A 144,179-nucleotide genomic window follows, 5' to 3' on the forward strand; every position below is an offset into this window, starting at 1 on the left:
GCCTCAGCTGCCGTTCACAGCTCTGTTTTCCTCTCTCCGCCACTTGCTCTCTTTCTGTGCTTTTCCCCAACGGAGCAAGGCCGATGTCTTAAGAACTCGCAATTCTTCTTGTTTTTCATTGAGGTTTTTTTTTTGCATTCTTTTCCTCTCGAATGAAAACACTGCATGAAACTGTACAAAAGCAGCTGTGTTGGAGACACACAAAGACTACACAGAGCGAGCAACACGACAGAATCACATCGCTCCCGTTACACTCAAGCAAAACTGTCTACATAATGTCACATCGCTCGATTGTGGTGTATCATGTGAAATAAAGAGTCAGAATATTGACTATTTAAACTTGAATATATTCAGACTCTTTACGTAATGTACGCTGCAAGCAAGCAACATGACATGACTTTCGCACACGTAACTGCACCGCTATGTTTGGTATTGCAAAAAAGTACCTTTTTTAGTTCGGTTGGGCCAGTAGTTTGGGTTGTTACTTGTCTGGCCGACATTTTTCCACATCAGATTTTTGTGTCAGATTTCAAAACAGCTTTCTATTGTACGTTAAACATTCAGAAACACAATTTCACTGGAAACTGATCATTTTCAACCAACTGCGACTGATGCAAACAAGAAAATCTCAAGTCATTCTCAAAGTCTAATCTTCTATATGCAGCCAAGCCTTGACATAAACCAGTAGAATTCACATGATGTCTGGTATTAATTTCAGTTTGCAAGGCTTTAAAGCACATGATCACTCAATAACTTCTAAAAACGGTTTGCTCAATTGTTCCCAAAATTCTCTCACACTATTTCTGCTGTATAAACTAAGTACACTGTGCTCATATGCATATTTTCTGTATGCCTATGCATACATTAGAATATCCAGACAACTTACTAAAATTGACAAAACATGCAACATTTATACAAAACATACCGCAGCGAATAATGCATCTAACAATGCAATGCCTTCCATTTCCAGTGAGACGTAACATCAACCTATAGTTGGATTAAAAATTCCAAATAACTGTTATTTTTGATTTGGTAACTGAAAATTATTAAATATTCATCATAAACACCATATCATGACACCAATAGTTCGGAAAGGCAAGCAAACTGTTTCACTGCGATATTATTATTATTTTTATAAATAATCTTTATAAAGTAGTATAGTTTGGGTAATATACAGTGACTACTGCACAGTATGCAGTTTGGTAACATTGCATTAGGAAACATTGGCTAAAACAGGAATAGCATACTAGTATTGTGTAGTATAGGCTACAGTACACAGTATGCAGATTTTCTGTATGCACATAATACCCTGCTGACACTAAATGTTCAGCAGAGTGCATGCTAAATTAATTACTGTATCCTACAATGCAATGTGCTGGTAATTGTAAAATTTTAAATGATTAAAAATGCAAATAAAAGCGATTCATCAGAATTACTGTTGGCATTCACAACAAGACAATGCAATCCAAAAGTTCATTAAGTAGCTAAACGGCATTGGAGCAGCTGCTAACTGTATAGCATTTGTAGTAATCTGTGACTTTTAGATTTTCTTTAAGAGCCTGATAAAAAAAAAAAAAAAAGTGATTCTGCATTAGTAGTTTACCACCCTGTTTACAAAAGTATTCCAAATCAACTCCTATTGTTCATCTCCTCAAAGGGATTCACGGCTTCCCAGAAGAAACATGTCAAGATGCCGTTCATTCAGCAGGATAAAAGTGCAACCTTTCGGCGCGCGCTGCACCGGAGGCCGCGGAGAGCGAAATCGAGGGTCTGCAGCCCCGGCCGGAGTCTGGAGAGACTTTCCGGCGGTCTCCCGGCGGCGTTATCGCGCTCCGCTGCTGCTACAGGCAGCCGGCGCACAACAAAAAGTCATTCTATAGTTATTGTCCGCCCTAATTGTTCTCAAGACTTGAGATAAGTACACTACGTGACGGAGAATTTCAGAGAGGACCCCCATCTCCCTCGGTGGCGCAGTCATTAGCGATGTGCGCGAGGGGAGCGCGTGGCGCGGGCACTCAAAAGCACTTGACTTCCTGCCATCTGAATTAACGGCTTCCTTTCTTATTTGTTTTGATGGACAAATCGCGAGGCTTTCATCCTTGCATACTTAAAGATGACACCCCAAACTGGCAGCCTGTGCTATTGTTCTAGCAAGCGTTTATTCAACGCTCGCTCGCATTCATGCGACTCAAAGGAAGGGCCGCTTCCAATTTAAAGGCGTTTATTAAAATTCAGACTAGCCATTACACGGCAGAGCGCGGGGAGAAAGCGGGCGAAAAAAACGAACAAGCTGGTTAATCAAAAGTTAATTGTACAATTTTCATGTAGATGAGCGCGGCACATACATGACTCCCTGCTCTGCGATTATTGAAATAAATAAACAAGGCTTCTAGAAATGTGGTGGGACTTTGCGGCTGGTAAACAATCAGGCCGAGTTTAATTTGTGGTAAACAAAGTGATTATCCACCGGGGGTACGGAAGGAGAGGCTAAGGTTAAATGAAATTTGCAAATGTACAGATACAAGGCGTTTTGTGTTGGAGTCGAGCAATTATAGAAGCAGTTTAATGAAGCAAGGTCTGGCGTCGGGGGAGCCGTTCCGACTTCAGACGACCTACAACCAGTCACACGCTTCTGAGGAGCACATTAGAGAGAGAACTTCACAGAGAGACGAGGAAAAGACATGCTAGGGATCTGTGGATGTTAAAAACCGACTAGTCGAGTGGATCATCTGAATGTTACCTGTATATTTATGCACGTTTAAGGCATTGTACCTGTCACAGATCAAGTGTGTAAACACAAAGTGTGGGATTTTTATTTCAATAATGTCACAAAACCTAACAATAAGTTACATACTGAAGCAAAACACTAGTAACCAAACCTTTATAAGTTGCTTCTCTAAAACAGATGCCCAAACCAGGGCCCGTGGGCCAAAGTCGGCCCTTGATGACCTATGAAGTGGAGGGAAAAAGCTTTTTTTTTTTGCATTGAAATGTGAAAAACAATAAAAATTTATTTGATTTGAACAATTTTTTAAATATTATTTAAAATTTTCCTTGATAAAAAAAAAAAAACTATTAATTTCAATATAATATAGTTGGACAATCATTACTTTTAACCCATGGCCCTCAATCAAATTAGATTTTTGGCCCTTCAAACTGAAAAGTTTGCTCTAAAATGAAAACCATTTAGCAAATCTTTTATCCATTTCATTGTAAGTACACATTTCATCACTTCTTGCTTTCGCTGGGAAATAAAACCATGACCTTTGCATTGCTAGTACCATGACGCTTGAGCTATAGGAAGGATAAAGTAGTATTAGTTAGTATTTTTAACTAGTCAATATTTATCTAGATTCATCTCTAAAGCATGCATGCAACTGCTGTCATGTTGAATATGGCATATTGTGCTTTTCTACATACTGCATGCTCTAAAAAAGGACAAAAAGTATAAGCAAAACTTGTGCTGATTCATGCAAAACTTTAATTCATGCACTATATTTCCAAGTTCCCAAAAGCTAAAAATACAGGCTTCAAAGAGGATGTAGAATGTAGCGCACAAATCATATGAACTACTTTATATATGTATTTTGTGTTTCTGTTTGTCCTTTTTTGGAGCTCAACGGCCCTTCTTCTTATTCACATTGGAAAATAATAGCAAAGTAACTCCTAATGAGTTCAACAAAATGTGTTCAAGAAAATAGAAGCGTTTGGAACGACACGAAGAAGAGTAAAAAAACAATGGTGACAGAAGTTCATTTTGGTCAGCGCAGTTTGGTCTGAAAATCATTGAAATTGATTAGTAATCTGACAAATAGAGAGTATTGACAGCATGCATTCATTTTTGTATATTTTCCATTTTAATTTTAGTTAAAAGTTTAGTAATTTTGTCATGCATTTTTGCCTTTTTTATTTATCATGACTGTATTGTTTTATTTATTTATATATTAGTATTAGTTATTTTAGCACATCAAGTTAAATTAAAATGAGAAATGTTGCCTTTGGGAAACTAGCTGAAATAAAATAAGTTATTTAATATTTTATTGTGGTTAACATTTATTGTATTTCAAGTAACAAAAATGTTTCTGATTTTAATTAATAACCGTAGGCTTTTACATAAATCTGTAATTTGTATTGCATAAATAAATATAGAATGATGACATTTGTTCACTTTTCCTTTCTTACAATACAGTCATGCATAGCAGTCTAAAAAACAAAAGCATTGTATTGTATTGATTTAAAATTGAGTTTGTGGATTGTTTTGTCTCAAATGGGAATACAGGGTTTTGCACGAGCCAACTAGTTCAATATCTTAGCATTTTTGAGAGTACATATTATAACAGGCTTGTCAGGAAACACCACTGCACGCACTTAGACACAATATATATGCACAATCACACACATGAACAATGAATCCTTCCCTAGAATTCATTTTGTTCATTCCAGGCGTAAACTCCAGACTACCTGGCTCTGTTAGCAAATTAAATCGGCTCTCATCTTAAAAGACGGCTTCATTTGTTTTTAACTGCATTTGAACACCGTGAGTGTGAAGCGCGGTCCCATATGTGAGGCGTGCTGGCAGAGATCGGCCCCTAATGCCCAGCTCGATTAGGGCACAGGCTCTCTGCTGGGCTTTGGCGGAAACGAATCCACATTTTCATTCTAACCTCCTGTAGTTTCTTATTCTTTTGTATGAAATTAGAATTTATTAAAGCACTTTGGACAAAGGCATGCTGGGAAAAGTAAGAGCCAAAGTTGGTATATCTCTAGCCGGATTGGAAGTGAAGAGCACACGGCCCTGGAGGGACCCAAACGCTTAGGAGTGAGTGATTCTCATTCGCTAGTCTTAGTTTTAACAGCCACTTTGAGGTTTTCACTGCATAACAATCTCTAAACTCTATGCTGATGATGACGCCTTGCACAAGCAGTGGACAGAAAAAGAGCAAGAGAAAGTGTACCCCTACACTTTTACCCAACAACCTCAAAACATAACTTAAACTTACCAGAACTGCTTCTAGATTTCAGTTTCATGGCATTCTGTTACATGTGAAGATGCTGTACAAGATTTCTGTTCAAGAAAGCTATTTCAGTTCAAGGTTATTTTCCAGAGAGAAGCCATTTCTTTGAGGAGCGATTAGGCCTCAGTCTCCAGCGGATTAGTAAACACAACGGTGACATCTACTGACTGAAGTACAGAAATGCAGTCTTTATCAGGGCTGAATGTTTTCTCATTTTTGTCACCAATCTTGGCCATATTTGATATATATTGGCCATATACTTGGCCTGTATTTTATAGTATTTTAATTAATTTTTTTTATTATAATTAATCATTCAAATTAATAGAAAAATAAAAATACTTATAAGATAAATAATAATAAAAAGCATGATATGCGCAGCTCATTATACAGTAGACCCTGTTTAAAAAATAAAAATAAAAAAAAAACAACAACAACTGATCAAACATGTCCACTAGATGGCAGTAGCTGTTGGTTTATTGATGAAAAGTTTGTTATTTGGTTGACTTCTTGGCTTTTCTCAAAACCTGAATTTTGTTTTTTTTTTTATAAAATTTTTATTTTATTTTTATCATTGACATTTAAAAATACATAAATAAATAATCTGATTAAACCTTTATTTAGCATTACAAATATTATTTTAGAATTTTTTTCAATATTTTAAATAATCATTTTATTATTTTATATATTATTTTAATTGTTTTTCATCATTTTATTTTTTATTGTTATTAGTTAAAACATTATTAAAAGCAGTTAAAAGCATATTATTAACACATCATTGCCATTTTAAATATACACTTATTTTAAAATATTATTCTTTTAACCTTTATTCAGTCATTTTTATTTAGTCATACACATTTGTAACATTTTATAATTTTACTTTCTTATGATTAGTGTTTTTAAAAAATAAATTAAACCTTTATTTAGCCATTTGCATTACAAATGTATTTTCAATATTTTATTTGAAATACATTTGATTTAGCCTTTTTTAATATTTTAAATAATTATTACATATTTTTAATAATCTTATTTTAGTATTATTATTTTATCATTTTTATTGTTATTATTATTACCTTTTATTACCTTTTGACTATTATTCAGTTATTTTTCTTCATTTATATGCATTTTTACTTTATTATTAAACATTATCAACATTTATAAGCCTTTTGTAAACCTGATTAAACATTTATGTATCCAATAAATCCAAATATAATAATCAGGACAACGATGTGATTTCATAATGCATTTGTTCATTTATTTGTAAATCCTTGGCCTTCTGCAAGGCAACAATCAGTGGTATGTGTGTGCTTTAAAACCTGTGCAGTTTTTCTCAGCATCTTTCTCAGGGAAACAGAGGCAGGAAGTTTAAGGTCAAAGGTCATCAGTCTCATAAAGTTGTTGTTTCTGTGCAAGATCACATCTAATAGAAATTCTTGCTGATGTTACACCATGTACTTTGTGCCTTTCTTACGAACCATATTTTAGCCGTATCCTGTCAAACCTAAATAAACTCACTCGCTTTAATTATATTTGCTGCTTTGAAACCAAAAAAAGTCAAAAATGTTCACATTTGCAATGGCTGATGAGCACAATGTTAAAGACAGGAACGAAACAACTTTTTGACACAATGATATCTTTCATAAATTGTAAGACAAGAACTCTGAATAAATAAAATGGCATGGAACATTCACATACATGTTTTATCTGGCAGGACGTCCTGTCTGCGACAGTGCATAAATACAGCCCACCTACAGCTTTGCAAATTCTACATGTGTCGCGTAATAAAAAATTAAAATAATTAGTTGAACAAATAAACAGACAAAGCACTATTTTACAACAACAACAGAAGTTCAACTGGAATGATCCGTCATCGACCAAAATAAAATAACCCATTTAAATATGTTATAAAGGAGACAAAACAATTGAACAGCTTTGAAAACTTTAGTAGCCTTAGTATATTACAGATAGATGTGGTCTTACAGTAACATCGAGGAGAAGTGCATAGCAAAATAGAGCGCAATTATCTTCCAGTCGCGGTGTAAAATCCTGATCGACTGACGTGTAAAAAAGCATCAAACTCAAACATTTAAGGCGGATTAGATCATTTGAAATTGGCATAGTCTGAGAAAATGTCGACAAAGTCCTGTACCACTCTGTAGCAGAAATCATACTGTTCCTGCAGACAGAAAGAAAGAGCAATATTAAAGCAAATAATTTTAGAAGAATTCAGACTTCACGTAGAAATATTTAGAATGATTTATTACCACTTACAGAAATTTACCAGTTGTCAAAAATGAGTTATGATTATTGTTGTAAATGTCAATATTTTAATATGAATCATATTCATTTATTCATTAATTTATATTGTTTGATTCATAATAAGATTTAAAAAATATTTTTAAAAATTCAGTTCAAATTTACATTAAAATTAGCATTTTAATCATTGTTGATATATTAATACTATTTGTTTAATTAATTGATACTAATAATGTGTATTATTATTATTTGAATAATTTTATTTTACTTGTATTAAAATGAATGAATTAAAATAAAATTAATATGAAACTGGCATTAAAATCATTCTGATTTAATAAGGGTTATACTGTTAATCATATTAATTTAATCTGTGTTACTAATTAATTTATACCTATCATTTATATTACTATTTAATTCATGTATATTACTTGTTTTAAATCATAATAAAATTAATTTGCCATTACAAACTATTTTTTTTTATATTTAATCATAGATTTAATGTTATTCAGATGAATTTTATAAATATAATGAATTTATACTAATAATTTAGTTTTTTTTGTTTTTTAAAGAATTTCTATTACTTGATATTACTTATATTACCAATATGATCAATTAATTTGTTAATAATTAATTAATAAATTAAGCAGCCTATTAAGACTAAGTTGCTTTCAAAACCCTTGGGATGAAAGAGGTCAATAACAATAGCAAGTTACCCGTTTTATTGCTGTATTCTGGCAGATTAATTGAATTGTGTTTGTAAAAGTGTAATGAAGTGTATGAAGGTTTGCACTGACCACTGTCTGCACCATGTGTGGCCGCTGCATTCGTAAACTCTTCACAGTCTGAAACACATCCAGCAAACCCTCGGCTTTAACTCGCTCCAGAATATTACTGAGAGCGATAAACGTACCGGTCCGACCCGCTCCGGCACTACAGAGCACACAAACACACACCACAGAGACAGCCTAGTCAGGAAAGTACTGCCTGAACACAAGAATATCAGTTTTATAAAGGCTTCAAATTAAAAATATAATAAATATAATAATAAAATGCACATTAAGGGGTTCAATTATAAGAGTTAACTAAGTTTCAGGATTATTACAGTTAATATGGAAACCATTAAACCATATTAATTACATGAAATAAAATAACAGTTATCTGAAATAATATATATATTAATTTCATATTCAATAATTTCAGATAACTGTTATTTTATTTCATATAATTAATATGGTTAATTACATGATTACATGGTAATTAATATACACAATATACACACACACACACACACTATATATATATATATATATATATATATATATATATATATATATAGTGTGTGTATATATTGTGTGTGTGTGTGTGTGTGTGTGTGTGTGTGTGTATATATATATATAGTAAAATGTACTAAAGATGACAAAAGACAAAAAAAAAAGAAATTAAAAATTTTCATGTAAAAATTTACATGAAAATAAAACTAAAAATGGATTAAAACAATTTATAAAAGCTACAACAATAAAAAATATATATAAAAGCTACAACAGTAAAACTGTAATGATAATAAAATAAACAGAGTTGTGAGGACAAAAAGGGAAGAAGAATCTGTGGCATCGATTTCTTCATTGCTAAAAATTATTGAAAGTACATTTTTGAAAATAATAAGTTGAGTTTCAATAATTGAAAAATGAGTAAATTTCATTCTGAAAATGTTTTATTATAGTGCTAAGGCTTGGGTTAATCTTTATTAATTATAATCAGTACAGTTCTAATTATTCTAGAGTGACACAGTATCCCAAAACTTCAAGGAGTTTGTGAATTGATTACCTGAACTGTAAAAAAAAAAAGCAACAAAGAATTTTTAAATAAAAGCATGTCATGTGACCAAAGAGCCACGAACATACAAATATGTTGTTAAATTACTGAAATATTATTATATTCAAGTACTGTAAATATTTTAGGTCAAAGGGTTTCAGCTGCTTGGGAGTCTGTGGTGGATAGTACGTCTTGATTCAGAGAGCTAGTTAAGTGCGTGTTCTGTACCTGCAGTGCACGACGATGGGGTGGTTGCCCGACTGCTGCTGTTGTTTCTGCACCGCTGCGATGATGTCGATCATCCCTTTACCCTCGGCTGGGATCCCGATCTCTGGCCAGCCGTGGAAATGAAAGTGCCGAACCAAACGTGACTGCTTCTCCTGTCAGGAACACACACCAACATGCATTACAATTCAGCCATGCGGCCTCCACATATTAACTCCATAAATGCAGTCTGAATGCAGAATGCAAACATTACAAAAAATGCCAATGCAAATCAGCTCATAATGCGCGCTCACCGGGCCGTATGTGAGCAGCAGATCTCTGAGACTGAACGTGTCACACAGTGTGTCTCCTTTCATCTCCACCGTGAAGTCTCCGTAAGTCACAGAGTCCTCTGTAGGCCAGTACTGAAGACACTTGTCCTGCAACACACACAACACCAAATGACAAAGCTGACAGGATTTTATTTGGGAAGTCGCGTGAGAGTGGATTTGTAACGTGTGTGTGTGTGTGTGTGTGTGTGTGTGTACCTGATCTCTCTCCTGCAGTTCTGTCAGCATCACGATTGAGTGACACTTCCATTCCCAAACCATCCTCCAGAAATCATCCACCGTGTGCGCCAGAGGACCCTGTGTGGCGATGAAATAGTCCTTCTGCCGGTACCCCTGCAAAACACCAACGCATGAAGATAATATGAGCACTGCAGACCAATACAGACTGACTTTGGAGTTTAAATAAAACAATAACTTGACAGTTTATTAGGAACCGCAACATAATAAATTGATCAAAAGTGACATTAAAGACATTTACAATGTTGCAAAAGATAAATGCTGTTCTTTTGAAATTTCTATTCATCAAAGAATCCTTAAAAAAAAATGCATCACAGTTCCCACAAAAATATATTCGGCAGCATAAATTCTTTCATCATTTATAATAATTAGATATGTATCTTGAGCAGCAAATCAGTATATTAGAATGATTTCTGAAGGATCATGTGACACTGAAGACTGGAGTAATGATGCTGAAAATTCAGCTTTGATCACAGAACTAAATTAAACTGTAAAATATATTCAAATAGAAAATTGTTATTTTAAATTAAAATATTATTTCAGAATATTACTGTTTTTACTGAATTTTTGGTCAAATGAATGCAGCCTTGATGAGCAGAAGAGACTTCTTTTAAAACATACTTTTTTAAATTCAATTGATGAATACAAAGTTAAAAAGAACAGCATTTGTTCAAAATAGAAATAATTTCTAACAATACAAGTCTTTACTATGACATTTATTCATTTAACACATCCCTTCTGAATAAAAGTATTAATTTCTTTAAAAAAAAGAAAGAAAAAATTACTGACCCCAAACTTTTGAATAGCATTGTATATTATAACACAATTTCTTTTTTAAATAAATGCTGTTCTTTTTAACTTTGTATTCATCAAAGAATCAAAGAAAAAAGTATCACATTCCAAAAAAAACAAAAAACTATATTAAGCAGCACAACAGTTTCCACATTTATAATAAATCAGCATATTAGAATGATTAGAATTCGGACCCAGTCATAGAGTAACCCAATAAAACTTTCTGAATTTTTTTAATGAAAACAAAAATTAAATCAATTCAAATTGACCTCATTTACTTCATCCCTGGTCTTATTTTAAAAGAAAATAATGTTCCTTTTCATAATATGTTTATTACAACCCGCCCCTTTAACTTGAAAAGAGTAATGAAAAACTCACATCAATGAAAGATGCGTTGATATAATCGGTGAACTCCTGCCCTCTCTTCATCGAAAGGATGACTCGGTTAAAATCATCTGAAAAAATGAATGAGAAAAGACAAAAAATGACCTCTAGTTTTGAACTGCCTGTCTCACAATTACAACTGAAGTCACAAGCAGAACAGGAAAAGGAAGAGAGATTTCTGATTAACTTCCTTGTAAACAAACCCAGCATACATTTTAGATGAAAGGAAGAGATTAGATATGTTTTACAGCCACTTTTAGGTTTGTTTGTAGGGTTTTGATCTTCACAATCACAGATGATCTTAAACTCACATGGAATAATCTGAAGGACTCTGTTCTTCTTCATGTTGGCAGGCAGGTTGCCCATCCTCATGTTTTCCTTCATTATACGCATGTTTGTCAGTTTCTGCAAAGCCAACGTTAAAAATGCATTAATAATCTGTCAAAACCAGATCAGTAAACAATTGCACACCACTAAAATCCTCACCTTAAACTCTTCCTCCAGGCCCACGCGGTCCAGCGGCGCACTGGTGTTGTGAAGTTTGTCCAGGTGACCCTCCAGAGAAGAAACGTCCAGCTCCGTGTCTCCGTACAGGAAGTACTCCAGCAGAGCCTGATAGATGAAGGAGTACTGCAACTACAACACAAACCAGATTTTCAGTACAGCGTTAAACATGACTTCTAGGTACTAGTTCTGTCACCTGTTCTTTCTTTAAGAACAAGGTACAGTAGATAAAAAAATCATGCAAAAACCAATGACATGCTCTACTCACATCCGTCTGAATGAGCTGCGATCTCTGCTCTCGTATTCGTGACACGAAACTGAAGACGTCCACATTCTTTTCTGCGTACATCATGTCAATCATGGCATCGATGACGATGAACGTTCCTGTCCGGCCCACTCCGGCACTGACAGACAAACAGCACAGGCGCAATTATTCACAAAATAAACAATATGACAACATGATATCATTTACTTTACTGCTTTTGCTGTGAATGATTTATCAATTGTAGGTTTTTCCAAAAATATGATTTTTTCAACCCTTCTTTTGGAAACAATTATCATACAGAGACCACTTTTTCACAATATAAATCAATGATCTTGATATATAATATATATATTTTTTTCCTAGTATAATCTTTTTTTATTTTATATTATTTTTAGAAATAGATTTTATATTATATTTAGACAATCATTTTTCTTTCTTTCTTATGTTCACCTTAAAATTATAAAATATATTACAATTAATATTAATATTAAATTAAATTAATGGTCTATTCCTGAAAACCAAATCATTAAAGTTATCATTCAGAGACCTTGATGGATAAAAATATTTTTAGCAGAATATTTTATATATGTTTTTATTTAACATTATATTTAGAAATATAAATATTATACTCAGACTATGTTTAATTGTTTATTTATGTATTTATTTACCCTTTTTTCATAATATAAATCAATGGATGGATTAAAAAAAAATCTAATAGAATATTTTTGTGTTTATATTTTATAACATATTTAGAAATATAAATATTATTATATTATATTATTTTACACTTCACAATATAAATCAATGATATTGGTGGATAAACATCAATAATGTTTCTAATAGAATTTTCTCTTTTTGTTTTATATTATATTTTAAAATATAAGTATTATACTATATTTAGATCATTTATTTATTTAGCATTTTATGTTGAAAATTATTATAGCTATTTTTGGTCCACTCCTGAAAATGTAATTATTAAACATGCACAAATACATTATTGGTTGTAATTTAATTCAAACTAAAATTAATTTTAACTGTTAGTCAACAATTCAAACTCAAGATTTTGGTGAAATCCTGCAAAGACCTTTTTCGTAAGTTGTACTTTTTTGTGACCTTAACACCATGAAACAGATTTCATAAAGTTTTTACTTCAAATAAATTCACAATAATTGCAAATGAGGAATATTCACACACTCGGATATATCTACAGACATAAGCAATGACAAACACTCACAATTATCTTTATCAGAAAAACATTTTTCTTTAGACCATTAGAGGGCACTGAACGAACAAATCCTCAATAGGGCTTTTGACAGGAACTGAAGTGAAGTGTTTGGTTGTTCAGGACACAGGAAGAGGGCAGACGGTCAACACTGAGACAGACACTGATGACAAGAGAACAGACCGGCCATTGTGTCACCAACACAGCCACTGACCTACATCAATTCACTTTATATAGGCCTACATGACCAATCAGCAGCGAGAAAAGACCTTCATTCACCCAATTCAAATCACATGCTAAATCGTTCGGAATAATATATATCATTGTCTGATAAAATAAATTATGCATGCGTGACGCAAAAGGGTCTGCGAGGTCTCAAAAATAATTACTGTGGATGGAAGTTATGTAAAACTTGTCCTTTTTACTAAACTTGAAATTCAAATGTGCACTTTCTTTCTGCAAAGTTACTGTTAGGCTACTTTGTGAAGAAGTTTGATCCGGAAGTTTGGGCTCTTGATAAAGCTTCAATGTCAAATATTAGGATAAAAAAAAAAAAAAGCTTTTAATGAGACATCCAAAAAGTCCAGTTATGCACTGAAGTTTAATACTTATTGTGATGGTTTTGTATTAAATAGTAAATGCTACTACTACTACTAATAATAAATGAATTTCATATACATATATATATATATATATATATATATATATATATATATATATATAATATAGCTTTAATATAATACAAATATATTACAATAATACTGCTTTTTAATTATGTTAACATTAAATTCAATTATCAATGACTTTTAATTCAACTTTATACATCATCATGTGCAGCCTTTGATACAATAGATCATGGGATTCTCCTAAAGCATTTATCTCATTTAGTTGGGATCCGTGGGATGGTTTTAAAGTGGTTCAAGTCTTATCTTGCGAATAGAGTATTATCGGTGAAGTATGGTGACTTTGTTTCATCTACAGCTTCTATTACCTGTGGAGTTCCTCAGGGTTCTGTTATTGGCCCTGTATTGTTTTCATTGTACATGCTGCCTCTAGGCTCGATTTTTAAAAAATACAGTATGTCTTACCATTAGTATGCCGATGATACACAACTTTTGAAACATGGAGAGAATTGTGGTTCAAATTTACTTTTGGAATGCCTGGAAGAGGTGAAGAGCTGGATGGCCCACTTATTTAGGTCCTACTGTCATGACCAAATAAGGAATTTAGGAGTTGTGTTCGATTCAGACTTGAAATTCGACAAGCTGGTTAATGCTGCGGTTAAGAGTTGTTGTTGTTTTCAGATTAGGTCTCTTGCTCAATTAAAACCTATCTTGTCGATGAAAGATTTAGAAAAGATTATTAATGCCTTTATATTGTCTCGTCTGGACTATTGTAATATTTTGTATGTGGGGTCCTGCCAGACCATTATTTCACGCTTACAATTAGTTCAGAATGCAGCAGATAGGCTGCTTGTGAGTGCAAAGAAAAGTCAACACATCTCTCCTATCTTGGCCTCTCTCAGATGGCTACCAGTGGGTTTCAGGATAAAATATAAAGTTATGTTGTACGTGTTCAAGGCAGTGCATGAAATGGCTCCTGCTTATGTGTCTGAGCTTATTACTTTCTGTCAGTTTTCTAGGTCTTTAAGATCAACAAAAAAGTTGTTTCTTACTGTCCCACGGACTCATTTAAAGCTGAAAGGGGATCAGGCCTTTGCTGTTGCAGGTCCAAGGCTTCGGAATAGCCTACCGTCTGAGATTACATCCATAAATATTTTAAAAGCTGTAGTTAAAAATTATTTATTGTCATTAGCTTTCAAGGAGTTGGGCTAGTTTCTGTGCTTTTAATTGGATTGTGTGTGTTTTATGTATTGTATGTATGTAGCTGTATGTTGATTGTACAGCACTTTGGTCTGCAGGTGCAGTTGTAAAGTGCTTTATAAATAAAATGAATGAATGAATGAATTAATTAAATCATAACATAGCTAATAAAAAGTCAAAATGTCAAATATTGCAAAGAAGCTATAGCACTAGTATTAGTAATAGTCCTATATTAATATTAATATTAGTAATTGTACTATAATTAGTAGTATAACTAGGTTAATTACATTGACTTTTAACTGAACATTATATATTACCATAACAGATAATAAAAAGTCAATGTAAAATCTTGTTAGTTATATATATATATATATATATATATATATATATATATATATATATATATATATATATATATATATATATATATATATATATATATATATATATATATATATATATATATATATAAGAAAATAGTTTTGAACTATAGTTTTGAGTTAATCATTATTAAATAGAGAACAATACACAACAAAGGTCAAATGCATCTTCGCATGAAGAGCTCACAGACCAAAAAGTGTCACACTTCACGTTTAAATGATCAGACTTCACACCAGACTTGTCGTTCTCCACAGTTCGGGTTCTCGCCTGATATTCTGGTCACCGTTGAGTGCAGTCTGTTAAGAGTACAGCAGTCATGTGAAACACAACCCACCTGCAGTGCACCACGATGGGCCCGGCGTACGACGGGTTCACCTGCTTCACCTTCTTCAGGAACTTCAGCATGCCGATGGGCGAGAAGGGGACGCCGAAGTCCGGCCAGCTGGTGAAGTGAAGCTGCGTGACCAGACGAGGCGTTTTGGTGCCGTCACTGGCCTGCTGCGGTGGACACGGAGACGGGTGAAAGTGTGATGACACAGGAAACAACACACATATACACGCACAAACAAAACAGACTGTTGATAAGCCACAAACACAGAATTAACTGAGAAAATCCCCTACAGAATCATACACATATAACAGCAGCAGACATTATATCTCTAGCTTGTGTTCAGACTTACATATTGCACACAGAATTTGCGTATGGTGTAGTCCACCAGAACTGTAAAGTCTTCCACAGCAACACGAACGTTACCGTATGTCCAGCATCCCTGATCAGGCCAATACTGATAACACTTATCCTACAGAGAAAAACACCATTTATATGATTAGTTACCATTAGTTCAGTTTATTTTGCACAATATATATATATATATATATATACACACAATTTTCTAACTTGTATTAAAATAAATGTAATATGAATAAATATATATAAATAAAAATGAAGCTAATAAAATGGCTAATAAAAATAGTTACCTGCATAGCTTCAGTAGCAAAGCTATACCTGCTAGTATAATTACCAATATATTAATTTCTTTCTTTCTTTTGTAATTTTATTAATATTAAAACAAATATTTTTGTACTAATATAGCTACCATTATATTAGTTTTATTTATTTTTTAAATGTTATTACTATTAAAATAGACAATTTTATACATGTAAATTAATGAATAATTAATAAAAATATAGCTGGTAATATAGTTAGTATTATTTTATTTATTTCCTATTTTATGTCTTTCTCTCTTTCACAGCTTTTTTAATATTAAAATAAATGTTTTGTATTAATAATAAATATATAAATAAGCAAACATTGGTAGCACAAATATAGCTGCTAATAATATAGCTAAATAGACAGACAGACAGACAGATACTTTTCATACAAAATAAAATATAAATCATGCTGTGGTGGTACAAATATTATATAAGTGATAACATTGATTTTCAAATACATGAATTATTACTATTAATTGATATTGACTTATTAATAAGTAAAATATTACAAAAGTGAGCATTACATATTGCTTATCATTAAGCATTAAAATATGAAAATTAACTATTGAAGTAAAACAACTATTGAATGTACATCAACTAATATAGCCATGCCTATTGATGCTATTAATAAAAGTCATACAGTGTCACCCAAAATGCAAACAAAAGACAAGAAAACAGTGACATGAACGTCTTCTTCTAATCATTATAAAACAGAGAATACGACACAAGGTCAAAACATTTCACTCTGTGTAGACAAACATAAACGCATTACATGTCAATCCTGTAGAGTACATCAGTCCAACACTGGCACGGAGCAGCTGTAAGTGCATTAGAGGAGTAAAGGTGACTTCTAAGACACCGTGATGCTAATCTGGGCTCTTAAAACAGTCTGTCTGTCAATCAGCATTATCCAGCCCGAGAGCGCAGGATAAATCTCTCTTAATGAGAGTTTGCCGACTAATTAGGTTAAAGCCAGAGAGAGCTTTATCAGCCATTATTAAAATCATCGATTCCAAGCCCGACCCAAAGCTGATTTTAATCTCCTCTCCATTCTGTGTCTCATTGATTCGGCTTTCTAGAGACGCTAACGGCCGTGATGGAGAGGAGAGAAAGAGGAGTCCTGTGACATCTGAACATCAGAGACGATCGAAACAGAAACACTTGTGGGTTATTACTGAAGAAGATCAACAAATCGGGTTTATAGAAAGACACTGAAGTGAAATCAAATATAATTTACTGGGTCTGTTGTGATTTTATTTGCATACTGATGATTTTGTAAACAATATGGAATAAGTAAAATGTAATTCATTTTAAAATAATTAAAAAAATAATATAATAATAAAATATATACACACACACACACATATAAATACATACATTTACATATTCTTTATTTAATACAGCGTTCAGAAATCGGATTTATTTAATCCTCCTGTTATGTTGTGGGTCAATTCAACTCAAATTCGATTTTCAAACTACTGGTTAAACGATGTTTCTTCTTGAAATTTGGTGAATATTTCTCATTTAGGGCCATTAATGTGCATGCAAAGTTTCCACACATCGATGTGTTTTGGAAAGGCTGTATGAAAATTGGTACAGCTTTTTGTGTCCCATTGGTTTCCATCCAAGTTCCCCAAAAAATCAACACTTTTAAAAACACTAGATTCAAGTAAAAATCTGTATTGTAGGTTGTCAAACACTAAAATATGAAATACTTAAGAACTTTTCAAGAATAATCTTTTCGGAACTTTTCTGAATCATCCAAAAAAAGGTCCAAGAAAAATCAAAGAAAAGTCTTTATCTAGTTGAGTTTGTCAAAGGGTGTTTTTGGTTGCTGTTTTTGGGGATCTCCATTACTAGACTGTTTCAGCACTGAAAAAAGTGTAAGAAACCTATTTTACCCTCACAAGGGTTTTAGAACCAGACATAAAAAGGCAGAAGACGTACAAACAGCAATAAATACTACTACTACCAAACAGACAAAGTACAAATAATGAAATATACTATTTATACTATGTAGTTAATAGAAACTAAGTGTGCAGATAGTCACTACAAGTAATCATGACAAAAGGAAACGGACCAAAAATCCAAAAAAGGACACATACCTCTTTTCTCTCTTTCAGATTAGTAAGCATTACAATAGTAGCTGATTTCTGTTCCCATATCATTCTCCAGAAGTCTGCAACCGTGTCTTGTTTCGGACCTGAAACAGAGGTCATCTTATTGAGTCTTATTATAGCTACTGAAATTATTGTCAGACATGCGACTGCTCACTAAATCTTATTTTTACATTTAGAAGCACTCACCTTGTGCTGCAATGAACTTATTCTTATCCGTATAACCCTGGGAAGAAAGAAGAACTAGATTATAGGACCAACATTTAAATGCAAACGGGGTGCATATATTTTGCTTCACTAAATGATGCAATGCATTACAACAAAACATATGGTTTACATTCACATTCTCAAGAACTGTATTTTGAATAAGTACATATTAACGCATCTTTAAACACTTATGCATTGAATTTTCACAGTGCACTGATGCATTTCTACAGCTTTACAAATCACTTACATCGATATATGATGCATTGATATAATCTGAACATGGAACTCCATCCATCGGTGTTAAAATCACTCTGGAATGGTCATCTGGATAACAGGAAAGACCAAAAAATATGTTTATTTCTATACATAATCACATACTTGATTGCTCCTTCTCGGACCCTGATGGAAAAAGTTCACAAGACAAAAGCTTTTAAAAATTACAAATAAAAGTGCAAATTTAAATGACATGGATGTGGGCATAAGGAACTGAAAGTGATTAATGTTTTATTTGGAGAAGTTGTGTTAGATGTGTGAGGGAGGCAAAATATCACCCAAAATCAACATGTGGGCAACAACAGCACAGATAATCAGTAGATAATCTCCTCATTACAATAATACAGAAATGAAAATCTTTTTTTTTTGTATTAATATGTGCTTATATTATTAATTAGTATTATGTATTAAATAATACATCATTACAATTTGTGTGCTTATTGTTTTTGACAACTTAATAGCCAAATGTTATATATATGTGTGTGCGTGTGTGTGTGTGTGTGTGTGTGTGTGTGTTTGAGAGAGAGAGAGATCGAGAGAGAGAGTTTGTCTCAAGACTCTGACTAAACAGGTGAACAAGGAGAAGAAAAGAAATAAAAAGAGAGAGAATTCTTACAAGGTAAGATGTTGGGATATCTGTTCTTCTCCTTGTTTTCTTCTTTATTGGCCTCTTCACATGTTCCTTGAGTCGAACCCCCTGGTAATGACTGTCAATTATAAAATTATACATGTTAACACCAAACCAATGCCATACCTTCATAATCTAATTTTATATGCCGAGTCGAATAGATCTTTATTAGGATTTGAGACTGTCAGGGAATAACAGATGCTGTACGATTTCTGCTTTATAATTAAAAGCATCCCGTACATTAAATTCAACTGACACTCATTGCAAACTGTGCATTTTATGTTTCATGTGTATACTGAACTCTCTCGTCTCTACACAAATGTGTTGCTGTGGATCACGCACCTGAGACATTATTTGATTTCGCATCATTTTATTGCACTTGAATTGCTACCTAACCTAGCACATGAATTCTTACAGAATTGTGCATTTGAGCAAAACCGATCATGCTGTTCAAATTCCCACCAAACCTGTCATTTTGTTATATCCTAAATGGATGATATTACTGGCGTTTTGTTCCTGTATGTATAGGCCATTGTTTAACCAGCAGAGCCACTTCCATTCCGACTTTAATGGTTTAAGTGGCCATTAAGATTGTTGAGCATAAACATGGTTTCCATGGGACAGAAAATTCACATGGTTCATTCAATGTGCGTTCCTGAATCACCGGCCTGTGAGAGGAGCACATCTTGAATCATGCGTCTAAAAGCAGGAGAGAGGGGCTTTCTCGATTGACTCAATGCCTGATGACTCCTCGCCATCTCAATTCCAGTAATTCTCAGTGGGAAATGAGAGCAGTTGAGCTGTCAGCAAATGTAGAAGGATATTTGCTGATCCATATGAATGCATGCTTCTGCCAGTTAATAATGGCACCATAATGCACCATCAGCTTCTTTACGAGCCGCAAACAAAATAACAGTCTCTCCACTGAGCTGTGCCACGAAACACACTGAAAAAACAGCGGAATGAGTGATGTAATCAGCGTAAACAACAATAATGGGCTATTTTTACAACGTTCAAATCATCATGATTGGTGTTTTCATGAAAAATCTAGTAATTGATAGCTGTGTAATTTCATGAATCTTAATATCAATTTGGTAATGCTTTATTTTAAGGACCCATTCTCACTATTAACTAGCATGCATACTACCAGCATGTTAGCTGTTTATTAGTACTCATGCCTTATTCTGCACGAGCATATTTTAGATATCCCTTAATTCAACAACCTTACTAACTATTAATAAGCAACAAACTAGGAGTTTGAGGCAATAGTCACAGTTAGTTAATAGCGAGAATTGGACCTTAAAATAAAGTGTGACCATCAATTTTGATACCACAGCAAAACATGCTACTGTAATAAATAGATAAATATTAAGCAAAATGTTGATTTATTTGGCATTTAGACTTCTATGATTTCACTATTAAAGTCTTCACTGCATCATTATTAAATACAGTAACATTAAAACTGATTTATTCGGTTAAGCTTCAGATAATTAAAATGTGCTGTTTTTTGTCTCAACTGCATGAATTTGTGTACCAATTTCGATACCACAGCAAAACTATGCTACTGAAAATGGTACTATTAAAAATATACATAAATATTAAATTAAGTTAATGGTTTTTAGCCTTCAGTGATTTCTCAATTAAAATAGCTAGCATTTTCTTCACTGCATCATTATTAAATAATATATTAAAACTGATTTGATGGTGCAGGCCTGTAAAATTAGCTGTTACATATATATATACATATATACATACACATATTTCACATTTTATTCTAAATGGCTTCTGAAAAGCTACCGAAGTTGTGATCATTTTTGATAATTTTCTGCTTTTTTTTGTGTGTGTATGTATATGTGTTTTGATTTTTATTTTCAATGTTGTTTAATCAACTTGGCATCAACATATTTTTGATATCTCTATCCATGACCAATATTCTTTCAAGACACACTCACGTTGTACTCTTCCCGGAAGAGTTTCCCATCATCGGCCGAGCGTATCCGATACTCTTCTTCCAAGTTGTCTACTGGAATGGGGAGATATGTTTTGGATGTGGAAGGGGATCTGGGCAGTAAGACCACCGTCTGTTGCTCTGTGGAAGAATACAGTACATAAATGTTATAAACAAACACTTGAAAAATAAAGAATTTCTAAGAGATTTCATAGCTGAAATACATGTTTTCTACAATCACCTCACAAACACACACACGTTTTACTAATTTGATTGACAGGTTCCACTGTTTGTTTCACTACATAAGTAGTGAAAAAATAAATATCTAACTTTATTATATCTGAAATTGACTTTTTGTTTATAGAACCACTGTTTAAAAACAGAAACGTTCTGATTACTATTTGAGGACTCCACATTCCCTGTCCTTATTTTATATAGTATTTCATTACTGGCGTGTGTGTGTGTGTGTGTGTTATAAACATATAGGTGAGGTGTGTATACATTGTGAGGTGAGGTGTGTATACAGTCTCTAGAGTTAGATTCAGAATGTTAAATTCCATAATTTAGACAAGAAATTGCCCCACATCTAACAGCAGTCTATTAAATACATTTTTATTTGGAGAATATCATGTCAAACTTACGGTCACCCAGGAAACAAATAAACAAACAAACATGCTCACATCATAATTTTATTTCATTTTATTTAATAAAAGCATGCCTTTAGACATATTTAAAGCAGCATATGCATATACCTTCTAAACATAAATCGGAAAACCACCAGTGACCCTCATAATCACCAAAGGAAACCCACAACCATTAGGTCAGAGGTTAGAGCGGGAGAGATATTAGACATTATAGAGTTTAGACTTTTCATGCCCGTTCATGAGACACCACATATACCTGACCTTCTGACGGCCAGACAAGATCATCCTCATCCTCATCTATATATTCCTCTAAACAACATACTGCACACACACACACACACACACACACACACACACACACAGTGAGCAGTGTTACACCAGCGCTTAGACTTAAGTAATAAAACCATTTGTTATTCTGTATTAAAAAAAACATGTTTGCAGACTTAAACACTACTGTTCAAAGCTTCGGGGTCAGGAGGAAGCTTTTTTAAGAAATTAATACTTTTATTCAGCAAGAATTAATTTTATTGATCGAAAGTGACAGTAAAGACATTTATAATGTTACAAAAGTATTCTATATCAAATAAATTCTGCTATTTATTCATCAAATGAAAATACAAAGAGGCACAGCTGTTTTCAACTTTAATAACAATAATAAATGCATATTAGAATCAGCATGAATGATTTCTGAAGGATCATGTGACTCTGAAGACTGTAATGATGCTGAAAATTCAGTTTTGCATCACAGGAATAAATTACATATTAAAATAGATTCAAACTGAAAACAGTTATTTGAAATTGTAATAATATTTCACACTTTTTTTTTTATGTTAGTGTACATCAAGGAGGCAAACAAATGGTGGCACAGAAAGCTGGAGAAAGTCGGTAAACCACTTCCCTTGCACAGGTGTGACGTTCAACTGAACACTGAAACAGCTCTCTGATCGAAATGCCAACTGGATTCAACACAGTCAATGTCATTTAACACTAGCGTGTCGCTTCTCGTCTTGGCTCACGAAATATTCCTCGAGAGAGATTTCCATCAGGATAGTAGGAGAAAGAGTGCAACCAACAACCGGACTCTAGATAAGCATGAAATCTGAGATCTGAACATCTAGAGGACATTATGAGGGTCTGTCTCTCAAGAGAACACTCTGAGATTCTGGGGACTTAATCCCAAATCTCAGTTTGATCTCCATTTAATCTCACTGCTGTCTAAGAAACCCAATTCTGGTTTTAAACACAGCTCTTTAGTGATTTCTGGCTAACCATGCATCAAACAAGCAAACTCTAATAAAAGCAAACAGGAACAACGGTTTAAAAATTAACATTCTTCCTCTTTCACATTATTTTAATCAAATTTGACTATTGTTTGAGGAAATATATATATTGAAACCACAAATAGCATTACAGTTTGTTTCACCCTGTTACACCTCTGTATCTATGAAACAAAACAATAAATAAATTCGCAATATTGATATTTTCTCACTATTATTAAACTAGAAAAGTCTTGACTAAAAGTAGAGTTTAAAAAGGTAACACTTTACAAAAAGGTTCCATTAGTTAACATAAATGAATGCATTAACTAACACTTACAACACATTGGTTACAGTATTTCTGCATCTTTGATAAAAAATAAAACTGTTCATTGTTAGTTAGCTCCAAGTCCATTAAGTAACATTAACAAATACAACATTTGATGTATTAGTAAATTAACTTTAACTAAGATTAATAAATGCTTTAGAAGTATTTTTCATTGTTACAGTAGTTCATGTTACGAACGGCACCATATAGTAAAGCGGAACCGTATAAAAGTCTTTTTTTAGGATAATTGGGCCAGTTTTTCCTCAGTCATCTCAATGGCAGAAAGTGTCACCTGTATTCACCGTACTTAAAGGGTTGGTTAGAGGTTTAGTAAAGATTTTTCCATAAAATCTACAGTTTGTGAAATAAAAATGTGTAAATCAAACACAAAAATGTATTTTTATCAAAGGTTTGGTCATTCATTCAAACATTCAGTAAGCAGATGAGCATAATCCTCAAAAATCACCATAACAACCATAGTATGACCCATAAACCTCAGCCAAAGTCAATTTTTAGTGCAATTATAGAGTGGTTTGATATAGAATAACACATATAGCTCACAAAAAAGCTCACGTCCTGCTCTCAAAACATCTTGAAGCAACAGGAAGCCGAATATAGCACATTTGATAAAGTGAAACTTGCCAAGACAAGTCTTACTTACAACAGAGCTCTCAAAACCACAAGTTGCCTTTATCATATCTTAAATAACTAAACTGGTTCGAAGCAGATAAAGCGACCGCTTACCTTGCTCTTCCAGGATGCCATTTGGTACTTTCTTGTCGACGGCTGTGATGACAGCTTTCCTCTGGTTTTTCAACCTAAAAGAAATGAAGAACATAAGGTTTTAAACATGAAGACAACATATGAGACGATATCCTAACGCCAAATCTGTCTCACCAACGAAAACTCGAGCTCTTTTTCATCAGAGGCGCTGTTTCTCCACAAACACACGCTACACGACACGCTCTCTACCATGTAAAAATCTGAGGGTTTACCTCAGTGAGGCTGTATATGAATAAATGTGTGTGTGTGTGTGTGTGTGTGTGTGTATGTATATGTGACAGCATGGCTCAGTTCCTGGACCCGCCCTTAATCAGAAAGAGGCAGAGCTTGTAAGCATGACAGACATGACAGTTTTTGACTGTGTGTGTGTGTGTGTGTGTGTGTGTGTGCGTGTGTGTGTGTCATACCTGAGGCAAAACCAGGTCAGCAGCCCCAGAAAAAGCACCAAGACGAACAGACCCAGTAGTATGGGCAGGATGGACTGCCCCAGGTCCTCTAAAGGAAGAAGGAGAGGCAGTTAAACCCACAGCGAACAAAAGAACAGGAAACTGGCCCGCGAACAGAGCCGCTGGAGCCGGAACGGCCACACTTAGCTGCTCCACGTTTCAGTGAGGTATGGCAGGCAGTCAAGCCAAGGCATTATTAGTGATTTAATAGAGAGCCCGGTGCTGTTTTGACTGCAGGATAAGCATCGCTCATTCATTTAACAACAGGTCTGACATGAATCACCCGCTTAACCCTGAGATCAGCACTTTACTGCAGCCCAAAATCACAGCCTGCGTAATCCACCACAGATTTAACACAAATCCACACAGCCACACTGATGCTTATGTGATGCAGGAATGCTGAACACGACCAGGGAGGATTCAAAAATCACCTCGCTGAGAAATGTTACACAGCAACAAAAAGCTGGTTTTGGCCACTGAGTTCCCATGATTTCAGTCATTTTGTGAGTAATGCCTACATTGTGAAATCAATTCGGTTTTAATCACTTTTTAAAAAAATTACAAAAATAAGAAATACATTTTAAAAATCTGAAAAAAAAAAAAAGAAGACAATTGTCTATACATGTGACCCTGGACCACAAAACCAATCTTAGGTCGCTGGGGTATATTTGTAGTAATAGCCAAAAATACAATGTATGGGTCAAAATTATCAATTTTTATTTTATGCCAAAAATCATTAGGATATTTAGTAAAGATCATGTTCCATGAAGATATTTTGTAAATTTCCAACCATAAATATACCAAAACGTATTTTTTGATTAGTAATATGCATGGCTAAGGACGTCATTTGAACAACTTTAAAGGCAATTTTCTCAATATTTAGATTTTTTTGCACCCTTAGATTCCAGATTTTCAAAAAGTTATATCTCTGCCAAATATTGTCAGATTCTAACAAACCATACATCAATGGAAACCTTATTTATTCAGCTTTCATATGATGTATAAAGCTCAATTTTGAAACATTGACCCTTATGGCTGGTTTTGTGATCCAGGGTCACATTTATGAAATGACTTATTATTTCTGATAACAAAAGGTCTGAAAAAACAGTTTATAGTTAAGCAAGATATATAACCCTTAATTCAAATTCAAAAAGGAATGAATTAAATAAGTAAGTACATACATATATATAACTGGAAAAATTTAACTGGAATTTCTTTACACCCACAATTTAGCACTATTTGACTACAATATGATGTGACTGACCAATCAGAATCAAGTACTCTTGAGAAGAACATTCTTTTTTTTTATCTTCAGTGAAGGTTAAATAGCTTAAACTATTTCTCGTATATGACAAATTTGGCGCTCTGCATTTAGAACTGAAAGGATTTAGAGAGGAAAACAAGAAGCTCATTTTATTATTAATACTATTAATATGTTAACTCCAAATAATGATGAGCACTTACCATTGTTATTGTCGTCTGTTGAAATGGATGTGTTTGGTTGTAGAGTTGTTACTGTCAGGAAAAAAACAAGGACCATTGTGCCTGCAAAAGCAGAAGAGAACACATCAGCAGGTTATTTAGAAATATTTATATCACTTAGTGTCATTTCCTTAATTAAATGTGACTCTACATTACAGTCTACTCAAAACAACAGAGCAGAAAGACAGTACTATCACTACATGGACAAATATTTCATAACTTCTCCACTAGATGTCACCAAAACTTTTCAAATACAGTTCCAGTCTGAATGCTTTAAACCTGAGATCATCTTTGTACTAATATTTAAAACAGAGCGAGATGCAAACTCATAAACCTCACATTCACACATGATTATTTATTTTAATCTTATTTAGTTTTTGGGATTTTAGGTGTTACACAAACTATCAAGCGGGTTAAACCGAGATAAAACATCCTCACATTTGAATTAATCTGAATTTAGAGGTGTTAAAAGATATAACATGCATGATTAAACCTGAATGGGTATTTTTGGGAAAAGCAGATTATTTATTATGTGACGGACACATTTAGCAGAGGACAAGACTAGATCTTATGCTTATTACACAAATAAGTTCTGCATCATGCTTTTAACCCAAACTAATACTGAAAGTATGTGATGCTTTATAGTAAATCATCCAATAATCAGAGCAAGCTTATCTTCTCTATCTGGAGGGCAGATGTTGTGAGCTGCTTCTGGACAGGAAAAGCCACGAGGATAGCTCTGCTATCAGTGCTGCTCCAGTGAGATAAGATACTCCACAAAAACACCCACGCACAGCCGCTGATGCTCTTCATTGAGAAAATGAAGTGGGTGCTGCTGCTAATTCACTAAAGCAGCACAATGTATATATAACACAGCGCTTGCAGACGGGGAGCCCTGCGGTCCTGCAATGCACACCACTCAACGCCGTAGGTGTTCAAACACCAACACTGCTAAAATATCAGGAATAAAGTAGGGTAGTTCAAATGAAGTTTAATCTAAAATTTTGCATAATTATGCATACAATTTTAGTCTAAATTTGAGCTGAAAGTGAAATGCATGGAGTATTTGCAGCATGAAATCACAACTTATCACAACCATTTAGGATCTCACCAAGAAGTCAACAAGAAACTGCATCCGCAAACATTTTTACTTCTATCATTTGACATATTTATAAGTGAAACTGGATATGCAATGAGAAAAAAGGAAGGGGAATCTATGCATCGGAACTGATCGTTTGCTAAGACCAAGAATATGCTTTGAGTAAGTAAATAAGGATTTCACATTGATTATAAACACACATTCCTGGTCAAAATATGCATAATTTGTTAGTGCAGGTTATTCCTAGAATATACAATAGTTTTTCAGGATTATTTGATTAAAAGAAAGTTTAAAATAACAGCATTTATTTGAAACAGAATTTTTTTTTTTTTTTTTTTTTTCAATTATGTCACTATATTGCAACCTTACTTATTAAAATATTATTTTCTTTCAAAGAAAAAAATAAATAAGTTAAATCATACTGACCCCAATTTTAATACTTTTTTTGTTACTTTAAAGAATCCAAGACCACAAAACAAGACACAAATTTTGTTCATTATACCACAGCTGAACTGCAGAACAACAGTTGAGAGTTACAGCCCCCAAAACATACACTTTCATTTATGCATATAATATAAATTTTAAATCAAATCCCTGATGCTAAAAAAAAAAGAACTATTTTGTGCTGCATTATCATTGCACACGAGTCTTTCTCCCTGGTAACCTCTCAGGCTGCATCATTCATCAGGCAGGGTGTGAATAAAGTGCTTTCTGCATTAGCTGCTGTGATAAAGCGCGATCAAATGCCGCATTTTTCGATAGTATCCCAGAGCATGCTGGAGTCCAGACAGCGGCAGAGAATTTGAGTCGATACAGTATCCCACGGCAATTAATAAAGACCTGAGAGCTGCCTGCAGCAGCACAAAGACTGATGGCAGAATTTTAATGAGAAGAAATGACCCTCCCTGTATCATGCGGTTTGAGGCCGACAGCAGAGCCTAAGAAAACAAGTGCACAGGTAAGCAGGAATATATTTAGCACATGCATGGATTGCATCCAAGTGCATGCAAATAAATGAATGCCATCTTGCAAATTAGCATGTGCTTTCTGTCCAGAGGGATTTCTGTTGGTCTCTGTGGAGACTCCTGGGGTGAGATGCATTGTTCAAGGGCACAGTTTTCCTCAGTGACAACGCTTTTACACACACACACCACCTGCGCATTGGCGTGTTTTTGCTGGGACACAGTGGGGAACTGTTAAAGTAAGTGGGGCAAATCAGTGAGACACATAAATCTTGTGTAGCCACACTTTAGAGCAGCCAATGGACTCCCAAATGAGTCTGACAAATCTGTCCCCAGACTCCAGCGTGTTAATGGACTTGATGTTGGTGTTGATTCCACCACGTCTCTTTGCTTAAGAGATAGAGCTCACCTCAAAAAGTGTCAATTCTGTCATCATCACTCGGATTATTTCTTTTACGAAATACTATAGAAAATGTATAGACTGTCTCTTTTCCATACAATGATAGTGAATGGAGACAGGTGCTGTCAAACTATAGCAAGGACACATTAAATCGGTCAATAGTGACAGGTGCAAAAAAAACATATATCACATTAGTGAAAGTATACTAAAAAACATACAGTGTGACATTTTCTGTGGTTTCTTGAGCTGCAAATCAGCATATTAGAATGATTTTTGAAGGATGAAGTGACACTAAAGACTGGAGTAATGATGCTGAAAATTCAGCTTTGCATTACGGGAATAAATTACATTTTAAAATATATTAAAATAGAAAACAGTTATTTGAATTTGTAATAATTTCACAATATTGCAATTTTTTACAGTACAAATTTATTTACAATTAACTTCTAATTTATAATAATAATAATTTTATTATTATTATAAATTTTATTATTATTATAAATTATTATTATTATATATATATATATATATATATATATATATATATATATATATATATATATATATATATATATATATATATATATATATATATATATATATATATATATATATATATATATATATATATATATATATATATTACGTATTAGATTACATTATTACCCTAACCCTACATTTTAATATGCAATATTTTTTGTGTTTTTAAAAATCTTTGAGCTTTAAATTATGGTAAAGGTACAGTGATCGTAATGTAAAAATAAGAAAAATGACTATGCACAATTACATATTGGAAACTGATACACTAAAAAAAAACTATCTTACAGTATTTCAGCACATAATGGACTAGTTACCAATGTACAGTATTATGCATAAGGTAAACAATGACAAAATGTAGATTTTAGTTGAACTGACACTTTAAACAATATCAACCCTGATGCTAGCTAATTTTTACCTTCACATTATTAAAGTCTCGTTCCTTCATCCGTGTCCCTCACAGCTCTCCGTCAGCGAGCATGTGATGCGTTTGTTCTGGCTGAGCTCAGGACTGGCCTGCTGTCTTTGCCCCCAGCGGATAGGGCACTTCTGAGACTTATTATTGTAAACAGGTCAGGAGGTAAAGCTAGCAGACAGACTCCTTTCATACGAAAGACATTTGCAGATAGCCTCGGGTGAGGCCTTAGCCCGTCTCCAACATCATGTGCCGGAAACGGCCTGGGATGAACTCGCGGAATTAAATGGTAAGTGAAACTATTTCTATGTGTGTGTGTGTGTGTGTGTGTAAGCTGCTAACCATGAATTAATGACGCTCTGCTGTGAGGTTTTTCAGCCCACATGAAAACTCCCAGCGACTGCTCACTCTATAAATGAGGAACGCTCCTTATTTCCTGATTCCATTTCCTTATGCAATCAGTGAATGCAAGAACTAAAGTATATGTACTTTTGTCTATGAAGTGTGCAAATATGTACTTGTGTAGGTCTCAGCACACCTAAATCTATTGTACATACTGTATTTCTCTGCTCCAAAACCTCTAAAAACTGAAACAGAAATTAAACCTTAAATTAGTAGCCGATGTAGATTCAATTTCTACATAGGAAATAATTCAGCTCTCCTAATGGAAAACTTACAGGAGACAACTCAATTCCAACTGAATTTAGTAATAATACAACACAATATGTTAATAAGCATTAAAATATAAACACAAATAAATTGGGTGTAACCATGCATACTGAGTTTTAAAAAATGCAAATAAATAATTATTAAAATTTCAAAACAACAATGTAGAAAACTATATTTTAAAGCATTATTGTAAGACTTGTACTAAAGCTATGAAATGATTATTATCTATTACACACACATATATATATACACATATATACACATATATATATATATATAATAATAATAAATAATAATCATTTCATAGCTTTAGTACAAGTCTTAAAATAATGCTTTAAAATATAGTATTCTCTCTCTCTCCATGCAGACTGCTGACTATACAGTGATTTACAGATTCAAGGAGCTGCTTACTACAGAAAAAACACTATTACTAACCTCTGACACACTCAATCACACTTATCATCAGGTGACTCGTGTCTGTTTTTAGCTACCTGAAAAACACTTCTGAACTGCATGTCAACTAAAAACAGTTTTCTGTTTCTGTTTACAGTAGAGATACGACAGAAATGATAGCAGGGGATGGATTACGAAACGTCTGCATTCAAACACAAAATGCCCACATGCACCGCACCTCAACATGCCAGCGCATGTGTGCACCAAATCAGACAAACACACACACTGCAGCTAAAATAAAAACACAATGGTGCATTTAAAGCTGAAGTCACCACGAGTGCAGAAATAAAAATGCAATGTTAAATTAAAAATGTACTCATTTCATTTTCTAACATAAAGTTAATTTTGGATGCTGCCTGCTGCTATTCAAACCATGCACAATGTTTAAGATGTTTTAGCACTCTTTCCCCCTCATCTCATACTGTTCTATCCTAATAGTCTAATGATTCTGAACTTCACAGAATCACTGTGGGATTTTATCACTCGGTCATACTCTTTTCATCTCAAAGAGAGTGATTCTGCCACATGAAGAGCTCCTCTGCATTAAAAGACTGATATGTGTTAAAGAATCAGTCACTTTCAGAATTATTATATTTTTAATTATTATATTATATATTACTACATTATTTATATTTGTTATATTTTTAGATCAAATATATCAACAGAAAAGGAGTAGGTCTTTTGTTGAAACTGTTAAGTTTAATGAAAAATGCTAATTTAATGCATTAACTAAAATGAATTAATAATGAAAACTATATTTTTATAGTATTTATTAACTTTTGTTAATTCTTCATGTTTGTGTTAGTACAGAGTGCATTAACTAATGTTAACATACAACTTTTGCTAACATACAACATACAAGATGTTAACGATCTAAATAAATTAAGATATTAATTAAGAAAAACTAAATATAGTTAACAAATGAAACCTTACTGTAAAGTGTTATAAGTCCTAAAAAAACAGGCTTCGGTTTCTTCAGGCATAATACAATTTGTTTCTCATTTCTCTTGTTATCTGTATGAGATATGACTCAGACATGTTCTAGACAAGTTTTCAGCCAAATCATCTACTAAACTGAGTCTGAACTTCGCTGGAATGTCTGAGCATTTTTCCCCTGCTTTCTACAATACCACTGTCTCTGTGAATCAGACCAACGGGTCTCTAGGAAACTAAGCGAAGGATATTTGTCCCGGCGGGAGCTGGGATCTCAAGCAGAGTCAACCCTGGACGTCGCATTAAAAACAGCCCCTGGAGTTAAACCAACAGAGAACAAGAGTCTTTTCATTTTATTCTTTTAGATCACATTTAAGATGCTTGTTCCATCTTTGGGTTTTCATTAATATCTCGCCTCATCCTTCCGTCTAATTACTCGGTCGTTCTTTATGCTCTCTTTTCTCGGGCTGGTCCATCTGTCATGTGGGTTTAATACACTGACCCATTTAAGAGAAAGAAACCTCGTTGACTCACCCAATCACATTACACAAACCCACAGCGACCACCAAACAACAACAGAGCATTAACCGCTCAAAGAGTCTCGACTGGCAAGCTAACCGTCCAACCGACTTCCAATAACGCCTTCGGCGCAATGCAGCCTTGCATTAATGCAGGCCGTGAACCAGAGGTCACATAGAGATGCAGCGGCCAGAATGATGCCAGACAGTCGTCTCATCATCTTCCTGAGGGTTGCCATGGAAACGTGACAACCGGTGTGGTTTGATAAACGAAGATTGCGGCCTTGGGCTCTGAGCGACAAACACGCACGCACATACAATCACAAAAACAAATGAGGAAATACCTAAACTCAGTAGGCAACAGTGAAAACAAAACTATTTTGGGGGCAGCTATATTTTATCACTCTGTCGACCATATTGACCACAAAATTCATTCACAAAGGGTATTTTTAGTTTAGAAATTGCTCATTTCGGTCTGGCGCTTGCTGAAATCTTTCCTGGAGAAGCACAAATGACACGAAAATCAATTCTGCTCCAGCCTTCTGCAGATTGAATGATAAGCGGATGCTGGTTATTGCTTTAAACAAGTATATTGCATCTGTCATAGACACATCTCACACAACTAATACGATTGGTTGCCAGATAAATCAGTCTGGTTTTATCTGAGTCCTGCTGAAGCCAAACTGTCAATTTGGTTTTGTGGGTCGGCCAAAAGTGTCATCTTGTTCCAGAGCTAATGGTGTTTTGGGCATGAATAATTTAATTTCTTTTTTTTTTAAACAAATCGATTGTCTTCATTTTCTATATCTTAAAGGAATGGTTTCTGTCAAAATGGGAAATTGTGTCAATATTTAACTGTTTCTTTAAGCACTGCAGTCTAAAAACATAGGAAAAAGATCAATTAAACAACTTAAATACTATTTCTTGAATCTCTTACAAAATCTGCATGAAACATACAGTATATGAACCAATGTTGTTATCGTTAATAAAAAATACTGGAATAATATGAAATATGAGAATTAGATGACAAACTTAAACTTAAAAAATATTTACGCTTCTTATGATTAATTTTTTTTTTTTACAAATGTTGACAACTAATGGAAATAAGCTGAAATTACACGCACCAATGCTGTAATCGTTAATTAAAAATAAAACTATAAAAACATTTTTAGCTCATTGAAATTATATGAAATATGAATATCAGATGATACATTTTTTTAAACTGATTAGAATATATAAAAATAAAAATACAAAACACACAAATAAATAAAAAACTGATATAAAAGACAAATAGTAACAATAAAAATGGCAAAAGTACAAAATTGCTAAAACTAACTAAAATGAAAATGAAAACTGAAGATTCATTTGATTAAAATATGAATACTCATAAGTAATAATACAAAAATAACACTGATATGTCCATAAAAACAACCCAAACATTTTCTTATGAAGCACAAGTAACTAAAGCTCTCCATATTATATATAAGGGGAATATTATTAATTAATCATAACTCTTTATAATCAATTATAATATTTGGATAAGTTAATAGAATTAGCTTGATAAAGCAGAATTTACAGTACAATCAATTGATCAGGACGTCTAGTGAACGCTACAGATGTTTATCTGTAGAAAGGTTTGTCTATGAGTGACAAGGAGGAAAGTTTTGTTTGTATGGGGATTGCGTGGGTTTCAGAAGGGTCCGTTCTTACGGCACGTCACATCTCACATACTTTTGAGAAATAAAACAGTCTTATCAGATGGTTGCCCTGGTAACTGAGCCCTTTAGGGTGCTCTTTCGGGGGAAGGGTCCATAGACCCTCACAGATTGTTTGTTGAATGAGAGGGTTTGCTGGATTATTCATTAAATATAATGAATAAATGTGTGTCTGATTGGTCCAAATGCTACAATATTCAAGAACTCTCCCACAAACCCTCTGCATTGCTTTAAAAGACTTCAAATCATATAAATAACTTTCATGTTAAATGCTTTTTGCCCTTTAATTCTTGATATAATCCTGAGCCGTTTATTTTGTGATTAATCCCTAACTACTTCTCAGAGCATGCTAAAGCTTTTATTTTGACGTAACACAGCAGGTTGAATCAGATCATTCTCACCCTGCTACATCACAGCGTGTGAGCAGAATTCCTCAGAGACGCTTTCCAGATGCCCAGCTCTCAACCTGACGGACTAGCAGCCTGCCGTGCTGTGTGGGAGCAGATTGCCAGTGCCATGTTGTTGATTAAGGTTGCATAAGGCTGTTTCTCGCTCGGATTGGTTTGTGAGAAAGAACTATAAAAATCTGGGCCGCACTGGAATTACACTGAGCGCTATTGTCCTGTTCACACATACACACACACAAACCCCGCTCTCACAACAAGAGGCCACTGATCTGAGTCCCTTCAGGCTGAGTGTGTGTCTCTTTCCCTGTAGGCCGGGTCACATGAGGGGTGGGGCCACTGTCTGCAGTCTGACCAATCAGGGAGAATAAGAGGTAAACATTCCGATACACCTGTCACCTGCACACAGCTGTAACCACCTGTAACAAAATCTGAGACTATCACAAATCTGTGACCGTTTAAAGTCAACATGAAGCTGCAACTGCAACCCATTTCTACTTTTAAATCGGACACATTTCTGAATGAAACAGGATATGGAACGAGAATGAAAAAAATGTAAGCCAGGACTTGATTTTAATGCAAAAGTGTGATTAAACCAAAACTATTAAAAATCATTTATATTGATTGAATAAAGTTGCAATAAACTAAAATATAAATATTACTTCAAAATGTCAAATATAAATCATCTAAACTAACTAAAATAAAGCTGCAACGCATATTACTTCTAAAATCGGACATATTTCGCAATGAAACAGGATACTGAAAAAAAGGAGATTTTATCTATGTGGAATTGATTAATGAAAGCGTTGTTACTAAACTAAAGCTGTACATTTTTTTGTTTTGTTTTGTTTACTGAAATAAGATGGGTTTTTTTTGTAGTAAAAATTTCAGTAAAAAAATTATAAAAATAAAAAATATATATTTTATATATTGAAAAAATTATATATAAAAAAAAATTGTTATTAAACTAAAACAAACAATTACAAATTATTTTCGAATAAAGCTGTAATAAAATATAAATATTAGATTAAGTTTTTTTTTTTTTAATGTACACAAAATTATAAAAAAATTATTTTAAACTGCATTTCTTTAAAAACATTTTCATTAATTAAATGATGATGATTAATTATTTAAGTGATAATGAAAGTTTTAAACATAAATGTAAATGAAAATTGGAAATTAATAATACATAACTGTCTGTCCTCATTCACTTTCATAACTATAAGAGCAGTGTAAACATTCTCTGAACGTCCCACAAAAGGAAGTATGTTATATGGGTTTGGAACATGATTGAACTTTTCCATTAAGCTGCTGATTGCAGGCAGACATTTCAGCATTTTTAACGATGGTAAAACACACGAGACATCTCCCCCTCACTCTGCTCAATCTCATGTCTATCTGCGATCGTTTCAGTCTTTTTATTTCCTGCGGTGTCTCGGCTCAGGACCAATCAAAGCTGGGATTGCCTCCCCTGGTTTCCTGCATGGATTTCATGTCTCATTAATAAAATGTCAGCACACACACACACACACAATCTTTCTCTCTCACAATGGGTATCTGATTCAACAGAGAGTGTCATAATGTCCCGGCTCCCACTGGTTTACATCTCAGTGTGACTGTCCTGTCCTGCACACAGTCCTGAATGGAGACTGACATCTGTCTAAACCAATCAGTCTTGTGTAGGTGGAGCTTATAGAGAGAGATGGGCTATTTGTTACAGTAACTTATGTAAATATTCCTTCTATCCCAGATCAATACGTTGAGACAAGCAGTGTATAGGTTGATTCCCATGTGTTATGGAAATACTATTTGCAAGTTTGATGTCAGTAATATTTATTATTTTAACGAAATTAATTTTTATTTCGCAAGGACAGTAAATGAATCAAGTGAGAGTTAGATATTTCAAATGTTTCAAATAAATGCTGTTCTGTTGAACTGTTTAATTCATCAATGAATCCTGAAAAAATTGTTTCCACAAAAATATGAATCAGCACAACTTTTTCCAACATTTATAAAAATAATAAATGTTTTTAAGTAGTGGATCACCATATTATAATGACTTCTGTAGGATCATGTGAAACTGAAGACTGGAGTAATATTGCTTAAAATTAAGCTTTGCATCACAGGAATAAATTACTTTTTTAAATATATTACAATAGAAATTGGCTCATTTAAATTGTATATTTCACAATATTTAAGATAAAAAAAATGCAACCTTGGTGAACAGTAGAGAATGAATATACGTGGACTACAATCTAAATTTGTGTCTGTTAATCACATAAATTATTACATGACTTCATAAGATTTGGAAAATAGCGCACCAGTTGTATTGTATAATTTTTGTTCCCCATTCAGCTTTATCCTCATTGTCCTTTTTGTCTCATAAATGAAAGACAGTCATACAGGTTTGGAATGACATGAGGGCGAGTGAATTAATTTTAATTTTAAAAATGCCATGAGAGAAGAGAGCAGCAAATGTAAATGTCAATGCAGTGAATGAGAAGGCCAACCAGAACAACAATCTCCAGCCTGATAGATGAACAACACTACAGACCCTTCCGCTTGGCATTTGGAGTGGACAGGCCAAGCCACATAAACAGGGTTTCTAATGAGCAATTGTGAGTCTATGTATGTGTGTATGAGAGTTTATGAATACGTGGGTGATTCACAATGATTTTGTCGACAATATAAAATCAAGCAAAACTGTAAAATGTCAAATTGGAAACAATCACCTCTTTAAGCTATTTTATATCAAATACATTCTACTATTCAAAGGTTTTGGGCATTTAAAAAATAAATAAATAAATAAAAGAATACTTTTGTTCAGCAGGGATGCATTAAATTGATCAAAAGTGACAGTAAAAACATTCATAATTCAAATTATTTTTATTTCAAATAAATGCTGTACTTTTGTTTTCAACACTGATAATGATAAATGTTTCTTGAGCAGCAAATCAGCATATGTGACACTGAAGACTGAAGTCATGATGCTGAAAATTAGCATCTATATATATATAATATAATATATATATTATATATATAGCTATATAATAGCACTAAAAGTGGTTCTTTGGCTCGTAATCATAGGGGAACCACTTTTGGTGCTGTATAGCACCAAATCTTGGTGCTTCAGTGGTTCTTCAACGGTTCTTCGGCATAACTATATAGCACCGCTACCATATAGAGAAACTTTTAAGCTCCTGTATGGTTCTTCAGCGGTTCTTTGGGGTGAATAAGGTGCTATATAGCACCGCTGCCATACAAAGAACCTGTTAAGCCCCTTTAAATGTTCTTTATGAGCCAAATAACCACTGTTGGTGCTGTTTAGCACCATTTTTGTTGAAGAAATACAATGCAATGTGTCACCTCTTATGGTTCTACATAGCACCATTTGACAAATGTGCTGTAGAGCACCTTTAAAGATATAGTGCTATATAGCACCAAAAGTGGTTCCTCTATGATTACGAGCCAATAACCACTTTTAGTGCTATATAGCACCATTCTTTTTAGAGTGCAGGAATAAATAACATTTTTAAAATATATTCAAATAGAAAAAATTTAAACATTAAACAAATCTCACCCAAACTTAAGTAAAGGCCAAAGAATGCCACACATCCCTAGTGTGGACGTGAGAGAGAATGTGTGTGTGTGTGTGTGTGTGTGTGCGCAATGTAAGCACATGCTGTCCCCCATCTGCTGGCTGATAGGTTATTTCCTTTCCTGTGCAGCCAGGTTTCCTGCTTGAGTTTGACACACACTTCTTAACCTTTGGATAAGATACATACACTCACACACACTCCTTAAACAAGTCCTGGACGCTACACACACATGCATTGTCTTTCCACAGATATGCTTACACAAAACCCACTGGAATATCTCCATGTTTTCAGGCCTCTGTGGAGCGTTTGCTAATAATGAGACGCTGTGCCAGTGAAGCAGCAATAACAGGAACAATGAGAAAACAAAAAGAACCAGAAAAATGCTTTGAATATTCCTGCAGACGCTGAGGGGATCAGAAAGTGCGCTGTGCTGAACATGCAGCTTTCATAACCACAAGCAATATGATGAACAATCAAGAAACGTGTGAAATGAACCCGACAGGCCAGACATTCAATGCTTGGATAGTTTTAATGAAATTGGCTCTTAAAACATAAATTAGACCATTTGTGTGTGTGTCTGTGTATCATTTTAAATTTCAGAGGCAAGTATATTTAAAGGAATAGTTCATTCAAAAACGGAAATTTACTAATAATGTCCTCACCCTCAGGCCATCCAATATGTAGATGAGTTCGTTTCTTCATCAGATTTGGAGAAATGTAGCATTACATCACTTGCTCACCAATGGATCCGTCAGAGTCCAAACAGCTGATAAAAACATCACAATAATCCACAAGTAATCTACTTATGTCTCCAGGCCATCAATTAATATCTTGTGAAATGAAAAGCTGCATGATTGTAAAAATCAAATCCATTATTAAGACGGTTTTAAATTCAAACTGTTGCTTCAGACTAAAATACTAGTACTCTGTTCATAACATTGCCTTCTCCAGTGAAAAACACATCTCGTCTGAATCAGGAAAGAATCTGCACAGATCAAGCACTGTTTACAAGTGAAAACAGTCAAAAACAGTTCTAAACAAATATGTGGGTGGATATTGATGAGAGAGACAACAGGAGACGGACTTTATCACTAGAGGAAGCGTTATTATGGATTTTGGCCAGAAGCAATAGTTAAAAGGCCTTAATGATGGATTTGTTTCATAGAAACACATAGCTTTTCACTTCACAAGATGTTAACTGATGGAGTGGAGTGGTGTGGATTACTTGTGGATTATTGTGATGTTTTTATCAGCTGTTTGAACCGTCATTCTGATGGCACCCATTCACTGCAGATCATCCATTGCTGAGCAAGTGATATAATTAAAAATTTCTCCAAATTAATATACATCTTGGATCGCCTGAGGATGATGACATTTTTTATATCCATGCAGGATATAACAGAATTTTCCTTGTTCTTTTAAAATAAGAGTTTGGCGAATTATGTCAACATATCCAAAAATCCCTCCATTCAGAAACTGCCAAAACGGCTTGCTCAGAAATCATCATATTGGCATCACAACCATGAGCCAACATATGACTGTATTTACGAATCAACATCTACTCTGTATTCAGCAACTACACAAACTGTAGGCAATCATAATAAAGCTCATTTACAGATGAAGTCTTACAGTTACAGTAGCAAACACTGCCGGTTGTCAACTGTGAGGGAAAAGTTGGAAAATTGTAATTTAAACTATATTACACCTAGTGAAAAAAATTAATAAATAATAATAAAAAAAAAAAACTTCACTAACCTTCAAGGAAAAAATAGCATGCAATAACAAAAAAACCTTTCTGACTTTTTCAGCTACACTGACAGAGGAAATGTTGACCTTACCTTGAGCAGTGATGTTTCAGTGTATGATTTGGTCCATCGTAGCCAGTGAGCTGTAGAAGGAATCCAACCGTCACATCGCTCCTTCAGCCTTAAAACTCTCCTTCTCTCTAAGACGCTATCTATCTATCTTACAGATCCACAGAATGAAGAGGTGCAGCAGAAATGCAGGCGCTCAAGGCAGCAGCCCAATTAGACCTGGAGAAGAACAAGACAGACAGAGAGTCAGGTCAGATGTTTATTCAGGTAATTATGCAAGCCAGTCATTATTGCAAAGCGAACCATGACAGGGCGATCAGGCCTCGACATGAAGCTTTAATTAAATGGCTACATATTTACATACATCAGTAGTAAATGCACAAATAAAAGAATGATTAAATGCATTAAAGTAAATGCATAAATGAATGAATCAATCAATCAATCGACAAATACATTTGCGTTAAAATAATTGTATGATGTTTGAAGAAAGAGATTACAAAGTGAGTTAAGAACAAGCATTAAACTAGTACAGCTATATAGGAAATTGGTTGCCAGGGACAATGGTCAATTATATAATTTAGCATTACTATATACAATTATTTGACTGCAGAATAACACGACTGACCAATCAGTATCAAGCATTCCAGAGAGTCATGCAATAATGATCTTCAAACAATGAGGACAACGAATAGAGAGTCTTAAAATCCAATTTTACAGATTTCCACATGCATGAGGGAAAAATGACAGAACTGCACGTGGTAATAAATAGTGTTAAATCGTGAACTAAATCACATTTCCTCTGTGAATAAATTCTTCATATTGATGTCCCAGTTTACTGAACAAGCTATCACATTAATATGAAGGAATTATTCACAGAGAAATGAATGAATGAAATGTGATTTAGTTCATGAGTAACCATTATGCATGTATGTATGTATGTGCTTCGGAGAAAGTGACAGAGGCGTTCAGATCCATCTGTAGAGCTTTATTTCACAACGTGGTTACAAAACAGGCATGGTCGATCTATGGCGAACAATATCAAAAAAGGGTAATCCAAAGGGGTAATCCGAAACAATAGTTCAGGCGAGGGTCAAACAGAGTCCAAACAGAGCAAGGCAAGAGAACAATCCAATGACAGGCCTCATATTTATAGTGTGTGTGATTGGTTGCAGGTGAGTCTGTAATCAGCGACATGGAACATGGGAAATGTAGTCCGGGGTGACATGTAACAGTCTGTGTAGTGTGAGAGTCAATATAATGAGAAGGCGACCGCTGGTGGTGATCAGACGGAAGGCCACGGACAGGATTCGTGACAGTATGTATGCATTTAGTTATTTATTTATTCACTTGATGTATTTATGCATTTATCTATTTGTGCATTTAATTATGCATTTATTTATTTATGCACTTAATTATTTATTTATGCATTTAATTATGTATTTATGCATTCATTTGTTTATGCATTTATTTATTTGTGCATTTAATTAAATCTACATAATTTCAACCCATTTACTAATCTGATTCTAGTCATGCTCTGTATTTTTCCAAGACATCAGATTTTGTTATTATACCACATTAACTACAAAGTTCAAACTAATTTACCAAAATCCAACAGCAAGTTTTTATGACATTCTAGTGTCAATATTAGTCTACATTTTGTCCATTTTATAAAATCAAGCAGGTCTTTAACACAAACAATGCAGGACAGTCATGCGCTGAAGTACACAGGGTTACAGGTTTGTTCAAGTATAAGCAACAGCATCACTAACAGCAAGTGCCACTAATGACATTCCCTTTTAATGGCTCTATCAGAACGAGTCCTGTTAAACACAACCGCTTCAAACACACAAATTATTTCACGCCTCATTTCTATTGAGCTCACTGTTGCCGTTTGTAATGAGACTGAATATATTTAACAGCCACCATGCAGCATTCGCTTAACTTTTCCCAGCCATCCGTTCATCAGATTCAGAGGCCGTTTTAAAATTTAAAGAGCTCTCGGCATGGCCGCACATGGCAGAGATGACTTCTGTGTGTGATATAATCCCGGCAGCCCCTCCAGGGGATGCCACACATGAATTTAGATGAGCACCAGAGATGGAATGGAGTGGGAGGAGGCTTTGGATAAAGACTGAGAAAAGGAAACACACTTGATAGATACGAGGAGGAGGAGGAGGACAGAGGGGTGACAAAGTACAATTTATCTACCTAGGAAAAGCTGCAAGGGTACATAATCCACACAGTAGTGCATTTCAAGCTGTTGCTATGGTGAGCATATATAGTCTAGCAACCAGACTGAGTGGGGTTACCATGCGGGTTACCAAGTTTGTTTGTTCACACATGCATGGAATCGTGGGTAAAGCGGCCACATCTCATTACAATGTCTGTAAAATTGTAATTTTTTTATGGAATATTTTGTATATTATTGAACTTTAACATGATAGGTTAATGCATCATGTATGAATATTTCGCAATTTACAAAAATTGACCATGCTAACCATGGTTTCCGTCAGAATAGAAAAATGTAAGATCATTGTCAATTAATTTTTTTATTTATATTTATATAATATAAATTAAATTAAATATATAAAACATAGCATATATTTAATATAGAATATTAAAATCATGTTTACTGAAAAATTTTACTAATTTAATTATACTATTAATAATAACAACAAATAGTACAAATATATTTTACCATTATATTGTTATTATTAATATTATAACATTAAATATTTCTTATATTATTATTATAGTTTTATTACATATAAAATCATATTAATGTCATATTAAAGTAATGATCATTATATATAATTTTCTCTGGATTTATGATTTATAGTTAAACATAATTTTTTTTTATTCTGCAAACTACTGATGACATTTCTTCCCAATTTTAAAACAAAATGTTGCCATTTAAAGCGTTTTTTGAATAAAATGACAGAATACCAAAAAGGGTGCCATGTTTTCAGACATGTTCATATTCCTTTTTTTTTTTTTTTTGACAACACAATTCCAATGTTATAACCAAAGAAATCAATATTTTGTGGAATAAAACTGATTTTCTAACACAACATATGAAAACATTATTTTTTTAACATTAGTTATTTTCTAAAAAAAATTAAAAAATAAAAACCTTTGGAACAAATGTTAACAGACCTTTACAGAATAAAATAAAAATATTAATATTTTACTCCAACCCACACCTAAAAATCCAGGGAAACTTTTCAAGTGGTCTTATTTTTATCATATCATTATATATAAATTAGTACCCTATTAAAATAATATTCTAATTAATTGATAGCAGCTCTAACAATGAGCAGCTTAGCTGACATGTCAGTTTATCCTTCCACTAAGCAAAAAGAAATACATCTTTCATATCATGACTGAACAAGGGCAATACTAATATAACGCTAACAAAAATTCTCCATGGAAATGTATGAGGCGTAACATCAATAAACACTGGTCTCTGAGCCTCTCTGTGTGTTTATGTCGTCCCGGGTGAGCAGGAAGATTTCTGTGTAACCTTTAGAGAGCAAAGGAGCAGATCTCAGACGGGTGATGGCCTGCCAGTGAACTCTGGATGTGGCTCTTGATAAGGAGCGAATAATCCCTGATCTCCTCACGCTGAGCTTCTGCGCGACTGATTTCAGCTTCAGTGGCATGATAACGGGCTTTCGTTCTCTGGATATGACAGTAATATAGATGCAACGAACTGAGCGCTGAGCACAGCTCAGAAGCATGCTGAATGAACGGAGCTGATCGTCTTTAAACAAATTATAAAAGTAAACTTATATATATATATTTTATATATATATATATAAAATGAAAAAATAAAATAAATTATTTTTCCAAGTTGTTAATAAAACTAAAGATTATTGGAGTACAAGAACATGCTATTTCAGTCCTTTTACTTAATTTAACATGCAATGTGTTACATGTCAATTCTTTATCGTTACTTGTGAAATTTACTAGCAATTTCACAGTGAAAATTGTTTCTACACCAATATATAAAGATTGAAAGATTTGAACAGTGCTATTAAATGTGCAAAGGCCATTTCCATTGCTACTTCATGAATGCATAATACTGCTGAGACCCACAGTGCTCTACATGTCCTATCTCATCCAATCACCTTCTGCCTCTCCTGAAACTCTCCTGAATCAAAGACCAACAACTGCTGTTTTTCAGGAAAAAAAACAGAGAAATACATGAACCAGCGCAGTATCTGGATGTGTGTGCGTCCTTGGGCTGATCTCACTAATTAGCAGCGTTTGTTCTGCCAGTAGACAGTCTTCTAGCACTGAAGATCAGGGTTTACATTTAAAACCTCCATTAGCACGTGATATATCTGAGCGAAACACTGCTGGAATTTACCAGGATTACAGCAACAGTCCTGTAAATACTCTGCAAAGCCTCTTTGAGTGAAAGTAGAGTCGATTTATGCGCACATGTGCGTTTGACCTGGTGATTCAGAATGGATTTATCAATAGGAGACCCACCCACATTCACAAAGCTAAAAACTCTTTATAATCGTTTTTAATGAAACTATTCAAGTTTATCACTTGAAATTGGCCCTTCATGTTGGGACTAGTATGATCTAACCTTGCCTGTGCAAAACTATATGCAATATCAAATCATGTCTTGCAGTGCTGCAACTAACTATTCTTAAAGAAACAGCTCACCAAAAAATGTAAATTAGCTGACAATTTACTCATTCAAGATGTAGATGAGTTTGTTTCTTTATCAGAACAGATTTGGAGAAACGTGGCATTACATCGCTTGCTCACCAATGGATCCTCTGCAGTGAATGGGTGCCGTCAGAGTCCAAACAGCAGATAAAAACATCACAATAATCCACGATAATTGATTATTAAACTGTTTTGGTTCGTAAACAATGCCTGATCTGTACAGATTTGTCTCCTGACTCAGATGAGAGACTTTTTCACTGGAGGAAGCATTATTTTTGGATTATAGACTCATATTTTGTCCAGAAGCAAAAGTTTAAAGTTAATGTCTAAATGATGGATTTGTTTCTTGCAAACATGCAGCTTTTCACTTCACAAGACGTTTATTGATGAACTGGCATGGTGTGGATTACTTGTGGATTGTGATGTTTTTATCAGCTGTTTGGACTCTCTTTCTGACGGCACCCATTCACTGAAGAGGATCCATTCTTGATTATTCCCATTCAAACTATTCCATTATTAATTGACTTGATTATTAGAACTATTAAATCAATTAATGGGAAGATAAATGCAACAATTATTTACCAGATCCTTTAGCTTTCGCTCTATGCCAACTAACAAAGAAGTTCACTTGTTTTCAATCACAAACTAACAAAAACAAAGGCCAATAGCCAATTACCTCATGACGTATTTCACAACATATGTGTATAATATAATGCATGAAAATATCATATTTAGATTAAGTTAATTGAACTTGCACGGTGCGATTCAGATAAAAGCAAAAAAAATCTCAGGTATTTCCTACAGCAATTACATTGTCAAAACGCATAACCAGAAGGCCTAACATTGTCCCTCGTCAAAAGGACGATTTTATAGCTCAAATTGCACATTTTTGTACAGAGAAATGAGACGCTGTTTTCTGTAAAACGAAGGCATACAGTGAATAGTGGCTGACCAGTTTTAAAAAGGACAAAAAGGCAAAAAAGTAAGTGTTTGATTAAACAATAATCAAATAAAAATAGACAACAAAAAACAATACAATAAAAGAAGAAACAATTATAAAATAATCAATAAAATACAATGAAATAAAATCAAATAAAAAGCAAATAAACAACAAAATAAAATAAGCAATATAAAATAAAAATAAAATATATATATAAAATAAAAAACAATGAAATAAAATAAAATAAAAATAAAATAAAAATAAATAAAAAATAACTAAATACAACAAAGACAAAATAAGATAAAATGTATTAAATAAAATAATATTTTAGATATTTTAAATTAAATTATCAAATTATTTCATATTAATATTAATTAAATAATATTTTAATAAAAATCTAACAATAAATAAATAACAATAAAACAATAAAAAAAAATACACAAAACAATTTAATTAAATTAAATTAAAAATCTCTTAAGGTGTTCCACAGAAGTAAACTCATACAGGTTTGAAATGCTTTTCTGCTTTTACCGCCTCCAGAACACTTGCCTCCATAGACTGTAGTCAGTGCATTACTGTAAAACCTGTGGCGAGTCAGAATGATTGTCTGAAGAAGTGGACAGCACATGAAACAGCTTCACTGAGGGGAAATGTGGCAATTCAAAGCTGCAGACAGGAAGCTGCCAACACGAGGTGGATCAGATCCCTGTTGGGAGGCTCGAAATATCGTTTCCAGGCCCAAAGACACTAATGATGGCCTGGATTCAGCGCCCTGATTTCAACTGTCATAAACCAGGGCAAAACCTCAATCATTCATATTAATAGCCTGATTTCCCACTTTGAATAACATGCGTATCTGCTTACCAAATCAACATGAAGCAAGCAGAATAAACAAGTGCTCACACACAAACACACACATAAATCATCTTCTCTATCTCCATCTCTGCGCAGCGCCGCTCATTGTTTTCTTTCCATTTGACCGTATTTTCTTTCCCTGGTGTGCGTCTCCCTCCCTGAGTGGGCATCTGTTTCCTGTCAGTGAATATCAGGTTATGAAGGCATATCTCTGGATGGCAGCGTGTGTTGATGATACGCCTGTGTTCTGATCATGCATCATAGATGGACGACAGCAGGACACACAAAGCCAGGATTCAGCGTCCGCCGTCGGGAGGCAGATGCGGGTATTAGTGAATATTATGTGACAGCGAAACGATATTTGGCAACACAGAATCAGGACGGCTGGGAAAGAGACAGGGATCTGATGCGAGATGAGCCTTTAAACCTAAACAAAACAATCAAGAAACCATCCAAAGTCCAACTGCAACTTCATTATTAAAGACTGAAGAAATATATATGAAATGTTTAAATACGTGTTATAGAATATCACATAAATATATAAAATTTAAATAATAAAAAATATTTTTAAATGATCTATCTATCTATCTATCTATCTATCTATATATAATATATATATATATATATATATATATATATATATATATATATATATATATATATATTTTTTTTTTTTTTTTTTTTTTTTTGTTATAGGTGTATTAATATAATGCAGCACAAAACAGTACAATATCTTAATGAAAGTATGCCTGAAAATGTACATAAAATATTTTTAGATATTTTTTTAATAGATATTAATATTAATAATATTAAAGTAATGCAAAATACAGTAGAATAACTTCATAAAACTGGAACTTAGAAAATATTATATATATTAAATATTTAAATACATAAAATGTTAACATTATATTATTATTAACATTAATTAATATAAATAATATTTTAATATTAGTTGTTTATCAGTATCAAATATTCATAAAATGTAAAAGAAAATTTTAAATATTAATGCAATTATATCGATAATAATCTATAATACATAATACAGTAATATCTAAAATTGTATATTAATATTATTTATTAATTACTTGTCATACAATATCTTCATGAAAGTCCAATTGGAACATAAAGTATTATATTTGTTTGTTTAATAAATTAAATTATATTATACAAAAATAAAATATTTATACAATTTTAATAAATATCTTAATATATGTCAATTATTATTTTACATTAATATTTTAAATAATGTTAGATATTTTATTTGTATAGATTTTATCATAATGTTTGGGGGGTTTTTTTATAAAGCAAAATACAGTATAATATCTGGTAAATTTTCTCACTTCACCTGGCATGGGCAGGTGTGGCCCTACACCGCTGCAGTCAAAGACAAGTCTCTGTGTTAGTAAACCACTGATTAAAAAACTCTTCAGACATCCATCTATAGCTGGTCAATACTGCAGTGGACTCCAGCGTCCCCGAATACTTCCTCTCTTCCGCTGCGCTCTTCCTCTCAGATGCTGGCTGCTCGAGCTGCACATAAACAGCCCCAGTGGAAGAAAGGCCTGCATTGTGTCCACTGCACCTGGACTAGCGTGGCCCACGTGGGGGTTCTGGACTCTGGGTCCGGTCCAATCTCTGAGTCAGAGTGGCGTCGAGCTGAAAGCCAATTCTCTTTGAGAGAGCATCCCACATTCTTATTAAAGGAATGGCTCAGCCAAAAAATATGAATATTCAGTTATCATTTACTCAGTGTCATGTCATTCCAAACCTGTGTGACTTTATTCCCTCTCTAGAAAACACACAATGTTCCTTTACAAATGAGATTCTCTTATTTTACTATTATTTATTAACTATTATATTAATTTAATATCTATTTTATATTATTTCATATTACAAAGGTATTTATTTTACATATATATTTATTAATATTTTGAATAAGTTTTTATTTTTTATATTTTTAACTTTTTATTTTAGTTTATTTTTTTATACATTTTATGTGCTTTTGTCATGTTTATTAGTTTTTAATTTTATCATCTATTTAGCTTTATTTTTTATTTCAGTTTTAGTCAGTCATTCTAGTACATAAATTTACACATTTCATTTCGATTCATCTAATATGTGTATTTTATTTCAGCTTTATTTCAATTAATAAAACTATTTTTTATTGTTTAGTTAAATTTGAGTGATGGTTGTCAAGCTCCAAAATGGAAAACATTTCATTTATTAATTTAAATTATTTTTTACTAGCAAAAAAAATAAAAAAATAAAATAAAATAAAATAAAATGAGACACTATGAGATAGTAAGCAACCTTTAGGCAAAGTGAAAATATAATAATTATAGTTTAAGCATTTCTTGGTCTGCATTCCACTCAAATCAAATCCAATCAAATAAACAGTGAGATACTATGAGATAGTAAATAACCTTTAGGAAAAGTGAATATATAATAATTAATAACTCCAAGACATGTAGACATGTTGGTCTACATTCCACTCAAATAAAATAAAATAAATTTTTTAAATAAAATAATAATTAAAATAAAATAAATTTAAAATAAAACAAAACAAAATAAAATAAACAGTGAAACACTATGAGATAGTAAATAACCTTTAGGCAAAGTGAATATATAATAATTAATAACATCAGTCATGAGCATGTCTTGGTCTACATTCCACTCAAAATAAAATAAAATAAAATACAATTTAAAATACAAATACAAATCAAATCAAATAAACAGTGAGATACTATGAGATAGTAAATAACCTTTAGGCAAAGTGAATATATAATAATTAATAAAATCAGTCATGAGCATGTCTTGGTCTACATTCCACTCAAATAAAATTTTAAATAAAATAAAATAAAAATAAAAAACCGTGAGACACTATGAGATAGTAAGCAACCTCAGGCATAGGATATTTACCTTAGTTTGACCATTCCGTGGTCTGCCTCCACTCAAATCAAATCAGGCTGACAGAAAGTCATACAGGTTTGGAACAACATGAGGGTGAGTAAATGATGACAATTCTCATTTTTGAGTGAACCGCCCCTTTAACGGGGAGAAGTGTGTGTAAGATTTCTTGTAGGCTGTGCTGCAGTGTAAGAGTGTAACCGAGGTGAGCGAGGTAAAACCGCGGGCTCTCATTAATCACCTGCGCTCAGCTGCCTGCCTTCTGCCGAGCACAGTTTTGGATTTTAGGTGAAGCTAAAAATAGATATCCTTGGCAAATTGTGAGAGAACACACACAACTGTCACCTGTGATTCATTTGCGAAGGTATGAACACACACAAATACACACACACACACACACACACACACACCTTCTCACAAACATACAAGGCCGAAATGGACCTTCGCCAAACAGAGAATGTAAATAAAAATTGGCTTTGGTGAGTAAATGACACCATCTGGCCAGAACCGTTTTTATGATTAGAAAATAACGCATGGTTTAAATCACAATATAAGAACAACAGTCTGATCCTGGCTGTTTTTATCTTCTTCCTCCAACTTCAGCAATGTGAGAAAAAAATCCAACTCAACAAAAATCAAGCTCAATGACTACTGACGATATTTCCGCTACATAAACTAAGAAAATATATACATAAATTAGTGTTACTATAAACTAAAACAAAATCTATTACAAATAACTTTGTTCACTGAAATTAAAAAAATAAAATAAAAACATTAGATATATTAGAAACATTTAAACTAGACACAAACGAAAATTGGACACAAACAAGGTGATTAGTCGACTACAATTAAAACCAGAAAACAAATTGTGTTAATTCAAATAAAATAAACTTAAATGGATGAATAAATAAATCAAATATAATACAAAAAACTGAAAATTATTTTATTTCAGTTAATAGCCAAACAACATTTCTCATTTTCCTTTAGTTTATCTGGATGTACTAAAATAACTGCTGACTAATGACAAACAATGCACAACAAAATTACTAAAATGAAAACAGAAAACAGACTGTATATATGTATGTATGTGTGGCTTATAAATACACATATTAAAAAATATAACAAAAAACAAAAAAAACAAAATTACTAAAACTTCAAATGAAAACTGAAAATATATAAAAAGTATGAATAGCCTATAAAATATATAAATACAAAAAAAAAAGATCATTCAAAATAATAATAAATACTACAGTTACAGTAGCATATAAAAATACAAAAATAAGACTAAAATATATATATATATAGTTATATTTGGGTTCCTACACTGAGCAATTCCTTTAATAACAGTAATAAATTATTATACAGACTGGGCCATCAGGAATTACAACAAACTTTACGTTAGCCCAAACTGTAGCTTAAATCAACTGCATAGAGTCACACGTTCACTCTGTAGACTGTATCTTCACTCCACTTTCAGTTTATTTACTTCCACTTTCCATTACTGAAAGCTGTTTCTGTAATGCAGCACTGCTCTGCTCACACGGGTGAACACAGTATCCTGTTAATGCAGGCGCTGCTTTAGTGTGCATGTGTCATAAACCACAGACCAGGAAAATACACAAAACCACCTGAGAACAGAAAGCTCTGGTTTTCCTCACAGCATCTCCTCCTCTCCTCTCCTCTCCGTTCTCTGCCTTTATCAGTCAATCTTGCTCAGTCATATCAAACATGCTCCGGCTGAAGGCTTTTATCGGCAGACGCAAACACACACACACACACACACACACAAACTTCCTGGCTGGATTTCACTGGCATCTACAGTTATCAAGTGAGGAAAAGGGAAAAAATATGATTTTTCCTCTGAACACTTCAGATGATGTTATCAGCTCGTTATTTTTAAACAATCATTTTAAACAATATTTGTTCTTATTGTGTTTTAGTGTGATTCATTGAATCATTCATTAAACGATTCATTCAAAATGGCTGATTCATTTAGAAAGAAGCAAGTGGCTGTCTTAAAAGGATAGCTCACCCAGAAAGTATGTCCCTCATGTCGTTCCAAACCTGTAAGACCTTCGTTCATATTCAGAACACAAATTAAGGTATTTTTGATGAATTCTGAGAGCTCTCTGATTCTGACCCTCCCATAGACAGCAATGGAATTACCATGATCAACGTCGAGAAACGTAACAAGGAGATTTGTAAAATAATCCATGTGACATCATAATTTTACGAAGCTATACGACAATACTTTTTGTATGCAAAAGAAAACAAAAATAACAACTTTATTCAACAATTTGTCTCCTCCGTGTCACTCTAGTGCCATTTTGGAGAATATCCACTAAACGTAAACAGCGTACGCTGTTCTGTGTCAGCTGCGTCATGATTCGTTCAGATCAAAGTGTAAACAATGAAAACAAACATATCCGCACTATGGTGACGCGGAGTAACAAGCCTTTACAGTAACAAACTGCTCTTAAATGACATTCTCTGAGCTTTCACAACACACAGTAATTCAGTTTATTCCTTAGTTTGTAATAACAAATGTGACAAGTTTACAGTATTAGTAAAATCTCTAATACCCTTGTGTTATGACAAACTACACCGAACTTTAATGTGGTTAGCAGAAGCTGAAAAACTATTTGAGGGGATTTTTTTCACCTTGCCATGTGATAGAAGTGCAAACAGAAAAAAATGAGGGACGTGGATGTGAGAAAAAAAAAAAAAATTATTATGAATGATGATTTTTTTACTGGGAAACTAAAACTTGGCGAGATGATTCCAGAGAAGCGGAAACCAGGCTGAGCAACAGAAACAGTCTGTCTGATGGAGGAGAGCACAGGTGTGATAACCAGTTAACTTTCTGTAAGAGACACTGAGACTCGACGAGACTTAACCTCAGACAGAGTGAAGAGATATTTACATGAGTCTAACCATTTCCTAGTCTGCCAAAAATAAAATAAAAGCAAAGCATATTCATTATATAAATGTGACCCTGGAGCACAAAAGCAGTCTTAAGTGGCTGGGGTATATTTGTAGCAATAGCCAAAAATACATTCTATGGGGCAAAATTATTGATTTTTCTTTAATCCCAAAAATCATTAGGATATTAAGTAAAGATTTCATGAAAATATTTTGTACATTTCCTACTGTAAATATTTCAAAACTTAATTTTTGATTAGAAATATGCATTGCTATGAACTTCATTTGGACAACTTTAAAAGGCAATGTTCTCAATATTTGTATTATTTTTTGCACCCTCAGATTGCCAAATATTGTCCGATCCTAACAAACCATAAATCAATGAAAAGCTTATTTATTCAGCTTTCAGATGATCTCTAAATCTCAAAAACAAATGTACCCTCATTTCTGGTTTTGTGGTCCAGGGTCACAAATGTTTTAAATGAGCTCAATAATGAACAGATATCTGCATTAGTCTGAATATTTCTCTGTCTGCCTTCCATAAATAAAATAAAATAAATATTTTACAATGACAGACAAAATGAACAGATATTTACATTAGTCTGACCATTTCTTGGTCTGCCTTCCACCCATCATAAAATAAAGTAAAATAACCTTGAAATATAAATAAATAATAATAATAATAATAATAATAATAAATTAAATAAAAAGTTAAGTATTAAAACAGAAATTAAACAAAATTTAGAGAATAAATAGAAAAATTTATATTCACTATAGATGTGTTTTAAATGACTAAAATTAGTTAAAAGTATTAATTTATTTATTTTCCAAAATTGCAAACTTTCTGATATTTCAAGGTTTTCCATGACTACAAGAACAGAAACAAAGTTATTAAAAAGGGATCATGTGAAAAATGAAACAAATAACATTAAACTTAAAATAGCATAACATATGCAATAAATATAGAAAATAAATAAAAAGTGGTTGCTAATTGAACAGTTGGCTGTTGGATGTAGTAGATTTATGTGAGGTACAATAATATGCCTGATGATACCAGAGACTGTGACATACATTCTCTCTCTCAATCTATAAATCTTTCAGTTTCTGTTTTCTCGGACTGTCGGTTTCTTTACTAGCACAAAAACCACTTACTATTACTGGCATATGGCCATCATAAGCAGGATATGCAGAGTTTATTTCTCTCATCCCTGCATTTCTTTGAGAGTAAGCTCTGATCCGCTGGCCTTCGCTTCACAGTCTGATCTTGTTTTGACAGCCATGAAAACAATGATGAATAGAAAGAACAGCATAAAGGAAACTGAGTCAGTCTCTAAAAGAGAAAAAAACTGAGAGATGGACTGAAAGGACACAAAGGCACCTCAAACACGACACACCTTCAACTGCCTGTTTAAAAAGCAAACCGATGCTTTAATGTGCGGCCCGATCTCCTGCGGGACTGTTTGATTACAAACACACACTGTAAAGTCAACGTCCCTCTGGCCAATGTTGAGTCATACGCTTCATTTAGTAATAAACTTTACATATTTTGCACAAGTGTTAAAAACCGCCGCTAACTCTTACAGAAATTCAGCACGTTTGATATTATGCATCACTATTGTTTCAAGTCCGTGTGCAGGAAATGAAATAAATAGCAGAAGCTGCAGAATGCATGTAGATAATGAAGAACTGTTTTTGGACAGGAACTTGCTCTAAAAGTCGGTCCAACAAGACACACCGCTTGATAAAAGCAGAAACCCACAGCTGCCATTCAGAAACCTCAAAACCCACATGCTGATTTCACTCCTCACTTCCTCATCACCATTTTATAATTAACAACTGTATGGATGTTGTGAGAACAGTAAAACCCAGCAGTGAGCTAGTATATCTAGTGAGCTATACTTAAACAGCATGTTAAGGTTTAAGATGCACACTTGCGATGCAAAGTCTGGTGCAAAATAATGAAGTACATTATGCTGAAATCTAAAATAGAGCATCATCACATGTAATGTTACCGTAAAGGCAAACCTAACATGCAATGAAGTTGTTTCAGACAAAAAAAAAACATCCTAGATGGCTGGAAGAAATATGAATAATAACATTTCATTTATAATAAAAATATATTAACAAAATATAAATAAATAAAAAACGAATAAGTAAATTTTAAAACAAATAAGTCAATGCATATGTAAATAACTATGTAATGTATAAATACATAATTAATAAATAAATATATATATGCAATATGTAAATATTATCAGTATATATTATCAGTATATAAGTAGAGTTTATCATATATAAAATACAGTGAATGTTATTTTATACATATTATTTTCATTATTATTATTATTAGACTCTAAGCGATCTCTAAGTGACCCTCAGTATCAAAAACATTTTGAAAAAATGTCTCTCGTTCCCTGTCTTTCACACGGAGTCATTGTTTAAAGCCGACTCAGAACACACCGAGCTCAAAAACAGAAGGAAACAAGACTTGTGTGACATCACTTCCTGTGAGCAAGTGAGAATTTGTGGTCAAACTGTAGAGAAGATAAAATTAGACATGCTCATTTGAACACTCAAGACACATGCATTGGAAATTCCGACAGCAAAAGTAGATGAATCAAGATGCAGAAGAAAAGTGGACTAGATTTTAAACAACTCCAGAACATGGGTCTGTTTCCTGCTCCAAATATCTGCTCCCTCGAATGAGAGTGTCATCTCCAGCTCTCAGAGATAATAGCAGCCGTGCGCTACACATAATCACATGTCAAAGACGCCACAACTGAGTCTGGATCCTGTGATGATGATTGTGACTCTGTGGTGATTTACTGCAAGGCGTGTTTATGACAAACAGTTAAGCACACTTAAACATGAACACACACAGGTACAATGAGTAAACAAACAGTTAATGCAAAGTGTTTTGCACAATAGTTCATCCAAAAAAAAGTCTGGCACAAAAGGAGGAAGTACATTACGCTGGACTGTAATACAATATTTATTTATTTAACATAATGTCTTAAATGATTCAGACATTAAATAATTATAAAATCGACATTATTAAATAACGCATAATCTTTTTTTCATACACTGAAAGTGAATAGGGTTGTTGCAATCCATAGGTTTTCATTTCGTTCACGTTCACATACAGTATGAAACAAATGCAGTAACCTAATGTGAGAACCAATGGTAGATGTTTTTGGCATCAAGTGTGATATTTGATGTATCTGAAGATGAACATAAATTATGAATACATACATTTTTACATATATTTGCACCATTTATACACAACAGCGTCACACCAGTAGTGTGATATTGTGAGCGCGAAGATGCTGAGATAAACTGCAAGAACTGTTTTGTTCTCGTTTCTTCTTCTCTGTCTAAAGAAAAACTGTCTTTGCTGGTGCAGCTGGAAGTGTTTGCTGCCAGAAAAGAGCAAGACAGCAGAGGAGTGAATCCAACCAGCCAAAACAAGACACAATGCAGCCTTGAAGCTCAACACAGCACAAAGATCAACTACCAGAACTGAGAGCAGTGTCTACTAAAGCAACAGTTCACCAAAAATTATCATTCTGCACAAATAATGAAAAATAAATCATTTACTCATTCTCATTTTTATTATTGCTTGTCAATTAATGAAAATCTAGCTGTGCAGATCTCAAAGGGTTACTAAACACCAGTAAAAAAAAAAAAAAAAAGAGTTAAATTGAAATTGTGAAATTGAAATATTAGATGATAAAAATGTAAATGGTTAAATTTTAAAAACTAATGAAAAAAGAAATGTGAAATAAATAGGTTTACACTGAAGTAATAGTTACTAAAATTGAAATAATTTTATAAAGCTATTTAAAATAGCATTAAATAATTAATATTAATAATATTTTTAAATGTGTATTAATGACAAACATTTAAAACCTTTATTAAAGAAAATTTTAACTTTAAAATTAAACTTACAAATGATAAACGTTGACTGATATAAATAAGTTGAGGTAATAAAGTATTAAAACTGAAATAAAAATAATGTTTGAAGTGATGCAGAAAAAAAGCCTTTTTAAAGCATTAGGATAGAGATAGAGATAGAGATATATATATATATATATATATATATACATACACACACACATACATGCATACATACGTACATACACATATATATTAATTATTATTAAATTGTTAACATATTCAAATAAAAATATAATATAAAAAAATTAATCATTTGAATTCATAAAACAATGACAAAAGTATAAATGAATACTAATTAATGAATACTATATTAGCAGAAAAAGAAAGGAAATGATTTGTAAAAACATGAGGATCAGGAAATGATGACCAGTTTCATTTTTAGATGAGCTGTTGCTTTAATTGTAGGAGTTCTCAAATTTCCCCTTGGCATTTGTTCTTAAAAAGGTGTTCCTCAGGGGTGTACGCTAGGACACAAAACATGCCTGCGCACACATGCCTCTACAAACATGCCCCGTCACAACCATCTCTCTCATGGTTCATCTCTCACTCTCTCTCTCTCTCTCTCTCTCTCTCTCTCTCTCTCTCTCTCTCCACGCTCACACCTCTCTACTGCCTCGTCTGATCTGATCTGGAGTCTATAATTATTCAGAGGTAATCTCGTGGTCAGCTGGTTGGCATGGAGACCGTCTCCCCTGGGAAAAGACCTGTATACTCTTCCCGACATGGGTCCTGACCCATCAACGTTCACTCGCAGCACAGCAACACAAATGTCAGAATGCAACGCTGCAAATTTACTGCCCTCTAATATATTATTTTTAACAACATCAGTGTCTAAAGCAAGTCGAAGGTTGTTGTTTTTTTATCATTCTTCTCAACATTTGGAGAAATGTAGCATTCCATCACTTGCTCACCAGTGGATCAGTGAATGGGTGCCGTCAGAATGAGAGGCCAAACAGCTGATAAAAACTTCACAATAATCCACACCACTCCAGTCCATCAATTAACATCTTGTAAAGTGAAAAACTGTGTTTGAGGTTTTATTTTAAAATGTCATTCAGGTGTTTTTACATTAAACCGTCACTTCTGGTCAAAAAATGAGTCCATAATCCATAATAACTCTTCCTGTAGTGAAAAAGTAGATAATTTGTTGTCCTCCCACATCAAAATCCACACACATTTGTTTAGAGCTGTATTTGTTTCACTGGAGAAAGCATTATTATGAACAGAGGACATTTTCATATTTTAGCTGGAAGCAACAGTTCAAAGTTAATGCCTTAATTATGTATTTTATCATACAAACACAGCTTTTTACTTTACAAGATGTTAACTGATGGACTGGAGAAGTGTGGTTTACTTGTGGATTATTGTGATGTTTTTATCAGCTGTTTGGACTCTCATTCTGACGGCACCCATTCACTGCAGAGCATCCGTTGCTGAACAAGTGATGAAAAGCTACATTTCTCCAAATCTGTTCTGATGAAGAAAAAAATTCATCTACATCTTGGATGGCCTGAGGAGGAATACATTTTCAACAACTTTATGGTGAACTATTCCTTTAAAGTGGATGAACATTTTCCTTCAGTTGCCTAATTTGTTTTTGTTTTACTCATATTTCCTTCATCCTGGAAATACACTTCCTCCATCGGATCCAGGAAGAACTTTATCTGATGGTGTTGATAAACCACCATTCAGCTCCTCTGCAGAAACGTTCATCTGCAGCGGTGTGAGATCTGGCCCGTGTGCAGTGAAGCAGTCTCGCATGCAAATGCACGCAGTGAATCGAAACATGAGGTAATCGCATTCTTCAGCAGCTCGTATGCATGTTTATTATATGCTCAAGGTATTCGGCTGATTTCATTGCGTTTCACATTTGCATCAACTCTAGAAAAGCCTGAGGTCTGTGGTCCTGAGGTACTGAGATTTCTTCAGCAGGTTCTCAAGCGAGTATGAGGGCTGTATGCCGGAAATGTTTTACTGGATAATCCGAAGAAAGCAATTTGCACGCGGGATCACAAGTCTCTCTTTCTCTCTCTCTTTCATACATGTTTAGACTTCATGATAATATAGTGGAGTACTGATGCAACTCGATGTACTTCAGCAAGACACATTATTGCAAACACACCGATATTATTCATGTGAATCTCACAAAAACACTAGGTGAACACCCAAAGCTCAAAGAATTTATTATGTTAATTTATATATATAATGCTATTAATTTAATTAAAACTGATTGATGTAACAAATAATTTACAATATTAAGTAATTTATTTATTTAGCATTACAGTAATGAGAATTTGGTGGTACGTGTGCACAATAAATATCACATTCTTAAAAGTAACACATAAAAATATTATTAGTATAGAATAGCATAGTTATTTTATTTTATTTTATTTTCATGTGGAAAAAAAGGACCGTAATTTTGAAAGGTTTTGAGAACACCTTATCATATGCATAAAGAGCTATGCTAAACAACATCAAGACATAATGTGGGCCATATACATTTATGGCTGCTACATAAAAGCAGGCCTACATGCCACTGTGCATCTTTATCTCTGCGTATGTGTGTGTGTGTGTGTGTGTGTGTGAGAGAGAGATTATGGTTTATCATGCAGTATAAACGTGCGACACATCTACACTTCAGGTTAATGCTTGTTGTGCCAGACAACAGCCGTGCTCTAACTGCAAACAGAGACGCGCTCTGGCCTCAACCCTGAGCACTAAGCGCACTGAATGCAAGTTTCTGATGCCTGCGGAATTTACAGATGTAAACATAATAAAAATTGAAATGAAAGGCTGGAAGGCTAAATCCCTGTGGAATAAATCAGATCAGACCACATTATATTCCCAGTGACAGACTCTCAATGAACTGTCTGCTCTCACATCAAGCATTATAAGAAAAACGCAGGGGTCTGCTTCGCTCTTCTGTGAGGGTCAGAAATGGATTAGGCATTCATTAATTCAGCAGCGGGATTATGGAAATCCTGAGCCAGTTCTGACAACAGCTACGGGAAAGTGGCAGAAACAATGATGATTTTTGTTGCTTTGCACTGACAGGAGCAGCCAGAAACAATAGAGCTCTCATTCCTGACAGGGTCAACCGAGATTAGAGGAGACGCGGGCGGAACACAGAGAGCTCATTTCATCCAATCCCACCAAAATCACACACAATTCTGCAGATTATGACATCAGCAAACAGCCAATCAGGAGCTGCTCTGTTGGGTGAAAATGTAAACAAAGGACGTGTAGTAATTTGGATCTTTATTCCAATCCTCTATATACACACATAAATTATCTTCTTTTTTTAACAAATGTTACTGACATAGCCATATGATATGGTACTTCATCAGATAAAATTAAATACAATAACTGATAGGGTTTCTTCAGCAAATAATAAAAAAATTAAATAAAATAAAATCCTGATCCTACAAGTGAACAAATAAATTTTCACTTAGATAAGATGAGAAAATAAGACAATAATAAACTGAATTAATACTGATTATTTCACAAGAATAATTCTGCAAACAAAGTGGGTTCATTTTTAATAAGCCTCACATAAAATAAATAAATAAATACATAAAATATTTTATTTTAAAGAAACTGAAAGGGTTTCTTCAGTAAACAATAAAGAGAGCAATAATGTCTGGCTCAGAGCTAGAAATAACTACAATGTTTAAGAGGGAAATTATACAGCAATAAAACCCAACTGCATAACTATCAGTGACACACACTCACAAATATGTGTGTCTCACATCGTCTATGCTATTTCTCTTCCTTACAAACCACAGCTTCAGTCTTATTAAAATTAAGGCTGACTAAACCATTACAGCATGTGTTGCATCATCAGGCAAAATATTCCTCTGAGACAGAATAATGTAAATACATACAGTATCTCATTCAGAAACAAAGCTCATTTTATTCTAATGTGAGCACAAGAACTTTTTCCTTATCGCTATATTCCTGTTTATCATTATCTGTCTCTATGCTTGTCCATCCACTAAATCATCTAAAAACCTGAAAATGTGCAGCCTACATTTCAAGCTAATTTCATGAGAGGAAAAAAAGGTTTCTTATCAGCACTGCATGAGCACAGCTAATTAAGATCTGTTGAATGCTGCAAGAACAGGTTTCATTAGTAGGGAATTTTAATTGCGTTCTCTCCTCCCAGCATTAATCTCAAAGAGCAGGAAACAGATCGTTATATAGGACACGCTGCCTTTCTGTTCTTACACCCTGAAACACAAGATGCAATTAACTCTTCATAACTTCTCTCTGTCACTGGATCATTATTTGTTAATCAGAATAGAGCAACTCTAGGATTGCAAAATCCGGCAATTCAGATAGATTGTAATAATAGGGTTTCAGCTCCTAAGCGTTTGCTCAGTTCCCAGTATATATAATGCACTAAAGTATATAATGCACTACAAAAAGCAAATTCAAATGCCTCTCTTACTACTAGGAGTCGTTTCAGACAAGCCAAACCTTGCTTTAATCTGTTTCTCCATGTTTTGTAAAATTACAAATGTCAACAAAGGAAGTGAAGCAATTTGTCTCTTACTACACTGACCTGAAAACCTGAGACAAGACTTGATAACTTCAAAACCTACCTAGACAGCATATTATATCCATCCATCCATCACTTTATTTAGATAAATTAAATAATATTAACTAACATATATGTTGCAAAATTATGCTTGCATTTCATTTTATTATTTGTGGCTTATGGCATTGAATCTATAAAAATGTGTCCACTTTGTTTATATATATAAAATTGTAAATTGAATTACTTCATTTAAATTATAAAATATTATTAGTGCAATATTAATAATATGAAATAATATATTAAATCTATTATTTAATATAAAATTGAATAAATATACTACTATAGCTGTTAACATAATATACGTGTGTACTGTGTATATTTATTTATTGAGTTTGTCAAGTACTTTTTTTACAGCATTGTGTCAGAAAATGATAGCAGAAAAGAAAATCATTTCAAATCCATCGAGCTTCAAAAAGGTCACAAGTTGAATGTTGCTGTAAGTGAATTATTCTGAAAGCAGAAACGGGAAAATCTTCAGCTCCCCTATGTAGGCTATTAACAGCTCACTAGGTTTTGCAACAGAGCAAACATGTTTTTAGTCATCCACCAAAGCTTTGCACAATCCATGCCACCGTACCCTACAAACATTTCATTGTTTCGCCATTCAAATAAAGTCATGTCATGCTTAATTAAAAACGAAGTTCAAGTGGTTTCACATCAGAGTCTTTAAATTGAATTTAAGGTCTGTTAAAAGGAATCCATTTAGCACACAACAGTGAAATGTCATTCGGTTAATTGTAAGATCTGTAAGTCATTTACCAAGGAAGGGGCATGACGGGACCCAAGCAGTATGAAAAATAGACACGTTGCACAAAATAACACAGCAAGCAATCACGTTTAAGAGCAGTTATCTTCCAGTGACCCGGGCAGGAGGTGGATGGCGCTCTTATCGGCCCTTTAGGCCGTTCGTTATGAGAAACAGACTCTGATGTAAGCATAGATCCACCCTTTTTAGATCGCACTCTTTTCCTGCTTCAGAGTCCGGATGTAAACAAATAGTGACACACTGTGCAGAGCTGTTATTATGTGTGTGTATACGTTTAAGAAGGGGCCGACAGGGCATCAACCGCTTCCGCTCCCCAGGGCCGACTGATCTTGCAGTCTGTGCAGAGATGGCAGAAAGTCATTTCAAATCCATCGAGCTTCAAAAGGTCATAAGTTGAATGTTGCTGTAAGAGGAGAATTCTGAGAGCAGAAACAGGAAAATCATCTCTCTGTCTAGAGTCTGTGAGGAGTTCATGAAGATTTACAGATGATTTCAGATCTACAGGGTCAATGGAACGAAACACGGATAGTCCATGAACGTGGATAACCATCCAGCCACATAAAGTTTCACAGGCATTCAAAGTATTGATTGGTAAATGGTGTGCTCGGATTTCTTCAGTATCGATTACACTATCAATAAAATATAACATTTTTAAAAGGTGATGTATGCACTTTTTATGGAAGCTTGTTTCTGCCACAGAATAAAAAGATAATTGTGACTTTTTACCTCACAATTTTGTTTTTGCTCACAATTGGGAGTTATATATATACAATTGAGAGTCTATTTCTTGCACTTCTAAGTTTATGTTTCACAAATCTGAGTTTGCACATCATAATTCTGAGTTTATATCTCGGGATTCTGAATTAACGTCTTGCAATTTCCAACTTTTTGTCTCAAAACTGGTTATATAATTTACATTTCAAAATTCCATTCTTTTTTTCATAGTCATACTGTATATAATTGTGAGTTTATATCTTGCAATTCTGAGCTTACATCTTGAAACTCTGAAAAATATGAGAAAAAAACATTGAGAAATTTAAATTCTGTGTTTTTTTTTATCCCATAGTGGAAACAAGCTACCATAACTTTCTCCACCACTTTCATTTTTGCATTGCAAAAATAAGGAGTTTTCAGAAACACTCCCTTTTCCTCTACTGATCAAACAAATAGCCTCATCCCAAACACATGTCGTTACTTGAGTAATTGTTGCTGTGTTGGAGCGTCACAGTGAATGACTTTTGAACAGCATAAAACCTTTTCTGAATTCAACTTGTCCTTGCCCTTTTTGGGGGAATTAACCTATAAACAGCTTGGAAAGGAGAATGTATTTAACATAAAAACCCTTCCCACATCATCACTAAATGAAAATTTAAAAGTAGAATCCATCAGAAATATTGGAAAAGTAATGGAAAATAATGCAAATTAAGGTCAAAAGTCACCTGCAAGCCTGATTTGATTTCGCAATGCAGCAGACTGAAAGACAAGGTGATGAAATGCATCATCGCTTTCGCTGAGGTGTTAAAAAGGCCCAGGCAAGTACAGTTCATCACTTTCTAGTGACAGATTAATTATGCAGACCATAGGCTTTGCATGTAGTCATCAAATGAACATACTCTCTGATTGTTCAGTATGTTTTATCTACATTTATTATAAGGATGGACACTCGGAAATGACAGCAATGGACGTAGTCAGGTTAGATGCAATATACACTGCCATTCAAAAGTTTGCGATCAGTAAGATTTTTCATGTTTTTTAAAAGAAGCTTCTTATGCACATCAAAGATGCATTTGTTTGATCAAAAACACAGATTATTGCAAATATTATTAAAATTTAAAATAAGGCTTTACTATGTTAATATACTTTAAGATATAATTTATTCATGTGATGCAAAGCTGAATTTTCATCAGCCATTACTCCAGTCTTCAGTGTCACATGACTCTTCAGAAAACATTATGCACAATTTCAGTCTAAAAAGATGTGTGGCATGATAAACTCTAGGGACCGTTGTCTGATTCTGTCAAACTTGCTGAAGCGATTACACTTCTGAAACTTCCTGCACAAAACTTTTGACTTGTGCAAAGTCTGGTTAAATGGATCAATGATCTAGAACTTATCTGGCTCACTGGAGCACAGAGGAAAGAAAAATCGCAGAAAGGGTTTAAAACACCTCTACAACCTCCAACTGGGGTGTTTTCCTAAAACCGCAGATAAAATGTGAATCTCTCCCTCTGCACCAGGAAAGAGCAAATCAAAAGGGCTTTGACTCTGTGCATCAATTCAGACGCAGAGTGCGTATCTTAGACCAGATCGATATCTGCTTCGTAAACAGCTTCTTGACTAAACTTGTCTGCATGGCTGCAGATAAAAAACTCTGGAATAGAATCACCAAAGTTTGAACAAAAGCATGCAACTGTGTTTTGTCTTGTGAGAACATGACAGCGAACAGTCCGTTTTTAGTTTTTTGGTCACTTATTCAACTTTGGTTTTAGCTGCACAGAGCCTTTATAAAAGTGTAATACATCACAAGACGAAACAGATGAGACACTCACATGTTATGAAATATATGCATAAGTCTACAACATGTCGTAATGATTTCACCAAGATTTTTCACAAACCCTTCCATGAAACTTCTGGAAAACCTGCATTTTTGGTGCAAGAAAATGTATTTATAATTGCATTTTATTTACTGTATCTATATGCACTAATTCCTACTCTTCAGTCAGACGTTATCTAACATACTTTCAGTTCTTCTGTCTGATATGAGGTTTCAATTCCTTTTGTGGTGAGTCAGAGCTTAGATTACTCTGTGAAAAACTCAAAAGACATCTTTCCATGGCAACCAAGACCATAAGAAATAAGTTTATATGCGTGTTTTAGTAAGCTTATACCTTGAAACCTTATAGGCCAGCCTATTGAGTCTTCTACACTCAATGCTGTATCAAGCCCATGAAAATGGAACTCGGTCTAAAAATTCCTCTTCATCCTATGGGAATAAGATCTGCCAGCCGCACCCCTGGGTCTCGATGTTTCATCTCGCAGAGGATCGCTGGGGAACGATATTGCGCTGAAATTAACAGCAGCCACGACTTCAATCAGTTCAACTCTTGAGTCGAGGAACAATAAGAAAGAGCTCTGCTTGTGTGGGCTCATTTAGTTTGGCTCATTGAGAGCTGAAAATGACGCACCATGCTGTTTTAAAAGTAACGGTGGGCCCAAGGACACACACCCTACGGTTTTCCCAGCCAGTTTGTGTCAGGAAATGACGGGCATGGGTCAAGTTTAACTACAAATCCTGCCAAAAGCAACAGAAAAGCCCCTGTATTGATAGTAGAACAACCACACAATGACTCAAGAAAAACAGCAGGAATAGGACAATAATGAACTTCTTTCCATAAGACTATGTGACTAAGATCCCCTGCTAAGCCACATCTGCTAAATGTGGTGGATTCATGAAACTAAAAGCTTGTCACCCCCTCCTGAGAGATCTGGAAGGGGCAGACAGTTGTGGTACATGATATTGCTGACTAGCTCAGTGTTGTGTCTAGACCCACACTAAATCTAGACTCTAATCCAACATGAGCATGAGTAACGTGCTTGAGTCAGATGCTCTCCAGGAACAACTGAACTCTTTCAGATGGTCTAGAATTAGTTTAATACAGCTGATTTCACTGCATTTACCCGGTATGAGAATATATGAAAAAACGCATGGTGATAACAATGCCATGGTCATGGGTTCAATTCCCAGGGAATGCCGAACTAATAAAATACATACTTTAAATACAATGTAAGACGCCTTGGATAAAAGTGTCTGCCAAATGCAAAAAAAATAAAATAAAATACAATAATAAAAAAGTAAATAAATGTGGAATTAGCAACACCAAGGTCATAGGTTCAATTCCCAAAGAATGCATGAAGTGGAAAAAATGGCTTAGAATACAAGCCAAGTCACTTTGGATAAAAGCATCTACCAAATATAGTAGAGTGCGGTGCTAGCAACGCCAATGTCTTAGGTTCAATTCCCAGGCAATGCACGAACTGATATTGTATACCTTAAATGCAATGTAACGCACTTTGGATAAAAGCATCTGCCAAGTGTAAATAATTGCCAAAGTCATGTGATTCCTAGGGAATACAGAAACTGAAAAAAGCCTAAAATACAATGCAAGTTTTCTTCAGATAAAAGCATCTGTCAAAAGCATGAATGTAAATAAATGTAGTAAAGTGTGGTGCTAGCAACGCCAAGGTAATGGGTTTAACTCCCAGGGAGTGCATGAACTGATAATTGTATAACTTTAATGCAATGTAAAGTGCTTTGGACAGAAGCTTCTGCTAAATGCATAAATGCAACTAAATGTAGTATAGCATGGTGGTAGCAACGCCAAAGTCTTAGGTTCGAATACAGAAACTGAAAAAGGCCTAGAATGCAATGTAAGTTTTCTTCTGATGAAAGTATATGCCAAATGCATAAATGTACATAAATATAGTAGAGCATGGTGCAGCAATACCAAAATCATGGGTATGATTCCCAGGCAATGCATAAACTGAAAAAACCGCTTTGAATGCAATGTAACACATGGATAAAAGCATCTACCAAATGCTTAACATAAATGGATAAATACTGCAATAATTTGAGAAAAACAACACATTTCTGTTAAAGAACATAAAATCGTCACTTCAAGGGAAACTAGTGCAATAATGTGCATTTTAGAAATTTCATCTGCATCCATCCATTTTTATGTAATACCCTAAAAGTTGCATAAAAATATGGGGATGTAAATCTAACTACTGAAGATCAGCACTAGTGATTTATCATTAATCAGCACAAGGTCACATTGCTACGAAACTTTCCATCAAAAATGCTGCGGTGCACAGATTCCTCAGCTCAGAAGCTTGAAACACCATCTCACAGGATAAAACAGAACTGAAAAATCAAAAACATCCCTACAGAAAAAAATAAATAAATCACGTCATTATCATACCAAGGGAGGGATTATGTTTACTGTTCAACTGTTTATATTTAGATGTGCAGAGAAATCAGCTGAGCAACAGAAGGATACGGTTACCAACGCTCAGAAATCTTAGCTACAGATTCAGTTCTCTAACTGCTGTCAATTTTTAATGTAAGCCATAGATGTAAATATAGAAGCAAATTTAAAAATGTATACACTACTGTTCAAAAGTGTGGGGTCAGTAAGATTTTTAAAGAAATTAGCATAATACTTTTATTCAGAAGGTTTTTATTTCAAATAAAGAACTTTTTATTCATCAAAGAATCCTGAATGACAAGAAACGTATCACGTTTTCCACAAAAACATGAAGCATTTTTCTTGAGCAGCAAATCAACTTATTAGAATGATTTCTGAAGGATCATGTGACAGTGAAGCCTGGAGTAATGATGCTGAAAATTCAGCTTTGATCACAGGAATAAATTACATTTTCAAATATACAGTATTCAGATAGAAACCTGTTACTTTCAATTTTTTAATCAAACAAATGCATTCTTAGTGCACATAAGAGACTTCTTTCAAACGCTAAAAATCGTACCCACCCCAAACTTCTAAATGGTAGTGTTTCCATTTATGCTTGTGTACTGGGGCCTTAGTGACGACGTCTTGAACAAATGCTAGTTCATTTAGACAGAAAAGCATTCTTTCAGATGATTGGACCTCCCCTCCCAGCCTACAGACAGACTGAACACATTATCATTATATTTTCCCCATGGCGAACCGAGGCTCCTGCAGGATGGGGTGATGAGGGATGGGCTTGTTTTAGCACTTTGCACATCTGAGAATAACATTTTACATCATGCAAAAAAAAAAAAATGTGAAGAACTGAGCCTGAAGCCTTTTTGTGCTTTATTGCACTACTCATTGTCTTTCTAACCTACATGTGGTTGGCATGGTATACATTTTATTTATTATTATTATTGTATTTTATTTATTTGGAAATGGTAAGACAGCTAAGCAGTTGGGGAAGTCATGGCCTAATGGTTAGAGAGTCGGACTCGTAATCCAAAGGTTGCGAGTTTGAGTCTCGGGCCGGCAGGGATTGTTGGTGGGGGTGAGTGAATGTACAGTGCTCTCACCAACCTCAATACCACGACTGAGGTGCCCTTGAGCACCGAACCCCCAACTGCTCCCCAAGCGCCGCAGCATAAATGGCTGCCCACTGCTCAGGGTGTTTGTTCACAGTGTGTGTGTGTTCACTGCTGTGTGTGTGCACTTTGGATGGGATAAATGCAGAGCACATTTATCCCATACATCGCTCCATACTTCACTTTCAGCGGTGTGGATTCTAGGCCATTTCTAGGATGCTCTGGGTCACCAGATATCACTGTAAATATGTCTAGAAAAATATTTCACCCGTTTTATCACCTGTCAGGCAAAAATATTGGCCTGAATTCACGCAGTAAACTGCACAATCAGTTATCATGTCAGTATCATAAACCTAGTGAAACACACAAGCCATTAACTACATCCAAAATAATTACTAAACTATTCTGCAGAACCTAAACTGATTAACTTAATGGTCTGATCACCATTTAACGGCCCAATTCAACAAATTGCTGTTTTACAAGTAGTTTTTCTGAGCCTGAAACCATTATGATAATAAGTAGCACAATAGAGAAGACAAACAGCACTTCAGGAAGGACACAGAGTTTGTAATATCAGACTACAAACTATGTAAATGAGTGAGTGTTAAAGGGCTGAAATGGCAAGCCAGAATGCACACACAGCTTGACTTCACAGACAGACAGAGAAAACAAGCTGTTCAGGTCAATGCCAATCCATTATGGCTTAGAAATTTAGTCTTGTAAGTATGTCTATATTTGTGAACAAATGAATTGCAAGACATTCTATTGAGAATATAGTAATATTAGTGTATATTAGTGCATAAAGTCAACACCAAATTGCATGCACAACCCATTTCACTTTCATAATTATTTTCCACTTAAAACTGAATATAAAAAGAACAAAATGTAGAGAAGGACTTGATTTATCCATTAAATTGCCAAGTTATCCAGTGAAAGTGGGGGTTACATCCAACATGATCTCATAAGAAAACATAACTCAATGGAAATTTTTCTTTTTTAGAAAACATTTTTGGCATGAAGATCCACCCCTAAACATTATGTCAGTGGGGCGTAAGCATATTGCACAAAAACGTACAAATGGATTGCATGAATTCATATGAATTAGTCACCAAGTTGCCAAAATGTAAAAAAAAAAGTAGTTAAGAATTGCCATGAGTGTGTGTTGACAGTGTGTTTTTTCTGTCATTAGTAAATCACACAAAAATGGAAATTTGTCGAAAATGTACTCTTATGACTCTTATGTAACACTTATGACATCCAAACTGTAGATGAGTTTGTTTCTTCATCAGAACAGATTTGGAGAAATGTAGCATTCCATCACTTGCTCACCAGTGGATCCTCTGCAGTGAATGGGTGCCGTCAGAATGAGAGTCCAAACAGCTGATAAAAACATCACCATAATCCACAAGTAAACCACACCCCTCCAGTTCATCAAGGCATTTTAACTTTAAACTCCAGCGAAAAACTAAATCCCCTGTTGTCTCTCACATCAAAATCCACTGACATATTTGTTTAGAGCTGTTTTGGGATCTTTTGGCTTGTGGATTATGGTGATGTTTTTATCAACTGTTTGGACTCTCATTCTGACGGCACCCATTCACTGCAGAGGATCCACTGGTGGGCAAATGATGAAATGCTAAATTTGTCCAAATCTATTCCCATGAAGAAACAAACTCATCTACATCTAGGATGTCTGTAACCTACAACAATAACTAAACAGTTTTTGGCCATTGTTAACCTTACCAAATATCCTGCATGGACTACATCAAATGAAAAAGTCTTCAAACAGCTCCCTTCAGAGAAAACATGCACCGACAAAACCATGCAAAAACAGACCAGAAGCACTTATTTAGAAAGCAAACAGGCTCAATTCTGATATATGTTGACTTCAAAAAGGAGTTAAATGTGAGATGCTTTTTACTCGCCTTTAGGTCAGTAAGGAGGCTTTTGGCTCTTAGTGGTTTTGACAGGCCAAAACACTGAAAGAGTTGTCCTTTGAACTGTGAGTTATTAGAGTAGATATGAACACAGTCAGTGTAATACATCCCATTAAAACCGCCTCAGGGCAACAGCGCTGATCTGCGAGTATTTAGGATGCACGGCTCTCGATCTCCGTCCTTCTACATCTGAATGAACACACTCAGAACACACAGTCAGATGCAAAAACTGGAGTCTCTGCAAAGGCCTTGTTGAGTGCATCCCTCAATGCTCTAGAAAAAAACCACTTTGTATCGCTCTGAAAGCTACAGTGCTTCAGATGCTCAGCGCTTGTGCGATAACACGCTAGAGCCGCAGCGGTGCGTCTAACCCGCTGCCTCTGAGAGCAGAAAAGCTTGTTCCATCATTTCAGTCCCAGGAGGCGGGAATTAAACCACTCAGGAGAGCTGCCTTTACTTTGAACATCTCGTTGTCTGTGGCTTTCCACCTTGACGTACATGACTAATCTGCAAAAAGACAAAGAATGCTCTAATTCAAGATGCCTCTCTCTTACGCCATGGGAAAAGCAGGACCGTGACATTAAAATCCAGCACATGCTGCATTAGCGCATGAGGGTAGATGTTAAAGTGCAATGAAATCACATCAAAGTATGGCACAGAAATACTCCACATGTGAATGATTTATAATAAATCAAATCTTTATGTTTAGCAGCACTGAACTGTCTCTTTATGGCTCGGAGGCACAGGGGGCGGGTGATTTCTCTTACAGTATCAGCACATGAGCAGATTAATCCAGAATTTACTGACAGCAGCAAATCAAAGGTGCCGCCTCCAAACGGATCACCTTCAAAGAACGCTTTTCTGGTGGATTTAAAAAGAGATGTAAAGGTAAAAGTGAAGATGTATTTTTAAAGACTGTTGATGCCAGAAAAATTACCATGGTAAAAGCTCTTAAGCTCATATTTATGTCAGTTAATATATATTTTACGTTTAAAGTTTAGAGTATTTTTTTTTTTTTTTGCAACTATAATGAATGCTTTTTATTCAGAAAGGATGATTTCAACTGAGAAAAGCGAGAGTGATATTTTCTTTTGAACTTTCTGAAACTTCTTTCAACACTGATTATAATTAGAAATGTTTCTTGAGCAGAAAATCAGCAAATTCAAATAATTTCTGAAGGATGACGTGACACTGAAGACTGGAACGATGATGCTGAAAACTCAGCTTTGCATCACAGGAATAAATTACATTTTAAAATATCTTCAAATGGAAAAAGAGTTGTGTATTTTTGTATAGGTGTATTTTAGATCAAATAAATGCAGCCTTGGTGAGCATAAGAGACTTAAAAAAAAAAAAAATAGTACGGTAAATTGTAAATTGTTCCGACACCATTTAAAAAATAATACATTTAAAAAATGGTACCAACCCCATTTTTACTCACATACTGTAAATATTAAAACATATAATATGATATATTCACTGTACTACACAGCCTTAAGTGACTGTAATCAGATAAAAGCCCTCTGGCAAGTTATTTATGCATATGCATATATCCGCTATTTTACATCTGCCTCATGTGTGGCTCATTTATTCAGATTATAAAATCAACTATTCATTTAATAGTACAAATAGGCATTAATAGATATGGTTTGCACACCCTCATCTCATTCCAAATCTGTACAACTGATGCAACACTGAAAGAAATGTTAAAATGTGTCTATAGGGGTGGTGATGGCGCAGTGGATAAGACACATGCCTTTGGTGTGAGAGACCCGGGTTCGAATCCACTGTGAGACACCAATGTGTCCCTGAGCAAGACACTTAACCCCAAGTTGCTCCAGAGGCGTGCGATCTCTGACATATATAGCAATTGTAAGTCGCTTTGGATAAAAGCGTCAGCTAAGTGAATAAATGTAAATGTAAATGTAATGTGTCTCTTCTGGAGCATCAAGTTTGAATATGCAGAAGCATGAGATTTAAGTGATGTGGTGGACATCAAAACCTCATGTGAACAAAACATACATTTGTATCTGTTTTACAAACAAAGCTATTCTGCAAGTCATACAGACTACTTTAATTATAATTTTATAATGCTTTTTTAAGAGTTCAACAGTCTCTGGCCTGTGTCTGCTGTGTGTAAAAGAATTTTGACATTTTTCAAAACATGTTCCACTGACAAAAATAAAAGCAATATGGGTTTGGAATGATATGTGGGTGAGGAAATGATGCAAATTTTCACTCACAGCAAAACCATTCCTTTAAAATCTGTTTAAACATCTTGATCACGGTATCTCCAGATTGTGTTATTGTTCTGGAATCTCATGTGTATTCACACAAACTTGAAGCCTGATGGTCTGACTGTCTGTTTGTGTGTATGTGTGCATGTGTGTGTACATACGGACTGGTGTGAACCGTGGGGGTGAGCGCCAAAACAACGGTCTCACTAGGAGGGGTGTGTGACATTGGCTTTCAGTTCTCAGGATGTAAAAACATAACCAGAGAGAAGATGTCATAGTGCACTCCACCCTGCACACACACACACACACACAGTACTTCGTCCAAATACTTCTCACAGAGGAACTGGGGCAAATATGTAGAGCGAGCCAGACACACAGACATGTAGCAGAAGCTTCTTCAAATCCGTGAGATCATCCTGGGATCACATTTCAAAGGTGAACTAGCCTGCAGCTCTGTCTCTGTCTTCAGAGAGAGGTCATCATGGCTCGATTCTTTTTTTGTTAACAACAGTTTATTGAGTTTGATTTTGTGGAACAGTAACACAAAACAAAAAGGAGCTGTACAAATTTAAAACCCACTCCTTGGTAGACTTACAAAATAAATAAATAAATAAAATAAAATAATAATAATAATAATAATAATAATAATGAACACATAATAATTTATATTAATAGATAAACAAATAACAATAAAATAATTTTTACAAAGATTTTAGAAAAGACGACAACATTAAAAGCTGAATGCCACGAATTTACAGTTTTCACGTTAGATCCTTGTATACGAGAAGTAGAGTTCCATCGAGATAATGTCCAACAAATACACAGTCCAGGTTCATCTGTCCATTGTGTGAGGAGGACTCCAACGGTTGACTAGCAATTTTTTTGCTGCTGTGAGAGTAGTTAACAGTAAAGATCTTTGTTGGACGGACAAGGTGAAGTCCCAAAAGTCATTCATGAAAAAATGGAGCGGAGTCAAACATATCTCAGTACCCAACAAATATGATAGGTCCTGTGAGAGCTGAGTCCAAAAATAAAACATGCACATCCTCTTTAAGATCCTTAGCCCAAACAGTTGTAATAGATAAAGGTTTGTATGAATGCTCAAGAAGAAAGAGATAGATGACTGACGCAGAGGAGGGAGATTCCTCAGAAGGAAGGATTAGTTTGTGCAAAGGGTGAACAGGCAGTTGAGAGCTCCAAGACACCCCATACGCCCGTAGAGCCGATCTAATGCGCAAATACATAAAGGAGGAGGTGCCTGGCAGATTATATTGAGTTTTAAGATTCTGGAAGGATTTTAAACCACTATCATAGATATCTCCCAGAGTGTTTACTTTACTATGAGTCCATTGCGGACAATGAAATGGAGTACTGCCTGACAAAAGGTTATTATTGTGGAAAATAGGCGAATGCCTATGCCATTTTGTAGCTAGTTGTGAACGTCTTTCAACATCCCTCCATGTGGAGAGAAGGTGGGTTACAATGGGACCAAACCGAGATTTACACTGCCTAAGCGGAACTCCCGAAAAAACAAGATGCATTCATTTATACGGATAAACAATAGATTCCTCAATTGCTCTCCAAGACACAAAAGCGTCAGGATCAAACCAAACTGCTAAAGGGCGGAGGGAAAAGGCTTGAGCATACAGTCTAAAATTAGGGAAAGAAAGACCTCCATGTAATCTACATCGTTGTAAGGTAGTCAGTTTAATACGAGGATGTTTCCCATCCCATATATACCGTGAAACACATGCATCTAGTTTATTCCAGATTATGGAGAAGAAAAGAAATTGATACGTGGGAGAACATTCATTTTAATCACCGATATACGGGCCTGAAAAGAAGTAGGAAGACGAGACCAATTTTCCAAATCTGAGGATACTTTGGCTAGAATACCATTATAGTTTTTTGAGACGATTTCCAGCAGGGAAGGAAAAACATCTATCCCCAAGTACTTAAAAGATTTGAACCAATGGAATAGATATAGAAAGGGACATGGAATCAATTTTAGAATTGAGGGGAAGTAAACATGACTTACTCCAATTAATTTTAAACCCTGAGAGAGATCCAAAATGGTCAAATAAATTCAGCACGAGGAATAGAATGTGACGGCTTCTCCAAAAACAATAAGATATCATCAGCAAACAAAGAAATATGATGAGTATTCCGTATATTTATGGGAGAAATAGTTTCAGATTGTCTGACCGCTTGAGCTAAGGGTTCCAAGGATAGGGCAAATAACAGAGGAGAAAGCGGGCAACCCTGACGAGTACCTCGATGTATAAAGAATGGGTAAGAGTGAACAGCACCTGTTAGAACAGTGGCTGCTGGATTGACAAACAGAACTTTTATCATATTTATGAAACTCGATCCCAGACCCAGATGCTGTAGAACCACCCATAAATAGTTCCATTCTAGCTGGTTGAAAGCTGTCATCGCATCTAGAGATAATACTGTGCAAGGAGAGGAAAAACTAATCTTTGAATTAATAATATGATATAACCTGTGCAAGTTATCCGAAGCGGAGCGAGATTTAATGAATCCTGTTTGGCCATGATGAACTAGCCTATTCATAAATTTCTCTAGGTGACGAGATAGTACTTTAGCATATAATTTAACATCCGTCCCTGTCAAAGAAAGTGGCCGGTAACTAGAACAGGAAGTCGGATCTTTATCTTTTTTTAACATGAGAGAAATAAGGCTAATTTCACCCATCTATTAATATAGCTGTTGAGTAACTGAAAAATGTATCATATCTAACATGAGGGGGCCTAAATCCGACCAAAAAGTAGTATACAATTCGATTGGAATGCCATCTATGCCTGGGGATTTCCTCTTGTTTATAGATCGAATTGCTGCCTCCAGCTCCTGAAGAGTGATCGGTTCAGCCAGGTACTGCAAATCTGAATCTGACAGCCTAGATAGATCAAGGTTGGACAGAAACGATGCAAATGAATCAGGGTCACCATCAGCAGAAGAAGTATAGAGGTATATAGAGTAAAAAGAGTGAAAGGCAATATTAATGTCTTTTGGGTCTGTCATAATGAGCCCAGATTGGGACTTCACTGCTGAAATATTAGCAAACATTTCACTGTTGCGTAATCTTAGGGCTAAAAGGTGGCTTGGTCTACTCCCTTGAAAATAATAATTCTGCCTGGATATTTGGATCAGGAATTCTGCCCTGGATTTCAGTAATGAATTGAGTTCGGACCTAACCGCCATGATTTTACTGAGTGTATTGTCTGAGAAACAATGCTGATTATCTCTAGTCAGATTCTGGAGCTGTGATTCCAGTTCAACTATCTTTTTGTGTCGGTTTTTCTGAAGGAAAGAGGCATATGAAATTGAGTTATTCTTTATAAATCCTTTAACTGCATTCCAAAGTGTTCGAGGATCATCCACTGAACCTTGGTTAATTTCAATAAACTCAGCAAATTTATTTAAATTGCCATCTAGTGGCACGAGATGGCCGAGGGATCAAAGATAATCTGCACAAATTTCCATCATGATCCGACAAAGATAAGGAACAGATATCAGCATCACGAACAGCTGAAGATAAAGAAGTAGAAATTAAAATATAGTCAATTCGCGAATAGGATTTATGAGTAGCAGAAAAGATAGTGAAAGACTTAGCAGAAGGGTTTAATAAACCCCAACTGTCCACCAACGAGGATGAGGTTACACATTGCTGAAGTTTGTCAGAACACAAAGCTTGAGAGTAATTCCTTTGGTCCAGATCTATAGGATATGCAACATTACAGAATTCATATCTGCACCAAATACAATTTCAAAATCTGAAAACTTCAAGAGATAGGTTGACAAAACAGAGAAAAAAGTAGGGTCAGGAGTACAAGGGGCATAAACTAAGAGAAATACAATATTCCTATTCTCCACTATTGTTTTTGTGTGTTATTCTACCATTTGCATCACAACCTTTATCTAAAATAGTAATATTTAAAGTCCTCCGGACCAATATTAGGACACGCTTGGTTTTAGTATCTGAATATGAGTGAGATCCCACTTCATAAAACTTATTACACCTGCGTATGTGGCGTATATTAAACCTGTACGTGTGTGAGGGCCATTTAGGCCATTAATATTACAACTGAAAATATTAAGGTCAGTCATAGGTATCAAACAGAATTACTGCAAAGAAAAGAGAGATAAAGAATACAACTAAAACAAATGACATATCATAATCAGTAAGCGATACTGTATGCACAATGAACTATGAATTAAGTGAACATTAAAGTGAACAGTGAAAGACACAGTCACCTAACCATTTAGAGCATCTCTTCTCCGATTAGACAGCAAATGTCCAGCTGAGGTTCACTGAGAGTTGGTGGATGAAAGGGATCTGAGAAAAACTCTTGCTTCTTCTGGTTAACTTATTTTAGGTTCACCTTGAATGAGAATGACCTTCAGCGTTGCAGGATAAAGGAGAAAATTCTGGATGCCAGCATCTCTCATCTCCTTCCTAATTGGCGCAAATGCACTTCTTTTTGACAGAGTTGCTCCGTCAGATGTTTTCACCGGGGCATGAAGTCTGGCGGCCCGCAGAATGAGCTCCATGTCCGTGTACCGCAGCAGTTAAAAGATGAAAACCCGTGGTTTAGCGCGATCTGAGGAGAGCCTTGAGTACACGCGATGACCTCGCTCCACTTCAATCTCTTTGCCCGCCAGAGACGGGAGCCACGTCGGTAGCGATCTTTTCAAAAAGCCCATAAGGTCGTCCTTTTCTGAATCTTCAGGCAATCCGACCAGACGCAGATTTCTGCACCTATTGCAATCCTGTAAGTCCACAACCTGTTGCTCGAGTGCGGCAACGCGTCTATTGTGATCTGCGACAACTTTCTTTTGTTCTCTCATCTCCCCTGTAAGAAGATCCAGTTTAGAGCATAGCGACTAAACAACTGACATGCGAGAAGCGAACTCATTCCACATCGCCATCAACTCGGTTCTTAGAATGTCCTCAAAGTGTGTAACAGCATTCGCCATCTTGACCATCATATCACTTGAGTTCGGTGACTTGGAGTTCTTCTAAATCGGAGAAGCCGACGGAGACAACTCCTGCTTGATTCTCACAGTAAGACTCTGTCTACTCACAAACACACGTTACATGTCTCAGGCAGGGAATTCTGAACGCAGGTGCTGAGGGGGTGCTAGATCAATGACGGGGAGCTGGCCAAACCTGACCAAAACAGGTTGTTATTATTATTATTATTATTATTATTATATATTTTTATTATTCATTTATATCTCACATTTGAAATGTTTATGAGGTGGGAGTATTATCGCGCTTAGCCTACTGTAGCCTGACATGGGGGCGCCCACGCAATCATTTTTATTTTATTTTTTTTTCCTGCGGAAAGAGCTTAAAATACTCCCATCATTTTTGGATGTGCTTTCTGTCTTCTCATGCAGTTTCCGTGAATGGAGTGCGTCACAACAATGAACCAGCTCACAGACATAAGAAATAAATCTGCAGAAAGCTTGAAAACCAATTAAAATGAAAAAACAAATCTTCTCTGAGGTGCATTTCTCTATTAAAGGCACGTCAACTGTGATGGCGAGTCAGCGCCGGCATTTGGCAACTTCATCTTTGCAGCCGACACTGACTGAGAAAGCACTAGTTTATTAGGCTAATAAGTAATTAAAATGTTGTCTTTTTCCCCGATGCATTCATAATCATTACTCTAGCGGGTGCTTTGCGGAAAGCTTTATGCATGTGCTTGAGTGGGGAATAATACACCTAAATGCCTATATTAAAGGATGGTTTAGTAGGTTATTATACTAATCAATTTAATCTAAACATGTGACTAGTTGACTAGAAAAATCTTTAGTATGGGGTGCTATGGTTTTTCTTGGGGGTGCTGGAGCACCTGCTAGCCCCTCCCTAGCACCACCTGTGGTCTCAGGCCTGAGATAATGCTTGGATTCATCAAGATATCATACTAACACCATGCAATGGTAGAAATATGGACCAAATTTTGTGATAGCATTTAAACAAATGTTTGGGACAAGTAAGATATTTTTTGGGAAAGAAATTATATTTTTTTTATCATCAAGGATGCATTAAAATGGTCAAAAGTCACAGTAAAGATATTTATAATGTTACAGACTATTTCTATTTCAAACTAATGTTGTTCTTACTTTGCATTTATAGGAAAATCCTGAAAAATCACATATCATTCTGTTTCCCCAAAAATATTAAAGGGTTACTCCACCCCAAAATGAACATGTTGTCATTAATCACTTACCCCCCATGTTGTTCCAAACCTGTAAAAGCTTTGTTTATTTATAATACACGGAACACAATTTAAAATATTTTGGATGAAAACCAACTGCCAAGTAAATAACACTGTTTACTGAAATACATTGTTTTCATTCAAATCCAAGTGTAAATAAATGTATAAAACAGCGTGTCCGTGTGGTGCGGCTGACACAGAACAGCGTACGCAGTACGCAGACTTAATTCAATAACATTAAAAAATTTATTGGTGAGATCTTTTGGCTTTGCATCGATCAAGTTGTGTTGTAAAAAAAAATGAAAATAATCAAATGAATTAAAGAAATGCCACACCTATTTATTTAACATAGAAACAATTTTGTACAATGGAGTACAAAACAATAAAAGGGTGAAGATATGTGCTGGGAAATGCGTATTGCCCCTTATATTTCTGGGCAGCTGGTAATGATATGACATCATTGGCTCTTCCCCTGACAGCACAAATTCAATCCAGATCTGCTTCCTGTCCATTCCACCAGACGCAACCCAAGAGAATCGCACACGTCGCTTCCTGTTCAACTCTGAAACAATGCTGATCTTCAAAGTCATAAGAGAGACGTGAGATCTCGATTGTGTCTTAATGAGATTACATGGAGAGCAAACCGAGAAAAAACAACAATCTCATGCATTTCCTAGACAAGATAAAAAGAGATCAGAAATGTCTCAAACTGTGCTTAAATTTGCCAAAGATCAATGTGCTAGTCAGAGATCTCCATGTCAAATGTATATCAAAAATGGTCTTATTTATCATGTTGATTAAAAATTATTAAAACAAATCTTTTGAACAAGAAATTTTGAACAATATAGTGTAAATACTTGAATCTTTAGGTTTTGCATCCATCAAATTCCAAGCAAAATCAGAGAATAACCAAACGAGATGAAGCAATATTGCATAGTCATTTAGTATTTAATCGCTTTTTGATTAAAAATAATAATAATTAAAAAAATAACTACTCGTATTGTGCTGCTTGACTGATTTGGATTAATTTTCAGGATCAAATAACCTGGGCTGTTATCCACATTGATTTTATAGCTTATACATAATGTATGTCAAAAAAAGGTCTTATTTGCAAACAATTTTGATTAAAAATCAATACAATTATTATAATTAAATAATTAAAGATTAAAATAATATAATAAAATAATTTATCATAAGTATTCACAGGAAAAATATTTGAGACAAAGTTGATCCCTGAATTAGTAACTGAATCTGCATGAATGAACCATTCAAAACAGCAGAAAAAGCAATCTCTGGGCAATAAACCTGTCCTTTGGGACCTCCCACATGCATTCACACCCAAACGCCGGTTCTTCTCAAAAACTTCAGTCCCATCATAACAGTACAAAGACAAACAACCGCACACAGATTTACATAGTTTACATAGTCACCCACTAAACGCTCGCTGATTCCACACCTCAAATATTCCAAGAATCCACGTGTCTTCAGGTTGATCTGGGAGCGTGAGGGACGCGTGGGGAAATGCAACCGAGCGGCAGGTAGAGGCATGAGGTGGTGTTTGCACAGCTGAGTAACAGGAATCTCAGTGACGAGCACGTGGTGAACGCGGCCCAGATGCTGCCACACCCTGTCAAACACACAGTCCTCACCCTCCTGCATAAAGCCATTACAACTCCAACCACTTCCTCAAGCTCTTTCCACGAGCGGACGGCCACCAGATGTGGCTGATTGTGTGTTCTTCTGCTTCATCCTTCACTGTAAATTCACAGCTACTAGTTGTCATATTACCATTGTTCGTAGTTGAGGTTAAATAATAAAAATAATGATGATGATGAAAACACCACAGCAAAATCACTAGAACCTGAACTAAAATTAAAATGAAAACTGAAAATATAAAAATACAAGTTCATTCAAAACAGTAATAAAATAACACCATTGTAGATGCAAATAGGTATCATTTTGGAAAAATATATCTTTAATTTACTCAAATCATTGATGTATAATTATTTAATCATGTATAATAATCATGTAAATATTTTAAATAAAACAAAATATAAATCACACAGTAAAAAACTAAATATTGGATTAATAATATCCACTTTATAATTCTTCATCGAACAATAAAATTTGCTATCATATAGGCTACTAGTATCACATACTTGCTATGAGAAACTGAACAGTCAAAACCAAAACATCAATTAATACCAAAAAAAGTCTCCATGCTTTGCTCAAACATATATAAATTAGTGCTGTCAAACGATTAATCGCAATTAATTGGATCCAAAGTTTGTTTACATGTGTGTACAGTGTGTATATATATTATGTATATATATATATAAATGCGCACACATACAGTGCCTATATATTTTTACATGTATAACAGCACTAATATACTTTACTCAAGATCAGAGGTTTGTGGGTAATCTGTTTACCTATTGGTTGGTTCTTGTTCCTCCGTCTGCTCTCTCCTGAGCATCAGGACACAAACACTGCACAGAGCAAACTAATTCAAGACGCATTTCAGATAGCTGCTCTGCTTGCTTTAAGAAATTGCATGCTTTTACACTAAGAATTTCAAAGAGAAGTGAATATACTCACTATTTCATCAACACAGCTGCCATAACTACTGCTGAGAACGTGATTCCCGTTTACTTCATTTAGATAGCTTAATTCACTCGATTACAGAGGCAAACAAACTTCAATCCTGCTAATGAGCCTTTTTTCTCTGCTTCCTGATCGTTTTGCTTGGCACACTTTCCACAAAGCGCCAGGCCTTTCTTCTGACCCTGACAGATCTAACGAGCACCACACAAATAATCAGTTTCGCCCACTAAACTGCAACGGCCATGGACCAATTAGCTCCCACTGTTACCCACAAGCAAACAACTACAACTGCTTCAAAGAGAATGTTAAACGCAATAACACCAGTGAGAGCATACAACACAGCAGGCACGGCACTAGCATTATTAAAAGAAACACTCCCAAACAAAAAAAAACAATTCTGGGATTTCTCTTACAGAAAGCAGGAAAACAGTAAAGTGCATCTGTTTATATTTCAGTTTAAGCAGTCGTAAAACTAGACATCATCTATAGATGACCACCGGGGAAAAAATCTGATTCTGTTTGCAAAAGCAAACAAAAATGCATTCACATAAACCTCTGTTGTACTTACACCCCATATACTTCACCTGTACATCAACTCCAAATACTGTCAACTAAGTCTGACTTGTATTTAACCCACAATATTCCTTGAAATCATTGGAAGAAATAAAAACCTGCAGATCCGAATGACTAGAGGTGGATCAAACGTGTGTCGACATTTTCTCTTCTGAGCAAATATAACCACAAAGATGGCACACATTGCCAGAAGTGTCTCTCTTTCTTTAACTTAAATAAAAACATATAATCAGTGAGAAGATTAATCTTTTTTGAAATGTCAAAAAGAAACACTGCCTTAAAATAGTCTACATAACAGACCCTCTTGATTTCTGTCGAACAACCTTACATTAATGTTTTCTAATAAACCTGGCATTGTATACTACAAATTATTGTTGGCTGTTATGCTCCTCTGTAAAAGCATCTATAAATGCATAGATGTAAATGCAAATCAATGTGTTCATCATCAGATCATTGCTTCCGCGAAGGAAAATATTCCAAATTGCATTCATAACATGGCTATTTTGCTCATGCTATTGCATCATATTTGCTGAATAATATCCAGTACATGTTTCCCACTATTTTTGAGATGCTGATTCCAAAAACAGTGCCTGATTTGCATTTGCACATCACACTTTTTCACAAAATACGATGCATTTTGTAGCATCCGCTGAGCCAGATTACAATTATTTGTCCAATTCTCAGTTACTTTTCACACGTATGATTCTGAATAATTTTTTTTTCCTGTTTTTGACTGTTTTGGTTATTTTGATAAGTGCATTAAAGCTGACATATAATCTGAAAAAAAATTTTGAACTCCGCATCTTCAAATCAGGTAATATTTTTTTTTTGCAAATCAGCATATTTTGCTGTGTTATATGCACAAGTACACAACTTCATTTAAACCTGATTTAAAGCATGCACTCATTTATGACTAACATGGTTACAGTTACCAGACTGTTTATTAATTAAAGTGATTCATTAAAAGAGCAGACTTTATGTCAGTCACTGAATCACAGTCATAATGTTAATGAGTCAGTGAATACTTCAACTTATTAAAAACATGAACTACGTGCATATCTCAATATCAACAAAAAGAGTGATGCAAAACAGACTGAGACGGTTCTGGATTCTACTTAACATCGGTTCTACTTCTGTCTCTGCCGTGAAAGACACCTACGCTCCTGAGGACCGCATGCATGCCATTCCTCTCCTCCGCGTGTTCACTTTGCAGATCTGCAGTGATGAGAGTGAACAGCGAGTCCCAATGAGCCTTTCCCCAAACTCCAGTCGCATTCCTTTCCTTCCGCTCGTTCCACTAACCCATATTACGAAGAAACCTACAGATCACCCGGGTTACCAACGCAACCAATGCGCTCCATCAAAACCTGAGATCCGCTGTTTATCACATGCAAACGCTTCTATAAAGATGATCAGAACACGTTAGGGAAAACAAACCAATCTCATGTGCTTGCTGAGTATGGGAGTATCAAACGCACCGGAGCGCACAGCTCCGTTACGCGCACCGGCGCACTGAAAAAAAAAACATTCCTACACATGTGCCACATTGAATACTGCAGTTTGGATTCATTTTAAACAGCCACATCTTTCTCTTACCGTAAAGTCAAACAGGAACGCAGTTTTTTCAAGCGCACGGATGGTTATGATCCGGTAGACGGGAGCGCAGAGCGCGCCGGGCGGCTGGTGAAAGCTGACCGCTACTTCTGCTGCTGGAGGAGGAGGAGGAAACAGGAGGATTTGTGTTGATCTGCAGATTTACTCCTGAGCCGCCTGGCGACCATTTGTGAAATGATATGAGCAAGTGTGTGTCCAAAAGCATAGTCTAATGCTGTTTTTATGACTGATAAGGGGTTCTTCCTCCAGGGGGCGCGCAGTGGCCCAAAATGCTGAATAACTTCGTTGAAATCCATTGAAATCATATGAATGTTTTATTTCATTCAAGATATTTACAACAAAAATCTAATGTAGCTATATTTCTAGTTCTGTCGGTCTCTAGGTCTGGATTTAATACTGTCTCCAACCTTTGGTTAAGGTTCTAATGCAGTCACTAGTCCGTGTGGAGGTCTGCGTGTGAGAAAACAAAATGTTATTCATATATTGTTTATTATTTTAGTTCAGCGTTTCCCCCTGGCTCTCTTTTAGTTCTGCCTCTAAATTGGTTGACTTTAGTTCCAGTTCTGGATTGTGTCTCAAGCTCTGATGAATCTCCAGTTTTTAGCTATTAATACTGTCTGGTTCTAGTTTTAGCTCTGCATCTAGCTTTTAATGTTGAATTTATGCTCGCTTGTTTCCAGTTCTGTCGCTGTTTTGTTTCCATTACTTCGAAGGATTTGATAAACCTGTGATAAAGCCTGTGATTGGTCCATCCTGGTCAGCGCAAAGACAAATAACGCATACCAGGTGATCAGTAGAGCCTTGTGTTTCTCCAGCTGGGGTCTGAACAACAACTAATACTTGAGCAATTACACTAAAAAGTTCATTGAAACTAATTAGGAATGAGCAGAATAAACATAAATAAAATAATTATTATTTAAACCCATCACTCACGACCAATTAGAGACAAGTTCCGATAAACTCCGCCCGATTATTACTTCCACTTTCATGCTATGGACCATTCTACACCTTTACTCTTTTAGTCTACACATCAGTATACTGTTCTCTCAGATTGAATGAAATATAAGAGGTGCCATCTGCTGGTTAAAATACAATATTTTTTAATGATTTTTAAATGATTTTATTTTACAGTTTTGTATTGTTCTGGTATATCTGTAATCCACACACTTTCCGCTCCTGTTATATCTGTCTGTAAGTGGTTTTATTAGTGGGTGTGTTGTGATATCCATGCTGATACCATAGGCCTATCACTGGAAAATGGACTTTGGACATCTTTTAAAGCCTCACACTAAAAATAAATGTAGCATTCGGGAAATACTCAACATTTATTTTACATAAACATGCTTTCTGACCTATGATGAGTTTTGATGTCTATGTAACCAATATAGACATTCGATCTAAATGCAGCATTATTTGCCTTTTCTTTTGCATTATTTTTTCATCACTACAAAATAACACCCTATAAAATCATCTTTAAATAAATTTTGAAATAAATGCAAAAGATATATTCATTAAAAAAACAATGAAGAATCTCTCTTAGATTTATGAACATTACTACTATTGTCATATTCAATTATGACTGTACGGATAATAAATGTTATGACCAAGGCCATCATTCACGTGCCCTCTGATAAAATTCTAAGGGCCTTGGAAACAGCTCCTATAACGCCAACCCTCGTTACACCTCTTTTGTGCCGTCTTAGGATAATTTCTCATTCTTCTCTTTCTGATCAAACCCTCGTCACTCTCTTTATGATGTTGTAAGCTCCAATATAAATGCCATGACAACATGAGCAGGTGTCCTTGACTGTACAGATGATTACTTTATGACTTTATTGCCCTCCTGGTGATGAGTTTCATCATGAGCTTATCTGAGATCAGTTTTCCACACCCAAGAGCAAACCTTTGCCATTGCAGGTACTGGTTTCAGATCAGTGACAAAGTACAACCTATACAGCACCATTTATGACCCCAGCAGCCACCATCCCCTCACCTCCTCCCAATATCTCCCATTTTCCAGCCACAAAGCGACAGGAATCAAGGTCTGCTTGACAAGCTAAAAAACTTCAGGACCTAAAAAAAAAAAACATTACACAGAAACCATGCCGTCTGCGGAGAAACTAGCGCATTTCTTGTCAAGTGCTGGTTTATGTGCAGCTGGAGTGGTTTTATTGGGTTTCGGGATGTCGACGGATTGGGCCGATGCTGTCTTGGACTGCGCTCCGACCGGGAATGCAGAGTTCAATGGAACCTCCAGTCTCCAAACTGGCCTTTTCAATGGCACAGAAACCAAAATCAGATGCCCCAGGATTGACTCACCTGGAAAAGCAGTGATCAGTAAGCTTCAAATAAGACTTCAACTCATTTTATCCATGCTAGATTATGCAGTTTTACATGATATATATTTACATATAATTTATTGCCTTTTGAAACATGTTACAAATGAATTTGATCATTTAAATAAAATAAAATAAAATAAAATAATTAAATAAATCAATTATTTCAAAAAATGAAAATAATTATAATTTAGTCAAACCAAAAATGTATGAACAACTTTACATTACATAACAAAATATCATACAATCAGCATTTATTTTAATGAATCCATTTATGCAAAAACGTACAAAAAATATGTTTGTTGGGTTGCAAATGATAACCTATACTCTTCACTCTCAGGATAAAAAAGGTATACAAGCTGTCTCTGCGATGATGTCTTTTCTAAAGGTACAAATATGTAACATTAAGGTACTAATATGTACACTTCAGGTACTAAAATGTACATTTAAGGTACATATATGCACCATTTAGGGGTAAATAAGGTACCTTTTGAAAGGGTACCACACCTGTGACAGTTTTGGACCTTTTTTTCTGAGAGTGTTCAAAAGGAAGACAAACAGTATTGTGCCACATTGTGGTTGAGAAATGTGAGTGGAAAGTGATCCTCTCGATGAACTGACTAAATGCATCCACTAAAAATGACCAAAAACACCAGCTGATTTAACAGACAATGAGAAAAAACGATGATGGAAAAAATCCTGCAGCATCTGAGTGCAGATGCCGTCTTTTTTGATATTTTGGTATCTAAACACATATATTTTCAAATGTGGCGTAAGTGTCTACATACAGTTTTGGACTATACTGTTTATGATATTAATACCAAGAAGCACAATGGAAATAAATGAAAAGCTAGAACTAAGATGACCTTTGGAAACTGTCGGAATTTGAACCGCCATTCCATAAAAATCACATGACCGTTTTATGTCTGGAATTCAACAAAGGTTATGCTATTTTATGTTAAACTATATATTTTATGCAAAAAATCAACGTTTCATGCAATGACCTCATTATATACTGTATTTTCTCCTTCTCTCTGACACTTAGTGTTCGAACGTCTGGCGAAATTAGCAGGCGCTCCGATCATCCTGCATGCTCTGGTTGTCATCCTGTTGGCTCTGGCTCTTGTGGGGTCTGCAGGCAGTATTCTGGTCACACTGTACAATAGCTTCAGTAACCCATATCAGACCTACCTGGGACCAATAGGACTGTACACATGCAGTGGACTCAGTGGTGAGCAAACACTCACACCAAGACATTTGAATCTCAAACACTATTTGTTTTGCATTTGACCTCTTCATTTTAATTCTTGATTTAACTCTTTTTAAATGTCTAAAACTTTGGCTAAAGATTTAAATGAGTGTAAAAGTGGTCCCACGTCCTTTGGGTAAAGTTGTTGGTCACATTTACTTGAGAAAACCAGTCATTCCAATAGGAATGACTGAATGGAAGCCCGTTTACTCCACGGAATTTAAAAACTAAAAAAAGATAACTCCAACTTTCTGTTTCACAATTCAAACTGAATTCAGAATTGCGAGATATACTGTAAATTGACTTTCTATACCTTGCAATTCTGACTTTATATCTCACAATTCTGTGTATGTTTTTTCTCAGAATTGATTTTTTATAGAACAGTTTTTTATAGAACTTTTTAATGAACTTCAATACATAAACCCACAATGAATAACCCTAAATGATCATTTTAAGTTTATATTTCACAATTCTGAGTTTATATCTTTTATCACAACTCTGAGGAGGGAAAAAAACTTTTTCTCAGAATTGCAAAATATAAACTCAGAACTGCAATATATAAAGTACAATTCTGAAAATAAAAGTCATAATTATGATAAATAAAATTCATATTTTGCAAGTTAAGCTTTTCTCCACAGAAGTGAGAGTAATAAACTCTGAATTTATATCTAGCATACTAAATTCTGAGTTTATATCGCAATTCTGAGCATTTGGACTTTTTTTCACAAGCTTTCAACAAAATTGTGAGAAAGATTGTGATTATATCTCACAATTCTAACTTTATATCTTTCAGTTCTGAGAATTGTGAGGAGAAAAGTCAGAATTATAAGATTACAATTTTTTTCTTTCAATTCTGACTTTATATCTTACAATTCTGAGAGCAAAAAATAATAATAATTTTTCTTCAGATTTACGAGAAAAAAAGAATGGTGAGATATAAACTCAGAATTGTAAGATTTCTTATAGTGTATACCTCACAATTCTGAATTAATATCTTACATTTCTAAGGAAAATACATATATCTTTCTTCAAAACTGCAAGAAAAATGTCAGAATTGTAAGATTAAAATAGTTTATCTCGTAGCAGAAACAGGCTTCAATATGATTGTGATTTTCTCATAAGGGTGAAAAAGTTCCCCATGCAGATTTCACTCATGTTCAAGTTGGTCCCCCAAATTCAGTTCATCATACATCTACTCTATTGACTCTAATAGGTAGTTTTGTGCATGGGAAAGTTTGCTAATGTGTCTTATCTCTTGTCCAGTATGTGTGGCCACCCTGGCGCTGATTCTGTACGTGTCAAACGCTTACCTGGGCGAGATGTTCCAGACGCTGGTGAGAGCAGATGAAGCCAACGTGAAGTTAAGGGATCCAAAAATTACCCTAAAGGCAGGGTTCTTCCTCCTGATACCATACATCGGCGTCAACTTGCTGGCCATCCTCATGGTCTATCTGTATGCCCACGCCGCGTACACTCGCCGCAAAGAGCAGGAGAAACCAACGGAGGATGCGCCCAAAGAGATCATGATGTACTAAAGTCAAAACACAGCAAAAATCTGTTTGGGCGATGATTTTCAGACTGGAACTGAACTGAGTCCAGTAAAACTGCCACATTAACTGTGAAGTGCATTGCAAAACTGAACTTAGCTGAATTCTGTTTGCCACAAAATTCTATTAGTCATAGGCTATGCATACAAAGGCTTAAAAAGTATTTGGACTCTTAAGTCACACTTTAAAAAAGTCATTGCATTAGATAAGTGTCTCAGATGCTTTTTGTGTTCGTGTTTCGTTAGCTGTTTTGCTTGTGCTGTTTCTTTAAAATGAATGCCATTTGTTTTGATATTTCATCTAATGCAGGTTCTAAGTGTGACAAGTGTTCAAATATTTTTATGGGACACTAAATATATTTCATTGCACTTATGTTTAAGAACATTACCATCAAAATATTGTAAAAAAACATTTATTTGTCTAGCTTTTCTCCTAAGAACCTAAAAATCATGTGCATGACGTGTAACTGGTTAAGAAAACAATTCCAATTCCTCTGGACTTTAAGCCAATCTAATGCTTTTTTTGCATATTTTATTGCAGAGATGTGAAAATATTTAGCTCTTATACTATTTATCTGCTTATGCATCAAATATTATATATAAGAAAAAATTGTCTCCTTTGCTGTTTTTTTTTATAATAAAATGTCAATAAATTACAATTCCTCTGTTTCATACATTCCTCAAATATTATGTACAGTATCTCACAGAAGTGAGTACACCCCTCACATTTTTGTAAATATTTTATTATATCTTTTCTTGTGACAACACTGAAGAAATGACACTTTGCTACAATGTAAAGTAGCGAGTGTACAGCTTGTATAACAGTGTAAATTTGTTGTCTCCTCAAAATAACTCAACAAACAGCCATTAATGTCTAAACCGCTGGCCACAAAAGTGAGTACACCCCTACGTGAAAATGTCCAAATTGGGCCCAATTAGCCATTTTCTCTCCCCGGTGTCATGTGACTCGTTAGTGTTACAAGGTTTCAGGTGTGAATGGGGAGCAGGTGTGTTAAATTTGGTGTTATCGCTCTCACTCTCTCATACTGGTCACTGGAAGTTCAACATGGCACCTCATGGCAAAGAACTCTCTGAGGATCTGAAAAAAGAATTGTTGCTCTACATAAAGATGGCGTAGGCTATAATAAGATTGCCAAGACCCTGAAACTGAGCTGCAGCACGGTGGCCAAGACCATACAGCGGTTTAACAGGACAGGTTCCACTCAGAACAGGCCTCGTCATGGTCGACCAAAGTTGTTGAGTGTACGTGGTCAGCGTCATATCCAGAGGTTGTGTTTGAAAAATAGATGTATGAGTGCTGCCAGCATTGCTGCAGAGGTTGAAGGGGTGGGGGGTCAGCCTGTCAGTGCTCAGACCATACTCCGCACACTGCATCAAATTGGTCTGCATGGCTGTCGTCCAAGAAGGAAGCCTCTTCTAAAGATGATGCACATGAAAGCCCGCAAACAGTTTGCTGAAGACAAGCAGACTAAGGACATGGATTACTGGAACCATGTCTTGTGGTCTGATGAGACCAAGATAAACTTATTTGGTTCAGATGGTGTCAAGCGTGTGTGGCGGCAACCAGGTGAGGAGTACAAAGACAAGTGTGTCTTGCCTACAGTCAAGCATTGTGGTGGGAGTGTCATGGTCTGGGGCTGCATGAGTGCTGCCGGAACTGGGGAGCTACAGTTCATTGAGGCAACCATGAATGCCAGCATGTACTGTGACATACTGAAGCAGAGACTGGGCCGCAGGGCAGTGTTCCAACATGATAACGACACCAAACACACCTCCAAGACAACCACTGCCTTGATAAAGAAGCTGAGGGTAAAGGTGATGGACTGGCCAAGCCAATTGTCTCCAGACCTAAATCCTATTGAGCATCTGTGGGGCATCCTCAAACGGAAGGTGGAGGAGCGCAAGGTCTCTAACATCCACCAGCTCCGTGATGTCGTCATGGAGGAGTGGAAGAGGACTCCGGTGGCAACCTGTGAAGCTCTGGTGAACTCCATGCCCAAGAGGGTTAAGGCAGTGCTGAAAAATATTGGTGGCCACACACAATATTGACATTTTGGGCCCAATTTGGATATTTTCACTTAGGGGTGTACTCACTTTTGTGGCCAGCGGTTTAGACATTAATGGCTGTGTGTTGAGTTATTTTGAGGGGACAGCAAATTTACACTGTTATACAAGCTGTACACTCACTACTTTACATTGTGGCAAAGTGTCATTTCTTCAGAGTGATGATGATTTTGAGTTCAGTTTTTTAATATATATATTTTTTAACTAATCAAAGAGACCCAGTAAGACCACTAAAAAATACCCGCAAAAAATTATTGCTCACTCACTGATTTATTAAGTATTTTAAAACCTAACGGCTCACTAAATTACACTGACGGATTATGATATAAGAGATTATATCCTATTTTAGGACTGTCAGTTCATGGTGAGTCACCATATGACGTCATTTTCCACCACTGCATTAGATGAACCTTTGGCCCTTGGACTTTGTGAATATTGTATTATTCACTGATTAGACATGCAGGAGTGTGATCTGGGCTTCATCCAGCAGGGGACAGCAGGAGTGTGCTTATCCAGCTCTCTACTGCCACTCTGCAAGGAGGAAACTCATGATTTCAGGAAAAAAGGAAAAGTCTTTCTTTATTTTGAAGTACTTAAAACTAAAACTTAAAAATTAAAATTAAATAAATATTCACTGAAATAAAATAAAACTTACAATTATTTCAATTTAATGTATTTGTTATTATTATTATTATTATTATTATTCCCTCATTTTCTAATTTTGCATTCAAATATTTTTTTATGGGCCACTGCATATATTTTAGCTCACGCTTAAGAACAATAGCATCAAAATACTGACTGTATTAAAATAACTACAATTAAATAAACTAAAATTACTAGAAAAGTCATAAAAACATATTTATAATAATGACAAAAACTCAACAAAATTACTGGCATTAACCAAAATTAGAGTGAAAAAGGAAAATATAAAAATAATATCTAACGAAAAACTACAAAAGTATATCAATGATACTAAAATAACTCTGACCCAATGCAATACCCAAAATTAGATTTATATTTCCAAGAAATCTGAACTAAACACATTTTTCCCATAATATAAAAAAATAAAAAATACAAACTGTATATACACTGTATTCGTATACATACATACATATATATATATATATATATATATATACACACACACACACTCACCGGCCACTTTATTAGGCACACCTGTTCAATTGCTTGGTAACACAATTTGCTAATCAGCCAATCACATGGCAGCAACTCAATGCATTTAGGCATCTAGATGTGGTGAAGACAACTTGCTGAAGTTCAAGCCGAGCATCAGAATGGGGAAGAAAGGGGATTTAAGTGACTTTGAACGTAGAATGGTTGTTGGTGACAGACGGGCTGGTCTGAGTATTTCAAAAACTGCTGATCTACTGGGATTTTCACACACAACCATCTCTAAGGTTTACAGAGAATGGTCTGAAAAAGAGAAAATATCCAGTGAGCGGCAGTTGTGTGGACAAAAATGCCTTGTTGATGTCAGAGGCCAGAGGAGAAGGGGCAGACTGGTTAGAGATGATAGAAAGGCAACAGTAACTCAAATAACCACTCGTTACAACCAAGGTATGCAGAATATCTCTGAATGCACAACACGTTGCCTGGTCTGATGTGTCTCGATTTCTGCTGCGACATTCAGATGTAGGGTCAGAATTTGGCATAAAGAACATGAAAGCATGGATCCATCCTGCCTTGTCTCAACGGTTCAGGCTGGTGGTGGTGGTGTAATGGTGTGGGGTATATTTTCTTGGCACACTTTGGGCCCCTTAGTACCAATTGAGCATCGTTTAAACGCCATAGCCTACCTGAGTATTGTTGCTGACCATGTCCATCCCTTTATGACTACAGTGTACACATCTTCTGATGGCTACTTCCAGCAGGATAATGCACCATGTCACAAAGCTCAAATCATCTCAGACTGGTTTCTTGAACATGACAATGAGTTCACTTTACTCAAATGGCCTCCACAGTCACTAGATCTCAATCCAATAGAGCACCTTTGGGATGTGGTGGAACGGGAGATTCGCATCATGGATGTGCAGCCGACAAATCTGCAGCAACTGCGTGATGCTATCATGTCAATATGGACCAAAATCTCTGAGGAATGTTTCCAACACCTTGTTGAATCTATGCCACGAAGTGGCCAGTGAGTGCATGTGTGTGTGTGTGTATGTATGTGTGTATATATATATATATATATATATATATATATATATATTTTATTAATTATTAGTGCATCTGGAAAGTATTCACAGCACTTCACTTTTTCCACATTTTGTTATATGTTATGTTATTCATTATTTTCCTCAAAATTGTACAAAGAATACCCCATGATGACAACGTGAAAGAAGTTTGTTTGAAATCTTTGCAAATTTATAAAATACAAAAAATGAAAAAAATCACATGTACATGAGTATTCACAGCCTTTGCCATGACACTCAAAATTGAGCTCAGGTGCATCCTGTTTCTACTGATCATCCTTGAGATGGTTCTACAACTTGATTGGGCACCTGTGGTAAATTCAGTCTATATATATATATATATGTATATGTTGTACTGCTATTCAACCGAAATTTGGTATAATTTCACTATTTGAATTATTTTCTCCATTGAATTAATCACTTCTGCCAAATTAATGAACGTAAATATGCATAAATATGTATACGTCCATGTACAGCAATTGATTCTCAGATATGAAGTGCATTTCAGGGAATTTTGACTAAACTTTCCTCCTCCAAATCATCAGAAATTTGAGCTGACGCCACAGTCAAACTCAACCTCGCTCTGAACTCAACCTGATTCAACATGTACTCACCTGGTCCACGTTAGACCTTTTGACATAAACCATCTCAACTAAAGCTTTAAATACGAAGCTATCGGCTGTCACCACCATCAACACCAGCTCCATTCATAACCCTGTACCTCTGATGGACTCCACAACCGATTTAATGGCTCAGAAACATATTTAACATTGATGTATCGAGGATACACTAAATAACTTATAACTAATATATAACATATTCAGATATAAACTGTGATGAAATGCAACACATTTATATGCATTACTTTTTCTTCACTGTAAAAAGTGGTAACCTGCAATTGATGCCTTTTTATTACCTGATTTAACCCATAAATTAACATATTTAGGTTGATTTAGTAATGTTAAATATTTATGACTTGAGACGTTTTGTCTATTTTGTGGTTTAAACAAAGAGCAACAAATTGAATAATGTCCATCAGGGTTGTCCATCAGCTTTAACATTTTCAAAAGCTTCATAAAAGTTTGGACAAAACGTTCTTAAAAGTAATGTTTATGGAATGTTCTGATAAATGTATTAATATTTGATATACTTTCTCATAACGTTGAGAGAAAACTATCTGAGATCAACATTCTTAGAATGTCTATATGATCTTGATTAACATTCTAAAAAACGTTTTGTAAACTTTAAATAAACATGACATGAAACATTGACATTTTAACGTTCTTAGAATATTACAAATAAACGTTCAAATAATGTTATATTTTGGCTGCAAATAAAGTTAGTAGAATAATGTTTAAATAACATTATAATCATGACAAGAAAACTGGATATTTTTAAATTTTAAAAATATCAAAGCCATGTTCCCACAATGTTTTTACAACTTAAATTTGTTACCTGGGAAATTAAAAAACTGAAGGGAAAATAATAGGTTTTGAAAGGAATATTATTCTATGTATAGTTAAATGTTACATTATCACTAATTTAGAAGCTTAGTAACTTTCTCGACTGATATTTGGCTTTTCGATATATCAAAGTAAATTGAATGAAGTAGAATTCAAATGATATCGATCACAGCGGGGTGTCAGTTTACCCTCTTTGTGGGGATTATGTGGACGCTCACGCATGACGTTTCTCAAATGCTGGTCTTCAATGGGAATCTCTCAGAGGCGTTTGGTATGCAAACACAGAGTGAATTACATCAGGAATGGAGGATAATCTCTTCTCCTTTATTCCAGGCCTTTCTCTGGCTCTCTCTGAGTTTCGGTCAGCGGACAGATTCCTAAATTTGGGTCACTCGGAGGGTGTGAATGGATTAAGGATAGACCCTCTGTAGTGCTGAAACACAATTCCCCCCTAAACCTGTATCAGAGAGGTGACACACACACACACCACACACACACACACACCTGTGCCTGCAGGGTATATACACACAAACACACACACAGACACACACATAACCCCTAACTCTAACCTACTATATAAAACTATATAACACCGCAAATTCACACATAAAGCGATATTATTGCATTCATAAAAAGATCAAATTTAAGTGCAATCAAATGCTACAGGATCTTTTCTCTGCACAAACTTAATTTTAGCTCAGTGTTATTTAATCGGATGGTGTTTTGGTGATTTTTAGTGAATGCAGTCATTTCTCCCAATTTGGATAGGTGTCTCAGAGTAACAGGTGTAGAGAATCACATTAACTATTAACATAATGCTGCACAAACATTAAGTCACACAATCATTTCACTAATAATTTGGTCTTCATTTTCAACTCCAGATTTATTGTTTTACCATTTTAAAATATTTCAAGGAGGTCATGCAAACCAGTACGCCTAGCACAGATGTTTATTTATTTAAAAAAAAAAATATTATTTGCAATATGTTCATCTATAATGTCAAGTATTTTGTTTGTTTTGTTTGTTTTTTTCTTTTCTTTACTTATTTATTTTATTTTTTACTTTTTACATATTTTTATGACTTCTGCTCATAAGTAACTATTTACCGGTAAAATATATGTGCAAAATCGTTGAAACATTTGAAAACACTGTTTAAACATGCGTATATATGTATATATATATATTTTTTATTTTAATTTTTTTTTTTTGGGGGGGGGGGGGGGGGGGGTTTGTTTTTTTGTTTTTTTATTAAAATAATTAAAATAAAAAAATTTATAAAATAAAAATATTTTTTTTTTATTTTAAAAAGTGAAAATGCAAATAAATATATAAATACATACCCAATGTTTAGGCTTAATTTATATTTATGATGCTCAAACCTTAGCTAAGGGGCTCTGTTCCTCTGAACATAAAATATGATGACAAGAACATACTGATGCCAAATCCATATGAATGTTTTGACCACCATACACACACATAATCCCTTAATTCAAAATCCAACATCCTAAACTTTGCACCTTGAGCAAGATTTACACCATGAGAGTGAGAAGTGAAATGGGGATTCCCGTTCACACACCGGGCCTGTGACTGGATGCGGCGGAGACAGGCAGGAACCAGCGCTTATCTCTGCCATTAATCTTCATTTGTCAGAGAGGGCAGAGCATGAAGGGGTGGAGAGAAGGAGGGAGCGAGGAGAGAAGAAGAGAAGAGAATAATTACACCCTTGCTGTTCCATTATGGTGTCATTCTTCAGTTAACATCAGATAAGATCACACCTCGAGCCATTTCTCCACTTTAGCCCGCTCTTTCTCTCACACACACCTGAACAGGCTGACAGAGAGAGTGGCTGTGTTCCTATTCAGCTGTCTACTGTCCACACAGGGAACTGTCTCCTAAGGCAACATCCTAATTAAAATGGCATTTAAGGGACTAGATCACAACTGATTTCAATAGAAATGTCATGTTGCTAAGCTAATGACACAATGCTTTACAATATATATATAAATGTTTTTTTTTTTTATTATATTTAATTTGGAAATATATTTTGTTTGAACTTTCAAATGCCAAAATCTGTTTCAAATGTACTTAATGCAGCAAAAAAATATTTAAAATTAAATAAAATTTTAAAAAATCCTAATCTAAAATTATTCCTAAAATGATTCCTAATCTAAAAAATAATATATATTTATCTTTTTTTTTGTTAATTTGTATATGTTGTATATATCATCATGTTATAAGTCAACATTTCATTATATTCATATTTCCTTTCTGCTTTTTTTTCAATGTTCTTGTTGCAATTCATTCTGACATTGTCTTTTCAGTGAAAAATAGATATCAAACAACATGAGGCATCAACACTGTGAATACACTTATAATGCCTTTAAATGCTCCCTAGGTAGGCAGCTCACTAGGGATTGGGGCAAACCCAGTTTCTCACACTGACAACCTGAAAAATAGCTCACGACTGGAGGAGCTGGAAGTTAACCTGTCAAACTCCACCTATTCACCAATCTCCTCTGCACATCTCATCTTATCTTCCCCAGCGATTATCTTACAATTCACCATGATTAAGTGCACATCTGACCCCAGATCAGCGTCACGAGGCACGATATGTCAGAGCCACAGGTTGACTGGTGCAATCACAGGTTAATCTGTCCCATTTAAGACCTGTTGTCCCCTTCGGCAGGCCGGCAAGTGCGGAGGACGCCACACTGATGGCTGCTGTGATAGATGAAGAGTCCAGGCCACTTTCTCTGAGCTGAGCTCTTAACTGACCATTTGATGGATAAAGACTCTAACTGCACAAGTCAAAAAAGTCCCATGACAGGATAATATTATACTGCCCCCCAGTGGTGCAGTTCTTACAGTTTATACTGTATTGTGCACACAGCCTGAGGGACTGCTAATGAGAGGCAATGGGTCTACAAATGAACAGTAACAAGACAGTCATAAAACTGTCAAGAGAAACTTCTCTACTCTTCTCTACACAAGACCCAGTTTTGTGTAGAGAAGAAAAAAAAAAAGACAGCTGGGTAAATAATGAATGGGCTTAATATTTCCCGTATGTGACCCTGGACCACAAAACCAGTATGAAGTAGCACGGGTATATTTGTAGCAATAGCCAACAATACATTGTATGCGTCAAAATTATAGATTTTTCTTTTATGCCAAAAATCATTAGGATATTAAGTAAAGATCATGTTCCATGAAGATATTTAGTAAATTTCCTACTGTAAATATATCAAAACTTACTTTTGATTAGTAATATGCATTGCTAAGAACGTCATTTGGACAACTTTAAAGGCGATTTTCTTAATATTTTTATTTTATTTTATTTTAGTATTTTTTTTTACCCTTATTATATTGCATATTTTCAAATAGTTGTATCTCGGCCAAATATTGTCCTATCGTAACAAACAAATAGAAAGCTTATTTATTCGGCTTTCAGGTGAATCTCAATTAAAAATAAAATGACCCTTATGACTGGTTTTGTGGTCCAGGGTCACATATACTGTAGGACAGTCCCTTATCATATGTATTAAAATTCAGAGTATTATTTGGCTTGTGTCCTGTACTGTTTGTGCTAAAGACAGAAATGCCTAGTTTTTTTTTTTTTTAATACTAGTAAACATCTTAGTAACCACATAACAATGTAACCAGCACTTAAATATAGTTTTAAATGACACTAGTAATTCAAGCCTGCAGTTTCCATCATCTTCATACTCACTGATGAATGCTTCTATGGAAGTTTGATTCTGCCACAGAATAAAAAATAAATAAATAATAATAATCAGTGCAACTTTTATCATATAACTCACACACACACACACACATACAAATAAATATATATATATTGTTTATATATACACTCTGAATTCTGAGAAAACAGTCAAAATTCTGAGAATTCTCTGTTAGAGAATGAATCATAGAAAAAAGTTTTTCTCACAATTCGGAATTCTCAGAAATTCCAATTCTCAGAATTGTGAGATATGAAATCAGAATTGTAGATGTTACCTCACAATTGCAGGTGAAAAATCTATCTATCTATCTAAAGTGAATTTCTTTACATTTCTATTTGATTTTGTGTCTTTTATTTAGCGTCCTGCTTGCTACACTGATTCAAATTCAAGTAAAATTTGAGAAATCGCAGACCAAATTCAATTGTTAATAGTCTTTTAAAAATGTACGTTTTTAAAATATAGGTTCCCAACTAGCTGTGTGAATGTAATGTTTTCATAGGCTGTACTGAGTTAAACTGCTGCGGTCTTCAGGCATTATGCTCACACTTAAACTGACATTGATCCTCCTTACTGTGAAAACTGCCCTCATTTCCCACTCAATAAGCATCCTTGTATGTGGAGCAGCACATCTTTACTCATTTGTGGCTGTCAGTCGAGTGGTAACCAAAGCCGTAGGTGATGGGTTGGCGTTTGAGATGAAAGCCGAGGTCGTCACTGGAGCGAGACGCTTTCAGAGATCACAGACCTGACGGTGAAACTGAGAGGGTGATTCTCTTCTATCCTCCACATGCGAGATCTCGCTCTCTCTCCCAGATCTCAAACGATGGGCGGATCCCATGGACGATCTCAGAGCGATATCATGGGGTCCATTTCAAATGCATTTCAACAGTTCCAGCAGCAGGCATCTCTTCACACTCAGCACAGGTGTCAGTTTGGTGAAATACTGTTAGAACACCGAACGCTCTGGTTCGTCATGCTACATCTCCGGTCCATAAAATCCATAAAACATATCAGCACTGTTTGACGTCTCAATGTGATGTCAGGCTTGACGGAGTGTGACAGCAGATGGATAAAAGAAAAATGTGTTCTCCATCCTGAAAGAGCTTGGGTGCAAAGAGCTTTTCAGTAAGGGTCTGTAGATAGATAGATAGATAGATAGATAGATAGATAGATAGATAGATAGATAGATAGATAGATAGATAGATAGATAGATAGATAGATAGATAGATAGATAGATAGATAGATAGATAGATAGATAGATAGAATAACAGAACAACAATAGAATAACAACAAACGCATTTCAAAAAAGTTATAAATTGATTTGCATTTTAATTAGTCAAATAAGTATTTGACCCCTTCCCAAAACATGACGTAGTACTTGGTGGCAAAACCCTTGTTGGCAATCACAGAGGTCAGACGTTTCTTGTAGTTGGCCACCAGGTTTGCACACATCTCAGGAGGGATTTTGTCCCACTCCTCTTTGCAGATCCTCTCCAAGTCATTAAGGTTATTGAGGCTGACTGTTACGGCCTGTAACCAGTTTAAGGCTCGTTAATTCAAACAATTAAATAAAGGACACAGGCCGAACATATGAAAAGAATCACAACTCCTGATGTGAATTTCAAGACGCCTCTTATTTAATTCACTTCCGGTATTCAACTCAAACCTTCAGAAAATTCACACAACAGTTCACAAATAATATTTATAAACATAATCTAATGAATAATAATAAATAAATAAATAGTCAGCTCATGGGTAGGAAAACTAAGAAAACAGACTCCTAACTACACCTGTTCTCGGAACAAAGTTCTTACCTGACTCCCGAAATAAAAATAAGAATAGGTGAGTCTTCCGGACACCTGCTTCCCTCGCTCAGTTCTTACTAAATAAACAAAACGTGAACTAATAAATAAATACACTACCCGCAACTGATAAGTAAAAAGAATATCACATATCAAAACGCAAATTTACAAGTTAAACCTAAGCATAACGAAAAACAAAAATATAGCCTCAAAGAGGCGATGAGAGAGACGCTTGCGAGAACAATGGGAAGCGGAGCCACAGAAAGAGAAAGACCGCCATTGTCGCCTCGCCGCCTATTTATCCGTGATGACGTCACACGACTCTCGCAGAATGGAAATCCCCCCCAACGCCATCTATGGGCTTAGAATATAAATGTCACACAGATACACGTAACACCCTCACCCTTAAGTGAATAAATTGTAGAAGTATATATCATCTTACCTTTTTTTTCCTTCCCTCTTTCTCTTAAAACAAACAAAAACAAATAAAGAGGGAAAATACTATTTATTCCCATTAGACACGAGATAAAGCGTCAGCAATGACATCTCTCGATCTTTACCACGAATATGCCGGATGTCCAATTCGAACATCTGCAAAAACAAACTCCAACGCATCAACCGTTGGTTATTGTTTTTCATTCGGTTCAAGAAGACTAAAGGGCTATGTAGAATATCAGAGACTGAATCAGACAAATTTAAGATGCATCAGAACATTGAAACCTGAGGAGCTGGAACTCAGAGAGGCCCCAAGGAAACAGGACGCCGTAAATCAGATTCTTAGCTCCAACTAGTCTGAAGCAAGCAAACTAACCAACTTTCACAGAACAGCTTACAACCTTGAGACAAAAGAACACATTGATAATTCCAATTCAGGAAGGAGACCGTCAAATTTGGGACAAATAATCAAGACTGATTGTCAAAGAGATGGCCATCATGTGTTCCACGATTGAATTCATAAGCTTTCTTAGACTGACTTCTCCCCGACATAGAAGACAGACCAAAGCAAAATTCCTTTGTCTAAAGAACATGCCTTCGTTCTCCATAGAACTATACAAAGACTTTCTTTTCCATATGCACATAAAATCATCTTAAAAGGACATTTCTATGCAGAACCCCATATTATGTTTGTAACCCACATATTAGACTACCATGTTTTAATCAAATATTATGTATGTCTTTTTAATCATTCAATCATTAAAATCATGCTTTAAATGTTTCTTCCAATCAATTATTTGTCAAATGCATCGTAGTCTTGTTATAGAAATCATGTTCAAAAGTATTCTTTGCAAGAGCCTATAAAGTTCGGACCTCTGACTGAACAGATAACATGTTGATTTATTAGTTGGAACAGAGCAATACCCCGAGCAAGGACAGTATCTAATTGGTCAAGACATCCAGATGGGACGGTCTGAAAACTCAGGACACCATCAAACTCTCTCTTCTTCTTAAACATGCTCTCTTACAACCTCTTCTCTTGGTCCTCTCCCTTCTCCTCTTCTTCTCTTTTGCCACCGTGTTTTGACGCTGCTCTTTGAGCGTGCTCTGGCCCACGTGCCAGCTGCTACCTTAACGAGAAACCAACCTAGTCTCGTTATCCTTTTATTCTTTTACTTTAATTTATTTTATTTTCCGTTGTGAGTTTCGTGTACTCAGTTAAGTTTTGCCGCCACGCCTCGTCTCCAAGTTCAACTGGAGTCTGTGACCGCCTCAAAGCTTCTGCCAGCCACAACTCCATTGGCTTCCCAAGACATCACTTCACGACTACTGAACTCTCAACCAATCAGACACTTCGGGGAACCCCCTTTCCTGCAACAACGATGACACAAAGGGATTCCCTTAGCAAAGCAAACAAGTAACACCTCCAGGTTCTAACGGAATTGGTGTATTTAATATAAATTTTAGCATCATTGAGAAACTCAAAGCGAGGGTTAAATAAGTGATTGATGGATGTTAAAGTCTATGCAATTGAACATATTGCTGTAAACTTGGGATTTCACATTTCCATTCTCTTAAACTCATCCTTTCCTTACTTTCTCTCTTTCTGCAACGTGTGAATGTGTGAATGCTTGTGTTCATGTGTTAGATTAGTTTATGTCTTAGGTTTATATAAATAAAATCTAATTTATATTGAAAAGAGAAGTATCTTGTGTTTTGTGCTCACAAGTTAATGTCTTAATGTGCCGATCTTGTTACTGCGCTATTAAATAGTGTTTTCACTATATTTTGGATTTTAATATCCAGTGCAGAGTTTGTTATACGGCTCGTTCAGTGAATCGCCGTAACAGTGAGTCTGTTCAAATTCCTTATAAAATCATAAATTATTCCCTTTGAGCTAAATTAAACTATTTGCTTTAAATTACATATTAATTTTACGTTTTTTTATTACGTTGCAGTTATGATCGGTATAGACAATCAATGGATACGAAACGGAACCCACATAAACATCAAAATGTTGGAGAGCAAGGACTAGAGCGAGCGCCTCCTTCTCAATGGTGGAGTAACGTCGCTAAAAATAGCAAACGGGATGCTCAACACCAGTCTGATCTCGTTGGAGAAGTACAGCTCCCACCCCTGTGTCACTTGCATCAACAGCAAGCAAAAACGAAGATGAGAAATTAGGAGCAAAAAGGATAGGAGAATTGATTAGAAGCGCTTTGATCTTTTCGAAACTCATTTGACACGATTCCATCCATTTAAATGGTACTTTGGGACTGAGGAGGTCGGTTAAGGGAGAAGCAACCACAGATAAATTTACACAAAAATTCTATTAATACCTAACCATGCCCAAAAATCTACGCAACTCCTGTAGCTCAAACAGCATGGCGCTAGCAACGCCAAGGTCATGGGTTCGATTCCCAGGGAAAGCAAGAGCTGATAAAATGTAAAAACTGTAACTTGAATGCAATGTAAGTCTCTTTGGATAAAAACGTCTGCTAACTCACGGTCCCAGCTGCCTTGAGGTCATTGACAAGATCCTCCTGTGTAGTTCTGGACTGATTCCTCACCGTTCTCATGATCATTGAAACTCCACGAGGTGATATCTTGCATGGAGCCCCAGACCGAGGGAGATTGACAGTTATTTTGTGTTTCTTTCATTTACGAATGATCGCACCAACTGTTGTCACCTTCTCAGCAAGCTGCTTGGCGATGGTCTTGTAGCCCATTCCAGCCTTTTGTAGGTCTACAATCTTGTCCCTGACATCCTTGGACAGCTCTCTGGTCTTGGCCATGGTGGAGAGTTTGGAATCTGATTGACTGATTGCTTCTGTGGACAGGTTGTCTTTTATACAGGTAACAAAGTGAGATTAGAGAGGGCTCCTAATCTCAGATCCTTACCTGTATAAAAGACACCTGGGAGCCAGAAATCTTGCTGATTGATAGGGGATCAAATACTTATTTCAATTATTAAAATGCAAATCAATTTATAACTTTTTTTTAAATGCGTTTTTCTGGATTTTTGGGGGGGGTTTTTTGTTTTGTTATTCTGTCTCTCACTGTTCAAATAAACCTACCATTAAAATTATCGACTGATCATTTCTTTGTCAGTGGGCAAATGTACAAAATCAGCAGGGGTTTAATAAAAAAAATTGTTTTACCCACTGTAGATAGATTTTGCATAGGCTGCTAGGATGTTTTGGGTGGTTTCTGGGTGGTTTCTTCCTATAAGTGTTTTACAAAAATAGTCAAACAAAAAGTTTCATTGCTTAGAAATATAAAAAAGCACTGCTGATCTGGCCTGACCTCACGCATTGACGTCTGAGACACAGAGGTTGAGAGGTTTCTGAGGAAAAGCCGTATCGGGTTCCTCGTGTCCCTCTGGGTTAGCATGAGGTGGTTTTTGGACGGCGCTGTAATTTGTCGTGTTGTCTGTGGATAATTGCATGTTTGTATCATGTCCGTGGCTGAGAAAGGCACAACGAAGGTGTCTTAGTCAACAGAGGAAGCTCTGAACGCCTGAAAAGCAAGCTTTTCGGGTGGCTAAATTGCACCGTGGAAAAAAAAATGTGACGAGTGATACGGTGACACTATATCTCTGACCATGAGACGAGTCTGCAGTCTCCTGCTCAAAGACTGGAGAAAATATAAATACAAATATATTTTACATAAATATATAATAAATATAAATAATGTCTCAAACTGTGCTCTGTTAATGAAACCTGCCATCAAAAGTCAACTTACGCATTTAAATTGACTAAATCAATTTGAGCTCAAACGTTTTTGTATTCTTTTTTTATTCTTTGCTCTTAAATTTTAATATTATTGAAATAAATGTATATTGTATAAATATATATTTTATTAAATATATTTTTTAAATATCTATGTATTACTGTTCATGTTTGAGGAAGAATTACAATTTAAAATAGCTGCTTTCTATTGTAATATATTTTAAAATGTAATTTATTCCTGTGATGTAAAGCTGAATTTTCAGCATCATTACTCCAGTCTTCAGTGTCACATGATCCTTCAGAAATCAGTCTTATATGCTGATTTGGTGTTTGAAAAATGTATTAAAGTTAGATTTTGATCTTTGAAAAAAACTTATAACAAATGTATTTACTGTCACATTTTTGCATCTTTGCTGAATAAAAGTGTGAATTCCTTTCAAAAAGAAAACAATTGTACAGATCAACAAACCTTTGAACATTAGAGCAAATATTTTTTTTATTTAAAAAAATATATACTAACTGTCCTCTGATTTTCTAATATACTAAAGAGTGAAATCAAAAGTCAGAGATCTTCATACGAATTCAATCACTTCTAATCAAATTATTTTAAGATAAAATGATCTGAACTGCTATTCACATTAATTTTAAATGTCCATAATCAACAATTGCTTCTATTTTTACTTTTTGTCTCAGAAAAAAAGGTACAAAAGCTGTCACTGGCACAGTACCTTTTCAAAAGATTCATCTCTGTGCCATACTTACCTCTATAGGGGGGCATATTAGTATCTTAAAAGTACATATTAATACCTAAATGGTACTTATTTGTATATTTTGAAAGTATACCACCCCAGTGACAGCTTTTGTATCTTTTTTCTTAGTGTGTAGCAGATTTCAATCAATTTCTCATTCATCTGAGATGCTGATCCTCCAATAAAACATAACTGAGATCTCTATTAGGTCTGCTGGGTGGATTTTCTTTGATTAAAATGTTGTGTTTCACAATGGCTGTCAGAAGTCTGATGACCGATGATCGGACAGTTTGTTTTAGCGTGAAGCAGTTAACCTCAAGACCTCAGCAACACAACGCCAAGAGCACAAAACCATGTACATATACTAGGATAAAACACCGCTGGAAGGTTTTAAGAAGAATTCAAGGCTGATGGCAAGAATGAGCAGCAGATAGTTTCTCATGGTTTGTGTCGATCTATCACCTGCTGATCGGTGTCAACACCGAGAGGAAGAGGGGATCAGACAGACAGAGCGGATCGTCTTGCCCCGGCCATTGTAAGTGTCCATTCACAGAGCACTTAACGCAAGACTACAGTCAACAGGTGGGCGTGTCGCCTCGGCCCCGGGGCCACTCTCAGCCCTCGTCTTTTGTCATCCCTCTATCCTTCTATCTGTCTGTCTCTCAGACCCGTGCTCAGATATTCGCCTGGAGCACAGTCACTTCCTCAGCATTCCTCTCTACTCGGCTGCGCCCGGAAAAAGACCCTCGTAAGGAGGAGCGAGAGGGAAGAGGGGCCCCGATCGGACCCACAGCTCACCTGAGTATCCATGTCTTCTGATCTGACCCCCATCTGGAGGGGCATCAATTCATCTTCAGGAAACTGAAACGGACAATCTGTCAACAATCGCCTTGTTTTAATAATATCCTTTTCTGACCCTCAATAAAACTCTTAAAAAATTTAAAGGTGGGTTCTTGAGTAGCTCTATGAGTCTGGAAACATATTTGTGTGTGGGTGTGTGTTTATATTTATATTTATACATATGTCTTCTGTTTGTCTCTCCATCTCCCTCTCTCTAAATAGAGAATAATTAGAATTTTATATACAAACATATATGTTTATATATGTACATTTTAATTAAAGGAAATGATGTTTTTAATTCATGTAAAATAATATTTAATTTGTTTTATAAAGTACTTCAATAATTTTAAAAAGTCAAATTACTATTTTAAAAATAATTAAACTATAAAATTAAAAATAATTAAAGAAATATTACAAAAATAACAAATAATATATACTTATATTCATATATTTTCTGCCTCGTACTCTCTCTGTCTCTCTCTGTTTATTAAGTAAACATTAAATAATATTTATATACAAACACACACACACACACACATATAGAGGGAGACTAATAAAATACCTACATTTTAATTTAAATATTGTATTTAATTTATTTATAATTATCTATTATTTTTAATAATCAATTAAAATTAATAATTAAGAAATTGTTCAATTATATATTATAAACCAATTGTACTTAAAAACATATATTAAATTATAAATGATTAATAAAATATTACACAAACTATATATATTATTATTATTATATATATATTATTAAATACCATTATTAAATTTTTCCATAAAGCATACAGCTGTATAATGCACACACACACACATACAGCTTTATTATGTGTGTGTGCGCGGTAAATTCTAAAATGATTATTAAAATGTATTAATGATTATTCAAAATTAATTATTTTTTTATATCACATATAAATATTGTTTATATTTATATTTTATGTAGCAAAATTCTAAATTCTTGATAGAATGAGTAGTTAATTTACTCAGAAAATAATTTCAGTACACAGCTGTTCCTTTACTTCAAATCAAGGATTGTATATCAGGGGTGTGGCTTAAAACTATTAGAATATAGCTCTAAAGAAAGAAAATTAAGAAAAACAAGATCACTGAACAAGAGGATGGTCACTGCTACATTCTATCAAATTCTTCTTATGGAGTGAAACCAAGTGCTAAGGAACTGAAAAAGTTTCTCAAGAGCACACTCTCTCATCTTACATTCAGTACCCGAAAGCTCCTCATCAAATAAACGCCAGGTGCTGAGACAGAACGAAATGTGCTGCATGTGTTTTGATATCCCAGGCAGATGCTGCATCTTCACCATGTGTCCGTCACAAAGATGTGGGTGTAAAATGGGAGCGGCATGCAGCAGAAGGCCCTCCTAGGCCCAGCAACCTCCTCTCTGGGCAGGACGGGGCTGCGGTGTCAGTGTGATCTATGAACGCTGTAACCCGAGCTGCAGCAGGGATGGAGGGATACAGAGACATTCCTGCCTCTCACGGGCCCTCAGAGCTCTTTAGGGGCCACTGGTGCTCACTGCAAACATGCCAATCACTCCAACGGAGATTAATCACATAAAAGACCAACTGCATTTTAAGTTTTATTTTTTTTTAATATCAAAATTTTTTTCTGTCCCATAGATTTTATTGAACCACACACTATTAAGAGTACAGAACCATTTTTGGTTCTCCAAAGAACCTTTCAGTCATCAGTTCTTAAAAGAACATGTTATTTGTTAGTGTGAAAAACTTTTTTCCCCCCAATATAAAGAACCTTTAGTGAAGTGGAAAAGTTCCATTAATGTCAAAAGTTCTTAATGGAACCACAGAGAATCTTTATTTAAGTGTGCATTATGAAATTAATGTGATATCTTATTTATGCAAATTAAATGGTTGCTTTATGGCATTTTATTTTACCTGGCATATTTTATTTTAGCAACATGTAATTCAAATTTTATTTCTGAACTGCATGCATTCAAAATATATTTAAAATTACAACACTAAACCAAATTATTCAAATATTTGAAATTTACTGACACTTTTTATTTTAGTAACATGTAATTGAAAATGTTTTATTTTATTATTTTATTTTATCATTTCTGAACTGTATGGGAATTCAAAAGATATATAAAAATTACAAAACCAAACCAAATTATTCAAATATTTTAAAATGTGCTGATGCTTCTGACTGAGTGGTAATTCAAGATGACAGTAATGCAAATTTTTCCCTCCTTTTTGTTTAAAATTTGCATCTAACAACAGAACAGGGTGAACGTGAGATAACTGTCAAAACACTGCCTAATTTACCTGAATTTACCCTATATAGTCCTATTAACTCCTAATCAATAAATGACAAGTTTTTTTTCATGATGCTTTTAATTATGATTATTGCTTAATTTATTTTAGTTTTTAAAACAAATACTATAGCTTTGTCTCTATATTGTTCTTTTTTTAAATAAATAAATAAATGCTAATATGTAAAAAGACTAGACACTGAAGAGGAAAATATTTAAAAGGAGTGTATGAGATAAGAATATCATGCCTGAGGATATAAATACTCCCTCTTGTTGTGTTCATTCATGTTTTCCTGAGTGATGGACAGCTGTGCCACGAGTTACTGTCTTATGTTGGTGAGCGTCTCAATTATGTCTTCATTTCAATTGCTCAGCATTTACACTAAATGCAAAAGGGGGGGGGGGGTGCAAATCAAGAGATTTTGCAAAAAGTACATAATTCTGCCTTTCTGCTGAGAAATCTAAAACGATAATAAGGAACTTCTGAACTAAAGAAACGGTGCATCTCATGCTGTGGTTGAAGCAGTGCTATAAAAGTCCAGCAGAGGGTCCTGTTGAGCTCCGTGTCACAGCTTGTGTGATGCAGCATGACTGTTACAGTAGGGCTGCAAAAAATCAAAACACTATAAAACTGGAGAGCTATGGGAACGGTCATCTCTCACAGCCTACAAGTGATTTATCTCGATAGACGAACACGGCCAGGCATCAAACTAACCACAACACAACTCCTTCAACTTTCCTTCCCTTTGCAAAGTTTCAGTTGGATTTTAATCCTGTACCTGTATGATCTGAAACTATATAAATCACCAAATAAATAACGATATGACAACATATTCATGTTATGGGGGGAGCAAATTATGAATCAACTAATAACTGAAAATTTGGATGGGACATTTTGATTACAGGCCTACAACAATAACTAGCCTAATATTCTCAGTGCACAGGAGATATGATTAGTGCATGTTTATTTGTTGTGCTTGATGAAAGTCTCTTAGTGGCGAGATGAAGTGAGTTCAGTAGGCGACTCCAAACATTAGTTCTTGTAATGGTTAATCCTGTTAGACTGGCAGCAGCTCTTCGGCTCCTCGGCTGCGGGGAACCAGCTCAGCTGTCAATCTACATCCAACTCAGAACAACCAAAAGCTTTCACCACGGCTCCAGGAGTCACACATTCTAGAAACAATCCCATTCTCTCGTAGATGCTGTCAGTATGGTCTACTGAAACATTAGACTGTAACAAATTAATCTAGAATTAAATTAATCTACAGTATTTCACATTAGAGTATTTAGAAAACTAAAAACTTGTCAAAAACAAATCTCACAGTCATACAGAGACATGTTTCATTACCAAATCAGTTCAAGAGGATAAATAGGAAAAATATGCCACGTTTTGTGTTGTGAAAGCAGTTTCATATTGACTTTTACCAATACCGGTCTCTCTTACATATATAAGCTTCATGAACAATAAAATCTCAAATGCATCAAATTGTAATGCGTGTAACAGATGCTATTTTGGGGTTCAACAAAGAGTAAAACTGAACATTAATAAATCTGGGCAAATCATAAACAATATATATTATTCAGTGAGGTGTAAAAACTGAACTTTGAACCAGGTGTAAATTAAAATTAGATATATTTTTATATAATTAAAATATTACAACCACTAAAATATCTTTATAAAATGTAACATAATATAAAATAATTTATTTTAATTTTTCATTTACACTTTTCATTTAAACCTGGAAATGAAATAAATTCTAAATATAATAATTCAAGATTATAATATAAATTATATATAATTCAGTGGGATGTAAAACTGAACATTGTACTTTATTAATTCCCAGGTGCAAATTAAAATTATATTTTTATACATTAATAAAATATTGTTATCACTATAATAATTATAAATACTAAATGCATTATATTAAAATAATAATAAATAATACTTTTCATTTAAACGTGGACATTAATAAAGTTCTCATTGATTAAACAAATTATAATATAAATAATAAATATATATATTTTGTATTATGTTTATTATTTTAATAAAAACATTCATATATAATCATAATAATTAAATTAATTATAACAATAAAAAAAATCATAAAATATTAAAATATATAGTATAAAACTTATAAGAAAAATATAAGATCCTGTACAATGTCAATAAGCAAATATAAGTACAATTTAATGAAAAATAACTAATCATAACCCAACTTTTTATGTTGTTAACATAACTTGAAATTAAAGAGTACATTAAAGTACATCAAAAAACAATGCAATCAGAGGCATTTCCAGATTTTGAGAAACCAGGAAAACAATGGCATTGATCCTAATTCTGAGATGTTCTTCTGCGTCTGTTCATCTGCTCTGATCATTTTTCCACAGCAGTTGCAAATAAAGCACCTTTGTTTCCGCAGTTGACTGATGCTTCTCAGCTTCTAAACATGAGTGTGCTGTCAGTCAGGATTCACAGGCATCCCACCACCTCCAGCTTCAGGTTTCTCTGGCATCTCTCGCTCAAGCAGCTAAGTGGCCCTTCTTTTTGGTTCAACTTATCAATGGCTTTGTCCCTTAAATTTCTAGTTATTTGATCTGGTGTGCGCAAAGGCGTCGGGGTAAATTAGGTATTGTCTTGTGAGCAGGTTAGCTTGCCTTTCACTGAGCTTTCTGTGCCATGGCAGACGTAAACCTGGCAAAGCATCAGAAACAACAAAGAAGATTCCCGCTAGACGTAACCGCAGCACAATCGCTGCTTTATTTTAGGAATGTCTTCCTACTGTTGAGAAAAAATAAACGCAACACCTTTCGCAGTCTTTATGCATGATTGATTATTTCTGAGCTGAAAGTGAACCACACATTCATATTAAGTTTGTTCATAAGATGCTTATTTTCCCATAGGAAAGAAAATCAGAAATGCGATCTCCTTGAGATTAAATCGAGAGTGAATGGAAATTTAAGGTCTCCTGCATCTCAGATGCTCAATTTTTTTTTTTTTTTGCTCAGATCTTTCTATTTGAAATAGAAAGATCTGAGCAAAAAAAAAAAAAAAAAATTTAGTTATTACTTATTAGTCAAAATATTCTGTAAATATTATATAAATTATATATTACATAAAGTCCAAATATAGACTAAAAATAGTAAAAATATGCTGATCTCTAATCTGATCTCTAAAACAAACTCTAAAAATGCTGATCTTCTTAGCTGGTTAAACATTTATGTGTTGAATCACCCAATAATAAAATGTGACATTCTTTAGTTTTGTATCATATTCATCTTTTAATCGTATTTACAGATGTCTCTACAGCAAACAGAACAATTTTGTCTGTACAGTTCTAATACTTATGGATGCCACTGTTTATATGTATATATATATATATATATATATATATATACAGTATATATATATATATATATATGTGTGTGTGTGTGTGTGTGTGTGTATACTAACATATATATATATATATATAAACAGTGCCATCCATAAGTATTACAACTGTACAGACAACTGCCTGTACAGAGTTTGCTGTGGAGACATCTGTAAATATGATTAAAAGATGAATATGATACAAAACTAAAGAATGTCACATTTTATTATTGGGTGATTCAACACATAAATGTTTAACCAGCTAAGAAGATCAGCATTTTTAGAGTTTGTTTTAGAGATCAGATATAATATTTTTGTTATATTATATACACACAGTACACACATATATACTTTTGTTCTGGATGTAATTAATCGTGATTAATAGATTTGACAGCACTAACATTATACACACACACACACCCCCTCAGATTAGGTCCCCACCGTGACACGAGTCCCCATGAGTCTGTGTGTATTCAGGTTTAAGTCCCCACCTGAATAGAAAAACAGGTACGTACGTACACACACAAATATATAAACATATATATATATATATATATATATATACACACACACACCGGCCACTTTATTAGGTACACCTGTTCAATTTCTTGGTAACACAAATTGCTAATCAGCCAATCACATGGCAGCAACTCAATGCATTTAGGCATCTAGATGTGGTGAAGACGACTTGCTGAAGTTCAAACCGAGCATCAGAATGGGGAAGAAAGGGGATTTAAGTGACTTTGAACGTGGAATGGTTGTTGGTGACAGACGGGCTGGTCTGAGTATTTCAAAATGATCTGCCTTAATCTATGCCATGAAGATATAAGGCAGTTCTGAAGGCAAAACTGGGTCCAACCCGGCACTAGCAAGGTGTACCTAATAAAGTCGCCAGTGTGTGTGTATACATACGTATATAAATATATAAATAAATAAATATATATATATATATATATATATATATATATATATGTATATATGTGTGTGTGTGTGATGTATTTTTTAAATAAAATGAAATAAATGAATTTTTTCCCTGTTTTCAATATTTTTGTTTTTAGTCAAAGCGTGTATAAAACTCAGAGAAGAATTGAATTACTGTAATTCTGACAACTTTGCAGTTATGTAACTTTGTGACATATTAATTTGTTTAATACTTGTTGTTAAGAAAAGAACCAATTCATTAGGCCTTGACTATCTGTGTTTCGACAGATTCAGAGAGATTCAGGTCTGTGTAGATTTAAAACAAGCCTAACAATTGAAATCCCTGGATGATTTTATACACAGCCAGGGCAAGTGTTCATGGTATGAGGTGTTTCGGCCAGCGCAACATCAATCAGCTTCTAGATTCAATAAATATAATGGCTCTGAATCAGGGGTTGAGCACTTTTAATGGGTCATAATAGTAGTAGGTCTGACATGGTAATGGCTCAATCTCTTCAGCTCTTTTATTAGGCCAGTGCTGGAGGGCTGCATGTTCCTGAACACACACACAGCAATCATCTCTGTCACATATTGCTGACCGCAGCGGCGAATGGCAGTCACCTTTAATAAACAGAGCAATCGCTGAGCAATTACACCTAATGAAACGGCAGCTGACAGGATGCTCTCATGTATAACACTATTATCTTTCATGCTGCACCAGTTTAAAGGGTAGGAAGGGTGAAATGTGTGTTAGTCCCCCTGATTCTATCAAATCACTGAGGTAAAAAACTAAAATATATATATATATATATATATATCAGGTTTCAATTTATTGAACTTTTAAGACCTGTGCTTAACATTATTTAAAAAAAAAAAAATCATGTTTTATTCTACAACAATTTACACATCATGTCTCAAAAATGTAAATAAGTAAATAAATTAAATAATCAACATAAGGACTACAATTCGAAAACATTTAAACTCATATCCTAATTGAAATAACCCACTAGGTTATCTTACAAATTGGCATAATTCAACAACTCTGTTAGATAGAGCAAGAATGTTTCATCGTTTGCTAGAGTAAGTGAAGCAGATCCACTTTAATGAGTCAATGAAGCATTCTAATCTACATGTAGTTGACTCCACTACAATGACAACAAGAAGATAATGTGCCTTTTGATGGCGTTAGATAAAGATAATGTGGCTAAACAACCCTGTATTGCACACTCCAGAAAGAGCTTGCTAATCACAGTCACACTTCTGCTGCTGTTGACATGTACACAACCGACCTTCAGTCCCACAAACACCAGAGACGCAGAGTCTGTCCCAAAACGAGTCAAATTCATGCAAATCTACTCCTGTTACATATGGACAAACTCCAACTGAGCATTGCTTGAAATGCAATTAACGTGATGCAGCATATTAGAATGAATTTTACCAAACGCAAATGAAAAAAAAAGTATTGTTATACATTAATAAAGTAGATGATACGGTAATATCATATTATCATTATATTATTAATAAGAAAACAGTATATAGGACATATGGGAAATATATCCTGATATCACAAAAAAATGTATAATATAAATATACAATTTAATTTAACTTTTATTATTACAAAAATATATATATTTTTAATATACTAAAATTAATGAATTTATATGTTTTATTATTATATTATTATAACTTAAAATATAGTAGATATATAAGAAATATATTTAAGTATAATATATTTAGATTATATTTATGATCGTGCACAATGTCACTAATCGCATATAAATACATTTCATCAAATGCACAAAATTAGTCAAATACATATATTACTCTTTTAGGGACAAACTTCATTTTCAAGCTTTGCTTGAAATGCAATTAACATAGATTTTTGCTTTAAAAAACTGAAAATAATTAATTTTAAAAAAATTACTTAGACTTTATATTATAGAAATTATTTTTTAATTGTAATCTTTCATTTTAATTTTAAAAGTTTTGTTTTGAAAAACTAAAAATTTATTTTTATACATTACAGTATATACGATTCTGCACAATGTCACTAAAAACATTTTTAATATTTTTCAACTTTAAAAAAGTTAAAATTATATATTATTCTTATTATTATTATTCATACGAATCTTTTTCTGTTCTATATGGACAAACTCCAACTTAGCTTTGCTTGTTGCTTTGCTAATTGCGCTGTCCTTGGAGCGGACCTGACCTACATTTGACTGCTGGTTATACTCTGTATAATTGTGTATGTGACACATAAAAAATCTTGAATCTTGAAATGCCATTAACATGGATTTTAGCATCAGTTAAACCACTAGTTACAGAAACAGCACATTAGAAAGAAATGCTATCATGGGTTGTAGACCCTCGTATCAAAGAGAGTGGATTCCACTGAATTGCCTGAATCACTGTAGATTTGCATTCATTTTACATTCAAATTTGGGGCTAGAGGCCCTGGCAAACCAAGCCCTCCAAACAAGCCCGGGCCTGAACCCCTCCAGCGTTTTCCTCCCGAGTCTCCGAGCTGGTAGACGTGCCCTGTCCCACCACCCTCAGAGACGTGCGGGACAGTGAACCTGCTGGGAACAGACAGACAGGCAGACAGTCTCTGGCCTCCCCCACACAGGCCGTCCAGCGCTCCATTGATCCATTACTGCAGGCAGCTAACCGTATTTACATAGTGATCAGATAGTGACGCCTCTCTTTGAGTTGCATCAGGGCAGAGGGCAGGGTAATGACGGCTAATAATTACTCCATTTAGTGAAGGAGGGGCAGAGACACTGCTTAAGAATACAACGCTGTTAGATCTGTCAACATGCAACTTTAAATCAGAATCCATATCGGCTATGAAAAAAATGCCTTTACTTAAAAAATAAATAAATAAATGAAAAATAAAAATGATTTGATCGTGTTTGGTCATTCTATATGTTGGTCATTTTATTGTCATAAATGCAAATTGCTTTTTTTTTCTTTTCGTGACGTATTTTATCAAAAGCAATTCAGAGTAAGATATTTTTCTTGGAAACTGAACCTAAGAAATTGCACTATGCTGTAACATTAGAGTGACAGATTACCATCAAGGATTATTATAGTTAACTGAAACTAAAAACATTTTGTTACTTGATCAAAATAAATATTACCGTAAACTAAAATGTAAATAAATAAATAAACTTAAATTTCAGCTAGTTGCCAAGGAAACATTTCTCATTTTTATTTAGCCCTTTTACTAAAATAACTAAAACTGAAATAAAATAAAATAAATAAAAACTATAGACATAAAAAAACTAAAAATAATAAAATCACAACAAAAATACATCTTTGTCTTAAATTTCAATTAAAATGAAAAAACAGAATGATCTATTAATCAAGCGAATCAAACTACTAATAAAAACTATAATAATTATATTATTTTATTTTGCATGCACCAAAACTTTTCACTAAACATTATACTTGTACATTAATTATTGATAACCATTAATGATAAAAAAATATATATATATACATATATTTGATCCAAATTAACTGATAATTCTGCCAATCAGTCTTTTATTTTTATTTTTATTTAAATTATTCAGCCAATATCCATAATCATTTTGTTGGACTTGCCTTGGTTTTGAACAGACCTGTCATTAAAAATCCACTTTCAGTTTTAATGGTCTACCAAACATTATGAACTGCGGTCTGGTCTGTGGTTGGAGCTGAAGTTTGATGAGCTGATTTCTGACTGTGGCCGGTCCTGTCAGGTAGCTCACAGTAGGGATGAGCTGAGTGAAAGACTGAAGCGCGTTGTCAATGGTGTCGCTGACCCGCAGGATGAATGTTTGCTTAGGCTTAACCTGCTGAGAGGCAGCAGGGGTTAAAGCAACTACAAGACCTTAAAAGATCTCTCCCATGTCAGCCTCAAAGGAACGAGAGCACAGCTGGGCCTCAATGACACAAACACACTCACACATGTACAGAGAAATCTGACTTGTTAATGTGTTCTGGGCCAAAATATAGTGAACTGATAATAGGAAGATTTTAATGAACAAAGATGCACTCCTGCTGTCAAAAGGTAGAGACCTCTTCTAAGAGACCTTGTTTTGGCATTGGTTTTAGATAAAAATATTTAAATCTCATTAAAAATGCTACTTTACTTAATATGTAATGTATACACAGTATAATGATATTATATCCTGTATCTATGATTGCATTGTTATCTAAAACTAAAACTATTATAAATGGTTTTCATAAATTGAAATCAAATAAAATATAACTTATCACATTACAAATTGCACTGAAAAATGAAAACAGAAATATAATTAGTTCCATGGCAATAAATAAACTTGAAACAAAATAAGTTCAAAACAAACGGAAGTATAACAAATTGCTATAACTAAATGACAAAAAAATTTAAGTATCATGTAATAAGTATTAAAAAACTAAAACTAAAATATAAATGCTAAAGCTAAAAAAATATAATAAAGTAATAAAAATGAAAAAGCACATAATTTATCAAAATATAAATTAAAACCAAAACTGAAATATATTAAAGCTAAAAAAAATTAATAATTAGAAAAAATGACAATATTTAAAAATAAATGTTAATTCATAAAAGTACTTTAATCGTATATATATACTAAAATAACACTGTGTACAATACTAAAATAATAATACTGAAATAGCACTGTGTAGAGCATTCAAATTAGTCACCTATGAGGTTCCAGTTCATTTAGGAAGCTTACTTAGAAAGCAGCTGCCTATGTAGGCAGTATTCAGACAGATTACTAGGTTTTGGAATACAGCAATAGCTGATGTGAAAGCAATCCAACAAAGCAAACAATGATCATTCAGTTATTCTACTCATCATATTTTTATCAGTAGAGATGTGCGACAGTTTGGAAAAGAAAGTGTAACCTCATCTTAGTTTATTTGAAACAAGTGGTTCTTTGAAAAACACCAGTAAACTATTATAAGTCCCTTTATGAGGAGCTGCAAATCCAGATCTCTTTAGATTGGCTTGAGACGTCTGTTAGCCGTTTTATGAGGAGTCGTGTTGGTAATCAAACACCGGTTGGTTCTCTAAGACAACAGCTGAGAATGCTATAGTCATCTCTCACTCTTCCTCATCATACATCATCCCTCTCTATGTCTGATCTTCCTCGAGGATGGTAAACCTCCATGCTCAAAACCATCTGAAGCGACAGTCTGCTGTCTTTCACTGCGGTCTGTGATCCGAGAGTCATCCGGTGCATAACGCTTCTTTCTGGGCTGCTAAAAACAGGCCGCTCATCAAAGCTGAGTGTGGCCCGTTTGAAGTGAGGGTATGTGAAACGTTCATGGGATGAGCTGTCAACATCACCCGTCTCTCGCTCACGGCTCACTCACTCGCCCGATATGATGTCATGGGAATGGAATGCGGTCACATGACAATATCCTGGCCAGAATTGCAGAAAATTGTGTTGTTTAGTGAACAACCATTACAGCACACGCAACAGTGACAGAGAGGTGCACAGTGCACACACAAATTGGTGTATTTAACCCATATTTTGCATTTAATTGTTCATTTGCATTCACGTTTCTACTATAGTAATAGTCAAGTCACCTTTATTTATATAGCGCTTTTAACAATACACATTGTGTCAAAGCAACTGAAGTAAGTACTGTAGTAATACTTTTGCCCACTGAAGTCTGCCATGCATATCACACAACAATGCAGAGATGACATGAAACGCAGAGACTTTTTTTATTTTCTTGCAACTTTTTATTATTTTTTTCCAAGTCAAAAATCAAAAATTATTAAAAAAAAATTGAGAAAGATTATTTCAAAATAATAAGAAGAATAAGATGAAGAACATTATTTTAAGTATTAAAAATTATACTATAACATTTTTGAATGAAAGTGTGTGTGTGTGTGTGTGTGTGTGTGTGTGTGTGTGTGTGTGTGTGTGTGTGTGTATATATATACACTTTCATTCAAAAATTTGGGGTCATTAATATTTTTGAAATGAACATATTTTAATTGATTTTAAATGTATTACTTTTTTAATTTGATCAAAAGTGACAGTGAAGACATTTATAATGTTACAAAATATTTCTATTTATATCTAACAAATTTGATTGTTTACTTTGCTTAGACAATTCACTTATAGTTTGTATTTTAGTAGCAATTTTTGTGCGTGTGTGTGTGTGTGTGTGAATTTGTTTCTGTATTTTTTTTTCTCTCCATATGATGTGTATATGTGTGCTGCTCTGTCTTTGTTTTTAGGGTGACCTTTTAACAATCTGTCAAGGGTCTACAGATGAAAAATAGCCTTTTGGTCTAATTCTGGCACATTTACAGTTATGTTTATTAATGTGCATTGCCGCTGTAAATAAATAAACTTAAACTTGAGCAGCAAATCAACATATTAGAATTGTAGAATATCAGAGACTGAATCAGACAAATTTAAGATGCGATCAGAACATTGAAACATGAGGAGTTGGAATTCCACAGAGAGGCCCAAGGAAACAGGACAACGTCGTAAATCAGATTCCCAGCTCCAACTAGTCTGAAGCAAGCAAACTAACCAGTAAGCCTCTTTCACAGAACAGCTTACAACCTTGAGACAAAAGAACACTTATTGATTATTCCAATTCAGGAAGGAGACCATCAAATTTGGGGCAAGTAATCAAGACTGATGGTCACATGTAAACCTGTAATATAAAATCACGAGATACAGACTCTCTTGGGCAGGTCTCCCATACATAGAAGACAAAGAACCCGACTGAAATTCCTTGGTTCACAAAGACTGTCTGCTTCCATATGCACCTAAAATCATCTTAAAATACTTTAATTTTCAATTTTTAATGAAACTAATCATTATGTAACCCACACATTTGACTATCCTTGTTTTAATCACTCATTGTGTATGTCTTGCTTTTAATAAGTATTGAATAGCTTAAGCCTTAAAGGGTAATATTCATGTTTGATGTCCGAGCGCTTACGCTTCCAATCGTTCAGCCGTCGTGCTCAGCCTCCTCGTGTGAAGACCAACGAGTGTAAAAACAGACGACTTTTTCCTGTGCGACTTTAACCGAGCAACGACACCGAGCACACACTTAAGTATCGTTTTTATCTTCCCTCACACTTTCCTATCCCCTATGCTTCCACCTCTATCATGTGTTTCCAAACCATTCCGGTTCTCTTTCAACCTTGCTCTAAAAACACACGCAGAAGGCTATGTAACCCTGCTAACCTGTGCCCTATCTCTACATATTCCACTGCACCTCTTTCTTTCTCTGTGGGTCGTTGGAATTGCCAGTCAGCTGTCAACAAAGCCGACTTCATTTCTGTTTTTATAACGTTACAGAATGATTTCTGAAGGATCATGTGACACTGAAGCCTGGAGTTATGATGCTAAAAATTCAGCTTTGCATCACAGGAATAAATTATATTTGAAATGATATTCAAATAGAAAACAGTTATTTTAAACCATAATAATATCACTGTTTTTATTATATTTTTGATCAAATAATACTGCTTTTTAAGTTTCTATATATACACTACCATAGAACAATGTGAATGCACATTATTATTTTTTTTAATTCACTTAATTCACTTTTGGTTCCTTTAAACAGGACTCAAATGTAAAAACACCTTTAAAATTTCAACCATGTTCAATTCCAAAATCTGTTTATTGGAAGATTTTTTTCCTGCTGAATTTCAGTGAGCCCTTTGATGTCGACCACAGGAGGATCTTCACCAAATATATAATAAAGAGTGTTATGAGGACGAGCACCTTATCACAGTAATTCACTGAGGGAGTGGGGGGGTCACGCTCTCATTTAAGGCTCTTTCTTTTCTTCTTTAGATTGATAATGGATTCCTCTGAAGTCCGGCCCAGCCTTGAAGTGCAGGCTGGATTAGTCCCGAATACAAAGGGTGTGGTGTGGTAGAGACATGCCTGGCCTCTTTTGAAAGGGTATCACTTAGTCCCCTCAGCAATGGATCATCTGAGGCTTACACAGGCCTGCAGAGGACACAACCCTCTCAGACTGATGCATACAGGAAAAGGAGGTCTTATTCTACCTGTATGGAAGAGCACTGCAATGCAGTTACGATAATCAAAACAACATTTATATGTGTCTGTATACCTACTTAACCGTATTTTGGAGACAAATTTGTACCCAGAGTGAGATAAACCTGACAAAATCCCACTATTTTGGGTGACGTCCTCATATGTAAAAACGGTATAAAAATAAAGATAAAAAAAAGTTTAAAAAAATGCACATTATATCATAACTGTAATTGTTTTTTAATTAAAAAAAAAAAAAAATCAAAATAAATCTATAAATATGTTAGGGTTAGGTTACAATATTTATAACTAGCTTTACATAAAGTAAACGTCTGTGTGATATTTAAAAAGAAACATGTCTCAAATTTTCAGTCATGACTACATGATCATTGACACATATTATGGCCATATTTATGTCTGTATTACGGTGGCTGAGAAGTGCAAAACAAATCACGATTCTGAAAACAAAATAACAAATTACAAATGCAAATGCAAATCTAAAAAACAAAACAATTCAGAAAACACAATAATCAAAAAGTTGAAAAAGTATCGGGTAGGGAGGACTTTATTATACCAATAAGGTGGCATCCATTTTAATTAAAATTAATTTACACTCAATACGTTATTATTGCATACTGCTTTTTTTTACTACAATACTGAGGTGCAGATAATTGCCACTATTTGCAACAAGTAGTATAAATAGCACAAAATCCAGCTATTTTCATTTAGTGTATCCAATGGCGCTGTCTCAAACTATACCTACCTCTTCCGGTTTGTCTGATTTGTTGTTGTGGTTTCTGACTTGTTATAATGTTTTCTGAATTGTTGTTGTATTTTCTGAATTTTTATTCAGTTTTTTAGATTTGCATTTGCGTTTGTAATTTGTTATTTTGTTTTCAGAATTGTGATTTGTTTTTCACTTCTCGGCCACCGTACTGTATGCTGTAATATTTATTTAAATGCCACATACTATTTCTACAGAAATGTCTTTATAGTCTTACAATTCATATTTAATATAAATTGAATAATAGTTAATATAATCAATGAATTTATAATTTAATAATATTTATGCTATTTAATATTTATGTAATATCTAATATATATATATATATATATATATATATATATATATATATATATATATTTATTTATTTATATATTTATATATATATATATATATATATATATATATATATATATATATATATATATATATATATATATATATATATGATAAAATTAAGTATATTTAAGTAGTAACAATTTTTACATGACTTTTTATTATATACATACATAATAAAAATATAAATAAGTATACAAATATACATATATACATAAGATTTTTGTAACTTTTTATTTTAATTATAAAAAATACATTAAATTTAAATAAATACTACCAAGATAGAAACACTTTAGAATTTAAATTATATATATTTTTCGAATTATATTCATAAACAATATAGGCTTTATTTCTGATTTCTAGTAGACAGGTTTCATGAGATTTGCCCTCAATACAGCAATATTTACATCAACAATAATCTAATGATGTCTCAGTGAACTGACTTCTCTGCAGGTCTTCAATTAAACTCGCTACCCATTCAGATTTTTTGTGCAGTCCATAACTGTCACAGTGTATTCTGACACAAGCCACAGATAAATGATGTTTGCACTAAGACCCGTCCTCCTCACAGGGACTGTCAAAATACATTCAGGTGTCTGACAGCAGTGGATATGACACACGGATGTGAGGACTGGCCTGTCACAGTCACACTGTCACTCACCTTGATGAATGGATTTGTACATTTTCTGAAGAAAATGTGGCAAAGTGTTGAAGAAAACATGTGCTAAAGCCCGGAACACACCAAGCCGACGCCGATGAACTAGTGGTGATGAAAGCAGACTGCGGGGTCGGCTCACGTTGGCAGCGTCATGGGTCCAAAGTTGCCCTGACACACTAAGCCGACGCTTGACATCCATCGGAAAAGTAGCACGTCTGTTTTGTTTTGTTTTGTTTTTCTCGTGCACTGGTTCGCCAGCTGAACAGCCAATCAGAATGATCAGAAGGCTCGACTGATCGACGAGCTCCGACGCCAATTCAACATGTCAAATCGGCTGAAAAAAAGATGACGAGGACCAACTTCAGCCGGTCGGCCGACGAACAAAAACTGCCCGATGGCCGACCGTCAGCTTGGTGTGTTCCGGACTTAAAATGTTTCTATGTGGTTTCTAAGCTGTTCTAAATGTTTATGAAACTTGCAGGATTTATTAAGCATAAAACCTGCCAAAAAAATCAAGGGAAATTTGGTTTCTCATAACATGACTCCTTTAAGACATTTTCTGCATATTTTATCATGCACAAGTTGAAAATTGTCTATATATTCTTACAAACACGCTGATTTTTGCATCACAAGACATTAACTGATGGACTGGAGTGGTGTGGATTATTGTAATGTTTTTATCAGATGTTTGCACTCTCATTCTGACGGTACCCATTCACTGCAGAGAATTCATGGTGAGCAAGCGATATAATCCTAAACTGAAGTATTTCTTTAATGCATTAACTAATTACAAAGTGTCACTGAAAATGAACAGGCCTTGGCATTCATGCATCACTAAATACATCACGTTCCTGTCACAAAATGGGTAAATGATTATAAAATAAATGACAGAGTGAAAACTTTCTCTCACAACTGTAGAAAAGTCTCATCACTATCTATCAAATCAAATAAACTGTTTTCCCCAGCAGAATGCTGAAGAGCTCAGCATGAGGGTGTGAAAATACCTTGAAACTGCATTACACTGCTTTTTTCCACAGCCATTTTTTCATCTAGTCACTGATGCCCACAGTATTTCCCAGTAGCCATATATCAGTCCCATCACACACCAATATTCCTGACATAGTGGCTGAAACCTCCCTAAATCATTTTGCATGTCAAGTGCTGACAGCTTAGAGAGCTTATATGGGTCTGGCTCTATATAAATGCATCCATATGGAGGCTGCTGGGATCTCATGCCATTATCAGCCCATACATTACCTCTTTTATGGGCCCAGTAAGGAGTCTGATGAAACCATACCAGAGTCATGCCAGTAGATGAGCATTATCCTCAGATATCAAATGTATGCTTCATGTTTTTTACAGATCTGCGAGGAGTCCGATGTTCCCAGCCGCGTGTTGCGGCCTTAAATATTTAACTTCCTCCAGAGATCTCCCAGCGATATGAGATATTAGCCTCCTAATTCCTGCTGACTGGTACAAGCAGATGTTGAACGTCAGGTTGAATGAAGACAGAATAAGTGTCTGAACTATCATGTTCTCCAGGTCAGACGGGGTCGGTTTTCATATCGCGTGTTCGTTTGGTGATAAAACTGGGTTACGAGGCTGGACACGTTGCCCAGGATCCAGACACAACATTTACTGTATTATGGGTTTGACAGTGATGAACAAACCATAGGACAACTGAACCATCACTACTGTAAGTTATGGGTCTGCTTTGATAGAGCTGACTGGGCAGTAATGGTATCATTTTAATGCATCAAATGCAAGATAAAACGGTCAAGTCAGGTCTTTCCAATGAGGTCATGAAAGCTTACACAGATTTGATTCTTTATAAAGTCTAGTTATATTCAAGTTTTATCAATAATTAATCATCTACATCAAATTGATTGACTTCAGGGAGACTATTTATGCAACTGAATAAGTTTAGTCTAGTGTAACTGGTAATTTACATCTATCTTAGTCTTTTCTTGACCGCTGATACAGTACCAAATGTTGGACACACCTGAATGGATGTATTGTATTATATCTAATCGCATACACTTATATGACTCAGATTGTATTTCATCATTAAACATTTTTAAAATAAATTTATTATGAATTGAATTTATGTAAAATATTACATTATAGGAATATAATAGTGTTGTATATATAAAATATATAATATTAATTTTACAACAATATAGGCCTAATTATATTAATATTTTCAAGATATGTTTTATATACAATATATAATAAAGAAGAGCATCCAGCCAGCAGCTAATTGCTTTCTAGAATATTTTAAATATATTTTTAATATATTTTCTAAATCTGTGTGTGTGTGTGTGTGTGTGTACTGTGTGTGTGTGTGTGTGTGTGTGTGTGTATACACTCACCGGCCACTTTATTAGAAACACCTGTTCAATTGCTTGGTAACACAAATTGCTAATCAGCCAATCACATGGCAGCAACTCAATGCATTTAGGCATCTAGATGTGGTGAAGACGACTTGCTGAAGTTCAAACCGAGCATCAGAATGGGGAAGAAAGAGGATTTAAGTGACTTTGAATGTGGAATGGTTGTTGGTGCCAGACGGGCTGGTCTGAGTATTTCAAAAACTGCTGATCTACTGGGATTTTCACACACAGCCATCTCTAGGGTTTACAGAGAATGGTCCGAAAAAGAGAAAATATCCAGTGAGCGGCAGTTGTGTGGATGAAAATACCTTGTTGATGTCAGAGGTCAGAGGAGAATGTGCAGACTGGTTAGAGATGATATAAAGGCAACAGTAACTCAAATAACCACTCGTTTCAACCAAGGTATGCAGAATATCATCTCTGAACGCACAACACGTCAAACCCTGAAGCAGATGAGCTACAGCAGCAGAAGACCACACCGGGTGCCGCTCCTGTCAGCTAAGAACAGGAAACAGAGGCTACAATTCGCACAGGCTCACCAAAATTGGACAATAGAAGATTGGAAAAACGTTGCCTGGTCTGATGTGTCTTGATTTCTGCTGCGACATTCAGATGGTAGGGTCAGAATTTGGTGTAAAGAACATGAAAGCATGGATCCATCCTGCCTTGTCTCAACGGTTCAGGCTGGTGGTGGTGGTGTAATGGTGTGGGGGATATTTTCTTGGCACACTTTGGGCCCCTTAGTACCAATTGAGCATTGTTTAAACGCCACAGCCTACCTGAGTATTGTTGCTGACCATGTCCATCCCTTTATGACTACAGTGTACCCATCTTCTAATGGCTACTTCCAGCAGGATAATGCACCATGTCACAAAGCTCAAATCATCTCAGACTGGTTTCTTGAACATGACAATGAGTTCACTTTACTCAAATGACCTCCACAGTCACCAGATCTCAATCCAATAGAGCACCTTTGGGATGTGGTGGAACGGGAGATTCTCATCATGGATGTGCAGCCGACAAATCTGCAGCAACTGTGTGATGCTATCATGTCAATATGGACTAAAATCTCTGAGGAATGTTTCCAACACCTTGTTGAATCTATGCCACGAAGAATTAAGGCAGTTCTGAAGGCAAAAGGGGGTCCAACCCGGTACTAGCAAGGTGTACCTAATAAAGTGGCCAGTGAGTGTGTGTGTGTGTGTGCATGTTTATGTGGTTTATGAGGACACAAATGTATATAATGACATGGGTATGACAGAGGTATTACAATATGAAGGTGGTTTATGAGGACTCTGTCTATGTCCCCGTAATTCAAAAGGCTTAAAAAACATACTAAATTGTGTTTTTTTGAAAATCTAAAAATGCACAAAGTCTCCTGTGAGGGCTAAGTTTAGGTGTAGGGTTGGTGTAGGGCAATAGCACACACAGTTTGTTCAGTATAAAAACCATTACGCCTATGGAGAGTCCCCTTAAACCACAAAAACCAACGTGTGTGTGTATATATATATATATATATATATATATATATATATATATATATATATATAGATACATACATACATATTATATATAGCATATATAATGAAAAACATATTTAATGTGTTTAATACGTTTTATTGAATTTTTAAAGAATTTAATAAGCATAAAACACTTTTTTTAATCTATAAATCATTTTATTATCTATTGCATGCATTAGTATGTACATTAGTATAAGTTTTTACATTTAAAATAGTAAAAAAGGAAAAACATTTACAAAATATTTTAGAATAAAGTCATTCAAAGTGTTGAAGTATTAAAAAAAATTCTAAAGCTCTCTCTTTACTGTATGCACATTATGAAGTCATTCGATAGTTTTAAATAAGCATAAAAAAATCTAAAACTATACATACACACACACACACACACACACTGTTTTGGCCAATTTTCCATTTAAATAAATAAATGAATACTTTTTTTTTCTAAAACATAAAAAGAATGAGTAGGTGAGTCCAAACATTTGACTGCAAGTGCTTTTAAGTACATTTAATTGATTGACCTAAAAATGCACATTAACAGGTTTATTTCAGAATAACTATCTTAAAGTCTTGACCTATACTTTTCCCTGTTCTTGTGTCCCTAACAGGTAAAAGCATCTGTTGGCTAATGGCAATGGTGTTTCACGCATCGCATAGTGCAACACTATCCTCTAGTTACTCATCAGTTTGGTCCCAATCTGAGAGTCGCTGAGTGACTGCACTTCCCCAGGCCGAGTCTTATCAGTAACACGACTCCTCACACTCTGTTTATCTTTACAAACCCACGCTTTGTACCTGATCTCTGAACTATTTGGAAATTAAAAAGCATGAAGCCGCACAAACAATTATATTTTCCACATCCATCCATTGTATAGATAAATGCATTGATTTTAATGAACCAATGCATGATTTCAAAACCCCTCACCTTACATAACGTCCTTTTCCCGGGAATCTTGGGCAAGGATTAGGTGTCAGATGTCAGTAGAAAGTGATATTTCCTCTTCCTGCTCTGGGAAAACAGGATTAGATTAGATTATCATATTGGATTAGATTAGAATAATTTTAGTTAAACCTCTTGCATAGAAGTCTCAACAGTCCGTGTTATGATGAAGCTCTAGTTTAGCTTGCTGAGTTTAAACCTCTGATTATGTTTTTTTCCTCACAGGAGGAGGACTAGAAGAACATCAGCACCCTTTGAGACCCCCACAGAGAGGCATGCTGGCCAATCCCTGCCCCAGGGCATCCTCACCTCACATACAGGAGCCTGGCACCTGGGAGATGGGAAAGGTGAAGGGTGAGGGCCCCCAGGGGCCCCGCAGTCAGCCTGGACCTTCAGCAATGGGGCATCACCGTCAGCATGCAGATCAGAGTCCACCTGTGAGGAAAATATTCAAGATTTACTACACGACACATAATGGCAAAGGTCAAGAAAATAAAAAATAGGCATAAATTCTGACTACTTATGTTGTCTTTTAAATGCAAGAATAAAAAGAGATCAAACAATATCAGAAATGATCAAATGCACCAATTATAGAATATTTACACAAATAGAAGAAAAAGAAGAATTCCAACAACACATATACTGACAGAAAATAAAAAAGGATACAGTTCATTGAATGCACTTAGATATTATTTGTTTGTTTATGAATGAATGCATGACAAAATGCCCCAAACTGTTACACCATAAGTTGCCACAGTGGAATCTGCCATTAAAAAGATTATTATAACAAAATTTAGCAGCAAAAAATCAAAAACATCCAATAAATAAATAAGCCAACCAATATTATAATTAATAAATTATGATGAAAGGCATTTTAAACACATGACAGCTAGCTCCATGACGACGAACCTTTAGGCTAATATCGATTTTCATTATATACTGTAGCAACTTGCAAGACACAGATAACCTTAAAAATATGATGACAGCCTGCTCGAATTTTAGATTAAAGGACAGAACTCCTTTGATATTGACAGGAAATCATAGAATCTGAGGTTAGTCCATGTTAAGATTACCTGTACGAATTAACGTGTAGTAGCCTAATCTTTCCTCATGTCACATTAGCATTAGCAAATTCACATTATTGTAATTTTAGCATCGGCTATCATCAGGTATCGATGCTTGATGACATCGGTATCAATCTGTAACACGTGATGAGAGCTTCATAATCCTGCGGTTTGCACAATAATTCATGCAAATGGACAGAAACAAGCGATTATGAGGTTGAATTAAAAAAAAAAAAAAAACAGACAGTTATTTTCTGTTGCTTTAACTGCAATTGTACATTTCTGCTTGTCTATTATGGGAAAGTGCGTCGAGAAATTTTAATTAACCCTCGGTATTTTCAAAATAAATAGGCCTAAATAAAAAGTCAACATTAAAAAAATTAAATAAAAGCATCTCACATGAGAAAACTTTGAAATAAATAGAACCATAGACCCTTACATAATGATTAATTAATGATATTTAGAAAATAATGATTGACCCTCAGTTTTTTTATATAAATTAATAAGGCTAATTGCATGCCATTTGGTCTCATTTATGTCCAATGCAATTGCATGTTGTTCTCACCACAGATATATTGTCACTATGAGAATCTATCTGCAATAGTGGAACAACAATGTCCTTTGTTAGAACAAAGGCACATGGAGGGAAATGCACTTTGAGTGCTTTCATTTGCTCTGTGTTTTCACTAGAGAGCAGCAGGGTGTCTCTGGTGATGCCAGATCCATTTGCGTTCCAGCACCGTGGACACGAATCTCCTGTCAGTTCTGCTTTATCCCAGACAACAGAGACAATTCAGTTGTATTGCAGTAAAGCCTATGTGTTTGTCTCTTTGATATGGGACCTGGAGTAGACTGACTTTGAAATAAGACCATGAACAGAAACCAAAAAGCCAGAAAAAACATAAAAAGTTTGTGGCACAATCCTCTAAAATGAACTTCACTCCTAAAAATCAAGATGAGAAGTAGAACAAAGGGGTTTGCAGTCTGATGCAATACTGGAACCTTTATAAATACAAAAAATGTTCTGTTTGTTAGAAAACTGGTTTAAAATGCTTTAAAGAACCCAGAAATGTTAATCTGAAGAATTTAAAATGATGCAATAAGAACTTGTTTAATCTCCAAAGAACCATCTCAAGAACCTAAGAGCCACTAGATTTTGTTTTAAAGAGTGAGGATGATGAGAACCTTCCAGCATCCCAGTTATCAGGGAACCTTCTCAGAACATTCTGGCAAGGTTCTCTTAAAATTATGAACAAACGTTCTTCGGTTATCTGGTCTCTAGTAACATTCTGAATTAAAGTCTCCTCTAACATTCATAACCAAGAAAAAATAAAAAAATTAAATTAAAAAAAATGTTCTAAGAACATTCAGAAATAATGTTTTCATAACTTAAAGGGATATAGTTCACCCAAAAACGAAAATTATTTCATCATTTACTCACCCTCAAGTACTTCCAAACCTGTATGAATGTCTTTGTTCTGCTGAACACAAAGGAAGATATTTTGAAGAAAGTTTGTAATCAGGCTGTTTTGGGGCACCATTGACTTCCATAGTAGGAAAAAAAACTATGGACTATGGAAGTCAATGGTGCCCCAGAACTGCTCTGTTTCCCACATGCTTCAAAATATCTCCCTTTGTGTTCTGCAGAATAAAGGCATTAGACAACTATCCCTTTAATGTTAATATTCACCAAACATGGGATTTTTATACACCATTAAACAAGCCAGTGTAAATAAAAGCTCCCAGACAAACAGCTGAACTTTTGAACTCTCCAGATAATGAAGCTGTGATGACTTGTCTAAATCGGCTGTATGCAAAGTGACAAGCGGAAACTGTCTCAGTCTCACCTACTGTTTTCATGCAGGTCAGACTGGACATGAGTTAATGGTAGAAGGGGAAGCTGAATCTCTAGATAAACCGGTGGATCATATAAGGCTATTTACACCATCACCCAATTGAGTCTGTGCCATTCAATGCCAGAGCTTGTACAGTAAATAAACGGGCTGAAAAAACTTCCCTGAGATAATGAGGACAGCGAAGAGTTAAATGTGTCTGGCTTTTTGCAGAAAGCAATTAGGAGAGGACACAGCGGGGGCACGGATTAATTCAAACGCTCGATTAAACCTGAAATTCTTTTGATAAATAATTGTCAACTCAATATGTTTGCTGGAGTTGAGCTGTTATGGGAAAAAGATGGGCGCTGATTAAATTACCTTGAAATGTAGGGTTTCAGAAAGAACACAACACATTTGCACTCAAAATTTCAAGTGTAATCTGATCTTTCAATGCTACTGTTCAAAACTAAACTGTACTTTAGTGCAAAAGCTAATTAAAAGTTGTCAGTAAACTGCCTGTTTGATTGCAGCCATCCACAAACAAACTATATATAATTGCGAGTGACTGTAAACAAACTGCATAAACAAGCAAACATATCTTAATTGCTGTTACAGGCTTGTGCATCTCTGCGGCCACCCGCTGATCGCATGGGAACACACTGAGATGCACTCGGTGTTTGCGTTTGTTGTGCCATTGAGCAGAAAAATGGGAAAACATCATAAACAGCAAATAAACAGAAATCAAAGCTACAGATATTTCAGATATATGCACGTTTATTTACAAATCAAAAACATTCCATTTAAATAAAATATATCTACATTTGTTTTACAAAAAACTGAAGGCACTTGTTATGGTGGCCTAGGAAATAGACGTGTGGACTTAAGTATCACAGTTTGGTGCGAGGTTACCATTTATTCATAGCAGAATAAATGTAAATGCTGCAAACCCACTTGCTGATGCATCCCAAAACAACAGACAGTCTGAATGAAAATGAACTGTGTGACTGAGGTGAGTGTATAGAAATGAAGTCTAATGTAAAACTGTCCATGTACTCACAGAGCACATTAGAGGTTCACAAACTCTAAACTTCTGTTCCGTCCCGGTTGTATATGAGGTTATTGACACTGAAATGGTTGGAGAGCGAGTTGATCAAGCCACTGTTGTGATGGGACGCTGAGTAGTAGTTCAGTCTGTTGGTGTTGAGATGGCCTGGTTCTGATGGAGGGGCAATTTCATGTCCAGACATGCCGTGCGTAAAATCCCCCAAGAGTCCAGAACTGACGTCTCTGCTTCTGATCCCGTTGCTGTTTCCAGCCATTATCGAGTTCATGTTGCCGATAAAGTTATTAAAACACGGGCTGTGATCAGCGGACGGTGAGGGGGACGATTTGGGTTCGCTTGAGGTCGGAGAGTTCTGGAGGCTCTGCGGGGACGCGCTCATCAGACTCACCGTGTCCGCCAATTTGAGCGCGTCCTCGGACTTTACCGACAGGCTACTGGCGGTTCCGTCAGCTCGTCTCTTCCTCTTCCTTCTGAAGTTGCCGTTATCGAACATTTTCTCGCAGTTGGGGTCCAAAGTCCAGTAATTTCCTTTCCCTTAAGAAATAAACGGGAAAATATGTTAGCATTGCAGTAAAATCTAGTGCGTAATTATGCACGACAAACTAATTCGATTTTTTTAATAAAGAGCATTCAAACTTACCAGGGTCATCCTCATCCCGCGCGACTTTCTTGAAGCAATCGTTCAAGGAAAGATTGTGTCTTATAGAGTTCTGCCATCCGGCTTTGCTTTTCTTATAAAAAGGAAAGTTGTCCGCAACATAGTGATAAATCTGACTGAGCGTCAGTTTCTTATCATGCGCGTTCTGAATAGCCATCGCAATCAGCGCTGAATAGGAATAAGGCGGTCTAACCATCTTGAAAAGTTCTTGTTGACTTGAAATGGACAGCCAACCGAGATCCGCGCTTCCGAAGCCGGTGGGAGGAGGAAGAAACTGCCGCTGGTTCGACCCAAATCCTGACTGAATGTAAGAGCCTCCGTTCGGACCAGAGAGATAGGGGGATGAGGTGATACCTGGGCTGTTCATCCACAGGTACGGGTTGGCTGTGGCTGAGGTGTATTCGCCGAGTCCGTAGCTGGATGGATGCGCAGGTGGCCTCTGCGCGTGGTGGTGGTGGTGGTGGAGGTTCTGTTGGTACATGCTGAAGTTGGTGTCGCAGTACACGGTCATGTCCAGGATGTCCTGCGCGTTGTGGTGCTGGAGGGGACTGGTCTGCTGACTCGACGGCTGCTGTCCGAACGCGTTCATAATCCGCTCTCCCTCTAGAAACACGAGTTTCACCGATCAAACCCGCTGAGTGTGCTCGTCTCCGAGCGTTTACTCGAGAGTGCCCGAGTGCGCGTCAGGGGAGGGGTATTTAACCTGTCCAGGGCGCATGAAGCGAATGAACTGTTGGTTGGCAACCCCACCCACTGTCACACTTCTCCTCATTTAACTTCATCCAATATGCATCGATCTGGCGTCGAGGTCTTTCATATGATAAGCATCCAAGATTCAAGCTGAACCAAAAAAGTGTTTAACTAAAGATTAAAATCTGGGATACTTGCTCATTTAAAAAAAAATGAAAATAATAATAAATTAAAACTTTCTGTGTAGATACAATCCTTAAAGTATCGACTACAAACAAATAAAACAAAGCTTAGGCTACTGAACCTTTCAACGCTAATGACCAGAGGGGAGAAAAGGTACAGTTTGTACAATAGTGGAAATTATGGCGTTTGTCAATGAAATTAGACGTTTAGTTTGGACAGAAGGTAATGGTGTATTATCATCACTTAACATAACATTAGTCTAGTTGGATGAAACTCCCCCACCCCCATCCTATGGAAATGTACAGTAGGCTACAGCTTATATCACGCGAACTCAACGAAGTTTCCCTTGAATTTACAAATGGATACGGCAGAAGAATCAGAATGAACAGAAGTGGGAAGTTTTAGGAAAGGTCTTCAGTTAATCAGCTTTTGCATGAATACATTAGGCTACGTATCATTTAGGCCTAGTTACATCGTATAGGTCTGCACAGGACATTTCGAGAACAACTAAACAAACAAATACAAATGTGAAAAATTAACTATTATGGTCTACTCTGGAAATATTTGTCTCACTAACTATTGTAGACATAAATATAATTAATGAAAAAAATGAGGAATTATAAAATATTTGTATATATTAAAAAATTAATCTTTCAGTCAATCTTTTTTAGTCTTTTCAATAGTAAGCAAACATTTAGCCATATATCCACAATTATAAAAATTTGAGGATAAAAAAATGCTGGCTGTACTTTGAGCTTACATCATGTGTATGCCATTCACATTGTGATAAAGCTGATAAAAGTCTTACGGGCCTGGTGGAGGTGCACAAAGATGCTTCTCTATCGCCACCTTCTGGAGTACAAGAACAATTAAACTGTAAAGAGTTGACAGTGGCAGATGCAGCAACAATAAAAAATGCTCATAAGATGTAGCACATGACAGAAAATTACAAAGACATGCAATGGCAAGTAAACTCTAAAACACCCTTTGTCATATTTTCACCTTTTAATCCTTCCGGTTTGAAAGAATGCCTTTTATTGTCATCATATACACATACAATGAAATTAGCTTCCCCTCATCTTAATTTACATATATCACGTAGTGCACATTTAACAACACATGAATCACAACTTTAACCATGTTAAATACTTGCACAATAGAGTCTAACTCAAGACTAACTTTCAACAAAAGCAAGTTGAGAACTATATTGCACATAAGTGTATATTGCACTAAGTCTCCCTTTAAAGTTAGTACCTTTAAAATGCAAGCTGTTTTTCTTTCTTTTTTTTTGACATGAAATGTCAAGTATTTAACAGCAATTCATTTATATCTTAACTAAACATGAGACATTACAGTAGTATAAAAATAAGTGAATAAATAACCAAAGCGCATTCACTTCATTTACATAAAGTATGATGCAATTTCAATAATAAGGGTAAATAAAAATGAAATATTTTACATATTTTTCTTGCAATATATATGAAAGGTTTTATGTAATAGACATATTTTAAAGGAATGTAACTTTGTTACCTGATATTATGTTCCCTCATCTTCTTTATAGTGAGTGAGGTGAACATACCTCTTCTGTGAGTACTTAATTCAAACCACAACCACAATCAAAGGTACTTACCAACTTACCTTAAATAAACATTTATTATTATTATTATTTATTTATTTTTAATTTGCATCCTTTCCATGACAGGGACAGGACAGGGAACTCTGCACCCAGGTGAGACGGGGAGAGAGGGAGAATTTCATGCGGTGACCTGGAAAAAAAAAAGGAACAAAAGGTAAATGCTGTAAATGTTTAATTTTGAGAAAAATAATGCAAAAAAGGGAGGCAACATTTTTTTAAATGAATTAACAAGATTTTTTATTTGCACCCCTTTCGTGATAGGAACATGAAAGGAAATTCTGGTACTGAGGCAACCAAAACAAGGAGCTCTGGCACTAGGAACTTTTGGTATTGGGGCAGCCAGGAGTACTGAAACCGGTGGTCTTCTCGAGAACTTCTGGTCCTCAGAAAATATCACATGGAGAGTTTGGGACAGCCATGAGATGCAGCCATTACAGAAACTTCTGGCACCTGGGGCGTACATCACATGGAGCATAGCCATGAGAAGAATATCTGAAACTGGACCTTGTTGTACAGGACAAGCTTTTGAAAGCGTGCAGTTATGACAAGGAACTTGAAGACCAGGTAGTTACTACAGTAAGTTCTGGTTCCAGGGCAGCAAGACTGGGACACCTGGGGCACCATAGTAACTATGTAAATTCTTCCCGTTCAAAATTAACAGCAAAAGCAAATATGCAAAAACTGGATGATCTTAGGCTTGGTACCTGAAGCAAGTCGTGGTGAAGGATCTTCCCCAGAACGAGCCGCCGCTTGGTGGAGGAGGCTCAAACAGCAGCAGTCTGTGCAGAGACATGGGAGAGACATCTGATTATGATCTGAAGCCTTTACATTTGAGCTATTTAGTTATAAGATCTAATCTGGAAGAACATTTGTATGATGTTTGGAATCAGACTTTTTATTTTTGTGATCTCAGCTATTGACAATCTAGGCTCTGAGAAAAAACTATATACATATACATATGACCCAGGCAAGCAGTAACACAAGATGCAAGACGCAAAGGCTTCAATGAGGGATGGAAAGCCTTCCCTCTAGCCCACAAGACGCAAAGCTGACAGGAGACTCTAGAAATGTCTGGGGTTATATGGAGACCTGAAACAAAACAGAAAACACTGGCGCAAATGGATAAAAGCGTCTGCTAAATGAATAAAAGAAAATGTAAATACATTACGCTTCAAAAATCAAAATGAACCACAAAAGCAAATGTGTAAAAACTGGTTAATCTTATGCTCAGTACCTTAAACCAGTCATGGTGAAGGATCTTCCCCAGACTGAGCCTCCGCTTTGGTTTACACTGCAGGAGGCTGCAGATCAAACGGCAGCAGTCTGTGCACAAACACAGATGATATCTGATTATGACCTGAAGCTTTTACATCTGCATTCATTCAGTTGGGAGATCTGATCTGGAAGAATATTTGTATGATAATTGTGTTCAGACTTCTTTTCTTGAGATGAAGAGCTCACCTTCTGATAGTCCAGGCTCTGACCAAACGTTTAGTTCGGTCTTCTGTAGGTCCTCGCCATTTCGAAAACGGCCACACAGCATCATGAACAAGATGACCCCAAGAGACCACGACATTGCAGACTTTGCATGGTACTTACCCTTGATCCTGTACTCAGGAGGGTAGTACTCCATGGTGACTGGAGGGAAGAGATTTAATCTCATATGCAAGTTTGCATTGCCAAAGCATTTTCTCTGTGAGCTTTGAGGGATGAAACATACCATACAATGTTGTGTAGACAGACTTTCTCATGAGGTCCCCGCACCCAAAGTCAGTCAACTTGACCTGCAGGGTATCCTTGCTCACAATGAAGTTTTCCAACTTAATGTCGTCATGAAATACAGCACGGCGACAACATGTGCGGGCCGCCTGTGTTGCCTGCTGCATGATGTACCGAACTAAACCGTCATCGAGCCTGCCTCCGTGGGCCTCCAAGAAACTCACTAAGTTCGTGCAGGGTGACAGACACTCGAGTACCATGACATAGTTGTCACGTTGGTCCTGCCAGTCCAGCAGCTTTATAATCCCTGGCGCGCTGGGTCCCTTGTTGGCCAGGAGTGTAAGGGCGATCTCCAAAGGTAGGGGGTTTGGATGATCAGGCTAGAAGATGGACAGTTTTAAAATGGTTTGTCTATTGAAAAACCATTTGTAGTCTGCAATTAAATTAAATTAGTGACTGAGGTGAGTGCAGATGACTTACAATAGATATTCCATGCCATGCATCTTCATGATGTCTTTCACTGCCACCTGATCAACCAAACAAAAGTATGTGTGTAGAGGTCATATTATTCCACTCATTAAACTTGAAGACTGTGGACATAATAGTGAAATGATGAGAAAAAAAACATTTGCATAACTTAATTTGTGTTTGCCTTACGACCACTGCTCGAATTGAAGGGGGGCTGGGGGGATCCGGGACCCCCCATAAGGCATTAGGGACCCCCCATAAGAAGTAAAAAATAGACTTAGGGGGGTCCCTCAGACATTTTTATTTGAGTAAAAATGATAATGACAAATGTGATTAAATTCAAGCAATGGATATGGTAAATTAAATTTCGTGAATTATTTACAATAATTTATATTAAGTTTGTTTATGGGCTAGTTGTCATGTCTCTTTAAATTTCAAACGCCCCGCCCACATCTAAAGACCGCTAAGCGCAGGACATCGTTGACATGACTGCTTGATTGGCGCCGCTCCGTCAAGCTAACTTCAGCTAAAAAAATGCAGAATAACAAACCTCCACTCGCAGTCGGGAAGAGGAAGCTTCTTACTGACTTTTTTGAGGGGTAATTTTCTCTCTATATCTTTCCACTATATTTATCAACTCCATGTCTTTTGTATTCCTTGCATAAATTATTATTAGGCCTGGTTCTGGGGTGCTAGAGATCTCGATGAAGATGAGTGACAGCTTTTTAGTAATTATAAAGGGAGTGCTCGTTGTGCGGTTTCTGTGCTATATATAATCCATTCAGAATTGTATAAAACTTGTTTTTCATGCTGCTAAGACCAACGGCCACATACACGCTGCAAAGTTTCGGGAATTACATCGGCATATAAATGCGGGATTCACTCTTGAAATAGCTATGATTGACATATTGATAGCCATAGTAATTTCCTGAATAAAGCAGACTTTTGGACAGAAATGGTTGAATAGTCTGCTGACTGACAGACTCACTCATAACAGTCCACTGCGCCACCTACTGGACGTAACTATGTAAACTGCACTGAAATCGTTGAACGTACACTACTGTTCAAAAGTCATTTCTGTTCACCAAGCCTCCATTGATTTGATCCAAAATACAGTAAAAACACTAATATCATGAAATATTATTACAATTTAAAATAATAATAATACAATAGTAAACAATTTTCAGCATCATTACTCCAGTCTTCAGTGCCTGTACTGTTTACTTCTGTTTTTTTTTTTTTTTTTACTGCTTTACTAGAGACACTACTTTGTAAATGAATTCTTGAAGAGTTTCCTTGTGTGTGAGTGCTGTGATTGCAGATAAAGCCAACACTCTCTCTCTCTTACGCTTTCATACACCTTTAATGGTATATGCTACTTCCCCGTCACCCCTAGAATAAAAGGGAACGTAACACACACGATCTTCAGAAATCATTCTAATATGCTGATTTGCTGCTCCAGAAACATTTATGATTATTATCAATGTTGAAAACAGTTATGTACAATTTCTTTTTCTGGATTCTGTGATGAATAGAAAGTTCAAAAGAACAACATTTATCTGAAATAGATATAATTTGTAACATTATACACTATCGTTCAAAAGTTTGGGGTTTTGGGTGGAAATAAATTAAAGAAATTAATACTTTTATTCAGAAAGGATGCATAAATTGATCAAAAGTGACAGTAAAGATTTAAAATGTTACAAAAGATTCTATTTAAGATAAATGCTGTTCTTTTGAACTTTCTACTCATCAAAGAATCCTGAAAACCGTTTGTACACAACTGGTTTCAACATTGATAATAATAAGAAATGTTTGAGCAGCAAATCAGCATATTAAAATGATTTCTGAAGGATCATGATGTGAAAATAGACAAATATAGAAAACAGCTGTTTCACATTCTCACAATATTAATGTTTTTACTTTAAAAAAAATAAAAATAAATACATATATATACACAGGTGCATCTCAATAAATTAGAATGTCGTGGAAAAGTTTATTTATTTATTTCAGTTATTCAACTCAAATTGTGAAACTCGTGTAATAAATAAATTCAGTGCACACAGACTGAAGTAGTTTAAGTCTTTTGTTCTTTTAATTGTGATGATTTAGGCTCACATTTAACAAATTTGTTATTATTTGTGTTGACTTTTGACTCCTGGACATGCCTAAGTTAATCTTATAAACTATTATAAAGACTATATCCTGTTTGCCCAGTTGTCTTGCACTCTTTGAATAATACTTAATCTCATCTCTATAGTATCATTACAGCCTGATAACAGTTTTCCATCCTTTTGCTACTGTTTAAGCAATAAAAAGGTCCTTAAACAGGTCCATTTGAAGTTACTGACTGCTCCTTTATCACTGCTTTCTGAAACATTATGAAATAATTATTCCTGTGCCACTGCTGAATTTGAATACCATTCAGTGTGTCTGAAAGCCATCTGAATATTTTCTACAGTTTTTGAGAAATTTCAATGTATTTTTATGTCACATGCTTTTACGGATCTTCAAGTGCCTTATATGTAGTCCCCTGGTATATTTGCCATAGTTGCCCTTTTGGGTCTGCTGCTTTGTCACCCTCTAAATCCAGTATTACTTGGAGTAAGCCATTTAAAAGAAGAATAGTAGCTTATCTCTCTTTGTTATGCAACATTAAATTGTATATAGTTATGCATATTATGATCAAATATATTGTTTATTTTGTATAAATTGTATATTGCGAGACTAACCCCCACCAAAAAAAAAGTCTGATGGTGGGGACCCCCCATAAGACTTGATTCAATTCGAGCACTGCTTACGACCATCATCCACACGACTCGCTTCATGAACAACTCCAAACCCGCCTACCCCCAGACAATCACCGAGCATCTATTAAACGAGAAAACATTTCATTTGAGACTTTATGTGGTTATTTTCAAGGGCACATTAAATTGTCTGGGCGAGGGGGCTATCGTCCTCAAATCGTCCTATGGGACAGTATTTATTTGTTTAATAATTAATTACGCAATTAATGGATACTCAAAGTTTCACTTTTTCCCCCACATCATATCATTTACCATCAGTGCTGCTGGCTGGCGATGGTGACTCAACTGAGGTGTTTTCTGGCAGCTTTCAGGAAAGAGGGCAGCCTCCAGAACCACTTTTTCTTCTTCTTCTTCTCCTCCTCCTCCTCCTCCTCCTCCTCCTCCTCACTCCATGCCTCCCTCCTCTAGGCGTCTCCCTTACCGGCACCCAGTAGCGTGTTTAGGCAGCACGCATCCCACGCAATTGTATATGTGTCGTCAGTGCAATGGATGATGGGAATTGTAGTTTGTGGGTGAAGGGCAACAGTAGTGTGGTGCAAGAGTCAATCGTGATGGAGGAGTGACCTGTGGTGGTGAGTAAACGGAAGTCCACAGACCAGATTCGTGACAACCACGGTATTCTTCCCTGTGGGTTTTTCAGGCGTTACACAAAACCTGAGCATGTCTGCACAGACATTACTTGAGGGAATTCAGAAAGAACTGAAATGTGCTTTTATTTATTTTAAATACTAGTAAACAATGCATTGAGGGTTTTTTTACTACTGCTGAGGGAGCAATTGGTAATTTGACATCTGTCTGACTTCTGGCTGCTGTAATCCATTATTTAGTATGTTTTCCCCCCACTTTTAAATGTTTTGGAAATGACTGCATTCATAACGAATATACAGAATGAGGATCACAGAATAAATATAGGACCAGTTGACACCAGGGGAGACACCACAATTGTTACTTTGTGTTAACAGCACTTACTGATACAGAAAATAAGGTTGATAATATCAGTTATAGCCATATCAATGTCAGTCGCTGCAGGATCTATATCTCGGATGTCATTAACTGCTAAAGAACCAAAACAATTCTGACAGAATTCTGACAATCACCACCTGATGCTCAACTGATTGAAATATTTAAATTAGTTTCTAGATGCTGAAACCACAGTTCGTTAATGACTCGTTATTAAGGTTTAACCTTATTTAAATATCACTATCAATATAGTTGAGAGACTGCCGAACAGTTTTTGTGATTTAGTTCAGTGTTTCATTCTCTCGCTGTCATTAAGTTGCTTCTCGCCCTTGTGGTGAGAAAAAGAACAGACAGTTTCTCTCAAATACACATTAGCAACAAGCTCTTCTCTCAGTCTAGCAAATCCGTCAGTATTTCCAGATTTGCAAAAAAAATTAATAATAAAAAAAATAAAAAAATGTATATATATGTAACGAGATAGATGTTATATAAATATCAGTTCTTAGGTTCTTTAAGTAAATCCTGCGTTAATGAGATCGCAGTTCCTATTGGTTGCGCCGGTGGCGCTATGGCCCAGTGAGTTCTAACAGTCTGCAGCAGAGCTATGGAGAACTGCTGTGGGTGAGTCATTTTTGTTGTAGCTCCACGCTAAAAGTAAAAATATTGTTTCATGTGAAATGTTATACACTGGTCGAAAAGTATTGAACATCATAGACATTGATTGATGTGTGGAATGTGTTTTCTTTTATATACATGTTATTTTGATACTTTTATTTCCCTTTGGGTGTACTCTTTTCCATGTGCGCCATTTTGCCATGTGCTAATGAAATGAAACGTATTCTGAATAGGTGGAACTATAACTTGACTGAACTTTCCATTTGTCTCCTACTGCTCTGTGTGCAGGTAATTATTTCTTTATCACATAGTGTTTACGAATTTACTCTGTTTATGCAGTTGTGCATTTTCTGTATTTTTAAGTAAATGTTTTGTACTAATTGTATTTTGTGAAGCACTTAATTCATGGTTTTACTAAGAAATTTTGTATTTCATTAATTTCTCGTACATACAGAGTTCCATAAAATGGATGATGTAAGCTGTGTAATTTATGTACCTCATATTATCCATTACTTTATATTTAGTTTTACTATTCATGTTATTCATGTTTGATTTAAAATGTCTTATACGATCACAAAGCAATAAGTTTAATAAGGAAAAGACAACATTGAATTGTTTAGAAAAAAGGAACATCTGTTTGATTGTCATGGAGAAATTGACATTTCAGATTCCTGTATTATTTTTGTCTGTTTTGTTTAGAACACCATACTGTTATATTAAGGGCAGCAGAGCTATGGAGAACTGCTGTGGGTGGAACTATAACTTGACTGAACTTTCCATTTGTCTCCTACTGCTCTGTGTGCAGGCATCAAATAAATTCTATCATCATCCATGTCCAGTGTGTGAGTGCTGATGAAGGGTGAGACAAACCGGGTCAGATAAAGACAGGAAAGGTCACATTGGTGCCGTGACTCAGGACTTCAGTCAAGGTGGTCGAAGATCATCCAAACATCGAACCGGCGGGCCTGTCTTCATTCTTCACTGCACGGGACCTTCAGCTAAGCTCTTATTAGTTAATTCAGGACTTTACACAAATATCAGGAAAAGACTCTTGAATAGACATTCTGAAGTGGTTGGACATTATTATTTGGGTTTCACAGCATTTATAGAACATAGTGTGTGCATTTTTTTTCTTTTCACACTTGTGTACCCTTGTTGCTTGATGATGGAAACTGCAAGGTTTACTGAATCACGGTATGTGGACACTCCTGTTAGTGTTGGTCGAGGGAGAGGTCTTTTAGTGACACCAATTCCCTTCCCAGACATTAGCTCTAGCTCTACGGTGTGTAGTGTAAACAATGGTATGGGCATAGAAGCAAATGCAGTTCCTGCTCTAAATGCTAACGTGAACCCTATTAATGTGAATCATACTAGTTCTGATACTGCTCAGCCAATTAACACATCGACTCCAGTCTGTACCAGTGACATAATGAGTCAGATGGGTAACATAGTGCAGCAAGTAGGTCTGCAGCTGGCAGATAGTATCCTTGCACATTTGAATTTGCACAGTCAAACTGAAGCTGCATCTAAGAATACTCAGAATGATCATGATAGTAGGTGCAGACCTGACCAAAGCTCTATGTCAAGTACCTCACAGATCCAAGTTGTGCGTCATAGGAAAGTTAAGGATCCTCCGATTTTCAGAGGTGACGCATCAGACACGGTTACACTTGATGAGTGGGTGGAGCTCATGAAAAACTTCATAAGGAAGGGGTTTCTGCCTACTGAAGAGCAAGGTGAAGAGATTTTAATTCACCTGAGAGGCAAAGCCAAAGATGTTGTTAAAGTGGGGATGCTGTCAAGCGGCTTGGATATCAGAACAAATCCTGATGCTATCTACACACTATTACGTAAGCATTTCAGCTGCCAACAGTATTCTCTTATTCCATTGCAAGATTTCTACACTACTCTTCCAGTACCTCAAGAGGATCCCTTCGATTACTGGTTGCGCTTGAACCGTACTGCAGACATCACAGCTGAGTGTCTAAAGCAACAGGGAAAGGTGCTGGATAATCAACTGATTGAAGTCACACGCATGTTTATCAGGAATTGTCCAGATTCAAATCTAGCACTGACATTTCGCTCGAAAACCGTTGACAAATGGACGGCTTATGAAGTGCAAGAGATCCTGAATGAGTATCATTCAGAGAAAAATCTCAGAGCCACAGGTAAGGGACATAGACCAAGTGAATGTGAAAATAAATTTTCTGTGAATGAGATGCATGTAAGTCCTAGCACGTGCCCAGTGAAAGTTGAACAGGATTCACTTAAGTCGAAACAGTCGGAGAATTTGGCTCTGGGAAAGGTGATCGATATGCTGGAGAGAGTTCTGATGAATAATAGTGGTAATGCACAAGCTACTAAGGAGAACAAGAAAAGAAGTAACTTGCCCAGAATTCCAGGTTTGAATGATGCACCATGCTTAGTGTGCAAGGACACCTCGCATTCTGCTTTTACTCATTGCAAAAATCAGAGGCTCTGTTTCCAGTGTTTTTCGCCTGACCATCCCAGGAACCGCTGTCCAAAGGAAAGGAAGGATGCTTCCTCAGTTAACCAGCAGTCAAACTAAGTGATCTACGTGTGAGGGAGGATCACGTAGATCTTGAGAGTGAATCTCCCATATCCAGTTTTGATGATTTAATGGATTATGAGTCATGTCAAATGTTCAGTGATGCATCGTCAGACAAAACCGTCATCTTTCAGGGAGTACAAAGAGTTCCAAAAGCTGATAGCTTATTTTACACGTCTGTTTCAGTTGAGAAGGATCTCATCTTTAAAAGTTTAATCGATAGTGGATCAATGGCATGTACTATCAGCACATCTGCTGAAGAAAGTTTGCTGAAAAGTAACTCCGATATGGCAAGTCAGTCAGCACAAGATATTGTCATTGTTGGTTGTGGTGGCCATCAAGTTACCCCTACCGCAGTCTATGATCTTAAAGCTACAGTGTATGGCTGCCCCATGATAATTCCTACTTTGGTTGTGCCTGGGCAGACTGAAGACATGATTTTGGGCACAAACGTCATAAAGAGACTTCTGATGCACTTGAGAGAAACCAACGGTTACTGGAAGCTCATGGCTAAGTCAAGTAACAATGAGAGTGATGAATGCTCTTTATTTCTATCTCTTTTCTCTAACACAGAAAGATGGAGAGGTGAATCCATACCTGAGAAAGTTGGTACCGTAAAATTACAACGGAGCGTGACGTTAGAACCACAAACTGAGCATCTGGTTTGGGGTAAGCTACCACAGTCTTCTGTTTTGTCAGTAGGTAGCACAGTTATTGTGGAACCAACCGAGTCCAAAGTGAGACCAAGGCAAATATTGGTCGGAAGGGTCATTACACCACTATGGGGAGATGGATCTGTCCCCCTGAAAGTCATCAACCCCACTAATCACAGAGTTGTGTTAAAGAGAAATGCAAAAATAGCTGACGTGTCACCTTGTATTGCTGTTCAAGACTTACCGCTGCCAAAACAGATTCAGTCAAATCTGCAGTGTACTGAGGAACCCTTACCTCTTAGATGCAGTGATGAGATGAAGCAGATCTTGAGAGACTTGAACCTTGACGATCTTGATTTAGAGTCGTGTGAAGTGTCAGCCCACTGGAAAGACAAGTTGTTACACATTATTGAGAAGTATGAGTCAGTTTTTTCAAGAGACAAAATGGACTGTGGAGAGGCTAAAGGCTTTGTCCATCGGATTAACCTCACTGATGACAGACCCTTCCGTTTTCCATACAGGCGTATACCACCTAGCCAGTATGCCAAACTGAGAACGGTGTTAAATGAGATGGAGGAAAAGGGAATCATCCGCAAGTCACATAGCGACTATGCGTCCCCTCTTGTACTAGTTTGGAAGAAGAACGGCGATCTCAGGATCTGCACTGACTTTAGGTGGTTGAACGCGAGGACTGTCAGAGACGCCTACCCTTTACCACACCAGTCCGACGTGTTAGCTGCACTGGGTGGTAACGCGTTCTTCTCAACCATGGATCTTACCTCGGGGTATTATAACGTCCCCTTAGAGGAAGAACACAAAAAGTACACTGCCTTCACTTCCCCATTTGGCCTTCATGAATATAATAGGCTTCCTCAAGGTCTCTCCAATAGCCCAGCCACTTTCATGAGAATGATGATGTCTGTCTTTGGAGATGAGAATTTCAGCAGTGTCCTCTGTTACCTTGATGATTTGATGGTGTTTGCCCCTTCTGAGTCCGTAGCTCTTCAACGTCTT

General features: G+C 35.3%; 4 protein-coding genes across 8 annotated transcripts; 1 reads left to right on the forward strand and 3 right to left on the reverse strand.

Moving 5' to 3' along the window:
* Positions 1-6,693: 6,693 nt before the first annotated feature.
* LOC306857946 (receptor-type tyrosine-protein phosphatase epsilon-like) lies at positions 6,694-82,902 on the reverse strand. 5 transcript variants are annotated; one of them, XM_079398241.1, is made up of 21 exons: positions 82,788-82,902; positions 39,890-40,084; positions 26,330-26,410; positions 24,827-24,914; positions 24,381-24,454; positions 21,413-21,549; positions 19,449-19,539; positions 18,807-18,883; positions 18,542-18,578; positions 18,341-18,438; positions 15,923-16,042; positions 15,577-15,737; positions 11,820-11,955; positions 11,534-11,683; positions 11,359-11,452; positions 11,042-11,118; positions 9,833-9,967; positions 9,599-9,724; positions 9,309-9,460; positions 8,063-8,198; positions 6,694-7,188 (listed from the first exon to the last, which is right to left on the reverse strand). In XM_079398241.1, exons 3-21 carry the CDS (start codon positions 26,403-26,405, stop codon positions 7,114-7,116), a joined length of 2,040 nt encoding a protein of 679 aa, XP_079254367.1. In that variant the 5' UTR covers positions 26,406-26,410; positions 39,890-40,084; positions 82,788-82,902; the 3' UTR covers positions 6,694-7,113. The 5 variants fall into 5 exon arrangements, with proteins under 5 accessions (XP_079254367.1, XP_079254364.1, XP_079254365.1 ...); XM_079398238.1 differs by having other exon boundaries at positions 15,577-15,740; XM_079398239.1 differs by lacking the exon at positions 82,788-82,902 and adding an exon at positions 49,266-49,340 and having other exon boundaries at positions 15,577-15,740.
* Positions 82,903-84,907: 2,005 nt separating this feature from the next.
* LOC306857638 (clarin-3-like) lies at positions 84,908-87,925 on the forward strand (the record flags this gene model as incomplete). Its single annotated transcript, XM_079397664.1, has 3 exons — positions 84,908-85,142; positions 86,187-86,372; positions 87,654-87,925. The coding sequence occupies 3 exons, from the start codon at positions 84,908-84,910 to the stop codon at positions 87,923-87,925; spliced, it is 693 nt and encodes a 230-aa protein (XP_079253790.1).
* A 41,978-nt stretch (positions 87,926-129,903) lies between these two features.
* On the reverse strand, positions 129,904-131,469 carry LOC306857449 (forkhead box protein I2-A-like). Its single transcript, XM_079397400.1, has 2 exons — positions 130,848-131,469; positions 129,904-130,741 (listed from the first exon to the last, which is right to left on the reverse strand). The coding sequence occupies exons 1-2, from the start codon at positions 131,452-131,454 to the stop codon at positions 130,227-130,229; spliced, it is 1,122 nt and encodes a 373-aa protein (XP_079253526.1). The 5' UTR covers positions 131,455-131,469; the 3' UTR covers positions 129,904-130,226.
* Positions 131,470-134,451: 2,982 nt separating this feature from the next.
* Positions 134,452-139,958, reverse strand: LOC306857484 (serine/threonine-protein kinase pim-2-like; the record flags this gene model as incomplete). Its single annotated transcript, XM_079397462.1, has 5 exons — positions 134,452-134,463; positions 134,609-134,697; positions 134,836-135,012; positions 135,095-135,473; positions 139,917-139,958. The coding sequence occupies 5 exons, from the start codon at positions 139,956-139,958 to the stop codon at positions 134,452-134,454; spliced, it is 699 nt and encodes a 232-aa protein (XP_079253588.1).
* Positions 139,959-144,179: the final 4,221 nt, after the last annotated feature.

The sequence above is a fragment of the Barbus barbus genome (assembly GCF_936440315.1).
Source record: "Barbus barbus genome assembly, chromosome: 38".
NCBI lineage: Eukaryota > Metazoa > Chordata > Actinopteri > Cypriniformes > Cyprinidae > Barbus > Barbus barbus.

Excerpts from the sequence above, each read along its gene's own strand:
- LOC306857946 (XM_079398238.1), bottom strand. The coding sequence starts at position 26,405 with ATGGTCCTTGTTTTTTTCCTGACAGTAACAACTCTACAACCAAACACA. Across the intron at positions 21,550-24,380 it reads TGGCATCCTGGAAGAGCAAG|AGCAACAGACGGTGGTCTTA; the intron begins GTAAGCGGTCGC and ends ATTCTTCCACAG. Across the intron at positions 9,461-9,598 it reads TGCTGCTCACATACGGCCCG|GAGAAGCAGTCACGTTTGGT; the intron begins GTGAGCGCGCAT and ends TGTTCCTGACAG.
- LOC306857449 (XM_079397400.1), bottom strand. The coding sequence starts at position 131,454 with ATGAACGCGTTCGGACAGCAGCCGTCGAGTCAGCAGACCAGTCCCCTC. Across the intron at positions 130,742-130,847 it reads GCGGGATGAGGATGACCCTG|GGAAAGGAAATTACTGGACT; the intron begins GTAAGTTTGAAT and ends TTATTTCTTAAG.